Here is a 144,179-nt window from a genome sequence, read left to right as displayed (position 1 = left end):
GGACATAAAGGTCGGGTCAGATTTCACTTCAAAGCAGTGGAATTCAGCAGTTATAGTTACCCGAGTTAGGGCCCCCACAATGCATTGCTGGTAAGTGAGGGAACCAATGGTTTATAACTGTGAGCAGGTTGGGAACCTGTATCCGTAGTGTAAAGATTTGAGGCAACTGTCTGATTAATATGGATAGTATAGTTGCATGTGGAAAAATGGCATTTGGAAGTGTGCTTTATCAGAGCATCTCTTGAGTAGGTTTGAAGTGAAAATTGAGCAGGGGTTCTGGCGCATGGTGCAATCTGGCCGTGGATGGGTGCAGACAGGCTTGCATTTGGTGCTCCTTCAGCAAGCCAGCAGAATGCCCGCTGCGTGTGGCCGATGCGTGCGTCCGCTGCATGGTCGCGTCAACATGCCTATTTATACAGTGCAAAACAACCAACTAGTACGCTGACCAAAATGGTGACCCGCTCTAACTTGTGGGAAGCCAGCCAAGAGTACGGGACGAGAGGATCGACAAGCTAGTAATTAAAACAGGAGCAACAAAGTACACAAATTAAAAAGTATAATTTCCACCCTGAGCTTTAACACAGCTCTTTACCAGAATTTAAGCAGCTGTACTGATTAAATCTAGGTTGTACTATAAATTTGAATAAGTAGATGTATGATTTGGTATGAGGAGTAAACAAGGATTTCCAGATCAGTGACACCATATCTTAGTAAATGAACACAAACTTTTCAGAATTGGGAAAGTTGTTTTACACTATTTGCATATGCAAACAGCCTGGAAATAAGGCATTCTGCCTACATGGGACACATGCTCTAGTTCTTATTGTAGCCAAAATGTTGCCTGTCAGACTCCTCCAGCTCTGCAAAGGGCTGAATTGAGTGCAGAGGTAATTCCACCACCAAAACCTTCAGTAACTGAAGTTCTCAATCTAGAGTGATTGAACAGTTAATAAACCACTATGAAAGATTGGCACAAAATTTCATCTATCGATTAGTGTCCCTAATTTTATGGGATACGTCCCCAATTAGGTTAAGCAGAATAGAAATGTGACATTGACAATCACCCTACTTTTGAAGATGACATTTTATGTGCCGACATTTGGTGGTGAAAATTCTACCATCTGACATATGATTGGTGCCATTTCCACCAGCGGTCTCCGTTCAAAAGTGGCTAATTCATAATGTTGGTATAAATATCACTGCTGCCCTTGCTTATAGCTCTAGATTTGTTAGATGGAAATCTGCTACATTGGTGGGCTGGGGAAATCTGCCCCAAAAGCGAATGGAAAATTCACAGTCAAAATCTAAAAAAGTTTCATAGTTGCATGGAAAAGCAAAGGAAGAAAAATAATATGTGTCAAGAAACTATATTTAATTAAACAATCTGAACCTGACAGACAGCACATATATTAAGGTTGTCACTTTAATTATATAGGGAATAAAGTATCCTTGCTGTGCATTAAAAGGATATTGTAAGTCAGAGAGTTCTATGACCATATAGAGTAATGAGGCTGAAGTTAGTTTGTAAGGTCTGAGGTGGCTTGCCATATCCAAGTGTATGACAGATGGTATTTAAGTTTTTTATAACACATGGTCACACCTTCACAATTTCCTCAAACCACCTAAATCTTTGGTGTCTAGATCTTTCATATGAAAGAGATAATATAGTTGTAAACATTAAAAATAAAAGCAGAATCTAGTCCTAAATTAAACTCATCAAAAGCAGTTATTAATAGTTTGCAAAAATATATTAGAATCTCCATAAAATAAGTAAATCCAAGCTTTGGCCATGCTAATTTGTCTGGATTTATAGGAATGTTGTATGGCAATATGAAGCGTTACAGTTAAATAGCATGGGACTAGATATATATTTGTGTGGAGTCAAAGAACTGTACAATAATATTGGTGTAGGTTAAAAGGTCAGGTAAAAGTTGCTCTGTCAAGCCAGACTTAAAAATTCCATGTAGGTTAATGACTACCCTCCTCCCAACTGTGCTGCTGCCAGAGGAAAACATCGTGAAATAATATCTAGTTATTTAAGATTCCTTAATAGCATTCTAATATCATGTATGTGCCCCTGGAAGTTCAAGCTTAGGCAGCTGGGTAAATAAACAAGATGATCACAGCTGTGTGGAGGGCCAGCACTTTTTTTATAAACTCACGCAACTTTTGCCCAATCATGAAATGTACTCCTGGCTTTAGAGATGCTCACAAAAGTGTCTGACAACTGCTGTGCTGTCAAGCTAGACCATAACAAATGATGCTCATAATCTGTAGATAAAAGTGCAAATATTGTATTTTTTCTTGACCTTTAGTGTTAGACTCTTTAGTCGGCAGTTCACTTTGACTGTTGGCTCTGACAGTTGGCAGGATGATGGCACAACTCAAATGTAATAACTTATTAAACTGTTTGCAGCAATCATTTCTCTGTCAGCATCATTATTTTGTGCCAGGACATCCTTTTTTAGCTGCAGCGCAACAAATAAATGGCAAATCAGCCAGTCAATCCATCAGCAGGCCACTCCTGCTAGGATGGCATGTGATATGCATGGCCTCCTCTGCTCCCTATTTGGAGTTTGGCAGTGACCTAGGAGAAGTCCACTAAGTGAAATTCACTGAATGCACTGGCATAGTGTTGCCCTCTGTGCGTCATCTGAAGGCGTTGACTCTGCCTAAAAACTCAAATTAGGAACCAGATGAAAACTGGAGTGGGAAGAAAGAGCAACTTAGTGCCTGTTTCCCAGGTTGATGGAACTTCTGATGTGTGCTGAACATACCAGGAATGGAAGCAGTGCCCACGAGGAAGTGCTTGATTTCTCTAGTTAGCTGCAGTTCCTATTAAGGAGGCCCCACTAAGAATACAAGCCAACATGTGTCAGAACCCAAAAGAAAGTGTGGAGAAAAAAAGAAGAATCTATCAATTTCCTCATTATCTTAAATTGGAGTGGATTTAAATTCCAAAAATAAGAAAGCTAAAATAATAACATCTTTAGCTAAAATAAATTAGGCTGCTCCAACAGATATCAAGAGGGTTGGCATGCACAAAGTGATGTCATGAGGTAGTCATTATTAGGTGCCTGATTTGGAAAACTAAAAGCAGACTCTAGAAACATGGGAATATTGTAGCAAGAGAAGAAAAGTGCTGCAATATGTTTCATACAATCTGCAATGAAAATTTCAATGCAGATAGGCCTGATACACTTGAAACAGAAAATGGAGTGCTCCAGTGGAGTTTGGAATGGGAGCATAAACATTTAATTGAAATATTCCCCATGAATGTCCACTATGAAATCATTGAAACTCATATTAGAACATTTTAGAATCTATGGAGATTCAGCAGATTCTCAGTAACAAACTACAACTGATGTTCATCATTAAAAACTTCTAAAATGTCTAACTACACCCTGTGCAAGAAAGTAAATGATGCTGGGCAACTTGGTTAACTGTTCTCCCCACCTGCTGTCTGCTACATTTGACTGCCTGGCACACCTCTTCTGGGTGATCTACTACCTGCACTACTCCCAGCTATGTTCTGAGCAATTGACACTTTGCACTAGTGTAAACTGTTACTGGAATCTGCTATTTCATCTGTCACTCAAATTTATTGTGAGCATTGAGTAAGGTGATAAAAAGCTTGCAGTAAGGTTTTAACGGTATATGATATGGTGATCAGCCCTGTCAACCGGTGGTCCTCCCTCCACATTTAGAAGTGGAAGAATTTCAGTGTTCCAAAGGCAGCATATCAGATGACTATGCTGCTGGAAACAAATGACCTACCAACCCATTTGTCATTGGCCTGCCATGTCATAGGGATTGTTGCCCCCACCATATTTAGGGTGGGCAATGGTTAATTTGTAAAAAAAAAATGTGCCAGGGCTCTCTTCAGGAGGCAGCTTGCACCAGCCCATTTCTCCTGTTAGCATCGCCTAAAACAGAACCAACTACAAACCATGGAAGTTGGGAGAGGATGTGGCATGATGGCCAGAGCTGCTGAATTTGGAGCTGGGGAACCAAGTTTGAGTCTCGGGGTCGGTTCAACATCCTGTGATTCTGGGCGAATCATTTCATCTCCCCATAAATTAATGTGTCCTTAACTGGTGCTCATGAAAAGTGCCAGTGTTGATGATTGAGTGCCTGTGCTTAGCACCAAACACCACCGGCTCAAATTAAGCACTGAGAGTGGGGCACGTATCACTAGATTTTCCTGCCCGAATCAGTGCGGCAAAATTAATAAAGGCCCAAAAAAAGAAGAAAACAGAAAATCTTACCTGGAGGATGGAGACAGTTATGAGAATGTGGCATGTTCTTTTTGTCATGCTAACCATTTTCCTAACCCAAAAGGGAAACTGTAAGTGCTGCAGCTCCACAGTTGGCTTAGAGATCCCCACCAGACAGGCAGAGGTATCTAACTATAGTATGCAGTCTTCTACTAGGAGAGTGAAGACCATAGCCTCAGCTGACCTGGACGGCCAGTGAAGTGTCTGCCTATTGCTAAATGAGCCCCAAACTAGATTCATTTTGTACTTCATAAAAGTAAATACTGAGGAGAAGGGCCTTAGTGTAACCCAAAACTCGGTGTGCCTGTGTACCAGTAATGCAGGCTAGTGTTAATGTTCAGCATAAATAATTGTTTCAGTTTACCCCGGTGCTGAGGAAATGTCTCTTGCGAGTGCAGAAATCTCATAAAATTTGTATAAGCAGCTCCACCTTCACATTTAGTAAGAGAATCTCAAATTTTCCAAACCAATTTCTTCTTCAGGTCGATGAATCTTTGACATGTGTTAGAATGGAGCACAACCCAAATACATTTCTAAATTATTCATCAACCTATAATACTTAATTTTCAGTCAACGATGAAAGGTTTAGTGAAGGTTTAAAGGTTTTATTTTCTCATTAAGAGATTAGTCTTCAGTTTTGTTCTTTTATTTCGGTTAGTCAACTAAGTCAGTTTACAGAAATATCAAGAAAAGTTGGTCAGAATTAGCATACAGATTAACAGCAAGTTCCATAAACGAATTAATCCCTATCTTAACCTTAAAGGACATAACTTATCCTAGTCAGCACCCATAAAGAGTTCCTTTGGAAAAGAGCAAGAGATAATTTGGAACCACAGATTAATAGCTATAAGAAGTCAAACTCCCCATAAAGAGTAGTACTGAAAACTCAGTTGAGTACCCTAACAGCTACAGTAACAACCATTAAATAATTACAGCAGTAGCTATGATCAGCATGGAGAAAGTCTCCAAAAAGGCATCAAAATATCAGAAAAATACAGTTAGCATGAGTTCACTGTAATTTCAAGCAAGAGTAGCACATTCACGTGCTAGAGGGCATGGCAGGGGGGAGATTGCATCTCTAACTAGGAACACACACTATATAGAAAAGCACAAAACATGTTGCAAACTTTAAATGGTGGATCATCTCTAGCCAATAGGAAATTTTTTTTTGATGGTCTGTCGTCTTCTCTCTCGATTAGCATGGGGAATGTCCAAGTCAACATGTTATTTGAATGTTGCTACAGCGTATTACAAAAGATACATCTAGGAAGGTTCTCATGAGAATCTTTGCAAGCCTTCTTCGTTAGCTGTTCAGTGTTCTATTGTTTAACAATGGGCTACTCTATGAAATGAGACATTAATATCTAACATGTCCTGTTTAGATCGTGAGACTCAAATCTATAGCAATATACTTGTTCATTATAAACATGCGGCAAAGGTAACTATCTAAAATACAATGAAGTCATATGGTGTCAGGTAGGGCAGAAAGACATTTTGAAGTAAACAGTACATTTCAAAAAGATGTTAGGTTCTACTGTTCAATTATACCGTTAAATCAGCATTTACAAAAATGCATTTTTTTCATTAAAGTGAAAGGCCTAGCAGAGCAAGAACAACAGAAATGGGAGCTTTCTGCAGTAATAAGCAAAATTGTTCGCTTTTTGCATGTAATTAAAGCACATTTTCTCGAAACTTTATATTGACATGCACTTCCTATGTTAATGTTAAGACACATTTCTACATTAGAAATTTACATCAAAACTGTTAACTTCTTCACTCTCAACATAGGAAATAGAAGGATGGGCCTCCGTGTTGGCAAAGTCTGGTAGAGCTCATAAGGGTCAGAGATAGTGGTACGCAAAATTAAAACAATCAGTTTCAGAGAATGAAGTGACGATTCTTCTATTTTAGATGTGCCAGTTATTTCTAGAATTGTTTTAGTGTCATGTCCAAGGTGGAAGATAGGGGCATACATGTTATGTAATTAGGCATATGTTCAACGGATAAAAACTAAAGCGCCAGTTAGGAAATGGAACATTACGGAAGTAATCAAAGTTATTCTATGGGGTCAGAAGTTATCGGCATACCTTACTCGGTAACATGGTTGAATAAGAATCAGGTATATACCCGACACTTAAGGGCCGATTCACAAAGAGTCTCTGTACTTGTGGTGCAGACTCTGAAGTTGTGGCTGGACTTCTGCGCTTGAGGAGGGATCTCTGCAATGACGAACCACAGTGCAGAACTACTGCCATGACCGCGGAACCTCTGCCATGAGTCTGGAGGCTCTTTGTGAATTTGGCTCCCAGTGCATCAAGTGACAGATGCGGCACAGTTCTGCCTTATGATTTCATTTAGTTGGCACAGATGCTAGTGCTCCATTTCCATATAGACAGAGGTGAGTGTGCGCTGCTGTGCGCTACATGTGACTTATGTTCATTGTTCACTTGCACTAGACTGTATTGTGGTGCTTTAGGTGGCATAATGGTGGACATATTCAAACTTGACCAACTCAGGAAAATAGTTGTGATTTGGATGTGCTAGTGAGCATAATGTTAGAAAGTCTGTTTGCTATTACCAAATCATTTGAAGAAAAATATATCCCATACCGGGGGTTTGTTTAGATAAATTCTGTCAGCTTAAACACCTGATTTCAACACACCTGATAGCTATGGCACAAACCAGACAAGCATAATTTATAAAAATTCCTTGAAGTATTATTTAGCAGTACCAAAACAGTTACAAAGATTGAAACCAACACAATAGCAATCATGCAAACAATGTATTAAAATTAAGGAAAATTGAAAAAGAAAATTGACACAAAATAATAGAGATCAAATCGGTGGAACTCAAGAATTGATTTTTAAAAGCTTTAGCATTAAAAAGCTCCAAGGAAAGTAAAGCATAATCAGAAGTCACTACTTGCAGCTTCTTACAGCACAAACTTGACTCAGAGTTACTGGAGCACTTTACATGAGCACCAGATACATTACACCTGTTCACATTCATTTTTAGGCACAGGGACATGAAGTTATTTGCTCTGGATCACAGGCTGTTGAGCCGACACCAGAGTAAAACCTTGTTCCCTAGTTACAAAGTCAGCAGCTCTGGTCATAATCCTCTTCACTGTTAGTGGTTGACCAGGACCTAGATACACCAAGTGAGTTTCATGGAGCTAGCTGTTCAGCCGTTGCTCACCTCCATGGCAGTATGTCCATCTTATTTTAAGTTTGGTGTTTTGATAGATAAAAGTCTGTCACCACCTCCACTGTATTTTCCTTACTCTGTTGATGGTGGACCCTAAACATGGCAGAGGGACTGATAGAAAGTCAATACTCCATCCACCACATTTAGAGTATCATTTTGGTCAACTAGCATATGGTGGTTTATTATCCACACTTGTGTTTGAGGAAAAGAACATACTTGCCCAGACCCTGCCTATGACACTGATGGAGCAGGTAAAGCAAAATGTTGTATACCTTCTCTATTTTGCATGAAAATACTAATTATGTAATCGATTTATATTTTAATTTGAATTAACTGTGTGAATGCAGTGTTATACTAACCAACAACATGCATTTTTGGTAAACACAAATTACACGCGGGACTCATTGCTATTTGCATGGCAGAATAATTTAATGATTAAATATGGTACGCATATTAACAACAGGAGATGTGGTAATAGAAAATTGCATGATTTATGTTGCTTTTGTGATGTTTTGCGTTCCTGTAAGGACCGAATGGTGAGTAGTATTGCTTTAAATGTCGCTATAAGCTAGGAAAATACTAATATATAAAGGGATTAGTGTGGGTTTAACATTAGAATCTTCATTTCGGCATATTAATTATTCTTTTGTGTTTGTTTTGCTTAAGTTGGCATTCGGGCCTACCAAGCCATGACATACAAAATGGAGTTCAGAAGTAGACACCGTCTTGGGAGCGCGATGTCTACTGCGCAGACTCCGATGGCTCCGAAGATCTCCAGGCATCCTTAAATTCAGAGCACAGTGTTCCTTGTCAAGGATAGGAACATGGAGGACTGCCAGATTTCAGTCAGTAAAACCACCCGGACAAACAATAGTCACCTATGATGAAGATTTAACTTTGTTGCATGAGCATGACATAGACTAAGGAAGTGACCCAGCAACTTCTCTGAGAACCCAAGTCAGTGGGAAAACTGGACCATATTACAAATTTCGTCAAATGGACCAATCAGATGCTCTCGTAGTCTAAGAAATGCTTCATGTTACCCAGAATTTTATTATAAAAAGGCTAGTAGAATAGAGAGGGGGGTCGCAGATCATATCCGGAGGAGAGTGCATTCCGTGATCGATTCGCATGCGCGATTACTTGGTCCTTTGGAGATCATTGGGACTGTGTTGTGCCGAGCAAACAATTTATACCCGGACTTTTGAGTCTTGGCCTGCTCCCGATTGAGACGATTGAGCAAAGAATTTGGGCTATGCAGAGCCAATTGAATTAGAAAATAACCCTGATAGCAAGAAGAGGTAAGTATAAATTGTCATGAAAATTTGTGTTGATTAATTAAAATTGTAACTTTGATTGACTGAAATGCCAAATTATGCAGCTAAAAGAAATTAATTAGATAAACTAAACATTGATTAACTGAGAATGAGTTTGTGGTTTCTTTAAATAGAGCATAGAATAAGAATTCCGAAGCTTTAAATGTGTTTCAGCTGGTTCTAAATCACCATCAACCAGTCCAACTAATTGGTCCATTCGACCAAGTGGCGGAGTGCCTTGATGTTAAGGTTAGGATTCTATAGGTGTTGATGTATATATGTAACATTTTGTAACATATTTCTTTCCCTATAGGTAATAAGGTACCCCCCCACATGTCCAGCGCGATCATCATCCTCCTGCGTGCAGATACGAGTGTGTTAGTGTGAATGTTGGTGTTATGGGCCCCACCAATGAATGCGTGTGTGAATGAATAAGTGTGGTAACGGATCTGTGACGCAGGGAGGATCTGTAAAATTTGCCTCCCTTTCCGAGCTGGATAAACACCCACACAACCTACTCAGCCCTTCTCAATCAACATGTCCCTGCTACTATGAGCCCTAGGACTCTATCTGACAGTGGTGGATGAATAGCAACATAATGTACAACAAGATAGGCAAGATAGGGGGTAAGTAGAACCTTTTAAACTTTCAGAAGTACATTATGCTAACACCCAATGTCACCGCAGCAACTTTGCATACCAACCTAACCCCAGAGAACTCGTTGCTAACCTACCCACCACCAAACAAGGCCACCCAACTGACTAGACAACCCTAAAGCAGAAACCACCATGTGGAAATATCACCAATCAGCACCACCCTGATCCACAATATCAACACCTCCATCTTTTCTGAATGAATGGAAACTTGCAGTCAATAACCTCCTCAAGAAGCTCACAGTCAACCTGAATCAACTTAGCAACTTCTGATCCATCTCCCTGCTTCCCAATCCAGCCAAAGTGATTGAGAGGGCCATCAACAAGCAACTCACAACCCACCTCTAATGTCAACATCTTCTAGATAACCCTCAATCAGGATACAGAAAGAACAATAGCACGGAAACAGCACTCATCGCGGCCGCCAATGACATTTGAATCATCCTGGACCGAGTAGAAACAGCGGTCCTCATCCTGCTCAACCTCTCCGCATTCTTCAACAATGTCTCCCATCATACTCTCATTAGAAGATTCCATGAGATTGGCATACAGGGATCTGCTCTCAAATGGATCTGTTCCTTCCTCACGGGAAGAACCCAAAGGGTCAGGCTGCTACCCTTCACATCAAAGACCAAGAAATTGGAATGCAGAATCCCACATGGATCATCACTTACCCCCATTCTTTTCAGCATATACATGACACCTCTGGCCATTATCATCCAATCATGAGAAATCACCCTACGCTGATGACACCCAACTCATCCTCTCCCTGATGGATAAAACTACCACCACGGGAACCAACAGCATCACCATGGTAGCAGACTACATGTGAAACAACTGCCTGCAGCTCAACTCTGAAAAGACAAAAGTTATGGTCTTTGGCAGCAAGAACGTCCCATGGGACTTCATCCAGTGACCATTGGAGCATGGACCAGCACCCACAGACCATGCAAGAAATCTAGTGATCATCCTAGACAACAAGCTCAACACGACTGCTCAAGTCAACGCAATGTACACCTCCTGCTTCCACGTCCTACGCATGCTGTGAAAAATCTTCAAATGGTTACCTCAGAACACCAGATGGACTGTCACGCAAGCACTCATCACTAGCAGGCTGGACTACAGCAACACTCTGTATGTGGGAATCTCCAAACAACTCCTACACAGAATACTGACCATCCAGAACACTGCTCCAAGACTCACACTTGACCTCCCATAGCTCACCCATATCACACCACACCTCAGGAAGCTTCAGTGGCTCACCATTCACAAGCGCAGTGTTGGACCCGGCCTCGTGGCGTGGTCCTGACTTCCCTGGGGTTGGGCCCGTTCCCCGCCCTGGCCTCCACGGGCCACCCGTTCGAGCCGCACGAGGTCGCATACACCTCGGGGCTCCACCATTTTGTTGCCTGCCACGTGACCCTGCACACCAGTCCACCTGACTCCGCTCAACCCGGCCTCGGCCCCAGCGAGGCCCAGACATTGAGGCACCAAGAACTGGCCAGGGGGTATCACGTGAACACCTCATCGCCCTGGCGAAGGGCGGTATCGATGGGACCCCCAACCGTCCCCACACACCGAGGTGCGATCGGCCTCCATCTCTCCTGGGCCCGGCGCCTCTCCTGCTGGGCGTCTGGCCGCTCCCAACCCGGCCTCTCCGCCCTCCGGGCGCAAGGGTCCGGACTTCAAAGGGCTCCAGGCCTATATCTGGGGCGACCCCGCAACAGACCGGCAGTTGTATCCCGGAGTCGAGAGCCCTGCTGATTGAATCGCGGCCGACCCTACGGAGAAGAACTCTTGCTTGAAACCACCATGAGCCCTGCAGACTGCGTCGCGGCTCCTTCTTGCTGAAACCTTGAAGCCCCCCGGAACATCGGGGCCCTGCTGACGCTGTCGCGGCCCAACCTCGCTGAAACCTCCCTCGGAGCCCTGCTGATGACGTCGCGGCTCGAGCTGAGCAGAAACCATCTTGAGAGCCCCGCTGACCTGGTCGCGGCTCTCCACGAACTGAACGCTAGAGCCCTGCTGACGCCGTCGCGGCTCGACCCCTCCGAGTTCCGGAGGCCCTCCAGCTTGAGGATAAGAACTGGGCCCCAGGTACCCTCGTACCAAGCTCCTGCCAAAGACTGTCCCGCTACCCCTTCCCTTTTAAAGAGACACTGAGACTTTTGTGGATCCCTTGATCCCTTTTCGTGTAAATATTGATCCCGTAACCTTTAAGTGCTGATAAAGAATTGCTCGTCTTGAGACAACCTCCTTGAGTCCTGTGTGGTGGTGTTACTGTGCTAGTACATAATAGGAGAAGGATCTCCCAGGAGGCTTCTCTGCAGCGCTCGGCTACTTTGTACAGTGTGGGGGCCCCCCCTGAGTGGTCTCGCCGACTTCTCGGGGTCCGCCTTCCAACATTTGGTGGCCAGCGACGGGATCCGAGCCGAACGCAGTACGTACCAGCCAGTAACCCACTAGCTACCCATCCAGACAAACAGAAGTCATGAGCAACCGAGGAAACAACGCGACCACGGAGTTCCAGCCCGAACGGTTGGAGGAATACACGCACAAAGAATTGAAACAGTTCTGCAAGGACAAAGGCCTTGCAACCACTGGCCTAGGTACCAAAGAGGAGATGCAGAAAGCCCTGAGGACCTGGCTGGAGGCCGAGGCAGGCCACTCCCAGGAAGAAGGTCCCCTGCCCCTGACGGTGGCCACATCAACCGCACCGACTCCGGCAACCGGAGGAGGAAAGAGCCTAGAAACCGGCCTCTCCGAAGAGGAGATACGAGAGCGGGAGAAGGTCCGGAACCACGAACTAGAGCTCGCACGACTGCGGCTGGACGGCGAACTCCAGCTGGCGGAAAAGAAACTGTCCCTAGAGCAGCTACGGCTACAAGAGGAGATAGAAGAGAAGAGACGGCACCGAGAGTTGGAGGAAAAAAGACTGACCCTTGAGCACGAGCGAAGTCTCAAAGAGCTCGAAATCAAGGCAAAGAACGGGGGGACCGACACCCCCAGTAATAGAGACACCCTACCGCCTGCCGAGGCCAAGGTACATATCCCGAAAGATGTCGTCAGGGAGTACTATAAGAATGACGACATCCAACAATGGTTCAAGGCATACGAGGTTGCCATGACCTCCCATCGGGTGCCCCGAAAGGACTGGGGCGCCGGCCTGTGGGGTCGGTTCCTGAGTGAAAGTCGAGACACACTGCTCCAACTGCCAGAGGAGGTGATGACCTCCTACGACCACATGAAGGAGGCCCTGCTAACCCGCTACGGGCTAACCGCGGAAATGTACCGCCAGCGGTTCCGAGACTGCAAGAAGATCCCGGGTACTACCTGGGTGGAATATGTGGACTTTTTCAGCCGGGCCCTAGAAGGATGGATCAAGGGTAGCAAAGTCACCACCTACGGGCAGCTGGTCGACCTCATTGTTTGGGAACATCTCTCCAACAATTGCTTCGTGGAGCTAAGGCAACACCTCCTCGACAGCAAGATGACCGACCCACGAAAACTCGCCGTCGAGGCCGATCGATGGGTCAACACCCGAGTCCCCCGGAACTCGATGGGGGAGTACCAGAGGAACCCCACCGGACCTCCCCGCCAACGCGGTGGAGGGGGAGGGCCAAACAGGAACCGGGACCCCCCCGCCGGGGCCCCCAGGAGCCCACCTCGAGGGCCGCTGCAGCAACCCCTCTCCCCGAGCATAGCCCGAAGAGGGGCGACCCCAGCCAGAACCGGACCACGGCCCCCAGTAACATGCTACGGCTGCCAACAAACCGGACACTATGCCAGCGATCCGGTCTGCCCCCTGAACCGAAGAAGCGGGGCCGGCGGGCCCCCGCCCCGACAGCTGGCGGCCGCCGCCCTGGGGGAAGGAGAAGAAGAAGAAGAAGAAACCCTCGACCGAGGAACCACTGAATGGGAACCGGCGGCCATGTCCCTGGTCTGCCTGGGCAGCCGAGAAATGGTGCCCCGCACCCCCATCCCAAGCAACACCCAGAAGTACCGGCAGCAGGTCACCGTCAATGGACAACGGGCCGAAGCCCTTCGTGACACCGGCGCCAGTGTCACCGCTGTCCGCTGCCACCTGGTGACCCCCGAACAGATCCTACCCAATGTGCTGTGCCCCGTCCGGACGGCCGACAACAGCGAAAGCCTGTGCCAGATGGCCCTGGTCCCCTTCGAGTGGGGAGGGGTGACAGGCCTACTAAAAGTGACTGTCCGCGACGATGCACCAGTAGACTGCCTCCTGGGGAACGACCTGGAGAGTTCCCCCTGGGCTCAAGTGGAGCGACGAGAGCACCTCCGAATGCTGGGACTATCCGAATGGGCCTGCGCCATCACCCGGTCCATGACCGCCCAGGGCCCCCCGCTCGTCCTTGGCCCCCGGTGCCACCCATCCCGAGGGGCTCGCACCACCCCCCGCCTGCAGCGAGGGGGAGGCGGACACCGACACTGGACCTACTGAACCCTCCCCCGAAGAGATTGCTTCCCTCGGCGCCCTACCAGAACTTGCACTATGGCGCCACGAAGGGGGCCCCACCCGTGAACAGTTCCAGCAAGAACAGCAGTCCTGTCCCTCTCTCGAAGGGGTCCGACAACAAGCGTCCGCACAAGCCAACGGGGACCAGACCGGCACCCACTGGGTCTACTGGGCCGAGGGCCTGTTGTACAGTGAACAGAAAGTGGCAGAATTCGGGGCCAGTCGCGTGTTGGTGGTCCCCCTCCGCTTCCGGGAGTTCCTTCTCAACCTGGCACATGACGTGCCCCTCGCCGGACACCTAGGGCAAGACAAAACTTACAGCCGTCTGGTGACCCACTTCTACTGGCCCCGGATGCGGAGAGACGTGGACAACCACTGCCGGTCCTGCCGGACCTGCCAAGCCAGCGGGAAGACGAGGGGTCGGGTCAAGGCCCCCCTCCAGCCCTTTCCAGCTGTCAGCACCCCGTTCGAACGGGTCGGGATCGACATCGTGGGGCCCCTGGACCCGCGGACCGCCCTGGGCCACCGCTTCATCCTGGTCCTCGTGGACCACGCCACCAGGTACCCGGAGGCGGTCCCGCTAAGAACTGTAACGGCCCCCGTGGTAGGCCGGGCCTTGATGGGGATCTTCTCCCGAGTGGGATTCCCCCGCGAAGTGGTGAGCGACAGGGGCACAAACTTCATCTCCAAGTACATGCGGTCCCTGTGGCAGCAGTGCGGGGTCACGTACAAATTCACAACCCCCTATCACCCTCAGGGGAACGGGCCGGTCGAGCGCTTTAACAGAACCCTGAAGGGGATGATTCAGGGCTTGGAAGAGCCCCTCCGGTGGAGATGGGATGTCCTACTACCATGCCTCCTGTTCGCCTATCGGGAGGTCCCGCAGAAGTCCCTGGGGTTCAGCCCGTTTGAACTATTGTACGGACATCCGGTCCGCGGACCGCTCAGCCTGGTCAAAGAGGGCTGGGAGACGAAGCTCCAAGGCGCCCCTCCTGACGTCTACCGATACCTCCTGACCCTACGAAACCAGACCCGCAAGTTCCGAGCCATGGCCGAAGCCAACCTCGAGGCCAGCCAGGAGGACATGAAGCGGTGGTACGATCGGAACACCTCTACCATCGAGTTCGAGCCAGGCCAGCGAGTCTGGGTCATGGCCCCTGTTGAGCCCTGCGCCCTCCAGGACAAGTGGACAGGGCCCTTCAAGGTGGTGGAAAAGAAGAGCCCCGTCACCTACCTAGTTGACCTAGAGTCCCCCCGGAACCCCCTCCGGGTTCTACATGCTAACAGGCTCAAACCCTACTTCGCCCGGACCGAACTGAGCCTGCTGCTGGCGACCGACGAGGGGGGCGAGGACAACTCCGAGCCCCTACCCGACCTCTTGCAGAACAACGTCCACGACGGATCCATCAAAGGTGTCCAGCTCGCCTCCTCCCTGACCCCGGAACAGCGCATCGACTGTCAACAACTGCTGCAGGACTACGCAGCCCTCTTCTCCCTCACCCCGGGGGTGACCCACTGGTGCGTCCACGACGTCGACACCGGGGACAGCCCCCCCGTGCGACACCGAGCCTACAGGGTACCCGACCGAGTACGGGCATGCATCCAGGCCGAAGTAGCGAAGATGTTGGCCCTCGGGGTCATCGAGCCCTCTGACAGCCCGTGGGCCAGCCCTGTCGTCCTGGTACCAAAGGCCACAGCCCCCGGCCATCCCCCGGAGCTGCGATTTTGTGTAGACTACCGGGCCCTGAATGCTGTGACCAAGACGGACGCCCATCCTATACCCCGGGCCGACGAACTCATCGATCGCTTGGGGTCCGCCCGCTACCTGAGCACGCTGGACCTCACCGCCGGGTACTGGCAGATTCAGCTTACCCCCGGCGCCCGAGAAAGATCCGCCTTTTCTACCCCTGATGGGCATTACCACTTTCGGGTGATGCCCTTCGGCATGAAGAATGCCCCGGCCACTTTTCAGAGACTCGTAAACAAGGTCCTGGCCGGGCTCGAGGCCTTCAGCGCGGCCTATTTGGATGACATCGCCGTGTACAGCAACCACTGGGCTGAGCACCTAGTTCACCTCAAGGCCGTCCTGGCCGCCCTCCAAAGGGCTGGGCTCACGATTAAGGCCAGCAAATGCCAGGTCGGCCAAGGATCGGTGACCTACCTGGGCCATCAGGTGGGAAGCGGTCAGGTGGCCCCCCTCCAGCCAAAAGTCGATGCCATCCAGGCATGGGAACCTCCCACTACCCAGACCGCTGTACGGGCCTTCCTTGGCCTCACCGGATACTACCGGCGGTTCATCCGGGACTATGGGAGCATTGTGGGGCCTCTCACGGAGCTCACCTCGAAGAAGCAGCCCAAGAAGGTCACTGGACTCCCCGCTGCCAATCAGCTTTCGAGACTCTCAAGGCCGCGATGTGCACTGCCCCCGTGCTCCAGGCCCCTGACTACAGTAAAGAGTTTATCGTACAGACAGACACCTCCGAATATGGGATCAGGGCCGTCCTGTCTCAGGTTGATGAGAAGGGGCTCGACCGCCCAGTGGCCTTCATCAGCCGACGGCTGCTGCCCCGGGAGCAACGATGGAGCACCATCGAGCGCGAGGCCTTCGCTGTAGTGTGGGCCCTTAAGAAGCTCCGGCCCTATCTCTTCGGTACCCACTTTCGGGTCCAGACCGACCACCGGCCTTTGCGGTGGTTAATGCAAATGAGAGGCGAGAATCCCAAGCTGCTGTGATGGTCCATTGCCCTGCAAGGGATGGACTTTTCGGTTGAGCACCGACCCGGCAATGACCACGCCAACGCTGACGGCCTGTCCCGCTTCTTCCGCCTTGACGAGGAGAATCCCCAAGAAGATGGGTGACTCTCCCTGCCTTCGGCTGGGGGGGACGCCTGTTGGACCCGGCCTCGTGGCGTGGTCCTGACTTCCCTGGGGTTGGGCCCGTTCCCCGCCCTGGCCTCCACGGGCCACCCGTTCGAGCCGCACGAGGTCGCATACACCTCGGGGCTCCACCATTTTGTTGCCTGCCACGTGACCCTGCACACCAGTCCACCTGACTCCGCTCAACCCGGCCTCGGCCCCAGCGAGGCCCAGACATTGAGGAACCAAGAACTGGCCAGGGGGTATCACGTGAACACCTCATCGCCCTGGCGAAGGGCGGTATCGATGGGACCCCCAACCGTCCCCACACACCGAGGTGCGATCGGCCTCCATCTCTCCTGGGCCCGGTGCCTCTCCTTCTGGGCGTCTGGCCGCTCCCAACCCGGCCTCTCTGCCCCTCCGGGCGCAAGGGTCCGGACTTCAAAGGGCTCCAGGCCTATATCTGGGGCGACCCCGCAACAGACCGGCAGTTGTATCCCGGAGTCGAGAGCCCTGCTGATTGAATCGCGGCCGACCCTACGGAGAAGAGCTCTTGCTTGAAACCACCACGAGCCCTGCAGACTGCGTCGCAGCTCCTTCTTGCTGAAACCTTGAAGCCCCCCGGAACATCAGGGCCCTGCTGACGCTGTCGCGGCCCAACCTCGCTGAAACCTCCCTCGGAGCCCTGCTGACGACGTCGCGGCTCGAGCTGAGCAGAAACCATCTTGAGAGCCCCGCTGACCTGGTCGCGGCTCTCCACGAACTGAACGCCAGAGCCCTGCTGACGCCGTCGCGGCTCGACCCCTCCGAGTTCCAGAGGCCCTCCAGCTTGAGGATAAGAACTGGGCCCCAGGTACCCTCGTACCAAGCTCCTGCCAAAGACTGTCCCGCTACCCCTTCCCTTTTAAAGAGACACTGAGACTTTTGTGGATCCCTTGATCCCTTTTCGTGTAAATATTGATCCCGTAACCTTTAAGTGCTGATAAAGAATTGCTCGTCTTGAGACAACCTCCTTGAGTCCTGTGTGGTGGTGTTACTGTGCTAGTACATAATAGGAGAAGGATCTCCCAGGAGGCTTCTCTGCAGCGCTCGGCTACTTCGTACAGTGTGGGGGCCCCCCCTGAGTGGTCTCGCCGACTTCTCGGGGTCCGCCTTCCAACACGCAGCCAATTCAAACTTCTCAAGCATACACTCAAAGCCCTACACAACGATGGACTAGAATAATTGAACAGCCGTATACACTATCACCAACCCACCAGATACCTATGGTCTGCCTCACTCTCACTAGCACACATTCCCCGCATCCGCAAAAGCAAATCTGGAGATCTCTGGTTCTCCTACATTGCACCCAAGAAATGAAACAACCTCCCTCAACACATTAGAGCCTCCTCCTCACTTCTCGAGTCCACAAGAAGCAGAAGACCTGGCTCTTTGCATAAACACCTCAGGAATGCAAAGGCTGATTTGCATATGGCTGAGTCCAAACTGGGGGGGTGTGGTGAGCAAAAGAACGATGGATTAAACCCGGATCTTTGTGACGGGGGGTGAATGTTTGCATTATTCAGCATTCCGTCCATCATTTGTTCCTTTTGCGCCTATTTCTGTACAAATCAAAAAACTTTGGTGGTTTATATTTCTTTTATCAATGTAATGCATTGAATCCTGAATTCCTTTTCAAATATCTCTATTTCTCTTTTTTCCTTTACAACGCTCTCAAACCTTTAGAGGACATGTTTGTCATTTTAGTTATCACTAAAAAAAAATCTTTTTCTGCAGGCAAGGCATTATTTGCTTACGCAGCATTCTGTTTTTATCAAAAGAACATGTCAATTAACGTGCAAGGTATTTTAAAACTATGTTAAATACATTGCAAGAAGAGAAATATTACAAAGAGACAACTTGCAATTGGAATCAATCATATTCATAAGCCTTACTGTACTTCAGCTGAATACTTCACAAAGTATATATCAAGTTAAACAGGTCTAAGATATACACAGAAACAATCACGAAACACAAATGAAAAGCAAGAGGGCCAATAAGTAGCACTCAAATCTCTACACTTATTTATCCTTTTAAAGTTTAAAGCATCTCAATGTTTCCTTCAACGATCTGGTACATGTGAAAAAGAAATATTTGATGAGTTTAGCTTTACCCTTTCACTATTTTTCTTATTTATTTGTTTTAGGCCAATATCTTTTTAGGCAAAGATTCGAGAAACCCTGTTTTCCTTATTGGTAGACATCCAATGGATGTTGTTCTTTTGTAAATTCCATATGGTCCCAAAAATTTGTTTTCAATACTGCAAGGCCAACCTCTCCCATGGAACACCATTGGGTTACCTTATTAAATGTAATAAGTAATAACATTTGTTTGGAAACAGGTAGAAATATCATGTTTGCTCTCAAAAGGATTATAATTTAAAATCCTCTTCAATGATATAATTGGATTTTAAGTCACAATTCTGAAAATGACACTTTTAGAAAGTTGTCATTTTCTTGACCTAACCATTTGGTGCCTGCAGCCTATGTCCTGGGTCACAAGACTGTGAACAGTTGGCCTTTGTGTATTACTCCCAGACAGTGGGACATTGAGACAATAGAGGACAAGATCTTGTCAGGATGGGTCGTCCTGTCTGGATGAGAGTGGCAAAGCTGTTCCCTGCTCGACTTACATTTCAAAAGAGCTGCCTCAGCACACTCACAAAGAAGGTCCCACCAGTCTTTTGTCACCCTAGACTTGTTGGAGCCTGGGCAGGGAGTATGGAAATTCCAGAACTGTCTGTGGAGGGAAGCTCTAAAGGTTACTTGCACTTCAAAGCTGGGACTAGGTATAAAAATCGGATCTTCAGACTCACTTTCCAAGTCACTCCTGGACCTGCAGAGGACCCCCTGAAGGTAGCAAGGTATTTCAGAGGAAATAATGGCTGCTTAAGGCATGTTTTTGTATTTCAGGGGACTGCTCTGCTACTCCCAGAGGACTGCTATGCTGTTTGAAGTTTGCCTTGAACCCTCAGAGGATTGCCTTGCTGCTTGAACCCAGGACTGCCAGAGTGACTCCAAGGGTTAGTTGGCTAACCTCCTGTTCTTAGCTGCAGGAACACAAACAGTGACTTGAACCCTTGACTTGAACCCTGCCTGAAGCTTCTCCCATGCTTCAAGTGGTGCTCACCCAGATCTGTACCCTTGTAAGTGGTACTAAAATGTCCCAAACAGCAGAAACTCAAAACTTGGGGCTTAAAACATTTTCAGCCAAATAGTGATCTGAAAAGCGACATGAGAGTGGGACCTACCTGCTTGCTGATGTGCCCAAGCTTCATCCACATGGATCCCTCATCAACTACAGCCTGCAGCTTCGTCTCGCTGGAGATTTTCAACTCCCAGAAAAGTGAAAAAAGTCTGAACCTAGACATCTTCCCTGTGACTTTGTCCAGGAGATGCTCAATGATGCCGCCTCCTTCTTGGAAAGCGCTTGCTTCCTTGCCCCACTGAACTTTACCTTCTCAGAAAGGTTTCGGCAAAATTTCTCAAAGTCCTAAGGTAAGCCAAGTCCAGACCCGATCAGTCTTCTGTATCCAAACTGCGCTCCATCAGGGTTGGCCATAACGTTTGACTTTGCTCCAGTCTCGTGCGACTAGATACCTGCGATTGGCGCTTTAATCTTTTAGGCACTTGTGTTTACTATACTTTGTAAATTGGTGTCAAATAATTTGTTAACATTTTATTTATTTTCCCAAATTGGTGTGGGATTTTTGTGGAGTTGAGTTTTTACTTTATTACTGTTTGAGTCCTGCCTAAATACTAAGTTACCAGTGGGTTAAGGACAAGTTAATTTAGTGACTTTTGAAGTTTACCCTGACAATGATTTTGCTTGCTGCTTGAGAAGGGTTTACACCCACCTCAACCAAAAACCCAATTTCTAACAGGTAGAGTTTTGGAACATCCTTGATTTCACTTGTGTGTAGTAGCATGTGTAAGAAGTGAACGTAAGTAATATCTTTATTTGGCTAAAAAAATAAACCGTAAAAGACATAGCAATCTTAGATGAACGGCAAAATTATATTGGGTCAGACAAGCTACAACGCCAATGTTAAATAGAGAATATAAACCAGGTTAAAAGAAAACATCATACATTGATGTCATAGGAAAAGGTAAAGTGAATAGAAGAGACAGTAACATTGCCCTTCAATGAGATCATTTATCAAAACTGATAAAAATCAATATATTAGGAACAAAACCCAAGGCCCCAATCCAGTTAGTACGACTGATATGCTGAGGCGTGATAATGAGATAAAATGTGGTTTTAAACTACACAGGTCAGGTGAACAGGGAACAGGAGACAACAGGGCTGGCTTGATTCACTCTAAATTCTAAACGACCTAAACCTTTATCTAGGGTCCGCCATGTTACGAGAGTAAAGTGATAATACAAAGAGATTGAGATCAAACCAGCGGTGCTCTTCTATGGTACAAATAGACAAAGCCAAGATACGAGTGCAGTTACAAGGAACATATAAAAAAGAAGATAAAACGTTGCACGTGCAGTTATCATTGTATGGCATAACAATGAAAATCCCTGAACGGTCTCATCTTGGCATAAATCCCTGGTCCTGTTGTGAAAGCAGCAGTTTGATTCTCTTACCTATAACTCTTCAGTCCCCTACCGTTTGGGCCAATCCTGGCATGTCAGAGGGTCAAGGGTCAGATAGCGTTTTTAAGGCTGATACACGAGTCAACATCAGGCTCATCATGTGCAGCACTGGAAGTCAAGTGGTGGCAGTGACAGTAGTACCTACTTGTGCTGTCATCTTCAACTATCTGAATAATACTACTGAACATTAACATCTATAATAGGCGTATCACATAGGGTGCCAGAAATCAAGTGTTGTCAGGAACGGTAGTTTCCACTTGTATTACAATAGTGACTGTTCTATTATTCCTATAATTGTAGAATATGGTCTCACTAGCATGATGAGTTTGACTTCACCCATAGTGTAATACATGCTCAAATGAAAAATTACAGTGTCCACTATATCAAGAGTCAAATACTCTTCAAGAAGGGATATATACTTCGAAAACTATGTTATGTGTTTTCAGAGTCAAATATTCTTCAAGAAGAGATATATACCTAGAAAACTATGTTATATGTTTTCTAATTAAGGAAGACAAGTTGGTTTTAAAATGTATGTAGCAAGAATACTCCCATTAGCATGATGGTGTTCATCAGCACGCATATATCACAAGTGATGGAACAAATGTAGTATGTTTACATCATATATTATATATAGTGTGTTTATTTCATATAGGTAGTTGTCATTGTTAATGACCCCTTTATCTGGTTTATAATCCCAAAAACTTCCAAGGGATTTCATCATTCAGTCCTTTTCATGTATGCAGAGTTTGAAAATAATTACTTGTTCTTTCTAAAACAGGGCAACACAAACGGGAGTCTTGTTAAAAGAAGGTGTTTTGATAACTGTCCAAAAGATGTCTGTGTCCAGTGGTCAGTAGTGAGAAAATTACTCCGTCTTGTAGTAAATATTTACACCTGATACTACTCTTGTTTTCCTGTATCCTTATTTTAATTTTCCTAGTGGTTGTGCCAATCTATTGCATACCCCATGGGCATGTAATCATATATACTACATCAGTGCTATAGCAGTTACTAAAATTCCGTATTTCCCAGGGTGCATGCATTTTGTTGTTTAGTTAGATGGCATGAGTCACAGTTCCCACATTGGTAATGTCCAGTGATTCTAGGTAATGAACCTTTAGTGTTCAAATTTCTCCTCTTCTAAGGTAAAATATGGACTACGTAGTTGCATTCGCTTCTGCTTCAATTGTGTGTACACAATGGTTTCTCCAACTGTGCACCCCCAATGTTCAACATGTCCCAATGTCTGTTGATGGCTTGTCTAATTCTATTGCACGTCATTGAAAGTGGTTACGCATACTAGTTGATCTGAGGATTGTTTATTACACATCTCAGAAGAGCTTTGCGATTATTATTCTTAGGGCATTTGTAAGTGCAATCAATTACTTGTTTCAGGTATTCCATTGCTTCTAGCTACCAAATACGATATCAGCATGCAGATGGTATGTGGCCAAGTCAAAACAATATTGTCTAATCCATACGGAATGTCCCACCGGCAGGGTCTCTAGCAAAGCTAGTGGATGGAAGCCCACATAATGTTCTATATAAATTAGACACTTTACAACGCAAACTTTTACAACGCATGCCTTTACAATGCAGTTTTTACATCGCAACATCCATTACAATGTATGATTTTACAACGCATTCCATTACAACGCATACCATTACAACGCATAATACTTTTAGGGCAACAGTAGTGTAAGTGTTGGATAGTGTAGGGGTAAAAATTACTATTCCCACTCCAGTGAGTGCAACAGTAAGGTAAGTGTTGGATAGTGTAGGGGTGACAATTACTGTTTCCCATTCCTTACCTTATAATGCGTTGTAATGGCATTCGTTGTAGTGACATGCGTTGTAAGGGCTGTGTTGTAATGGAATGCAATGTAAAGGATGTTGCATTGTAATGACTGCGTTGCAAAGGTAGTGCGTTGTAATGACTGCATTGTAATGGTTGTTTCCGGTTCTATAGTTCTCCATCTTTAGATATCCATCCTTAGCTGTTAGCAACGGATCTAGGAATGCAAGATGTTTTCTGGCAATGGTATGGATAAACTTTAGGTGGGGATCCCATCCATTGGGCGCCATTTTGGGTTGGGCAGTGGCGCTCTGGTAGCGCCATCTTGTAGCGTCCTTCTGGGACTGGGAGGACCTTATCTGGAGGACCTATTTAAGGCGGTTCTTGGGTGTGCTTGTCCTCGTTGGATGCTTTTGCCCGGAGGGGTGGCTCTCTAAAGCACGCTCGCGTGGATTGCTAGCGCTTTTTAGCCTTTTCTAGTGTTCATATTTACTGCGCTCTCTTTCCTTGCTGGGTGATAGGACTCCCCCCTTACCTGCACATAATATTGGAGATTCACCGCTCTTTTAGCGGGTCCGGGCTCCCTGGTAGTTTGAATCTGCAGCGCTCCGATTTTGGGCGCCATTTTTGGGTTGGGCAGTGGCGCTCTGGTAGCGCCATCTTGTAGCGTCCTTCTGGGACTGGGAGGACCTTATCTGGAGGACCTATTTAAACCGTTCCTTCTAGCGCAGCTGGATCGCGCAGCGGGGTTGCCCTCGCTTTTGCCTGAGTCTTGCCAGAGTCCTGCCCGTCTGCGTCCGTCAGCGTTCCGGAGGCGGCGGAGCGGCGAGAGTGCCTGGCTGTAAGTCCTTGCTCGGGTAATATGATTTGTTATACTGCTAGGGAACTACGTGCGTTGCAAAGCTTTTCTTGTGCTTGCCGCTCCGTGTTCCCGGGCCGTTACAGAGGTAAACGGTTGTGCCCTGCCTGTGGCTGGTCGCCAGGTTTTGCCCCGGCCGCTCCTTTACGGAGAGATGAGGTCTGCATTAAACATCTCTGCTTAATGCTGAATACAAGATCGGTAGGGAAGCACGCCTTGGAGATCTTTGATCTGCTTGTTAGAGAGAATCCACTCTGTCTCCTGCTGACAGAAACTTGGTTGGGGGAGACGTCCAATCCGGATATTAGGGCGGCTTTTACTCCTCATTATACAATCTTTCGTCAGGACAGAGTGAAAGGCAGGGGAGGAGGGGTGGCGGTAGTAGTGAAAAAGTCAGCTACCTGCTCTATCGCTTCTTTGAACACCATTGCAGGAGCGGAATCCCTTGCCTTCACTATCAGATTAACCCCTCATCAAGCTCTGAAAGGGCTACTGGTATATAGATCTCCTGGACCAGTGGGCTCTTTTTTTGATGATCTTCAGGGGGCCGTATCTGGTATGGCATTAAGTACGGAGCATTGTCTTCTGGCAGGAGATTTTAATTTTCATATGGACGATGACAATGATCCGGATGCTAAAAAACTGCTCGATATTACGGCTCCTCTCGGTCTTGTCCCTTTTTTGGTTGGTTCCACACACGACAAGGGTCATACTTTAGATCAGGTTTTCTCCTCGGTTCCTCTTGTTGATGTGGAGCTTCTTCCGGTGCTCTGGACCGACCATAGATTGGCCAGATTTGGTGTATTGGGTGGCGAAAAATTATTCAGCAGCGCCCCCAGACAGCATGGCACTGTTCAAAGGGCTCTGCATAGAGTCACACCCGAGCTGCTGGCTCAGGCTGCTATAGACCATCCCTGCCCTCTTACAGGGGATTTAGAGCAGGATGTGGAGTCCTTGCAGGGATGGCTGTTGGAGAGGCTGAACGATCTGGCCCCCGCAATGGCCCCTCGGGATAGGGCTAAGAGGGTCTCAGCCCCATGGTTCACGAAGGCATTGTGTGCTACTCGTGCGCAGTGTAAGGTCGCCGAGAGGGCATGGCGCCTTCGCTATGACTCGGAAGCTAGATCGGCTTATAGGATAATGATTAAATCCTATCATCAGGATATTCTCCGGGAGAAAAAGGAATATCTGGCCAGGAGGATTGAGACTGCCTCCAACTCTTGTAAAGAGATCTTTACTGTGGTAAGGGAGTTTACGGCGCCTAGATCCTACGTGGCCCACAGTGTTCCATTGGAGCGCTGGGTCTGCGATCTGGCCAAATTTTTGATAAAATAAAATCTATCCAGGACTCTTTCCCAGTGAGGTCTGTGGAGGTGTGTTCCAGTCCGATGGCCGGGTTGTCCTTCCCGCCCGCGCAGGGTGCGGTTTTTGCTGAGTTTCCTCCTGTCTCGGCCGATGCTTCTCTTGCTCTACTGGCCAACCTTAAATCGGGCTCACCATTGGATTCTTGTCCTGCCAAATTTTTGGCCAAGATGGCGGCCGTGGTTAACCCACTAGTCAACCCTTTGGTGAATCTTTCCCTGAGGGAGGGGAGGGTTCCAGTGCCATGGAAAAGAGCTATGGTGATTCCCCTCCTCAAAAAGCCTGGGTTGGACTCGGAGGTCTTGGCCAATTATAGGCCGATTTCCCTTTTGCCGGCCTTGGCTAAGATCACAGAGAAGCATGTACATGGTGTTCTCTCCAGCTTTCTCGAATCCAATGATTTGTTCCATCCATCGCAGTCCGGTTTCCGTCCTAATTTAAGCATGGAGACGGCACTGCTGGAAGTGTCGGAAATCATCAGGGAGACACTGGATTCTGGAGGAAGGGTCATGCTCGTCATGCTGGATTTGTCGGCGGCCTTTGACACCGTCCCCCATGAGGTGCTCCTCTCCAGACTTTATGACATCGGTCTGAGGGGGACGGTGTTCAATTGGTTTACATCTTTTCTCGAAGGCCGCCGACAAACGGTCTGGGCCTCTCCGAGCTCCGCCGAGATGTCGCCATTGGGAGTCGGTGTTCCACAGGGTTCTGTGTTGAGCCCGACTCTCTTTAACATCTTTATGACACTTTTGGTGGCACTGGTGGAGTCCTCTGGGGCCCGGATCGTATCCTACGCTGATGACACTCAACTGCTTTTCACGTGTGGGAAAGGCCAGGCTTTTGATGGAGAGAACATCCGGGGTTGCTTGGAGTTGGTTTTTGGCTGGTTCCAGCGAAACGGCCTTAAGGCAAACTCCAGTAAATCGGAGGTGCTGTTCTTCGGCTGCTCTCTGGACCCTTATTGGCAGGCCTTGTGGCCATTAGGTATGGATTGCCCTGTCCAGGCATCGCTTGTGGCTAAGAATCTGGGAGTGAAGGTTGACAATAATTTGTCACTGAGCTCACATACTTCTGGCCTGGTGGGTACCTGCTTTGGTATGCTTAAGATGCTCCGGAAGTTCCTGCCTTTACTCTCAGAAGAGCACAGAAAGATCACTGTGCAAGCCTTGATAGGCTCGAGATTGGACTATGCGAACGTCCTTTATGTAGGTCTTCCGGAATATCTGGTTCAGCGGCTGCAGGTTGTGCAGAACTCCGCGGCCCGGGCCATCTTTGGCCTTCATAGGCGAGCGAGAGCTTCGGGTCTGGTGCGATCGCTTCATTGGTTACCTATCCGGAAGCGGATTATGTTTAAAGCACTGACCCTGGCGCATAAAGCGCTATTTGGCACCGGAGCGAGGTATCTACAGCAGAGATTGTCTTTCTATCGCCCAGTTAGATCTCTGCGGTCGGAATCTTTGTTTCTCGCGGTGGTTCCTCGGGTGAGGAAGGCCCGCACTGGGGGTCGCTCTTTTAGTTTGAGGGCCCCTCAGTTGTGGAACTCTCTGCCTTTGGACCTACGGTCCTCTTCTTCTCTCCTTCTGTTTAGGAAGAGCCTCAAGACGTGGCTTTTTAACCTGTAGGGTGTCTTTGTCTTTTTTTGTCTTTTTTTCTTTAGTCTGTTTTTATGTTTTCGGTTTTACTGAGCTGCCTCGATAAAGCGCCGGGACACTCCACGGAGTAGCCGTGCGCTCTAGAAATAAAAGTTTAACATAGCATAACATAACATAACATTGAACTATTCAGTGATATTCGGAGCATCAGTTTCTGTACCTCACCATATTGTGAACACACCATCTAAGTCATGTTTCCAAGTTATGATGGATGAGTGATATGGATTGATCTCTGAATAAATGTATTTTATTTTTAATTGGTACATACACCAATTCACCATACTGGGGGTTAAGGATCTCCCCATTTAAGTCCCTGTTACTAGGAGGTATAGTTGGTCTTCACAGTTGAGGACATTTTTATCCATAGCCATGGTGGCACAGTTCATAATGAACTTAGAGGGGATCAGCCGATCTCGTTCTGTTTTGTCTAGCAGGCGATGTATTACTGATAGAGTTTCTTTTTGATGGATGCTAGTATAGCAGATTTCTCCAAAAAGGAGCGTGTCAGTTACTGGTAGCACTCCTTCTACCTTTAACTATTTCTCTTTTATGTAGCCCAGCCTACTAAATTAGAGGTTTTGCTTGGTCGAAATGATATATATATATATATATTCCAAAATAGAAAGAGTGTAATCATTAACATTTTTTGGGGTATTTTTAGAACTCATGAGTTGATGTTTGAAAAGAGTGGCTGAATTCCTAAAATCTAATTAAAACTGTCATTTGAGTGATAAATATATGTGATTACGTATAACCCATGTACAGGGCGTTCAAAATTCCCCAAGCTGTTTTTATATTACTGCTGGCAACCATGCCTGATACACTGAGGTGATTGCTCCTGGTACTCTTGTATGGAGTGGCAACAAACATAATCATGCCCACATGGTCACTATTACAGCCTTAATAAATAGTGGCTCAGGTTGGTTTTCATTGCAAATACGTAGCTTTTATTACAGAAAAGGTTGGAGACCCCTGCTCTATACCTACAAGCCCAGTGGATGAGCTTCACTCTGATGCATCTGATCAATCAACAAAGCATGAGGCTGTGCTAGACTGAAGATTCATTTAAAGTGTATCCCCTTGCACAGTGGAGGGGTACTAGAACCCCCTTACCAGGTTATGAGGTTACTGGAAGGAGACTGCTCGTCGTTTTCAAGACCTCTTTGTATTTTAGTTCAAATTTAGTTCCTCACTCCAAATTTATGGAGTGCTTCCCACGATAAAGCATTAATTTATAATTCTTCTCCAATGTTGACAAGTGTATAAGTGAAACGTTCAAGCCACACCGTATAGCAACTTTCTATAGCTACTGTGTTTATTGCAAGTAGTCATTGGTTGAAATGCCTATATCAATTACCAATAATACTCATCACTCCAGGTCTGCTCTTCCTCTTGACAATGCTTGGTATGTAGAGCAGTTTACCCAAAGGTCTCTAGCCGATTTTTGATGGATGAGGAATGTCCAAGCAATAAATCAAGATGCCTTTATATTCTGTGTTTGTCTCGTCACATTTCTTGTGCTTCAAAACCAGAGGTCAAATGTCAATCTATGGGTCTTATTATGACTACAATGGTCCATTGGACCGCCATAGTTGTGGTGGCAGTCCATGGACCACCAGACTGGTGGTCAACCTGCTATATTCTGACTTTGGTGGTCGGACTGCCACAGAACCAATGCTAAAACCAGGGATCCGCTATCCCTGGTGAACTTGCAGTGGTGTGAGGCTGGTAAGATTATGATGGTGACTCTGCAGCACCACCAAGCATATTACTAGTTTCCTCACCACCACAGTTTTCATGGCGATGCGACCACCATGAAAAGTGTGGCATGAGTAAACTAAGGGAGACCTTGCCTCTGCACCAGGGGATGCATGCAGGGGGGGCACATGGTGTGTCCCTCTGTATGCATGCACCCCCAGTTCCTGCAGGGCATGGACTAAGCAGTTCATGCCCTGCATGAACTTGCAATGGCATTCCCATTGCTGTGCTTTACTAAGGCTCACATATGAGCCTTAGCAATGCACCGCCGTTGGCCAGCCGCTGCAGGACCGCCCTATCTAGATTCCAGTCTCATTATGAGTTTGGCGGTCTTGCATCAGAGCGCAAGCAAGGCGGCCTGCTCAAAGACAACCAAACTCATAATAAGGCCCTAAGTCTTCTGACAAATTGCTGGTTATTCTTTTAACATGAGAATTGGTATTCACTTTTCTTTCTCTTACTGCAAACTGAGAGGGGTTTTTAAAGTGAATTATGTGAGAAACCTGCACGAGCACAGGGAGCATGAAGGGAAAAGCTGTAGGATGTTTGCAACACACAATGAAGGGTATACATTTCAAAAGTTAGGAAAGCAAAAACAAATTCATTTGTGTACTATGTAGTTTTATCAGTAAAAATATATGTCTGTGCAAAGTTAGTTGCCATTTCAATGGAAAATGTGTCGACTGCAAATGCAATACGCCACCTCATTTAGTTACATAAAAAAATCACCCCACCTCATGTCCATTAAAGTTAGGTGGGTTGTGGTTCTACAAAGTTTGGGAGGCACTGCTGTAAAGGTATGTGTTGCCCAAGCTACAAATGTCCAGGATGTTTACCACTTCTCTCCCGACAGTCTTACACTTGTGAGTAAAACGCATAGCAAGGAGCTGTATTTTATTGAATCAATTAAAATGTTATGCAGACTAATCGCCAAATATACTCCGGTAAACTCGCTGTCATTTAACGTTCCAGTTTATGTACTAATGTATATATGTATGCTGTTTGTCATAAGGCAGGCTTGGATCCTGGTATGCTTCACAGAGCACATACTAAATATTCAACCACATTGCACGACGGCAGTGACAGTCTTTTTGGCATGGACTAGTTTATCACAGCCTTTGCACTGAGTCATTAATGCCTTTCATGGCGTTTTCAAGGATTTCCGAAGCAATTAAAACATTTCGAGCAGATTTTGTGCATGCACGGATGGGTAGAGTAACCGCGGCCGATTCCGTGTGCCAGCCAATGTTTACATTTCTGTCTTGTCGGTTCTGAAATATAAAAGTCAGCCACATGTGGACAGTTCATTTTTTATTAAACTCCAAAACAGGCCCAGCTGTTCACTCGTTGGTTTGTGAAGTTTACGACTTGCAAAGGAATAGAGGGATGTTTTATTTTGATCTACTCATAAATGTTAACATTCGCTAGTTCAAAGACAGCTCACAGATGAATGTATTGCTTTGTGTATGGAAAGAGAAGAATAAGCAAAGTCCATTTACTGCAGCCCAGTTCAAAAGCTGACGTAGATAATGAAACAAACAAGCGCGATCCTTGAGGGGCATATTTATGAGAGCTTTGCGACATGCTTGCACCACGCGATGTGGTACCTGCGTGACGCAAAGATCTAAGTTAGATTTATGAAGCCACGGAAAGCCACTTTGCCTGGCTTTGGATGGCATAAAAAATCTGGAGTAAGGCAATGCAGCACAAATTGCTGCGTTTAAGTACTTTGCGCGAGGGAGGCTTTCCATGGGCGTTGCAGTCAGTGGTCTCACGCAACTCCCATGGTTTTTGACTCATCCACAGATTTTCAAGGACTTGTTAACGTGGGAATGCGCCAAATATCTCGATTTCTCCTCATTGCTTCCTTTTTCTATGTGTGCTGCATTCTGCAGCACTCATAGATAGAGAAAAGGGCCTCTCTGGATTGTTTTGTGCTGAAAGGTGCCCCTGCATTGTACAAGGTGTGACTGCATTGGCGCTCGGCTGCCAAGAGAGTGCCAGCACAGGGGGAAAAGGCAGGAATGAGCCGTATTGGATACATATGGTGCATTACTGCCCTTTCCCTCTGATGCAGGGCAGTGTAGGAAGGTGGCCTGCTGCACTGCCCTGCACCTTCAAATTTCATAAATATTCACCTTGGTATGTTGTCGTTAGTGTTGTGAACTCATTAAAAATGAGACAAATATCTGCAACACATGGCAAACCGTTGACCATTGCTGCCAACACATATAACATACAAGTTATTTCCATAGCGTGCACATTTAACCAAGGGGCTCTTTTAGAGTGGAGTGCATCTAGAGCTCAGCTGTAAATTCCTCCTTCAAATCTTTGTTTTATGTAGTAACGAGAGGCCTGATTTCGAGTTTAACAGAGGCAGATTGACGGTCAAAAACTCTGGGACATATTATCAAGGAACGGTGATAATTTTATCGCCGCTTTAGCGGCAGAAAACTGCAGCAAAAGTGGCGATAATGGGCTTGATAATATGCCCTTGAGAATTCCCATAGAAGCCCAGGTTCTGGTATGAACCTAGGCTTCTATGGGAATTCACAACGCCATATTATCAAGCCCATTATCGCCGCTTTAGCGGCAGTTTCCTGCCGCTAAAGCGGCGATAATGTTATAGCCGTTCCTTGATAATATGGCCCTCTGTTCCCTAAACCTCCGCCATGAAGTTCTGTTTACCCTATTTAGAGCTTGGTGAATTGACAGACGAAATTCTGTCGGTTCTCCATCACCTTTGGTATATTTTACTAACATCATTGATGGCACGATATCGAAAAATTGTAGTAGACAAGTCAACAGAAAGGCAAAACTCCATCCGTCGTATTTAGAGCATGCACTCCTTGAACAGAAACTTTACGGTCTATCCTCCATACCTGTGCTGGAGGAAAAAAAATAGATAAATAGATAAAACATGTTACAGCTCCCACACTACTATTCAAATGCCATGTCCCTGTGACTACAGGCTCTGAGACTCTATGTAATAGGGACGGCTGTATGACAACACCAAGGCCTTCAGAATATAATTAAAGTGCAACTTACAATAGTTCTTTTGAGCATAATGATAACTACCAGTGGCACTAAATATAAGTTTATATACACCAAAGCACACCCTATGTTTTTCCCATCACCCTTCTGCATAAAAAGTGACATCACTGGATTTCTAATCATTCATCTGCACAGGAAATGACATTGCACGTTTCTGGCCAACCACATCCTACCCTCCTTGCCCCTCCCAGGCCTGACCTAATGGCAACTGCAGTGTGGATGCACAGCAGACATGTGTGGCGGGCTCTCCACTGGAATGTCAAAAGCAATCCTACCTGTGCATGTCCATGTGGACTGCACCCAGTGCCAAGAGCCCAGGATCTCCCCTTACCCACTGCTACCCTGCTGTGCTCCTACATGCTCTCAACCCTGTCCGCTCACTGCTCTGCTGCCAAACCACACCATAGAACAGGGAAGCAACATTCACATGCATGTGCTACAGTTCCTCGTGCACTCTCCCACAACTTACACCACCACTCATTCACCAGCATCTAGCACACCACTTGCTCACACTCACAGAAACCGGCCACCCGCTCACACAGACCAAATCCCACCCAAACGACACGGGTGCATGCTCCTCAACACCCGCTAGCTCACCAAACATGCCACAGAGATGTGGGACCTACTGCACAACCATGCTCCTGACCTCTTCTTCCTCAATGAAACATGGCCGAAATGTATCTCTGCACCAGACATCACTACAACAAGCACCGACAGTTACAAGATCTCCAGGCAAGACCATGAGCACAAGCCCAGAGGTAGAGTTGCCATCATATTCAAAGATACCATCAGCTGCACCACCTACACAGACCAGTTACATTTAACATCTCACATTGAAAATACGCATCATAGCTAGCTTCTCCCTCTGTAGAACCCTCATATACAGACCACCAGATCCCCACATAAATGTTGCCAGTGACATCACAGACTTTGTTGGACCACTCATTATCAATGCCAGACCTTAACTTCCACCTAGATGATCACATCGACTCAGACACAACAAACCCTTCTAGAAAACCTGACAAACCTTGGCCTCACCCAGCATGTTTCCTAGACCTAAGACAATACCACCACCTGATACAGACCACCAAGTGCAGAGCTCTTGCAGATCACATGAATACAGGCACTACCAGCAGCAATAAAATCTTCGTCTTCATCAAAGATTTCACCGCACCTCCTGCTACCTCCAGCAACATCAACTTCCTCTCAAGACCTTTGCAACAAGCTCTCGGAATTGTTCTGTAACAAAATCACCTTACTGTACTGCAACTTTGACCCTCAAGTGGACTGCATCACCGTTGCAACTCAGCTCCCCCCATCATGGCCATAGATGATCTGTATTCTCATGACCTGCCATCACCACCATCGGAATTGCCGCTATCATGAAGATCATTGTTACAATGAGCCTAACTCCTAACCCCGTCCAGCCCCATCCAGTCCTATTCATACTTAACTCCATGTGCTCTTCATTAGTTATCTCAGCCTCAGAGCACTGTTGCGTTCCATAGGCTCCTTATTATCACATTGACATCTAAGCCTCTGAGCACTGCAACATCACTAGAACCATTCTCAGCCCCCAAGCACCGGGATTATTGTTTTATTCAGTTGTGTATTGTGTTAAGAGCATATTGTGTTTGCCAATGTATTCACTGAATGTTATTACTCATGACACATCAATATTTGGATGCAGCATTGTGTTGGCAAAGTCCTGGAAGAGTTTCACTTTTCACGAGGCTAGGGCAAATCACAGTGTCCATTTTGGATGTGGTTCTATTTAAACCACGCCCATCGCCGACCATGCACTTGCCTCGGGGTTTCAGTCAGACCCTTGCCCGGACCTTGCTTACCTTGGTAGGCTGTTCTTATCTCCACCACATCACAAAGTCAGCAACATCTTCATTTCCTCCCTTGGACATCACAACTCCGCCGATCTGCCTGGAAAGGAAAAGGAAAGTCAAACAAAGAAAAACACATGGAAGAGCATGCTACTTTAGAGGTACAATTAATATTACAATATACTGTAGTGGCACAAAGGCATAACAAGAAATTCCTTGTTTATCCAAGACTAAAGACGTTAAGAGCAATGGGAGTAAAGACATTTTGATATTCGTTTTTCGTTGGTTGAAGCAATTCAACTCGAGAACAGAGAACTGTAACTTTCTAGTTAGATTGATTAGCTAACTAAATATCTAGTTGAGTTTCCTGTGCACTGATGTTGTGTGATGAAACTTGTTGTTACGAAATAACTGTGTATTCCAGATCTGACTATATTGGGAAAAGCCAATAGCAGAATACAATTAACATGAGAACTGGCTGAAGTACTCCAAGGACACACAAACAAATACCCGTTCCTTCACTCCAGCTGCTTTGCAGGTAGAATACTCTTGTACTCACACCTATAGGGAATTATTGGGCAGAGGAGGTTGCAGGCCCCCAAGTGATTATTAATCAAAGTTTTTCTTCAAAGGTCTAGGTCCCAGGTTAAAATCCCTCTGCTTGACGTTCAACTAAAGTCTCTGGTTGGGACCGTTGGAGCACAGGAGGTGGGTCCTTATCATCTTTGCGAAGCCACATCAATGACCTTACATGGTAGGAGCCAACACTGCTAATTCTAACAATCATCCACTTGGGGACTCCATCTGACCCTTCCTACAAGCATCCTACCAATCAACGAAACACTGACATCCATTGTAAAGCCTCTATCAACTCAGCCACATTCTCAGACACTGGGAAACATGCAGCTGTCATGCCCCTGCTCTAAAAGACTTTTGCTTACCCAGCCTAGCGTTCCAACTACAGACCCACCTCCCTCCTACTATATCCAGCAAAGGTCTTAGAGAAACTAATGAACTGATGCCTCATCAACCACTTCAGCAACCACTAGCTCCTGGATGCCAGGCTGGATTCAGGCCCAACCACAGTACAGAAACATCCACATGATGCTTGACAGAGGAGACAGGCCAGCCCTTCGAGAAGAACAGCTCACCATGGGACACAAACTGGTGGCCAGATGAACTCAGACCCACACCTACCACCCACGGCAGGAACCTCAGAATAATCATCAACAGCAAACTGGCCATGACCAAACAAGTCAATGCCATCACTGCATCCTGCTTCTAGAGCCTGAAGATGCTGAGGAAGATCATAAATGTCTCCCAGGCAACACAAGAACCATCCACTGACCCAGCCATGCTTTCCAACTACAGACCCATCTCCCTCCTACCATACCCAGAAAAGGTCTCAGAGAAACTAATCAACTGATGCCTCACCAATGACTTCTGCAACCACTAGCTCCTGAAGGCTGCACAGGCCCAACTCAGGCCCAACCACTCTACAGAAACAGCACTTGTGGCTGCCACAGATGACATCCGCATGATCCTTGACAGAGGAGACAAGGGAGCCCTCATTCTCCATGACCTCCCCACAGCATTTGATGCAGTCTCAGAACCCATCCTTATCAGTCGCATGCGTGAGATTGGCATCCAAGAACCTGTTGTCCTCTGGATCTTTCCCTTCTTAATGGATAGAACGCAACTTGTTAGCCTGGGGCCTTACTCCTCGGAAGCCCGCAAATTTGCCCCTGAGCAACTTTATCCATGCACAGCATCAACATCCTCTCCTACACTGACAACATGCAACTCATGCTCTTCCTCTTGGTATGATCCCCAACATAAGAAACAAGTTCATCACCTTCAGAACCGAAGTCGCTAACTGGGTGAAAGCCAGCTTTCTCAAGCTCAACATGGACAAGACAGAAGTAGTGATATTCTGCAATAACACCTCACCATGGGATTCCAAATGGTGTCTGGCTGAACCCAGACCCACACTCAGCATCCACGCCAGGAACCTCAAACTAATCATCAACAGCAAACTGGCCATAACTGTACAAGCCAACACCATCACTGCATCCTGCTTCCAGACCCTGAAGATCTGAGGAAGATCTTCAAATGTTACCAGTAACTTGGCCTAGAGGAACACCGTCTGCACTGGCATCATCAAGCAACTCACTAGAAGAATACCGGCCATCCAGAAACGTGCAGCCGGACTCATCCTCAACCTTCCACACAAAACTCACATCTCACCACACCTCAGGGAGATCCACTGGCTCCTGATATACAAGCCAACTTATTTTAAACTCCTCACACACACATTCAAGGAACTGCATAACTTAGGCCCTAACTACCTGAACAATCACATCTCCTTGTGCCAACCACTCAGATATATCTACTATGCAAGACTCCTACTCGCGCACATCCCATGCATAAATTCGCAAAAGCGATAACCCGGCAAAGAGCATTTTTACGATTCTCTCCAGTTTTAAACCACAGCAAACCAACGCAGGGCAGAAAATACAGTCTAGTGAGCAATGCGAGGACCTTGCATTCTCTTTTATTAGGAAGGTAGAGAATATCTATAGGTCCTTTCCTGCTATAGCCATCACTCCTTTAGGGGTAGGGTGTGACCATCCTTTCAATACCTTGGAGTCCCTCGCCCCCATTTCCACTGACCAATTACAAATACTCTGTAGGAAAATTAAATCTGGCTCTCTGGTTGATCCCCTTAAACCGGAACAATTCAGGAGAGTGTTGCCTGCGATCCTGCCCTCTTTGAAACAGGTAATAAACATGTCACTCTCTACTGCGATTGCGCCCAAAGCATGGAAGCATGCCAACGTGCTACCTCTACTAAAAAAAACCTTGCTCGATCCGGCTAAGCCTGAGAATTATCGCCCCATCTCACTACTCCTGTGGGTGGTTAAGATTATGGAGGCACATGTTAACTCACTCCTCTCAGACTTTTTGACCGAGAACGACGTACTGGACCCCTCCCAGAATGGCTTTCGACTTGGTCATAGCACAGAGTCTGCTCTCTTGGCTGTGACAGAGCATCTTTGGTCTGTGCTAGACGCTGTCCAGACGTCGGCGCTGATCCTATTGGACCTTAGCGCCGCATTTGACACGGTGTCTCATTCCATCTTGTTACAACGTTTAGAGGAGGCAGGGATTGTCGGCTCGGCCCTGACGTGGTTCTCTTCGTTTCTTAGTGAGAGGTCTTTTAGGGTCACTGTCCCCCCTTTCTCCTCAGGCATCCACTCCATCAAACAAGGTGTCCAACAGGGTTCCTCCCTCAGTCCCCTGTTATTCAATCTCTATGTCCAACTGCTGGCCGAGGTGGCGAGAAACAGAGGACTGACCATGGTCTCCTACGCTGACGACACTCAGCTGGTGGTAGCTCTTTCTAGCGAGACCAAAAGGGACGCCCTGAAATTTCGAGGCGACCTGGCGGTGGTCACTGAATGGTTGACAACCAACTGCCTCCAGCTGAACGTCAGTAAATCTGAGGTGTTGTTGGTGGGAAAGGACCATGGACTTTGGAGTGAGCTTTGGTGGCCAGAAAATTTGGGGAGTGCTCCCCCCTCTTAACAAGCAGTCAAAAATCTGGGGGTCTGGTTAGATTCTTCGCTCAGCTATCAAGTTCAAATGAAAAAGGTAGCAGGAACGTGCTTCGGGCTCTTGCAGGGGCTTAGACCCCTATTGGGGTTCTTTGACCCTCCAACGCGCCAAGTTATTATCCAGGCTGCCATAATGTCCAGACTGGATTATGCTTGCTCCCTGTATTTGGGGGCAAGTAAGACCGAGATTGCGCGGCAACAACGGGTCCAGAATGCAGCGGCCAGACTGCTGATTGGCTTGCGCAGGTCCTGTTCAGTGGCATCTACAATTCGCCGGCTTCATTGGTTGCCGGTGGCTAGGAGGATAGAATTTAAGGCCCTTTGTATTACCTTTAAAGCCCTGAAGCTCAACACTCCGGGTATTCTGGCTAACCTGGTCACCCCCTATGTTCCCACACGACAGATTCGGTCACTTGGACAGCACTTAGTGAAGATCCCCAGGTTCCAGAGAGTGCGGGTAGGAGGCCGTTCCTTTCGTACTAGGGCAGCCTCCCTTTGGAACTCATTGCCCACTCACATTCGAAAATATACACATTTTTTGATATTTAGGAAGGCCTTAAAAACACACCTCTTTCCCAGCATGTAGTTTCTGTCTTCCTTTTTTTATGCGTTAGTTGCTTTGCTGACAGCGCCGGGACGCCCCTTTGCTGGGACAGCTGTTGCGCTATACAAATGGCAGTAACATAACATAACATAAACATAACCAAATCAGGAAGACTGGTGTTCTCATATATCGCTCCTAAAACATGGAATGCTCACCCACTCCACATGAGATCCTCTTTCTCTCTTGAATTCCACCAGAAAAGAAGACTTGGCTTTTCAATTAAGCCAACCCATCAAAGGCAGGGCTAGAATAACACACCTGCTCAGAACTAGGATACCCCAGTGTTTGATAATGCGCAAAGACATATAATATAAAGCACATAATATCTAGCAACAATATTTTCTGTTTCCCTGTTTGACCACATCTCTCACTACTCACCAAAGTCAAACACTGATGTAACACAATTTTACTACCACCAACCCAAATTCTGAAATGCAATGCAAATTTCTTTAAATGTACATGGACAGCCAAACGTCCATTGAAAAAACAATATAATGAGTATATTCCTTAGTCTTTTTGTATGTACACATGTAAAGACCTTAAACAAAAAATCCCTGGCTTGGCGCTTTCCTCACACTACCCAACCCTATGAAATAACCATGTGCCCTCAAATAGATATTACACAACCCACTCATTGCTTTATTCCATGTTCAAGTATTGCACATAAAGCAGGTTACAAACCCACATACCTGATAATGCACAAGGTGTATGCATACTGAATATATGATGTACTTTACGTGAAAGTTTGCTACAGAAGGTATACTCACAATTCACCAACCATGTAATAATATTACATAATGGCATACACACCCTACTCTGCATGCCACACACATTATTCCCTCACAACACCACTCCCACTGGTATTAACAAACATGGGAAAGGTAATGTACTGCATTTCCCACAATACAACGCCTAAGAAATACGAGAAGCTGGAAATCATATCAAATGGTTAACATAAAAAATATATTAGGATACTCAATCACATATGGAAAAATTGTAAAAATTGTCAGCAAGAGCTAATGTCACCAAAAGAACAGACACGGGGTTTGTAAAGTAATACATGTAATTTACAACACCAACAACAAATCTTCACAATCGGCGTATTCATAAATAAACTACCAAAACAATGTTCAATTTCCCGAAAAAATTAAAATTCCAGGGGAGAAATAAATTGTCTTATCATAGTTCATACTGTTGTGTGTCTCTAAAAACAACAAAGCTGCAGCCTTATTTCTTGCCTTCCAAAGTTTTGCAAGGTTGCTCCTTAGGGGATATCTATTTGGGGACTTGGTGGGAACTGCAAATGATGGGGTATGAGATAGAGCCAAAACAGGCTTGGAATTCTGAGGATGGAGTTATTGAGACAGGTGGAGGTGTTAGGGCAGGTGAACAGGAACCACTGGTGTATAAAGAGCCACTACTGCTTTCAAAACTTATCTGTAAGGTAGACATGACAGATAGGATGTGCTCCAGGTTACCAATCTGTGTGTCCATTTGCTGATTGACATCCTCGATGACTTCAAACAATGCCTTGTACTCCACAGACAGGTTCTGCAGAATGTGCAGTGCCTCCTTAGATAACTATACTAGTGGGATCAGAAGAGGTCCCCAGGGTGAAAGAGATTCCAGTACATCTTTGGAAAGGGTGCTAGTTTAGTATCAGTGGAAATTAGGTAGGGGTGGTGCTGGTGATGGTTGTGGGGACTGCCAGCCACATTTAAAGATGTTTTGCTTGAGGTTTCTGCCACCACCACTGGGCATCCGAGTCAGAAACCTCAGACTCAGATGATGAAGTGGACTTACGGTCAGCCCCTTCACACCGAAGTGCCACTGGGCCCCTCAGTTTTTGTGTGGGCACTTTCTGATTTCCAGTGACCCTTTCCTAGATCCCCCAAATGCTGGCTAGCATCTTCTTCACTAGTTCCTGATGAAGCTTGAAGCAGACATATGCACACATCAGTTGAACAGTAGAAGACACTGGGTTAGTAGATGTGCAGAATGTGAAGTGTGTGCAAGTAATGGGTCCGCAATTGTCTCCCAACCTGGAACCAAGTACCCCATTGTAGAACTTGGATCTCTCAGGGTAGCGATTGATTATTGCCATTTGCTGTACACAATATTAACACTCAATAAACAATTGTCCAGACAGTTCTTTTCTTTAAAAAAAGAATAGTACATGTATTGAACATACACTAGTAAATACTATGCATTAATTTACAACTATATACAGCAGGCAGATGGAATTATATTAGTGGCATTTTGAAATCATATTTGACCCCTACTGAATCATGTTCCCCAAAATCACAGTATCCCTCTCCCCACTATACCAGGTAGAACATCAATAAATAGGGGGGTGTGGGGTATTGAAAAAATAGCATGCCTATTGGTCTTGTCAGCAGGTCACCGTATGAATATATAAGACAAGCCTTTTGGTTTTGTCAGGGGTCACCACATCAATATATAAGTCAAGCCTATTGACTTTGTCAACTGGTTACCACATCTAAATATTAGGCGAAGCTATGGGCTTTGTCAAGGGATTATCATATTAATATATAAGAAAAGCCTTTGTCAAGGGAGTCACCACGTTATGACATGAGGCAATGCTATTGGCTACATCAAGGGGTCACCACAGTCTCAGAACAATAATCACATGCTAAAAATCACCATATTTATAAATGGAATCAATAACCATGTTTAAAGCAATCCTTATTAGCAATAAAAACACTGCAATGTTTACCAAATGTCATTTGCCAGCAATATACTTAAAAAAACATTTGAAATTGATTTAGCATGAGTCTGGGTCTTTCTTTTACAATTAAGGTGACATAAAATGCAGCTATCAAAACCAGGCACTACATGTTCTTGCACTCCTGAGTTGTAGAGCAAAGGTTAAAGCTTGGAATGCTTTTGAAAACTATGACACACTGTCCAGGGGTCATGTATTCAGTGACCCAGGAGACTTATGGTTAATTATTTTCTTATATATACCCCAGGGGACTACTGCAATTACTGCAGCACCCGCCTCCCCCACAACACTCATTTGGGCTATTGGTGGTGTCCCTGCCCTAATTGCGGCACCACAAGCAGACGAGAAACATGTCATAAAGCCCTTGCAGGGCATTATAGGGTGCTCCCTTGTTGGATCACTGAATATTAGAGCAACAGGCTTCTTCTGGTGCTCCTTGTCCATGTGGCTTCAGACTGTGAGCCGTCTCTCTTTTTCTTTTCTCTTTGGGCAAGCTGATCACACCCAGGACACCCTGATGCCTTTTTTAATGAGAGAAGCCACAGACGAAGCCCCAACACACCTCCCCAGGCACCCTCCACATTGAGTGCATGAGCTAATAACATCTTTGCCTGCCCCTGCCGGGCAGGAGCAACCTTGTTTCTTGGCTTCCACTTATCACTGTAGCACTCTCCAGTCCACTGCTTCCTTTATCATTCTGGGCCGTAGGGATGCACCAGTAATGCACCGGCCCAGGATGGGCAAATCCTTTGCATCGGACCAGAGGTGATGGAGTTCCTGGGCCAAATGAGCATTTTGGAAGAGGGCACCTGCATGCCTGCTTCCCTCCAAACAATGACAGTAGCACCAACCTTGGGGATATTGTTAAAATTGAGCTCTGTTTCTCTGCAAAAGTTCAAAATCTCTGAATGAACATAACTCAGGCCTGGTTGGCCGATTTCAACTATCTTGGGCCTATTTCACTCCTGGTGGTGAGCCCTGGCCACCAGGGGCATTTCAGCAGTCCACCTTGCCTCAAAAGGGATGCCCATTGCAGGGAGCTGGTGTAACCATCCTTTTTTATGCTTTTACCTCTATAGATAACATTGGGCTTCTGGCATTCTTGTAGGACATCTAGGAGAGCAGTGGAGCCCAGGTCTTTCTCCATCTGATCCCTGGGGGGCTTACTCAGGTCAACACCACTGGTCCTGGAGAGACCCACCTAGTCCATGGTTTTGCTTCCTTTGCTGTCCATGTCCATGGTCTTCTTGTCCGTTCAAGTTCTGACCATGCCAATTGTATGCCCTGTGTCAGCCTGTCGGCGGAGGGAACACCTTCGTCTAACCCTGAAACTGGTTCTGGTCAGGTACTCCCTTTGCCCTCGGTTTTCCTCCATCCTGGCTAGTTAAACAAAAGCTGGCCTAGTCTCAGGTTGCCTTGTGTGTGCTGAAGGCAGGTTTCTTTGAAGTGCAATCAGTGCAGAGTACTGGCCCTCCCCTTGCAGGTGACCATTCACAGAAATACCGCAAAAACTTTAAACAGGGAAATGCTCACTTTCTAAAAGTGGTGCTTTAAAAATAGTAACTTAAAATAGAATTTGGACAGTAAATTGGATTTTAAGTTAAGATTCAAAGGGGCAATTTAAATATGTCTCTAGCTGCTACCAATCCAAAATGTAAAAACAATAATTGATGGACAGAATGCAGAACAATGTCATACATTCACCCCTGTACAGAGATCTGGGCCTAAATCCATCATTGTTTTGCTCACCATGCCATTCCAGTTTGAACCCAGCCATATGCAAATCAGTCTTGACCCTGTGCCCCATGGGAACAGTCCAGCCCGAACTGCCAAGCCAGGTCCTCCCTGGACTGGAAACAAGCATCCTAGGACCGGTTTCGGGCTTTCAGCCCTCGTCAGCCAGGATAGCTTGATTCCAGTGGCATGGAGAGCAAGGGACTCACGTCTGAGCATACCCTTCCCACTCGGGGTGACAAATGCAAAAACAACAATTGATGGACAGAATTTAGAACAATGTCATACATTCACCCCAGTACAGAGATCTGGGCCTAAATCCATCATTTTTTTGCTCACCATGCCATTCCAGTTTGAACCCAGCCATATGCAAATCAGTCTTGACCCTGTGCCCCATTGGAACAGTCCAGCCCGAACTGCCAAGCCAGGTCCTCCCTGGACTGGAAACAAGCATCCTAGGACCGGTTTCGGGCTTTCAGCCCTCGTCAGCCCGGATAGCTTGATTCCAGTGGCATGGAGAGCAAGGGACTCACGTCTGAGCATACCCCTCCCACTCGGGGTGACAAAAGCAAAAACAACAATTGATGGACAGAAGTGGGATGGGTATTCCCAGACGTGGGACCCGTGCTCACTACGCCACTGGAGTCAAGCTATCCTGGCTGATGACGGCTGATAGCCAGAAACCGGTCCTAGGATGCTTGATTCCGGTCCAGGGAAGACATGGCTTGGCAGTTCGGGCTGGACTGTTCCCATGAGGCACAGGGTCAAGACTGATTTGCATATGGCCATGTCTGAACTGGGGTGGCGTATTGGGCAAAAGAACGATGGATTTAACCCAGATCTCTTGACTGGGGGAGAATGTCTGCATTGTCAGCATTCCGTCCATCATTTGTTTGTTGTAACCAATCCAAAATGTTGCATTTAATAAATGTAACTAAGCAGCACAGTTATTCACCATCGCAGAAGCCAGCCTTGCTACAGTGAAAATAGTTTGGAGGATATTTCACTGTAAGGACATGTTCTACAACACTTTCTACATGTCCTACTTTTAAATATAATGCACCCTACCTTGAGGGGCAATAAGGCCTATATATGGGTGACATTCAAATTTAAAAGGAAGGTCTAGGGCTGTCAAAAGGGTATTTTTTTTTTTTAATGTTTTTTATTTTCAATGCAGAAGATACATAAATTTGACTTTATAACAGCTCCCACCCCCCCACCCCCTCTTACTGTAGATATGACAAATTTCAAGGACACGAAGAAATGTGCAGTTTAAGAATAATAAGTACAAAATCGTCAAGGAAGCTTTGAGCAAAGTGAGAAGAAAAAGCAACAAAAGAAATGCAAAAAAGGAAGAAAGGAAGTCCAATTAGCCATATGGTCCCGACTGATCTGGTTGTTCCAGCCAGGTGGAGAAAGGTCCCCAGATGTCTAGCCCTTTTTTTTGCCCTTTGCGCCCTTTTTTAGCGTATACAGCCTTTTCAAGGTGGTAAGTTGCAACTAGCCTAGCCAGCCATTGGGGGAAGGAAGGTGGATCGATCTCAATCCATGCTGATGCCACACAGATCCTCCATATTGTCATAGCAACATAGATAAGCGCCCCACCTTTTTCCCTGTTGACCTCTTCCTGGGTTCCCAGTAGTATGGTTATGGGAGTCAGAACTACAGTCTGTGTAATGACCCTTCCCAGAAAATCCTAAATTCTGAGAAGAACTGGAGTAAGTTTGGGGCAGACGGCAAACATATGCACTGCATCGGTACCAAACTCCGAGCACCGGGAGCACATTGTCCCTTTGCCTACTCCCCATTTTGCAATTTTACTGGGTGTAATATACAGAAAAAAGATGGTTTTGAAGTGTTGCGCATGTAGTTTTGCTGACAATAGATCCCTTTGGAAGAGTGCCAGTGAATTGTAGAAAATACTATGCGGGGCCTCTAGTTTAATAAGCCACTTGTCTGCTATCTTAAGCAAGTCATCCGGGGTTTGGCTGTTTAAAGCAGAGTAGATGAGACCTATCCGGGGGGTCATTGGGGCCCGCAGTGTGTTAATAAGCTCATTCTCCAAAAATCCTGCAGATCCCCCGACTTTTCGAGCGAGAAAGTCGTGAATAGCAAGGTATTTGAAGGTGTCATGATTTTTTAGTCCATGTTTGCTTTGTAGCTCTGGAAAGGGTTTAGCTCCTTTGTTGGAAAGTAGGTCTCCTAACTTAGTGATGCCAGCCGTATACCAATCTAGTAAGTAAGACCTGCCAAAGATGGCAGGAAGATTGGGGTTCTCGGTAATAGGAGTGTAATAGTTAAATATTCCTAGCCCGTAGGTTTTACGGATATTGCGAAAGACCTTAAAGGTAGTTCATCAGTGTCTTGAACCTAACACGCTTATAGTATCCGAAGGATACTTGTCTAAATAAGCAGCCGCGAGTCTCTTCTCCCAATAAAAGCTGAAATGGTGAAGGAAGACCAGTTGAGAAAGGGAAGGAGTGTTCCTTCAACAATTCAGTGCTGTATTGTAGAACTGAGGCCCAATAATAAAGTGCTATATTAGGAAATGCCCAGCCACCTCGTTCCCTGGGAAGAGACAATTGTTTTAGTGCCCGTCTAGGTTGTGAGTAAGCCCAAATAAATTGCGTAAAAATTTGTTGAAGTTTCTGGAGCTTGGCCTTGCTAAATTCCAATGGGATGGAGCGAAAATAATATAACAATTTCGGGAAGTAGGTCATTTTGATTACGTTACATCTGCCTACAAGAGTCAAGTGTAAATTGTCGATCTGTTTAAGGGCTGTTCTTGTTTCGGTAATCAGGGGGATAGATTTTCGGTTACAATTTCATCTATGTTGGCCGTAATAATGACCCCCAAATATTTGGCCTGTGTCACAATCCGGGCATCAATCCAATTGATTTTTCTGTTTATAATTATCTGGGTTTTATTTTTGTTCAGCGCATATCCTGAGATTTTCCCGAATTCTTGTGCCTCCAATTCCAATGACAAAATAGCGCTCTTAGGTTCAGAAGTGGTTATGGCCAAGTCATCAGCATAAGCCATGATTTTAGTGTCGATTCCCTGCATACTTATTGCCAGAATTGTTGGATTCTTTTCAATCCTCTTGATTAGGGGGTCTATGTAAAGGGCAAAGAGTAGAGGGGAGCAGGGGCAAACTTGCCTGGTTCCCCGAGAGATGTTAAATTGCTCGGTCAATCTCCCATTAACCAACACACAGGCCGTCGGGCTCTGGTACAGAGCTTGTACAGCCTGCGTGAGTTTTGGCCCGAATCCCATCCTCTTCATGACACACCACAGGAACCGCCAGGAGACCCGATCAAATGCTTTTTCAGCATCTAGTAAGATCAAAGACATCGGGTCTCCTGTCACCTGTGCTGCGTTAAACAGAGTAATGGCCTGTCTAATGTGCTCAGTGGTGCCTTTCTTGGGAATGAATCCGTGTTGCCATTCTGACACCAGGGATTCAACTACAGTAGATATTCTTGTTGCAAGTATTTTGGAGTATACTTTAGAATCGCAATTTATAAGTGTGATTGGTCTATAGGAGCCCATCTCTAGAGGTGATTTGTCTTTTTAAAGAAATATAGAGATTTTGGCATTGGACCAGGAGGCCGGAGGAGAAGCCCCGTTAAATATGGTGGTTATTACAGCGAGAAAGATGGGCTTGATTTGGGGTGCGAATATTTTATAGAACCCCACGGGAATGCCATCCATTCCCATGGCTTTCCCGTCTGGAAGGCTGGTTAGGGCTTCCAGGATATCATCCCAATTCGGGATAATTTCCAGTTGTTCACGATACTCCTGGTTGAGCTGTCTTAACTCTATCTCCTTTAAATATTTGGTAGTTTCAGGATCTTCTAAATCGACTGGCCTGATATTCTCCTCTGAATATAGCTTGGAGTAAAAATCTTGAAAGCCTTTTAGTATTTCACTAGGATCGCTAGTTTCAACTCCTGTTAGTAATTGAATCGAGAGTATTTCGCTTTCTGTGGCCTGTTGTCTAGTTTTGACAGCAAGGTGATGACCAATGCGATCGCTGCATTCATAATTTGTTTCTCGCGTCACTGCCCATTAAGCTGTGGTTTTTTCAGCAAATACCGCCCCTATTTCGGCCTTGATTAATATTACTTCATTTTGTAGGTTCTCGACATCCTGACCGGTGTGAACCATTTGGACTAGTTTAATTTCTGATTCTTTGAGCTTTTCCTGGAGATTGATCATTTGCAATTTATCTTTCTTGTTTTTCCTGATCGAGAACCTTAAGGTTTCTCCCCGAATACCCGCTTTTAGTGAATCCCAGACTACCATGGTTGAGGCCGTTCCGGTGTTTATCTCCAGAAACTCCTGAATCCAGGTTTGCATATGAGTTCTGTAGCCTATGTCTTACAAAAGTGCTTTCTCGAAACTCCATCTTGGGGGTTCTTTCCAGTTCTCTAGCCCCTTGATGTTCAAAATAGGTGGGTTGTGGTCTGACATAAAACGTGGCGCTGTGTCTATGGTACATTTGCCTAATAGGGATGAAGAAATAAGAAAATAGTCTAGTCTAGCAAATGACCGGTGGGGTGCAGAAAAATAGGTATATCCAGGTTGGTTGGAGTTAAGTTTAGACCAAACATCACTCAGCCCATGGGCTTGGGCTAAATTGATGATTGCTTGAAACACTAACGGTTTCCTGCCTTTATACTTCCACTTATTGTCAGTTTTCCAGTCGCAGGGCAAATTAATGTTGAGGTCACCACAGATAATTATTGGAGTGGGCCAGTGAACTAATTCTCCAGAGATCAGATTGATGACCCCTGGGTCATCAGAGTTACAACCATAGATAGAGCATAGAGTAAAAGGGGGATTAGAGAAGAGATGGCATTCGGTGATTACCCATCTACCCAGTGAATCGGATTTGACACGTGGGTTTTTTAAAGGAAGTCTCCTATCAACCATAATTCCTACCCCCTTTATTTTGGCTCCTTGTGTAGTAGCCCCTATAACTTTAAGCCCTAGTGAGTTTAATAGGTGTTTTTGTGATCCCTCTCTATGTGTCTCCTGGAGACAGATGATATCGCCCCCTAAAGACCGTATGCCTTGCGAGACTTTATGCTTTTTTCCGGCATCGTTTAGCCCACAGATATTAGCTGAAATAAGCCTGAGAGTATTTATTTTAGCCATTTGGGTGTTTTGAATAAACTAGACCAGAAGTTTCTTGATTCATTAGATATTCTTCCTTGGTGAATTCTTTAGTTGTGTTTATTAAATGAGTGAGTAAAAAATTGTGTGAAAAACGGTGTCCTTGAATCCATTGTGCTAATCTAAAAGTGACCCTCTCCCTACCCCCCCCACCCCCCCCTTCTTTGGAGCGATCTGGAAAAACCTGAACGATGGTGGTCAGTAGTGAGATTCCGCCGCTAATCGCGCCTTACAAGTTTAAGTGTGTGCTCGACTAGTCTGCTCTTTGAAGATTTAGTGGAGGACATTACTACATCGATAGAATTTGTACTTCGCCTGCAGCTAGGCTAGTATTAAGAACATCAAAAAATTAAAAATGAGAAGGTAAAGAAGGGGTGGAGGAGCCAAAAGACAAAGGACCGGGAGATCCCTTTCTATTTAACCCCCCCCGTCCTCCCATTGCATTATCCATTTCCGTGCATGTGCATGTGTCTATGCTTGTACCTGTGGTGATCTTTCTATCTCTCTATCTTGGACCCTTCTTGGACTTAATTTCCTCTAAGTATTCCCCAGCCTTAATTTCAGACAGAAATATTTTAAATCCCCCATTAAAAATCACTTTAAGTCTAGCAGGGTTCATGAGGTAGACTTCTGCTCCTAGCTGCTGAAATGGGGAGATTAATTGTCTTAAGCGCCATCTGCGCTCCACTGTCTGATGACAGAAGTCGGGTTTTGCAAAAAAAGGTTATTCCGTTGGCCCCCTTCTTGGAGTTTGGGCGAGCCTGGTCATAAATCAGTTCCCTCAGTAGGAAGTTCCCGAAGTATACCAGGAATACTCTTGGTTGTTCATCTGCTGCCCTGTTGCCACCGCGTTGTCTCCTTATGTTGAAGGGGTAGCGATGTGCCCTCTACACCTCATGGTCCCAGTCCCAGCCGGGGTGTTCGGGGAAGGATTCTTGAAGGAGTTTTACAATGAACCGCCTGGGGTCTTCACCTTCTTTCCCTTCCGGAATGCCCAGTAAGCGTAGGTTGTTTCTGCGCTGGCGGTTTTCCTGCTCCTCCATTTTTGACATGATATCTACTAGGCAGGCGGCATTGCTCTCACTTTGTTTTTTAGTAGCAGTGGATTTTGATTCTAAGTATTCAGTGCGCCCCTCAACCATGGAGACGCGATCACTTATGTCGGTGCATGTTTTATTCAATCGTCTCAGACCTCCTTGTAGCTTTTTAGCAGCCCCTTTGGCTGCTCGGTTGTCTGCCCGAACCTCTTCCTGGAATTCATTAATTGAGGCTAGGATTGTCGCTAATGAGGGCTCTGTAGCGACCGTTGGTAAATTCTTTGTCTTTTCCCAGATTGCTGGCTGGGAGTCGTCTTCATTAGGGGTGGGCGGAATTTGCGGAATTAACCTTCGCAAATTATCGCGAGAATGTTTAAAATTATCGCAAACAAGCAGAAATATCGCAAAGATGCGGAAGTTTTTTTCCGGCATGTTCGCGAGATTTTCTGCATGGTTGCGGGTCGCCAACTTACCCATGTGGTTGCTTGCGGGCGCGGCCATCTTGTTTTGAGTTGTTCTCGCGGTGCATGATCGCGAGAAGAAAGACGTGATCGCGCGACGCATGACGTCACTGCGGGCGCGAACTATCGCGAGACAGCGCAAATGGCTAAAAACAATACAACATCTCATGGAGAACGCGACCGGATCAAGAAAACTTGTCGGCGAACGCAGGGATTCAGGTAAGGCGATCGCGCGTGCGCGAGAATGTATCATTTTACAGCGCGAGCAAGAAACAAATTATCGCCAAGCTGCGGAAACCGGAATTTTTGACATTTTCGCGCTCTCCGCGGAACGCAAAAATGTCAAATTATCGCAATTTCCGCGAACGGAACGAAATTTTTGCACAGGCCTAGTCTTCATCCAAAGGATAAGACATCTGTGAGTCAGAGTAATCCCATTTGAGTTGACTACGTCTCTTCCCTTTGTTTCTAGTTCTCTTGGGCCGCTGGACCGTACCGGTGTCTTTGATTGACTCCTCGCTGCCATCTTCACTAGAGTCATTCTCTTTCTCATCAGAGGTGGTTTCTGTACCATTGGAAACCGAGTAAAAGTTCTCAGGCCTAGTTTCCGGAGTCCAAGGTGCATGTGCACCGATCGCGGCTTCCAGGCCCTGAATATAATTAGCGACATCGATTTCTGGGGCTATAGAGGGATTATCAAGACAACTCAGATGAGGACAGTCTTCATTATTTGACACTATGCCAGCTGGGGTTGGTTGGGTTTCAAGTTCGATCGCCTTCTTATCCTTTTTGTCATTATTACCTTTAGGCAGACAAAGGGAGTTACTCGATACTTTGACTGAATCTGGTGAATCCACAGTAGTTCCTGCACCAGGTTGTAGGGCGCCCACTGTCTTTAAATTTGCCAGGCCGGTCTCTTGATATTGTTTTAACACAGGCGATTGGGAGGTTAGTGGATCCAGGGAGGGGGCCTCCAGGGTCTCTGATAATAGGGTCTTGGCGCTTGCGGTAGATGGTTGTCCCTTGGCGCACAAAAACATTTTTGCAAGTGGTGGCTGAGCACCAGTTGTATCTCTAGATACCCCTGCTACCCCCCCCCCCCCCCCCGGCCGCACCAGCGTTTTTTTGTTGCCACTAACCTCAAGTCTGAGCCTGGAAGTGTTCTCAGAAGCCGTATCTTTAGATTCAGTGTTGATGGCAGCCTTCGATTTGGTTCCCTTCTTGGGTCCCCTGCTGCTCATTGTCAAGAAGCTTCGATGGTGCTGCCGCTGGCACCGGCAGTTTCCCTCGTGTCCTGGGATGTCGATCGTTGTGCAGATCGAGGCGGTGGGTATAGGTGGATCAAATGCCAAGAATAGCATAAACAGCAGGAGCCGAGCTAGCAGGCTCCAGGCAGGCAGTACCCGGTGACTCACGAGGTTGAAGAAGCAAGTTGCAGTATTTTTACGAGACCGCGAGCCCAGTGCTGGTGATCCTCTCGCTGTCAGTCTGTGCGTTGAACTGAGCATAGTAGCATCGCAGGGTGCCTAGTCGATCAGTTACGCGACCTCATCGCCTTGCTACAGTGAAAATAGTTTGGAGGATATTTCACTGTAAGGACATGTTCAACAACACTTTCTACATGTCCTACTTTTAAATATAATGCACCCTACCTTGAGGGGCAATAAGGCCTATATATGGGTGACATTCAAATTTAAAAGGAAGGTCTAGGCCTGTCAAAAGGGTATTTTACAGGTGTAATTTGTAGTTTAAAACTGTCACAGGCATGTAACCGGTGTGCAGTTCTCAGGCTGTGCATGACGGTAGTCTCGTACATGCCACCTGCAGACATGTGTACACATGTGTTCACATCTGAGCAGCCCAGTGTCCCTTATCCTAGCTGCATTACAGAAGCCTTATCTAAAAAGGCAGACATTGGTGGTTAACATGTGCAGTCTAATTACCATGCAGTTTCCTTTGTTTTTTTTTATTATTATTATTTTTTTTCTTGAGTACCTAATTGAGCAGAAATTACACAATTATTACATTGGAAAGAAGAGGATAAGGTAATAATAACAATAAAGCAGTATGGGAAAAATAAATAGCAAGCTTCCACAATTAGGAAAGATACAAATACAAATTTAGAAAGGTTCTGAGACATCCACAAATATTCCCTCCCTACCCTGGCCCTGTTAGAATAATACTAATATTTGATAGGACAGAACACAGCTTAACATTAGCTTTTTAACTAGGGATATATATAAGTCCAAGTACAAAAAAATCCCAAGGGGCCTGGCTTTGCAAGATAGATAATATACTTTAGAGCGTCACATCTAGAGGAAGTATATATTCAATCTTTCATTCCCATACCAGTCTGAGATATAGGCCCAAATTTCATTACCTCTCTGTTTGGCTTGCAAGCCTCTACATAGATAAAGTGCATGTTCTTGTTTGTATAGTCCGAGCAATCTGGCTAACCACATCGAAAAGGTGGGGGGATCTACGTCTTCCCATCTTTTAGCTAGTATTATCCTGTAAATGGCAGTACCAACAAATAAATAGTATTCTTGTTTCTTGTTTAATCCTAGCTCACTGTCGAAGCCCAACAAAAATAGCGTGGGGGCTAGCTCTAATCTTATAGAAAATATGTTTTGCCAAAAATTTTGTAAATCCGATTTAAAATGTGCAAGTTTTGTACAATCGTAAAACATGTGTTTGAGATCGGCGGGACCTAAACCGCATCTAAGACAGTTATCATCTTCGCGCTTCCCCCATGCATAAAATTTCAAAGGGATATAGTATAAGTTAAATACTGTTTTATATAGTTGGGCTTTAAGGTTCGTGCTAAGGAAAGCTTGTTGGGACATCATTAAACTCTTATATATATCAGTGTCGCTGTTAACTAATTTCCTTGACCAATCTAGTTCGATTTTTTCCAGATCATCTGGGATTTTTTCCAGCAGAAGGCCATATAAATTCCTAGTTCTATTTACTGGGGAGCTCACAGTCCTTAGAATAGGAATCGTGTTACATTTATTGCCTGGGTTCAGAGCGGTAAGGGAGCTTGTAATTTGAAGATATTTATAATAATAACTGTTTGGGAGGGTATGGGTTTGCTGCAATGCATTAAATGTCAAGAGGTTACCGTCTGAGCCCCCGTCTTGACTACAGAGATCTCCAATTGTGTACAAACCCTGTTCCTCCCATCTATTTCCAAAATTGTCCTGTGATAGAGCTGGCAAAATTCCTGAGTGCCACAATGGGGTATACCAATTTACCCCAGGAACAGCCATAATTTTTGAAATTCTCTTCCATATCTTCCAGGCGTCTGTTATTATCTTGAAGCGAACTTTATTGTAGTACCCTTGCTATAGATGTCTCAGAATTAAACCAGATGCTGCTGTGCCCACTGCAAGTTCATAGCATGTTGGAATTGTGTCTATATTGGGGTGTCTTGTTGCCCTATTGATGAAAATTAGGGACATCATCTGCTTGAGTAGTGCAGTATAATGGTATAACCTAATATTAGGTATTTTAAGGCCTCCCCTTTCATAGGGCAGTGACAGGAATTTTAAAGAACGCCTTACCTTGCCATATTGCCAGATGAAATTAGACATCATGGACTCAAGACGCCCCAGGATTGTACTATCAATAGCGAAGGGGATTGATCTGAATAGATACTGAAGTTTTGGCAGAGTGTTCATTTTAAGATAGTTACCTCTTCCAATTATTGTAAGGTGGAGATTGTTGACTCTTTTTAGGTCGGCTGCTATTTGACTAATTAATGGGTCGTAGTTTAACTTAGTTAGGTCTTTAATATTGGCGCTGATATAGACCCCCAGATACAGTGTGGAGGTTACCCGTCTGGGATCATTACAAATTACATTGTCAGTGCAAACCAACACTGTTTTAGCCGCATTCAGAGTGTAGCCAGAGACCTGCCCATACTCTCCTGTTAGATGACTGATCTCAGCTAAAGATTTGGCTGGGCTAGTTGTTAAAATAGCTACGTCATCTGCATAGGCCAGGACTTTAGTTTCCCACCCTCCTAACACCATAGGATTGATTTCCCTACTCTGTAGTAATTTAGATAGGAGGGGGTCTATGTACAGAGCAAACAAAATAGGAGAGCATGGACAGCCTTGTCTGGTTCCTCTTGAGATAGAGATTTTTCCTGATTGTATTTCCATCATCTGTATGCAGGACGTTGGGGTCTTATACATTGCTTTAATAGCTTTAATTATACCAGGACCAACCCCTTGTATTTGAGAATCTCCCACAGAAAGAGCCATAATACCTTATCAAAGGCTTTCTCCGCGTCGAGTAGGATCATAGCCATCTGTCCCCCTGTAGCTGTCATAATATCAAAAAGGGGGATACCAGGTGTGCTATGACCCTACCCAGCCGGTTGGCGATGATTTTCGAATACATTTTGCTGTCGGAATAAATTAAGGTGATAGGTCTGTATGAGGACAGGGCATCTTTAGGTTTGCCTTTCTTGGGGAAGACTACTATATCAGTTTCTTTCCAGGACTCGGTGGGAGCTCTGTGATACTGGATTCCCAGGAAGAGATCTAGTAGCAGTTGAGTAGTAGCCTGACTAAGTAGTTTATAGAGCTCTGACGGGAGCCGACATGGTCCTGGAGCTTTTCCGGAAGGCAAATCGAGAAGAGCCTGCTCCACTTCTTCTAACGTGATCTCTTCTTCGAGTAGATTGCTACTCTCAAAATCCAATTTGCGGACGGGGTCTATTTTTAGGAGACACTGCCTAATTTCCTGAATCTTCTCTTTTTCACTAAGATTACTCGGGCCCTCATCATATAGATTCTGATAAAATTTCTGGAATTCGCTAACTATACTGTTGGTATCGGTATGTGTCTGACCGCTCTGTCTAATCTCCTTGATAGAGTTTAGTGAGGCTTTCTGACGGGTCAGTAGAGCCAGTTTTTTTCCCACTGCTTCCCCATTCTCATATAGACTTCCACCCTGGGTATGGTACATTTCGGTGGCACGCTGAGCGAACCAGCCATTAATTTCAGTCTTGAGTATAAGAATGTACTGCTGTATCTCAACTACCTCTAGTCCCAGCTTTATTAGTCGCATATATTCATGCTCAGCTTCAACAAGTTTACCTAACAATTCCTCCCGCTTAATGTGCTGAGTCTTCCTGACCCTGGCTACAAAACTGATTGTTTCACCCCTTAAGGCGGCATTGAAGGTATCCCAGACTATGTTTCTGTTAGAGCTATATCGGTTTACATCAAAGAAGGCAACGGTCCAGCTATTTATATAATCTATATATTCTCGATTTGCCAAGAGCTTCTTGTCGAATGACCATCTGCTCTTATTTTTATGAAAACCATCGAGTTCAATTGTTACTACGAGAGGGTTGTGGTCCGACAGTATTTTAGGGAGTTTCATTATTTCAGATCTTGGACTTAGCTCGTTAGAGCAAAAAAAATAGTCGAGCCTAATGAACTTCTGGTGGGGGCATGAGAAATGGGTATAGCCGGAGTCTTGTGGAGACTTGATCCTCCATAGATCAATCAGAGCAAGAGTATTTATCAGCGAGGACAAAGCTCTGTACACTTTGGGCTTCCTACCAGTATAGCTAACATTATTTCTTACATCTACCCTTGAATCGAGCGAAATATTAAGATCCCCACAGAAGAGTATAGGGGTAGGCCAAGACGAGAGTTCCATCTCGAGTTCGTCGAAAATGTAGGGGTCATCCAAGTTAGGACCATAAATCGAGCATATGGTAAGCCCTATGTTTAGCTCCAATATGACCCATCTGCCCTTGGGGTCAGATAATTTCCTTTGAACTTGGTCTATAATATTTTTTTTGACTAAGATGGCCACCCCCATAGTGTTTGAGGTCTGTGATGAACATACCACTGTTTGATACCCTATAATATCCAAGAGAGATCTATTTGCCCACGGTATATGTGTTTCTTGTATACAGACCATGTCATATGAGTTTGATCTAACAAAGTTAGCTAATCGATTCCTCTTCCCTTTGTCGTTTAAGCCCGTCACGTTCAGAGAGCAAATTTTTATCTTCCCCATTTTAGAGCAGTGCTATGCCATTTCCCCATGTCCTTGCTGCTTCGTTTAATTTACGTTTTTAGCATGGGCTCCTCTTCCTCCTTGTTTTGTCTCTGGGTATAACTTTTTCCCCCTTTATTGTCCCCCACCCCCCACACCAACATCCCCCCCTGAAAACCCCTGCGCCCACCCTCCCACAACCGCTCCCCCACCACCCTTCTCGAGAGGAACTCAGACTAAGTCTGTGTTCGATGGTTAGAGCGCACAGTTGGAGAGCTCTTTAATTTCCATGTATCAGAAAAATAAAAAGGAATATAGGCGAATTCATATTGGCTCTCTGTTTTTTTTTTTATCCCAGAAGCCAATTATTACCCATGTTATTGTGCTCCCGGTAGCCTTATGGCTTTTTAGTTTATTTGATTTTTTTCCCTCTTTTTTTCCTTTTCCCCTCCCCCCTCTCCTTCTCTCACTTACCCTTCCGCTTTTCACCCCCCTTTTCTCCCACGGAACTAAATGATGTCTTATGGTTAACCAGTCAGACGCTAGGGTCAGCCCAGGATATCAAGGTATTCCCGTGCCTTAATCTCTGAAGTAAAAATGCATGTTTGGCCCCCCCGTATCACTTTGAGGCAAGCGGGATTATTCAAATACACCTGAGCGTCCTTAGACTGGAATGGTGTTATTAGCTGGCGTAAACGCCAGCGCCTTTCCACCGTGGTGTGGCAGAGATCAGGCCGGACAAAGTATGTAATATCCGCCCTTGATCTTTTGGATTCAGGCCGAGCCTTTTCGAAAATGGCCTGATGGAGCAGAAAGTTGCCAAAAAAGACCAAGATGGCTCTAGGTAGGGTACCATCCTAAATGGGTTTTTTCTGAACAAAGGGAACACGGTGGGCACGCTGTATCTCTAGTGCCCAATTCCAGTCCTTGAGTTCCGGGAGTGAGTCCTTAAATAATTTTATGATGAAATGACGCACATCGGCCCCTTCTGATCCTTCTTGTATTCCTAGGACACGAAGATTGTTCCTCTGCTGGAAATTTTCGTGCTCCTCCAATTTCCACTGGACATCTGTTGCTTTATGGGATTCCGCTAGGGCCTGCGTAGCAATGACATCGGCCTCCACTGTATTAACCCTCGACTCCAACTCCGTTGTGCATGAGCCGATTATACTACAGGTTTTGGTAAGTTTTCTCACTACTCCTTGGACCTTTCGCATTGCTGTTTGCACCCTGCGTCCATCCTGACGAGTCTCGTCTCAGTGCAAGGTAATGGCCTGAAGTATGGCCTCGAGCGTGGGTGGTGTTTTAGCGGCAGGATCATGACTGCTGTCCCCCCCTGGGGCATTACCAGTGAGCTGTCTGAACGGACTGTAGTCCCAGACAAGGTCTTTTTCCCGATTCCTACTTCTTCTTCTTACTGTGGATTCCGCCCTAGCAAGTAGATCTTCGTTATACTCATCATCTCCCTCGCTTAGGCTAGAATCCGAAGAGGGATCGGTGCCGTACTCAGACCCTTCCAAGCTATCTGATAGCGTGAAAAACTCACTAGGGGCTTTCTCTGGCTCCTTTTCTGCTTCATTACCCCCATTACATGTTTCTGTTTCCTTGCGGGTAATTGCTTCTGGGTGGATGCTGCCATTCTCCCCATGGTTGTTGGGGTTAGCTAAACTGTCACCCCCTGCAGCCTGGGTGAAAGCCCCATGACCCGCATCTATGTTTGTTTCACCTCCCTGTAACCACGAGGTAGGGTGCGGAACGGTCATCAAAGAGACCCGATTGCCCTCAGGGGCTGAGTCAGACTCGGGGGAGTAAACAGTGTGCCTCGCCTCTGTCACATTGATCTCACCGGTCTCGCTGGTACCCCTGGGCTTTACCTGACTGGCATTTATGGGTGCACATTCTTCTACTGCTTGCTCACCTGCAAGACTTGTTGTTACTTCCAGGCGACGCTGCTTTCTGCCGATCCCGTTCATCAGGTCGACAACAGAGATGTCTGCCTGCCGGGTCTTAGCAGCCGCTCTGCCTCTTACCTTTTTCTCTGATGGATCGGGCGGTGCACGGCGCCCCGGTGTCAGCGTGGATGGAGAGGAGGGAGACTTGCCACGCTGAGCCGTATCGTCACCATCAAGTCCTTGCGCCCCTCCGGTTTGCCTTTGATTTTGGGGTGGCCTTGGGAGCCATGAGAGCTTTCACCCGCGGGTCGGGATCGCGCACCAGGTAAGTCTGTGTGGACCGCGAGGTTTGAAATGCGGGATCCACCTGCTGTGAGCGGGAGAGGGCCGGCGTACTGCAAGCCCGATTAGTCTAAAACAGAGCAGCATGAGTCTCCAGGAATCTTGACAAAACAGCGGAGCTGACAAACTCCGAGGCACAGAGCAGAAGGTCATAACGACAGCGTGGCCAGGGCAGTTTTAAAAAAAAAAAAAAAAGGGGGGGAGAATATTTCGCCTTTCCAACCAGAGCTCTCCCAACAACTGCGAGCTCCTACGGTCAGCCGACCGCCATCTTGCCTCACCGCACACTGCAATTACCCTGAGTGAAATGCAGGTAGTGAGACTCACACACAGTAAACATCCTAAAACCAGGTGATCAAAAAGCAAAAAAAGAATCCTGGCATACTAAATGGGAGGAAACCATTTGCATCAAACAGTACGCAGTGAAAAGTCCAAATGTAGATACAACAAAGAATATCTGAATCATACTAACCAATGATAATATTCTGATTAAAGGTCACATAATGCGATAACTCAAAGCATGTCAATTAAACAATTACAAATGAAGATATTAATGAGAATTTAAAGGAAAATGTGGCCTGACACAACAATACTCTTGTTAATCAATGGGCTACCTGTGGCGGTTTAACATACACTATCAGCTTGAAATGAAAAGCAGGCTTCAAATGCATGACCACACAAAAGATGTATCTACATCCCTTGTCAAGTGCTCCATCATCAACTATTAATTAAAGCTCTAAGACAAAAGGCATGATTGACAGTTTGTGGATAGGATACTCTATCACAAAAGTGGTGGATATCCCAACTGTTGTATTACAAATGATGCATGGAATTATGCACTTGTAAGCAAACATCTGAATAAGGCCCTAAGTCCAGTTCTCCAATGGCATACTATCAGTTTTACTTTGGGAAATATCAGATGTGAAACACTGTACTTAGTACTCAGGACATCTTTGTTAAGATGTTGGCAATAGTCCTAACATGTATGCACACACAGTGGACAAAACAGTGTCCGGAATTAATGTCACAATTAGTTATACTCATGCGAGACACACTTCATGTGATGTGGATTTTTGAACCTACACCAGATAAAATGACTCACAAATGGAATCAAACTACTACATAATGTTATATTTAAGTTAACTTGTGTTGGGATGGAAATGTCCCCAGCATGGTCCACAACCCTTTCCTATGCCCCTCTTTTGGAAATGTAGGTATCGGCTATGACAATAAATGTACTTTTTGGATCTACCCTCATGCTAAACTTATGTGTGTCAGAAGGCATTTGCCTGATTTGTGACAAGAGTCTGGGCATGCAGTTGCCGAAGACCTGGATGTCCACAACAAGCATGCCCTCAAGAAGCAGCCGAGAAAATCATGTACTTATCAGGGACACGTGTCTGTTGTATGGTGGTGCCAGCACATCATGGTTTGTACAGATTGGAACATGACCTGAAGTTTTTAAGATGCACCATGAAACTGGTAGACTACTGGCCCACTTGGTTAAATTTGTGCTGAAACCAATGACCTAACAATCCTATTTGTTAATGAGTAGCACATGTATGTATGTGTGTTTTATTAAGAATGGAATTACACAGGATGTTGGTATGAGACAATCAGAATGTGACTGGCCTGACTTTTAGATTTTGTAAGCGACGCCTAGCACCTAAGCACAGTTTGTAGGCCAGGTTGATGACACACACAGTGAAAGGGTATTACTTACAATCATGTACAATCATGTAGATGGAGCAAGGGAGCCTGGACAGTACTAAAGGAGGAGACAAGCTCCCACTTGGAAATTAGGAGCATCAATTAGAGTTTGGTATGTGGAATTATCGGGCACAGATGTGGTGGATTTCCTGTCTGCTGTATTAGGTACATTATAGTTTATAGCACTTGTAATATGGTAAACAGGATTTCCATCACGTTTTGGCAGAGTACCATGTCCATAAATTTATAATGAATAGAAAATATTTCATCAGGTCCAATGTCACACAACAAACTACAACAAAGTTATTGTTTTTGAACATCCATGTTACATAGCATAGGAATATACATGTTAGTAGACATATCATGTTGATAAGATGTTAGTAGGCAATCCTACATGCAGATATTGAGTGAAGCATTGGTTAGACACATAAGCAACATCAAGTACTACTAAAGAGATTAAACTCCCCCATTTGTCACTGCTCTGGAGCTTCAGCTTCAACTCAGAGTACACTGCCCTAAGAATGTGGCGCATTATGGAAGTCAGTGATCACTACACCCACTTTTCTGCTAGGAGGACCTTCCCATTTGGTTCAAAGCAATAAGGCGTGTCCACTAAGGAACGTCCTCCCAACGTTTGCGGCAGTGAATGCTGCAGCACTTTTAGACCCTTTAGCAACGTACACTCTGGGCAGTGGCCATCCAAATTTGCTTCTTATTATAGGATCTTATTTACAGACAGAGCTAAGAATAAATACTAAAATACAATTAACAACTATGTAACAACAGACACCACAATTTAAAATAAAACACACATTGCTCATTATTTGAAATAATGGCTGATTCATCCAGAATTTATTAGGAGGGCATCATTGTGATGGCAGCTTGGGATACTCCACCACAAGTATAGTGGATGTCCTGTTCACCATATTACAAGTGCATTATAGCTTATAGGGCTCATACTACAGTGAATGGGATATTCGTCATGCTTAAAGGTCTAAACGAGGCACAATCGATTAATTATGGGTGGGCGTAGCTCGTGTAATTGCAATAGTGTAATCACTCGAAATTACAGCAATATTACACTCAATTATACAGAATTACCTCAGGAGCGTAACTCCGTATTTAGCACTACTTTCTTAGTGCAAAATGCACCTTTATGCCTAGAATGGACCGAAAGGAAGCATTTTGTGCTAAGAAGATAACGCTAAATGCAGAACATTAACAACAGCAGTCAGCAGCTGCTTGTCCTAAGTTCGTTCTTCCTGTGCTCCTGCAGTAGGAATGATGTGCCAAATTACTTATCATTATGCAGATGTGTGCAATAGCATACTTTTCCATAATTTCACATCAAAAGAGTGACGTCAAATCACTCTGATTACTCTGGCAGAATTAAAGTTTTGCCCGGGCCTTTTATTTTTATCATAGAGCCATCTGCAAGGGTGGCCAAGGTCAGTACCTCTGGTTATTAATAAACATAATAGTGACATTTTTCCTCAAAGGATTATATATTAGTTTTCTGAGATAGTAAAGTGTCAGCAACTCTTCTGAAGGAACAGAAAGCGCCCTGAATTTGCAGTGTGGTTTTTGCACCTATTTATAATTTGTTTTTATTAACCTACTCCAACGTTAGGGCCTGATTTATAGTATTGCAGGTAGGGTACTCTCACAAATGCCCCACCACAGCGCTTCCTGTGAAGACACTAAACATTTGGTAGATTGGCGTGGTCTTCTAGCAGCAGTTTATCAAATATTTTGTGTTCACAAATGAAAGTGTTTTTTTTCTGAAAAATAAAAAAATATGACCTCCCTCAATCTGCAAGTTTTATCCCTCTGTGACCAGCAGTTTTTCCTAGCAGTGACGGACAAGATATAAAAAAGCACACCATCCACTCTAAATAGGGCAGTGGTCTGATGTCCTTACTCCGACAGTCCCAATTATGTCAGAAAGATTAGGGTCCCCCCCACTCCAAAGACAGGGGTGGATCTCTCTTATTGGCATACAGAGTACTCCACTACATTAGTGGTGGAGTACTCGGTGTGCCAAAGTAAAAATCAGGCCCACTGTGTAAAATACACTTTAAATAGAGCATGCATGACATCACTACATCTCTGTCAAAGTATCCCATCTGACAAATTATAAATTAGCATCACAATAATGATATTTTATTTTGCACATACGTGACTATCTGCTGAGGGCATTGAGCTTGGCGGCAATGCCACCTGTGCCTGCAGCCTTGGTGGATCAGAGCAGAATTTTGGGTAGAGCAAATGGTGAGTAGATCCTTTGCAGATGGTGCCTAGGAAGCAAGTGACCTTACAAAATGTGCAAGTGAACGTGACTGAATTTATGTCAATAGATGCTTATATAGTGGATGGCAGATTCCATCAATCAGGTATGCTTTCAGCCAATGGGAAGCACAGCACCTAGCATTGACTTGCTAGTTCATTGTCCATGATGAATAATCCAGTCACCGCTACCCCCCACCCCCGTTAAGTTTGCTTTAAAAATCAGCAGTGTCAGCCTAGAGGATGCCTGACAAAATGGTGACTGGTATCATGTCATTGAAGAAAAAATCAATGACAGCTATATACTCTCAATATGAGTGGGTATAGATACTTCGTCCCCTATTTAATTTCTCTGAGGTTTGATGGAAATAATGTTGTAAAAGTGTTTTATATTTAATAAAAAAAAGTATTATAAATGGGGAACGTAACAAATATTTAAACACAGTTAAGTATGTCTAAACATAAAGAATATGTGAGAGGGACTAAACCTAAAACTAAAAAGAAAATTGCAGACTGCAGTAAATAATATTTTGTGTATCCCTTCTCAACCACTACTCAGAATCTAGGCATGCCATATGTCACTGGTATATAAACGAGTCATGTCTGAAATGTTGTAACTATGTATATTTCTAATATGTGTGCGTAGTTCTATCATGTGTATTAATTTCATCAAAACCTTGGACTCAATTTTTATAGACACTCCAGTCAAGACAAAGAAGGACATATCAATGTCATTAGCATGTGTACAGGTTAGGTCTAGATCTACAGATCATGCAGGAAAGACACATTATCAGGGCATTGGATCAGCAATTGCACTCCAACCTAGGTTTCAGAATTCAGACTGGCTGTCCACCTACTGTGAAGATCCTCATAGTGTTACATTTTTGGTCAACTGGCTCAGTTCAAAATACTATAGAAGACTCAAATGGGATACAAACGTGCCACAGTTGTGTGGATGGGGCATCAATGAAGGCTGGGGAATCACCTGACAGGCTGTTGCTACTGTTGGAAGTACATGTTACACTCAGAATGTCAGACTTTATTCTCACATGACTGAAGATGGTACTCTTTTCCAGAAAATTTGCTCTTATTCTAGATTCTGGAGCACCTTCCATCCTCTTCGCCAGTTTGTTACGATGAATACACCACACAGGATGGGTTGAATGCAAGTTTATTTGTATAAGGAACAAAAAGATACAACTAGGTAGAGCCTCCAGCAAGTTCCGTCTCCGTCTCTTAACCGTCACCTCTAGACAAGGGGATTAGAGCAAGGCACATCAGGTCATTCATAGGAAAACATTTTTGGCAAAATGAATTGGAAAAAGATAAGATCTGTGAGACAAAATCTGTGTATAGATTACACAATGAAGATCTGTGAGACCCAATCTATGTAAATATTACAGAATTACAACCATGCACTTCCTAGAATGATTCAGAAGGCCAAAGCACCTGTTCTCCTTTTTGATAGTCAGAAGCTGCTTCAGTTTAAGTTTAATTAAACACAACAAAACCCAAAGATTATCATTAACAAGTGCCTATTTCCAGTAGAGATAACTAAAGGTTCACTTTCAGTGGAACCAGATGTCAATGAGCTTCCATCAATGCTTCATATTACTGCAGTACTGCTCTTCTTCTGAGGGGGAATACCTTTTTTTAAAAAAAATTGGTCTATAATACACACTGAGGCTCTGTAGTCTAATAAGGCATGTTCTTCAGTTGAGCTATTTCATGTCAATATTTCCATCAAAATGAGTCTTTGGCATGGCAAACCCCTTTTAAAGGGTCATGCTTGATCTGTTTTTTGCCATCTGAGATGTGCACTAGCATATCCTGACTGGGATGACTAATCTTTTACAAAATGCTACAATTTGCTCAGTAGGTACAGAGCCCTTCTTTCTGTTATTTCTTTTGTTCCACGTGGCCTGATGTTCAATAATCTGAAATAGGTGTCCAAGCAATTCTGTTGCCCTACTGTCATCTTTCAACACAGCAATGTTTCTGTTGCGCGTTTTTTTCTATGGTGAGATTAATTAGAGCATTCAAAGAAATGGGCTAATTCACAACAGAAGGTAAGGCATCTTTCAAGTCCTCACCTCATCTTTGATTTAAAAAAAAAACAACACAACTGAGCCTTCATATGTCTAGATGGTATCCATGACTAACTTATGATAATGAGTGATATATGAGGCTAATCTCCTTGTTCCTTCTTTAAGAGTAAGCAATCACTTATGGGCAGAGGGCTTTCATTTTCTGTCACCAAAAATAGCTTTCTATTGGCTCAAAAATGCCGTATAAACCTCTTGCCAAAAACTTGACTAAAACTAGTTTTTGACGAGTGCTAATAAAGGAAAGTCCGCTATAAAGTATCCTCATAAATCTTCAAAGAAAAACAGTAACCCATATGTTTGGGTAGGCTTATCGTACAGTATAGAAGAGGGCCAGGAAAACCATTACATAGTAAACTCAATTAATTGATCCAAGAACTGTGGAACATTGTTCCCTACAGAAGCCTGAAAGGATATATGTCTTTTGTGGACAACCTATATTGCTTGCTGAGAAATTTGTGTCCCTGGAACCTGTGTGCTTTGAAGGTGAGAGGTCCTGTGCCAAATAGAGATGATGACCATTTGGAGATTTCAAAATAACGAGTGAACTATATGGAATTGTGTGGATGTGTGCCAGTTGTTGGGTGCCCCTTATAATTTCCCAATTTTTTTTGGCTCACTGAGATGTCCTGAAGCTTTCAAATTATTTTGATAAAACATTCTTTACCCGATCTAATCATCAAACCTCTGAAATGTTCAGCATCAAAATAAGAAAACACTTTGCGTATTATTTACAGTTTGACTCAGGAGAAGCAACTCCATAAATAGGTGGTGCTCCCAGTGCACCAATTCCGCAGTTCTTCCATCCCATTTAGAGCTGTGGGGGACCATGGGTTACCATTGTCATAGCCTCCAATGCTTCTCTGATGCTAGACCCTGATCCAATGGCTCATAGCCACAGGACCCATGGGTCATAATGGTGGTCACTGGACCTATTGAGGACAGGGTGACCATCCCTGATTTTTCCTGCCAGTGTCCACCATGCAAGGCTTGGTGGACATGGGAAAGAGAAACAGAATGGCCCTGATGAGCATGGGGAAAATTCCTGGCATGCTGGGACCATTTGTTTTTTTGTCTAGCAAAAGCAAACTCCTGCTATGTGAGTTTGACTTCTCTAACAACAAAGCTATCTAAGTGAGTGGTTTAATTATGGCACCTGCTCAGCAAACTTTCAGGGCTGAGAAGGGAACCACAGGTGTCCCTCTTCATAGCACAGATTCTCAACAGGCAGGCATGCACCTCTAAATTGGGTGGAAGGCCCTTCGCTGGAATGTCAAAGTCTATGGCCCCTACATCTCCATCAGAACCATGGACCATCAACTGCATTTCAACTGCATACTTTAACAAACGTCAAACCACAGCCAAAAAGTAGTACCTTCATCCACTTAGAGCTTTTTTGCCTCAGCAATACCCGTTTTTTTTAACTTTCCTCAATGTGCTAATTCTCTCTGTACCACCTGCAGAACCAACAGAAGCTCTATAAACCTTGAGGAAGAATAAGTGATTGAGATTCTGTGTTCTGCATCTCACAACACAGCATCAAGCTTCTGCCATGAGAATTTGCCGCCACTCAGCTGGAGTTGTTACCTGCTGATACATTAGTTCACTGTGGCTTCAAATCATGCATGGCCATCTCCTATACTGGTTAAATGAACATGGTGTCCGTATTTGACACTCTGAGTATCATGCAACTTCTACAACAGAAACAAAATTCTTCATTACCCCTAACCCTCCAGCCAAGCTTTCTCCAGTACTCATGGGTCGGTCTGGCTTGAGTCCCACGTTCCTCTATCAATTCCACAAAAGCATGTTGCACTTTTTTGAATTATTCTTGGTGTTGCAAATACCTTTATTCAATTCCTTTCCATTAATTCCATTCAAATGAATTATTCTTCCTTTCTCTATAACTTTGCGACCCTTTATCTGTGTATTTGATTTTGTGATTTTTGTAGTAGGATTTTATATTTGTATATAAGTTCTCAGTTCTTTATTTCATTTACTGTTTTGTTGTTTGGATAGTTTTATGTGCACATCAACTCATGCATTTTTCTTGGGACATCCTTGATGGTCAAGCCAAACTACCTAAGCTGAGATAAAAATGAACCTTTGTGAATTCTGTTGTTCTTTGTGGGCTCCTGCTTTTGCACTGTAGAAACTCAATTACAGCTCATGTCAAGATAAAGCTTCTCTCTCAATGTACCTGTCCATTGGATTCCCTACACATACAATATGGACAATGGATACAGTGCAGTTGGGACCACACATTTGTAGAAATGTATGGTCTTTGGAAGCTACAAATTCTAAAGTGCCCATGTTTGTATAATGCTTCTATTGAGAAGGTAGATAAATATACTATATGGGCCTCAATTTTGATAAACGTTTGTATTGAAACCATAAAGTCCACTGACATAGGAAAAAGACAGCATTGTATTCTTAATTACTTTTGATAAGAAATTTGTGGACTTTATTTTTCAACCCTTCATGCACTCATGTTTTGAAAAGCTAAGCCATATAATGCCTTGAGGGACTTCCATATTGTTGTCAGAGGATGCATACAATTACTACGAAGTCCATGGAGCCATATGAAAGAAAGCATTGGCTTAAGGAGTTTCATACCTATACTGGTCGTTCAAATTGAGCTTGAATTATAACTGGAAATGTGATGGCAATGAATCTATTTTGCTAGAATGCCATGTCTAGGATTCCACTGCCCATTCTCCATCAATAAGTTACATCCCACCTAATAAAAAGGATAAACAAGACGATTGGGTTTAAGAGATTTGCGATCAGGTTTTTAAGCCTTGTTTTCCTGGTGCTCTACTTAGCATTCTGAAGAGCCTGTTGAATGGAGAAGCTGGCCCTTGGTATGATAATTAGAGACTTTAAGTGCAAGCAAGACTATCTGTTTTCTAAGTATGATAAGTAGAGCAAAAGATCGGTTGCATACAAATGCATTATCTGCCTATAAGAGTAAGCGCTCAAATATATTTTGAGCAAGACCTAAGACTAACGTGTCTTAAAGACAAGTCACAGATTCACCAATATGGCAAGAATATACAACTCTGTTGGAAAGTCTCCTCTGTTTCAGATGTTCAATGCCTCAAACACTGCATACAAATCATCCAGACTTGGATGCCCTGCACCTACCTGAAGCTCAGAACAACATAGACAGAATTCCTGTTATTTGCCAAGAACCACAAACAAAAAACAGTACAAAGCTGGCTCAAAGACATGAACCTTGCTGGCTTCGAACCAAGTCAACCACTGAATGTCAAGTCACTTGGATTCACCCTGGACACTAACCTCAAACTCATGCATCACAGTGCCAAAAAACAAAAGGTGCCTGGTACTATCTTTCTGTCTCAAGAGCATGAAACTGTTTCTTCCAGAAAGAGACTTCAGAAATGCGTGTATGTGAGTGGTAGTAACGCCATGTTCTGTTGCCCCCAGACTCCAAACTGGCATCCCTTAAGGGCATCCTAACTGCAGTAGTCCCTCTAATATAAGGCCTGATTGAACTGGATCACACCTCCCCCATCCTGATATACCTCCTCTGGCAGCCTGCTAAATCTTCAAAACCAGCTGCATCATTTACAAAGCCACTGCTAGCAGCCTTGCTTATCTTGCTTATCGTGAGGATAACCTCACTTTTTCTGCAAGCTCACCTTTTAAGACCAGAAATTAACAGACTGCAGGCGAAGAAGTGTAAAACCGAAAAATAAGGCAGCAGGCCCTTTCCGTCTATGTACACAGGATCTGGAACAGCATCCCCATATCCATCAGGACTTCCTCAGCGCAGCTTCATTGAGGAAAGAGTTGAAGTCGAACCTCTTTTGCAAAAAAAGGCCCATGAGTTAATGATATACAAACCAGCTACCGCTGCTATCACTCATTGACTTATGCTTGCCTTTGGCCCTATACAGCTCCACTGCCTTTAGCTAGGTTTGCTCTATAGAATTGCAACAAAAATACAACCATCACATTTGTACTGATTGAGGCTTATGGGAAATATTATTTGTGAGACTGAGAAAACTTCCCCTGTGAGGTCTTACGCACAGATGTATGGGATCCACGCACAGGGTGACCCTTTGCCGCCTTTGTACAGAGTAAAAGGAAACATTAACTCATTTCTTGTAGTATATTGTTCCTGAAAAGGTAGACAGCGATTCAGTCTCGTCAGTAACAATATATACAGGATTGTTTGGAAAAGAACTCTATATTGAAATGAACCAAGAACAACCCAAAAGAAGGAGCTAAACTATTTGTTTTATTTGAGGTCATTTTTTAGAAACAATTAGTGCTGAAGATGAATGTTTTTCTCACGTGAGTGAAATGATCATCGATTAAATGTATAGTAGTGTATTAAAAATGTGGATTATCGTGATTAAATAAAGTGATATTTTATTGTTGTGTAGTTTATTTGAGTTCAACTAGCCTGTGTAGTTATGTTGTATCCAAACTAAATTCCTCAAATAATAATTTAAACAAAAAATAAGAAGCCTAGAAAATGCGTTTCTAGGGACAATGGTTTAGAGGCAACTTTGCCGTGGGACTAAAGATGTGTGATATGTTAAAGCCCCACCCCCTACCCTCCAAGGGGCCTTTGTACTCCTAGACCTTTACCCTCCTCCACTGTTCTATGTGTGGGTATCAACTGCAACGGGGATGCTCAATCTCCCTGCTCTCTCCTTTGTGTGTTCTCCATGGCACATAATAAGTCCTTTGGCTTGATCCAGAGACATTTAATGGCATGGGCATAGTGGGCATTTGCCCAGGGCCTCCACCTTCCCACCGGCTCCCTGGGAAACTAAACTTTCTCTCTATCTCGCTCACGCGTCTATTTCCGTATCTCAAACTCTCTCATTTCTGCCTACATCTACCACTGGGTCTGTTTCTCTTTGCCCAGTGGCACTTAAGGATGTTGTGGGGCCCTGTAAAGACATATTGCACGTGTTTTGTGTGAACCCTGTTTCTGAAAGATTTTTTAGCATCATCCCGGCTTCAATCACCAGAAATTGGGTAGTAAAATGTAAAGTTGCTATGGACTGGGAGGCCGCAAAATATGCCTGGCTTAGGGCCCCATAAATCCTTAAGACACTGACGCGGTCCTCACCGCGAGACATCGGAACAGCAGCTTTTTGCACTGATGATAATTCTGCACCAGCCTCACAGAAAAAGTGCAGCTCTTTGGGACTAATGTACAGAAGTACGTGAACATCAATCTTTCCTCGACAGGAGCTGCGTTAGTTTGTTTTCCAAATATAACCTTAACCTTGAATCACTTTTGTATTTCTTGTTTACTTCAAGTTTGCCTACTTAAACATACATTAAGTGAATTTTGTCCCAGAAAACTTCTTATGTGAACCATTTTTCATCTAAAGATACTCTTAGATTTAAATCAGTCATATTTAATACAATGCAGTGATAGATTATCTTCAGACTCTCTCTTAGTTGCACTTCACACTGCAAATATGCTATTTTCAGAACCTACTTCTATGCAGTGATGTTGAGTGAAACGTCCTTCGTGTTTGGCTGCGGGATTCCAAAGGACTGGTAATTAAAAATGAGTGGGTGTACCTAAATTAAAATTGTGTATACAGTTGCCTGCATTTTCCGAGATAAGAATGGAGAGATCATTTGACTTGTCATATTGCCACAGTGTTTGCCAGAAAAAATGTTGTATTAACTGGACAAATAATGATGGCATTCTCGAACAATATGTGCACTGTTAGAAGGAATTGCATTTTATTCCACCGTGCATGATATTAAAATGCATAAATACCAGAATCATGTAAATAAGAAATAGATTTGTTATGATTTGAAAAGTGTTACGCTCATAAGTACAGGTGCCATGAGATGTATGGTTCTGTAGCAAGGCCTGCTTGGTAATTGTTACCTATTATAGTAGTATTTTTTAAATAGGTTTGATTAATATGTATTTTTCCTATAAGATAAACACCTTATAGTTTTAGGAGGAATGAAGGGCATGAACATTAGCAATGTTCTCTCAAATATTTGTTTTCTGTGGGGATAAGTGAATATATGCGTGCACACTTTCCTAGGCTGTGTGGCAAACTATCAGTGAGTGAGACTTAGCTCTGATGGTTGACGCAGGAAGGGGACTTATTCCCGTAGTTTTCAAGGAATATGGGGGCATATCATCAGGGGCTTTATCTCTGCTTTTCTGGCTTTAAAAGCCAGAAAAGCGGAGATAAAACCAACGCCCTAGCAGCAAGAGAGTGCTAACATGCGTATCGGCATGTTAGCACCCTTTTACACTACGCCTACCTTTGAATCTCTAATGAGATGCAAAGTGGGCGTTCCTGACATACACTACATGTCAGGAGAGCAATAACGCGTCTTTGCACTATCAGCAAGGATGCCCTTGCATTTTAGCAGACGTTAGTTTTTGGAGAAAACTGCTGTTTTCTCCAAAAACTAACATCTGCTAAAATCCTGACTAAGCCACCCCTAACATTGGGGGTGGATTATGCTGATACGACCACAGGGTTGTATCAGCAAGGTTATCGCCCTTTTGCAGGGAACATCGCTGGGAAACCACTCGCAATTTACCACCTACTTCAAGAAGGTGGTAAACCATTCACAAACGGGAAGGGGTCCTCAGGGGACCCCGTCCCCTTTGTGAATGGGTTAGAAAATACTTTTTAAGTGCAGGCAGTGGTCCCAGGGACCAATGCCTGTCCTTAAAAAGTGAAACTGAAAAGTTTAATTTATCTCTTTTTTAAAAGCAGCCCGTTTTCCTTTAAGAAAAACGGGCTGCATTAATAAAAAAAAAACTGTTTTATTTGAAAGCAGTCACAGACATGGTGGTCTGCTGACCCCAGCAAGCCACCATCCCTATAAGTGCTAGCCATTCCAAACGGGGTCGCAAATTGTGCCTGTCTCATTAATATTAATGAGGCATGCAATTTGCGACCCCATTAGAAATCGCAAACAGTGTCTGCGACACTGTTGTGCATCCCAATTTGCGAGTTGCAAATTGCGAGTCGCAAATGAAACGCAATTTGCAAGTCGCAAATTGGTGGGTCATACATCTGGCCCTTTGAGTGTTGTTAGTCTAATGCCAAGGCCAAATTGGATGAAAGGATTTGGGTCGGTCCCATGCTAGATTTAAACCACCATCACTGCAGATGTTCGCATTAGTCCTTATTAGCATCACTAAAGATTAACCAGTCGAAGGGTGCTTAGTGTTTACACCTTCTCTGCAGCAGCTCCACCCTCCTATTTACTATATAACTACTGTCTCCATCAGGAAGCCCACTTGACATTTCCTCATTAGCCTGGAGTACTTGGAAGCAGGTTTTGAAGGCCCAGGACAGCTCCTGATGTCTGTGTCACATTCCCCAGTTCAGAGGGGAGTGTGGAGGGAGGGAGGGAGAGAGAGAGAGAGAGAAAGAGAGAGAGAGAGAGAGAAAGAGAGAGAGAGAGAGAGAGAGGGAGAGAGAGAGAGAGAATATTAATGGATGAAAGAGCGAATCAGAATATGCTTTATTCGATTTCAGAAATATAAAATCACAAAAGCAAACATGGCAGATAAAAACAATTCAAATATTCATTACGTTAAAATACAATTATACCATTCTTCTACATCTTGTCCAATTACTGGTGTACTTAATCAAAGCGAGTAAACAAGTCTTAGTAAGAGATATGCAATACATACAGAGCGATCCTTTACATTCAATTCTGGCCTAAAAAGGATTCAAAATTAATACTTGTCCTCGCTCTTAGTATACTTTTTAGAAAACTGACTGTAACTCCAATGCAATAATAATTTTCCAATAGTTGCAAGGCTAGCAAAGCGGGTCGACATTGTCTCTATCCCCCATCCTTCACAAAGGCAGGATCCATCTTAATCTTTCCTTAGCCTAAAATTTACAAAATAAGATCACATGGATATTTGTTTGTGGAGACAGATCATCACAGGGACAACAACATAGATCTCTGGACCAGTTATTAATCTCTGGGTAGCTAATTAATCGGTGAAAAGTCCCAAATCTAAAATGAGTTAAAACGTACCTATCGTACCCCCCTAAACAACTTAAAAGGTATGGTTGGATATCATATGTCATTAAAATCAGTTGGTGCTGGGCTACTGTGGGTTTATTCATCTCCACTGCAAGTCTGATTGTCTCTAAGTGGGTTATGCATATAGCTTTAAATTCTTGCCTCATAAATCTTGAGGAGAATCCCCGGAGGCCTTTTACCCATTTTTTTTTAAAAATTGACCACAGCTGCGATCGACTTCATAAACAGAAGGCTACGACTCTTGACCGCCTGACTCCAAGAGCCAGTACGATCAAATAAAACGCCCAGATACGTAAATGAAAGAGAGCGATTGCACTAAGAGAGTAAGGAAATTGGACCGGTTTGATCATGTTTGCCACTGCTGCTTTTGGTTCCCCAGTCCGGCCCTGGTCTCCATCACAGGGAATTCACGGATCTAATGATCACAGTGCAGGGCTGCGAAAAGAACAGGTGTGGCTCCTTCGTTATAGTGGAGGAGCGTCGCCCCACTGATATACCCCCTAGAGAAGGAAAAATAAAATGAGAATGATGTTAATTTATTACCATTTTATTTTTCATCACCCATTCCAAATATGGTGTCAGGACAGGGGTAGGGCTGCTGTTGAATGGCAGCAGCAGCAGGGAAGACGGTGGGCTGCCTTTCGCACTTGTTTAAAGTGTGCATGTCTCTTTCGCCGGCTGTCTTCCGCCAGCCAGCCACACATACGCACTTTAAACCTCTCTAACCTAGCTGTCTGAAGACAGCTGGATTAGAGACAGCAAAAGCCTCCAGTGCTCTTGTGAGCACTGATGAAGGCCGCTCCCACCAATCCTGGCAGTTCTCTGATGCTGTGAGAGCAGCGCCAGGATTGGTTAAGAGAGTTAGCTGGGACCCTGGAGTTACGAAGGAAGAAGACAGAGTGAGGACGACACAGCAGCAACCATGATAAATAACGTTCTTTTTTATATACTTAATTGTTTTCATTTTATAAAACCATCCATCACCCATTTGCCCACCCCTCCACTTACCAAAGTTGGCAGCCACCACTGATAAAGAGGGACATTCTCCTTAAATCTCCTCAGAGCATGTCAGTACACTATTGCAGTGATGACATTTATTAGCAGGGTTAACTGGTCATTAACATTTAAGCACGAGGCAATTTTTTCAGCTTGTGTCTGCCAAGTGACTTTTAAGGTAAAAATAATATTCTATTGGCTGGGGATAAATCAATGACTGGGTGATGTCTGTAGAATATATATGCTATTTTCACATGTATATAATTTAAGGGTTGTATGGACATATATTATTTGTTTTTAACATATATAGAGAAAAATACATTTTGTTCCCTAAAAAAATATAATTCAGAATCACATCACCTACAGGAGTTCTGAAGAAGGCCATTTTAATCACTACCTCAAGCCAAATACTTTGACAATTGTGTAAATAATGTATTTACAGATATTTAGATTAGCATGTGATATACACTGTCTTACTGTTTAAGTAATCAAAAGATTGAGGGATCAAATTATACAATTTCTTCTTTTTACATTGTTTATACAACATTAATATACCACATCACAGTCACTGTAATATTGTACTCCTGTTTGGAAAGGTATTTTTTAAATCCTGACTAACTTACAGAATAACTGAAAGGCCCATTTTCTGATTTAAGTTCAAATTTCATTTGGTGTGTGTGGGACTTGCCTCTTTTTGCAGGGTCATCCCAGAACATTTTGCCTTCCTCCTGTATTTTTTCTGACCTGTTGTTGGTGGTTTTAGAACTCTAGGCATTTTATCACTGCTGATCAGTGCTAAAGTGCAAGTGCTCTCTATGGTAAACTTGGTAAGATTGGTCTACACCTGTTTGGCATATTTAATTTACCTATCAGTCCCTTGTACAGTGGTATCCCATATACCCAGAGCCAGTAAATTAAATTCTACTGGTGTGCTTGCAGCGCTGCTTGCGCCACCCACCAAAGTAGCCTTTAAAACCTGTCTCAGTCCTCTGCCACTGCAGGCCCTGCACGTCCATAAAACTGCCACTGTGACGTAGCACATAAAGTGTTTGCCACGTCTGCGACTCCTCTTTTACTGCATATCATTCACCCCTAAGGTAGGCCCTAGCTAGCCCTATGTGCAGGGCGCAGTGTAGGTAAAAGATAGGGCATGTGCCTTAACTGTGTGGCATGTCCTGGTAGTGAGAAACATCCTATTTCGTGTCTCACTGCTGTGAGGCTGCCCTCTCATAGGGATGAATTGGGGCTATCCATGATCTGTGCTTCAGTGGTAATTCCTGATCTGAGAGGGGTAGTGTGATCAGTTTTGGTATGTTTGGAATAGTACAGATAAATGCTGCTTATTGGTGAACGCAGATTTATAATTACCATTTTAGAAATGCCAGTTTTAAGGAGGTGGGCATTTCTGTGTGCTATGTGTCTTTGTGCCTGCCTGATGTGTATTGACCGTCTGGTTCTGACTGACAGGAGAGAGGGGTTGGGCATTCACTCGAGCCAGTCCCTGGGGGGGTTGTGGTGTGTCCTGCCTTGCCTGGGTGACTCAGTGCTAGGCTCCAATATGCCAGGTCTGCATTTGGAGTGGTGGTAGGAGTAGCACCTGCACCTGAATAAAGCTGTGCCTGCCTTCCACAATGATGGCTCCGCCCCCTATGGCGTGTCTGGGGCAAAGGCTTACACTAACAATGGAGGTTGTTGTGCACTTCTAAAGATATTTTAAAGTGCCCCCAGAACAGGTTTGGACTGGGCTGAGAGCTCTGTGCCAGGGGAGAACAAAGACATATTAACTATAAGTACTGTGGCTGTGACCCCATGTCTGTTGAACTTGTGGAACTGGAACTGGGAGAACTGAAGAGAAGGCACTGTATGGACTGCAGTGCACCACTGGGGACTGACCTGCTGCCTGCTGGGTGGCTGAAAGGACTTCCACTCTGTTGGGTGACCCTGTGTGCTGGCCTGCCTGTGTCCAGCTCTGCCCTGGGTGATTTTAGACTCAGCACGTGTTGAGCGCTGGATTTTCACTCTGATTTCTTAAAACAGGGTAACATACTCTAAAAGGGGGCCGACGCGAGAAGAGCGTGACCGGTTCCCTGTTTTGTGTCTCCAGGGTGGAGACAGGCTGAGCCCTGAGAAAGCTGTTGCCCAAGGAGTGGGCTCCTGCTACCGGGAAGAGCGTGAGGAGCACTGAGACAGGAAGTCTTGGAGCTAGTACGTGCAGCGCTGCCCGTGCCTTGTGTGTGCCAGTGAACTTTCTCCTTTCTGCTGTAAATCTTCTTGCTCCTGTTGCCGGATGTCAGCTCTGTGGCCCCAGCTGCCTACCTGCCCGACCGGAGAGGGGAACCGGAGATTTGCGGGATCCCACCTGCCCAGTCCACAGAAGAGTGCAAGGCGGGGCAGGGTCAATGGAGACATCGCTCCGTGTCCCACCCGCCGGGGCGTGGTCCAGCCGAAGGAGCTCTTTGGGAAGCGGAGAGGGTCGCGTCCTTTCTGCTGCAGCGGCCAGGTGAGGCCCAACCGAGGTCCCCTCATGGCCTGCCAGCCATTCTGCTGCACAAAGGTGAGCCGGGAGCAAATGCAGCACCATGAGTTGGCAGGCCACTCCCAGAGTGAAACTGCAGGTAGGAGACACAAGCGAGTCCTCCCCCCGACATGAGAGTGCCATGCCCAAACTTTGGCAGTGAGGAGGCTCTCGCCATTTGTGGCCTGTGTGGGTGCCTCCCCTCTGGGCATGGACCTACCGGGGACATTCTGAAGGATCATTGGGGGACAGAGTGGAACCTCGATGGAGGTCTCCGATTCCCCACATTAATCCGACGCATTTCTGGTCCTATCGCAGCTGCACCGCATGGTCACGGGCAGCTGCAGGCTTACTTACTGTCCAGGGGCATTGTGGTGTTTTGGGCATCTTGGGGTTAACCTCGACAGAGGCCCCCGCTCCTCATCTCAACAGAGGAGTAGTGTGAGACATACCTGAGGGGGAAGAAAACATCCTTTGTTACTGCATTTCATGGTGTAGGTGAGCAGGTAGCCCAAGGAGCCTAAGGGATGGATGCCGCTCCTACGGTCGTGCTGAAATAAAATAGCAAGCTCACTGGTAATTCACATGTCTTATGCCCTGATGTAATGCTGACTATGGAAGGGATATTCCCAGTGGGGTTGCATTTCTAATGTGTGCAACTAACCAGTGTTTACCGTGGTGCAGTGTGGATAATGTGTATGCATAACGTGCTGTGCTAAGTACAGCTCCTACCAGTAGCTACTGGGTGGGGACAACTGGAATGTTTATGACAGTGGCCCGATTTGCCTAGTGATTTATGTAATCCCTGTGAAGTCATGACGAGTGCCTGGTGGCACAGTGTAACATATGTGATTGTGTTCTAATGTGTTTTTATGGATAATACAAAGGATATTTTTATATAACCTTGTGTGGAGTTTCTTTTGTGGTGTGCCTAGTGTGTTGCTGCTGTGTGAGTGTGGTGCACAAACGCTTTACACATTGCCTCTGGGATAAGCCTGACTGCTCTGTCAAGCCACCAAGGGGGTAAGCAGGGGTTTTCTTATGTGTGTAACTCCCTTGCCCTGACTAGAGTGGTGGGTCCTGCCTGGCTTAGGTGCATACCCTAGCCAATCAGAAACCCCATTTCTAACAGTGTGGATCTGTTCAGCAATTCAAGCTACAGGCGTAAGCAAATTTCTAATGGGAGGTAAATTGGAAAATCACACCTTTTTTTTACCCCACCATAACTTTTTTGCCTTGCATGTTTCTAAACCACTTGGCACTCCAGGTATTAACTAACTAAGCTAGTGATTGATTTGCCAGCTTTTGTGGGAATATGTTCACAGGGTCAAATTCCTAGGCAAAACAAAGCAAATTTTTTAATAGAAAGTGCAGCTGAACCAAAACTACCCACTTTCTCACTAACTTTGGTGCTGTTGAAGAAGTTTCATGAAACTATCCAAAAAAGTCTCATCCACCTGAACTCCATCCGAGAAGGTTTCTGGGTGATCTGTCAAGCAGGGGCTGAGAAAATGAGGGGTCCAAAAACGCATTTTCCCTATTGCATTTTGCATAGGAAAATTGAAGAGCTATTCAGAAAAAAAGCCTGACTTGAAGTACATCAAATTTAGAGGAAAGCTAGATCTACACATCTATAAAGTGTGTTTTTTGCAATTTGATGTAAATCCATTCAGTAGCTTTTGAGAATGTAAAGTTCAAAATGTGTAGATGTTTGGTTGTGGCCAAGCAATTTAATTAACAGGTAGCAATTTGTTTTGCTGATAACTTTGGTGCTGATTGACAAATGTTCACAAAACTTTAAGAAGAAACGTTTATCCACCTCAGCTCCTTCCCACAAAGTTTTGGGCTGATCAATCAAGCGGAGGCCAAGTAAAAGGGAGGGATCCAAATATGCAATTTGCTTATACAATTTCTATAGGGAATTTTATACAGCGCTACATTCAAAAGGCTGAATGGAAATATTATTTTCATTATTGTTATATAATTTTGTAAATAACATAGATACCCAGAAGGGTTTTCTAGTGCTAGACATGAGAGGTAGGTGACTTGGGCAGAGTGCAGCAAGAGTTAGAAAAGCCATGTTTTAAGAGTTTGCAGCATGTGCTCAAGGATTGACATCTTCTCAGTGGGGCGGAAAGCATGTTCAACAACTTGGAGCCCAGATAGGAAAAGGAGCGACAGCCTGACAGATTCTTTCAAATCTTGGGACCTTGCAGATGTTCAAGTTGCTGGATTGAAGAGAGCGACTGGGGCAGTAATATATGACCAGATTTTGCAAATAGAGATGATCTATATTGGACATGGTTTTGTGCATATCGGATATGGCTTTAAACTGTATGCATTTGCTCACAGGGAGCTAGTGAAGGTCATGAAGGAGGCTGGACGTGGAGGCAAGTTTGGGGAGATGAAAAAATAGTCTGGTGGCCGAGTTCTAGATAACCTGTAGGAGTTTGAGTTAGGTCTTGCCAGCCCCCAGGTAAAGAATGTTGCCATTGTCCAGCATTAATAAAAGTAAGGCATGAATGATAGTCTGCTGAGGAGAAGGGAAGCATCCAGATAATTTTCTTTAACTACTTTAGGACTGCAACGCAGGTGGAGGTTACCTTGGAGATTTGAGCTTTCATAGACAGTTCGTTGTCAAGCCAGAAACCTTAGTTCTTCAACTTAGAAACAAGCACTGGAGAGGATCCAAGGATTTCCGACCAAAGGTGTGGCCCCCACAGTTGGGGGTTGTTGCCCACCAACATGACCTCGGTCTTTTCACGTTTTAGCTCAAGGAGATGCTGCTCATCCAGGTGGCAACCTTCAGGGGACAGGAGTTCAGGGTGTCTGGACTGTGGGCCTCTCTAGATTACAAAGAGAACATGATCTAAGTGTCATCAGTGTAAGAGAACAGAGATAGCCACAGCCTTCCACGATGTCAGCTACGTACACAAAAGTTGGCAGAAAGCTAGATCTTTACATAGAAACCATATATTTTTTAGATTTGGTGTAAATTTGTTTAATATCTTGTGTGAAATTAAGGTTCAAAATGTGTAGATATCTGGTTTGTTGGGTATGCAAGAGTCTTGGGAGAGTTCCACAGGCATGTAAATTCAGATAATGGAGTAATATGCTTGGCCACAAGTACCTTTTTTCCCCGATGGCCATCTTGCTCTTGTGGGAGTGAGAGGCTCCAGCGAGTCCCACATGCTCACTTTGATTGGCTTGCTGTAAGACAAACAGAAATGTTACTGCTGCCATTACTGGACTCAGGGTCTTGGTCACAATGCCTAAAAATTAAAAATAATTACAGTATAAAAGTGTAGGGTAGAGATACGCTGAACCTCTAATCTTTGTAGGGAAGGTCCATAAGGGATTCCCCAGGGTCACATTTGAATAAATGTTTTTTAGGGTACTGAGATCCCTCTCGAGTCTCTCTGGAGCCAGCAAAGCCCCCTGTGCTAATGTGAGAGTCTAATAGTAGCAGGGATGGACATGCTGGCGCCTGAGACTCTCTTGTGAGGATCGAGAAAATAAATAAAGAAAAAATGGCTGTGCACATTAGTGGTTCGGGTGCCTGCTGGAGATTGGATGCCGGCATGGCAGAAGGCCATGTGCAGCAGTGGTTTGGCAACCCACAGAGAGCTGAGCACAGGGCCTAGCCATAGCATGGCTCACATATATTCTCTTTCTCTTGGTGTCCATTGCCACACTTTTCTGGTAACAATTGAATATGCTGTATGTACATCTGTGATAGTCACTAATGACTTGGAGTGGTGGTAGGAGTAGCTCCTGCACCTGAATAAAGCTGTGCCTGCCTTCCACAATGATGGCTCCGCCCCCTATGGTGTGTCTGGGGCAAAGGCTTACACTAACAATGGAGGTTGTTGTGCACTTCTAAAGATATTTTAAAGTGCCCCCAGAACAGGTTTGGACTGGGCTGAGAGCTCTGTGCCAGGGGAGTACAAAGACATATTAACTATAAGTACTGGGGCTGTGACCCTATGTCTGTTGAACTTGTGGAACTGGAACTGGAAGAACTGAAGAGAAGGCACTGTATGGACTGCAGTGCACCACTGGGGACTGACCTGCTGCCTGCTGGGTGGCTGAAAGGACTTCCACTCTGTTGGGTGACCCTGTGTGCTGGCCTGCCTGTGTCCAGCTCTGCCCTGGGTGATTTTAGACTCAGCACGTGTTGAGCGCTGGATTTTCACTCTGATTTTTTAAAACAGGGTAACATACTCTAAAAGGGGGCCGACGCGAGAAGAGCGTGACTGGTTCCCTGTTTTGTGTCTCCAGGGTGGAGACAGGCTGAGCCCTGAGAAAGCTGTTGCCCAAGGAGTGGGCTCCTGCTACCGGGAAGAGCGTGAGGAGCACTGAGACAGGAAGTCTTGGAGCTAGTACGTGCAGCGCTGCCCGTGCCTTGTGTGTGCCAGTGAACTTTCTCCTTTCTGCTGTAAATCTTCTTGCTCCTGTTGCCGGATGTCAGCTCTGTGGCCCCAGCTGCCTACCGGCCCGACCGGAGAGGGGAACCAGAGATTTGTGGGATCCCACCTGCCCAGTCTACAGAAGAGTGCAAGGCGGGGCAGGGTCAATGGAGACATCGCTCCGTGTCCCACCCGCCCGAGGCGTGGTCCAGCCGAAGGAGCTCTTTGGAAAGCAGAGAGGGTTGCATCCTTTCTGCTGCAGCGGCCAGGTGAGGCCCAACCGAGGTCCTCTCATGGCCTGCCAGCCAGCCATTCTGCTGCACAAAGGTGAGCCGGGAGCAACGACAGCACCGTGAGTTGGCAGGCCACTCCCAGAGTGAAACTGCAGGTAGGAGACACAAGGGAGTCCTCCCGCCGACATGAAAGTGCCATGCCCAAACTTTGGCAGTGAGGAGGCTCCCGCCATTTGTGGCCTGTGTGGGTGCCTCCCCTCTGGGCATGGACCTACCGGGGACATTCTGAAGGATCATTGGGGGACAGAGTGGAACCTCAATGAAGGTCTCCGATTCCCCACATTAATCCGACGCATTTCTGGCCCTATCGCAGCTGCACCGCATGGTCATGGGCAGCTGCGGGCTTACTTACTGTCCAGGGGCATTGTGGTGTTTTGGGCATCTTGGGGTTAACCTCGACAGAGGCCCCCGCTCCTCATCTCAACAGAGGAGTAGTGTGAGACATACCTGAGGGCGAAGAAAACATCCTTTGTTACCGCATTTCATGGTGTAGGTGAGCATGTAGCCCAAGGAGCCTAAGGGTGCCGCTCCTACGGTCGTGCTGAAATACAATAGCGAGCACACTGGTAATTCACATGTCTTATGCCCTGATGTAATTCTGCCTATGGAAGGGATATTCCCAGTGGGGATGCATTTCTAATGTGTGCAACTAACCAGTGTTTACCGTAGTGCAGTGTGGATAATGTGTATGCATAACGTGCTGTGCTAAGTACAGCTCCTACCAGTAGCTACTGGGTGGGGACAACTGGAATGTTTATGACAGTGGCCCGATTTGCCTAGTGATTTATGTAATCCCTGTGAAGTCATGACGAGTGCCTGGTGGCACAGTGTAACATATGTGATTGTGTTCTAATGTGTTTTTATGGATAAGACAAAGGATATTGTTATATAACCTTGTGTGGAGTTTCTTTTGTGGGGTGCCTAGTGTGTTGCTGCTGTGTGAGTGTGGTGCACAAACGCTTTACACATTGCCTCTGGGATAAGCCTGACTGCTCTGTCAAGCCACCAAGGGGGTAAGCAAGGGTTATCTTATGTGTGTAACTCCCTTGCCCTGACTAGAGTGGTGGGTTCTGCCTGGCTAAGGTGCATACCCTAGCCAACCAGAAACCCCATTTCTAACAGTGTGGATCTGTTCAGCAATTCAAGCTACAGGCGTAAGCAAATTTCTAATGGGAGGTAAATTGGAAAATCACACCTTTTTTTACCCCACCTTAACTTTTTTGCCTTGCATGTTTCTAAACCACTTGGCACTCCAGGCATTAACTAACTAAGCTAGTGATTGATTTGCCAGCTGTTGTGGGAATATGTTCACAGGGTCAAAGTCCTAGGCAAAACAAAGCAAATCTTTTAATAGAAAGTGCAGCTTAACCAAAACTACCCACTTTCTCACTAACTTTGGTGCTGTTGAAGAAGTTTCATGAAACTATCCAAAAAGTCTCATCCACCTGAACTCCTTCCTAGAAGGTTTCTGGGTGATCTGTCAAGCAGGGGCTGAGAAAATGAAAGGTCCAAAAACGCAATTTCCCTATTGCATTTTGCATAGGAAAATTGAAGAGCTATTCAGAAAAAAAGCCTGACTTGAAGTACATCAAATTTAGAGGAAAGCTAGATCTACACATCTATAAAGTGTGTTTTTTGCAATTTGATGTAAATCCATTCAGTAGTTTTTGAGAATTTAAAGTTCAAAATCTATAGATGTTTGGTTGTGGCCAAGCAATTTAATTAACAGGAAGCAATTTGTTTTTCTGATAACTTTGGTGCTGATTGACAAATGTTCCCAAAACTTTAAGAAGAAACGTTTATCCACCTCAGCTCCTTCCCACAAAGTTTTGGGCTGATCAATCAAGCGGAGGCCAAGAAAAAGGGAGGGATCCAAATATGCAATTTGCTTATACAATTTCTATAGGGAATTTTATACAGCGCTACAGTCAAAAGGCTGAATGGAAATATTATTTTCATTATTATTATATAATTTTGTAAATAACATAGATACCCAGAAGGGTTTTCTTGTGCTAGACATGAGAGGTAGGTGACTTGGGCAGAGTGCAGCAAGAGTTAGAAAAGCCATGTTTTAAGAGTTTGCAGCATGTGCTCAAGGATTGACATCTTCTCAGTGGGGCGGAAAGCATGTTCAACAACTTGGAGCCCAGATAGGAAAAGGAGCAACAGCCTGACAGATTCTTTCAAATCTTGGGACCTTGCAGATGTTCAAGTTGCTGGATTGAAGAGAGCGACTGGGGCAGTAATATTTGACCAGATTTTGCAAATAGAGAGGATCTAAATTGGACATGGTTTTGTGCATATCGGATATGGCTTTAAACTGTATGCATTTGCTCACTGGGAGCCAGTGAAGGTCATGAAGGAGGCTGGACGTGGAGGCAAGTTTGGGGAGATGAAATAATAGTCTGGTGGCCGAGTTCTAGATAACCTGTAGGAGTTTGAGTTAGGTCCTGGCAGCCCCCAGGTAAATAATGTTGCCCTTGTCCAGCATTAATAAAAGTAAGGCATGAATGATAGTCTGCTGAGGAGAAGGGAAGCATCCAGATTATGTTCTTTAACTACTTTAGGCCTGCAACGCAGGTGGAGGTTACCTTGGAGATTTGAGCTTTCATAGACAGTTCGTTGTCAAGCCAGAAACCTTAGTTCTTCAACTTAGAAACAAGCACTGGAGGGGATCCAAGGATTTCCGACCAAAGGTGTGGCCCCCACAGTTGGGAGTTGTTGCCCACCAACATGACCTCGGTCTTATCACGTTTTAGCTCAAGGAGATGCTGCTCATCCAGGTGGCAACCTTCAGGGGACAGGAGTTCAGGGTGTCTGGGCTGTGGGCCTCTCTAGATTACAAAGAGAACATGATCTAAGTGTCATCAGTGTAAGAGAACAGAGATAGCCACAGCCTTCCATGATGTCAGCTACGTACACAAAAGTTGGCAGAAAGCTAGATCTTTACATAGAAACCATATATTTTTTAGATTTGGTGTAAATTTGTTTAATATCTTGTGAGAAATTAAGGTTCAAAATGTATAGATATCTGGTTTGTTGGGTATGCAAGAGTCTTGCGAGAGTTCCACAGGCATGTAACTTCAGATAATGGAGTGATATGCTTGGCCACAGTACCTTTTTTCCCGATGGCCATCTTGCTCTTGTGGGAGTGAGAGGCTCCAGCGAGTCCCGCATGCTCACTTTGATTGGCTGGCTGTAACACAAACAGAAATGTTGCTGCTGCTATTACTGGACTCAGGGTCTTGGTCACAATGCCTAAAAATTAAACATAATTACAGTATAAAAGTGTAGGGTAGAGATACGCTGAACCTTTAATCTTTGTCGGGAAGGTCCATAAGGGACTCCCCAGGGTCACATTTCAATAAATGTTTTTTGGGGCACCAAGATCCCTCTCGAGTCTCTCTGGAGCCAGCGAAGCCCCCTGTGCTAATGTGAGAGTCTAATAGTAGCAAGGATGGACATGCTGGCTCCTGAGACTCTCTTGCGAGGATCGAGAAAATAAAGAAAGAAAAAATGGCTGTGCACATTAGTGGTTCGGGTGCCTGCTGGAGATTGGATGCCGGCATGGCAGAAGGCCATGTGCAGCAGTGGTTTGGCAACCCACAGAGAGCTGAGCACAGGGCCTGGCCATAGCATGGCTCACATATATTCTCTTTCTCTTGGTGTCCATTGCCACACTTTTCTGGTAACAATTGAATATGCTGTATGTGCATCTGTGATAGTCACTAATGACTTGTAGCTGTACAGTTAGTTCCAGGGTCGTACATGAAGATCACAATGCCACTGTTTTCCTTTCTTTCTGTGCTCTTTAGGGGACACTTCATCTTAACTAGACAAAGCCAAATGGGCTTCTCTGTGCTTCTGCCACAGTTTGATAAGGACAGGACTTTATTATATAAACAATGTCTGTGCTAAAGCTCATTGAGAGGAGTATTTCCATTCTTGGAAATTATAACAGAACTGCTGCAGACTATGACTGAGATGCAGCCCTGCTGACTCCAACCTCCATCCTGCTATGGAAGATAACCTGTGCACTCTGACTTGCTCCTGGCACCTAAGACCAAGGTAGGGGGGTTAGGCTATCCCAATTTATCTGGCAAAATAATGTTACTGGTCTGATCTCTTTAGTATAGTGACAGATACAGCTAGAAGTAGAAACCATTAGCAAGAAATAGCATGGTTGAATTGTTCATATTGTTTACCATTCTAACAATGCTGATTCAAGTAACATGTCTCATCTTTCTAATAGTCGCAGTGCATGCTTTTGTTTTAGACAAGCATCCAATAATTTCAATACATTTTCCAAAATGCATCGTTGTATCTTTCTTGTGTTTACCTTGGGTGTGCAATAGTGACCAAACGAAAAAGTAGATCTATTTTCCCTCATTCCTTGGGAATCAGAGTGTCATGTTCAAGGTTGCCAACAACATCTGCTACCATGGTTGGTTTAGGGGTTAGATGTGGGTACGGTGAGCTAGCCGAAACCCACCAACACTCACTGATGGTATATGTGGACTGAGTTCCTATACTGTGAGGTAGTTCTAATTCACAGTCCTGCTATATTTGTAGGAACCATATGACAGGCCAACCCAATGCCATGAACGCCCCCAAAAAATAGAAACTCAATAAAAAAATGAAAAACTAAAGAGACGTTATAGTTAGGTATGGTAATTATATCTTACTTTACATTAAGGGAAGAAATTAAGAAACTATAATGCATACCCTCACCATGCACTGCTTATACATTCACATATTACATCAGACATGAAATGTTCTATGATATCATTAATAACATCACTCATGACATTTGAAAGGACATAATTGATAACAACACTGTACATGGTGGGAGCACAAGTTATAGTTTCTTCAGTTAACCATAACTGGTACATTTCAGCGCTTTTTTTGATTAAAATGTTACATTTTTACCTAGATAAAACATCACTATGTTTTAATTTAAAGTAAGATATTATTGTCATACCTGATTATCAAAGATCTTTATTCAGTCCAATGTAAGGCCATAAAAGCATATTTTAAAACACATGAAAACAATTAATTCATAAAACACATATTAATACAATCATAAAATCATATAGCATTCATATCTAAAATCCAGCAACCAGCATGTTATTTCATGATGCATATTTTTTCCTAAAAGAAGTGCCCATAAATAAAGTTTGAAACTGCAAAACAGATCGAGAGGGACTCAAGTCATTGTAGAAAGATCAAGCCCTCTTGGTGTGATTTAAATGATTTTCCACTAAGGACAGGACATAGGAACTGTAGTCTAAGAAATGAATAGAGTGTGCAAAATAGCATAAAGTGCTTTGAAGATTGGCAGAAGACCCCATCAGAGGGACAGTTTGGTAAAAAGGCTATCAAGGATCCTGTTTCAGGAAAGGCACCTAAATAATAAATCATGTTAACACTAAATCAAGAGAAATAAAACCTGTGTTTTGGTGACTTTATCCATAATAAATAGGGCTCCATACTATTTATAGTTGAAAGTGGTATACAGGATTGAACCGTTGCCATATAAAGAGCTTTCCTAAGTTGAAAGTTTTCTATATGTTCTAAATCTTTTTCCTTAATATGTGTCTTAGATTGGGAACTCATTTGTGTTGTATTCCCCCAAGAATTTCTCAATCCTAGGTTTTAAAGGGTATTTTTAACATATTTAAGCCAGGGAATGGCTTGCACATTAGTTTGTTCAAACAGTCGTCAGCTATCTTACGTTTGAAGTTCAATTCAGGTGTTATCCATAGCTGGACCCATAACTGAATGGGAGCCAAACCTGCCAGGTCTTCTAGGGAACCCAACCCACTTCTTTATCATGCCTAAATATAGCGTCTATTTAACCTTTGCTTTTCCTAGTGAATACATATGTATGCATTATACACATACACACATATGTGTGTGTGTGTTCGTGTGTGTATATTGCATACATTTTGGGTTTGAGTTCCACAATGCACATCTGTGTTCGCTCGTGCTCACTAGTAAACTGACACATGCAAAGATTGCGAAAGCAGTGGGAAGCGGAACTCAGGATAGCATTTGGATCCAAGAAATACATCTTTCTTTTATTCAGAACAACATGAAGTAATAAAACAAAGCTTGACAGATTTCAAAATGGATTGGTCTTAAACACAGCAGGTGTAGTCTTAATATACTTTCCGTTTTCCTTTTTTAAGTGTAATTTTCCTACTTGGCCCTACCTGGAACACTGAATTATAGATATGTAGTTTTGTTATCCAGTTATATTACAATCAAAGGAAAAACAACTATTATATTGCATAAAGCCTGAAGTCCTGAACCTCATATTTTATTCATTTTTTTCATTCTTTCATTCAAGAGAAAGCGAAGAACAGAGAATAGATAAAGGGTAATGGTGCAGTCCAGTATTGCCATGGATGGTTACTAGTCACAACGTAAACCACGAAGTTGAAGGTTGAGTGGTTTGTGAATCCCACCAGAACGCTAAGATGGCACTCAAGGATTACATTACACGTTCCTCTTTATGTATTTTTTTATCCAACATATTTATTTTGGGGAAATTATCTCTCAAAAGCTTGGAATTAGAATGTTTAGGTTTTGTTTACCCTACGTCAAAAAATTGTTAATAAAATAATGGACTATAGTGATGGTTAGGGTCAGTGTTTAGCTTGTAAAAACAATGAGTACTAGGGCGCTCATAAGGAGACCACTGGAGCTTGTGCCGCCCATTTCCCCTGCCAGAGCTATCAATGACAGTATCAACACAACTACTAACCATCACACTCTTATAAAATGTGACAATTTAGACTATTCCAGGCCCCGAAAGTAATAAAAGTAGCTTGGGCGGAAGGTTTTAGTCATTTTTCATGTATATTTAATTAATAAATAACTGTTTTCCTTCTCGACGTTGTATTAGATAACAGAGCCACCTTGTGGCTGAATGTCATAAGTGACAGTGTTGACAATTAAGTGCTGGTATGGAGCATCGGAATCCACTGACTCAAATTAAGCACTGGTCAGAGTATGTATTTAATTTCGTGGCTGCGGCGTTAACTGCATAAAAATGGATGCACCACATTTGCCACATAATTTTTGGGCTAACTTGAAGATTTCAAATAACATGTTGTGTCCAATGCAGATTTATGAAAATAATACTGCCAAAAAATGTACAAATTGGTTGCCTATTAATTTAAATAACCTTGCTCAGGCAAGAGTCATCCAGACCATGCTGAAAAATGACTAAAGACTTTTATCGTTCCAGGATCAGTGTTACAGCTATGGATTGGTAAAATAACAGCTCAACCAACTTGTAATAAATAAAAGCAGCACCTGATACATGTATTTCACTCTTTCCGGCTTTAAAGGAGGTGCTCTCCACCTAAAACTTTGGAACCACCCAGGGTTCCCTACTTCCTCTTTTTGCGTAGTTGATGGCGCACTCTAAGCCTGAAAGTGCATTGTTTTGACTTATACTGCGTACCCTATTGCGTCTGGACTAATCTATGCCCCTTTGTTGCGCTCTAATAAAAACAACACAGGTATATATCGTTTATCTAAATGCTTTCTTTCCCTTAAACCGTTTTACCCTTTTTATTTCTTCTTAGACCTTAAACTTTTTAAAAATTATTTAAAAAAAATATTTATTCATTGTAATTGTTATTTCTTTTATTTCAAATGTTATGTATATTATTTATTTTGATTCAATCACTTCTTTTTTCTTTATCTTTTCTTATGCTTATATTATGTATTTATAGTAAAAATATTCCTGAGATGCGATCGCTCTCAAAGCAGTGCCTGAGATGTAGTGACGCCCAATGTACAGCCTGTGATGTACCAGAAAACACACACTTTTTGCTGATACAAAGGTTGTGTATTTAGTGTTTTCATGATAGCTGAGTGCCCAGACACTACCCTACACAGCAGTTTAAATGGGTACGACAGGTGTGGGAGCCATGCCAAAGGCTTTAAGTAGATGATTCAGGTAACACTGGGCTGGGTGTAGGGTCTAGCTTAAGCCATGCCCTATGCTCAGGGACCACTGAACACGACTAAAGACTGTGTCTAGCTGTTTGCGATAGGACAGTGCTGGGTGCATGGTCAGACGTTGAGCACATCTGCTTTAGGTAGGACAGGAGATGGGTGGAAGGCCTGGTTGTGTGACCAGATGCTACTGAACATGGCCAAAGACTGTGTGCAGTTGCTTTGGTTTGGATGGCGTAAACTGCTGCACATGGCAAAGGCTGTGTGTAGATGCTGGGAGGGACCAAGCCTGTTGCAAGGCCTGGATTTGTTTAACGAAGAGTATACTTTCAAACATCTGGTTCACTGGGGTCTGCATTGACTGCATGAGCATATCCTGGCATAACCTGATGCAAATCAGCAAATATACCAGGCTGCCAAAAAGTATAAAGAAACTGTTTTTTATTTACATTTGATTGAGCTTTAGCAGTAACATCCAACAGATTCTTAAATCCCTACATGTGTGTTCAGACTTTTTCAGACACTCTCTTTTTAAGTATCAGCTGCTACGAGTAGCAAAACCGAATGAAACGTAAGGTTTTGGCAGAGTGGCAAATTAATCGCTGTATCGCTGTATGCTTGGCACAACCTCAGATTCCGCCAGTCATTCTGACTTCACTGCCTGCTGTGCAGAAAGTATTTTTTTTAAACTGAATGTTCCAAACAGAAACGTTTTAGACTCAGAGAAAAAGTAAGTTCATAAGCCGCGCAGAAAAATCACTCACAAAGCTCCCACTTTCATTTAATTATAGAATTCCTAGAATCAAATCTGCAGGCAACCATGTAGATATTCCTAGCTAGCAAGGAATTGAGTCATTTCTAGATTGAAGAGAGGGCAAAAATCATGATTTTATTAAAGTCACTAGTGCAGAATATTGTCTTCCTGTGAAAATGTATCATGACGGCTAAAATAAACCACAGAAATAATATTAACCAACATTGATTTGCCATCCGACTGGATGTGAGTTAAGATTCTTTGGGAGATTAGTGTAACCAGGACTTGTCTCGCCTGGCACTAACATAGGCACTAATATGGACTGAACAAGAAAGGCTCCATTTTTTAAATCTGGTGTACGAACAGCTGTATGTGTTGCATCATTCTTATGTACTGAAAAAAGTTAGTAAACAATACTGTTCTATTGATACATATAGAAAGTACATTTGGGCAATCCTTGTTCAGCTATTGGCCAATTCCACCTATTAGACAGTTCATATAATAGCTAATATTGCAATTGTTCAGCCCAGTTCAGTTTTTGGCTTGTGCCATTGCCAGTCACACATCGTTTGGTCAATAATATTTCATTCATTGTCAGGGAGGGCATTATGCTTGCTTAATACCAGAGTATGTACCAGAAGTGGTGAGCTCCGACAGAAAGTAACACACAAAAAAGTCCCTCCCCCATCCACCTCAAGACCTTGTGGCAATAGAAGGGCATGACATGTAGCTTGGAACTTCAGGGTCCACAAATATGTACGCAAATGATGGGCACCAAATGTTAAATAATTTGATTGCAAATCTTAACTCCCAATCCAAAATGCCAACCAATTTAGCCTCACAAAGTAGCCATGTTGGAATGGGAGCACAGTGCATGACAACAATGCAAAGATATTTATAATAGTTGGATCCTTATAATTTGAACTTTCACTTTTTTGCTCCCATCAGTAATAATGTACTCTTTTTATCTACTGCTTATTAACTAACCATTTATTTTCTCATCTAAAAAGCAGCTCAAACATGTATCCAATCATGCGCACAGTCCCTGCTGGGAATTTCCTTCACTGTGCAACGCATCATTGGTGTCAACCCTACGTGCCCACTCCCTTTCTTCCGGGTTGCATCGAAAGCGTTGTTGCAGCTTCACCTGTGTGCACGATCTCTTACTGGACTTCTGTTCCTACTGTTTTTAATTTTGGGTGAGCTAATTTCCCAATACTTATGCTGCTGGAGTGCTACAGCTGCTCATCCTTCACCGCCACTCTAGGGAAAAAGTTAACAGTCCATAAGTAATTCTGTCCCTAAATGCGGCTGCCGGATCCATGCTCTGTGCTTGTTTTCCAGTTAGCCTAACACTTTTCCAGACTGTCAACAAATGATCACTTCCCCTCGTTGTGGAGATAGTCTTTGTGCTGATGCCATGACATCACAGCTGTCTCCAAAAGGCCCCCTTGTATGGTGTTGTTCTTTAGTTTCTTAGCAGCATCCCTGCCTTCCCTCTGCACAGCAAATCCAGACCCTGCATTTCATCCCTCTTCACTTTAACTGTGCACGCTCTCTTGGTTACATGGTGAACCCATGCACAGTGGTGGCCTGTACGCTTTCTAGTCACTTGTCACACATCCTCATTTTTGAAGGGTCCTCGATAAGGGGCTGGGTCTTGCACAACATTTTACTTTAAAAGTATGAGCTGTATACTGGAGCAAACCAAAAAAGATGCCTAGACAGCAGCTCATCCATGAGGACATCACCCTCAAAGGCATCTCCCAGATTGTAGAGGAATTCTTCAGAGTAGAGCCATCGATTTCCCAGACATTTGCATCCAAATGTGAACTGTGATTTCTATGCTCTTTCTAGTATTGCCTATATCACAGAGGCATTATAGCATTAATGGCCAGTATACTTGCTCCTAATCTTAATGACTTCAGGTCTTCATCCCAGCACTAATGTAGTGAGGCATTTCGCCTCAGTGCGGGAACCATTTTAATCCATTTTGAAATTTATTCCTAGAAAGATGGCTGTCAGATTCCAGTCATATCAAGAAATGTTTTTCTTTCACTGCACTCCCTTGCTATAGGATGTCACCCAAAGCGAAGCACACCCTATAATACCCATGCTAGGAGCCTGAGAAGGATGATCCCAAACAGATTCGCACAAGAAGGACTAGGACTTGTAGTAATTAAGATTTCCGGTAAGTAATCTGTGAGAAATTGGGCTTTTGTTTGAAGGGGGTGTGAGCACTTCTCAAGCATCAGATACAATTTTTGTCAGGGTGAACCACAAACAGTCACTAAATTAACCTGTGTTTAATCCACTCATAGCTTGGCACAAGAATAGTCAGGCTTAAATTAGAGGCAGTATGTGTAAAGTATTTTTGCAGCACGCAACCAGCAATAAAGTGAAAACACAAAACAAGAAAAGTCAATTTGGAAAGATAGAATAAAATGTAATAAATAAAATGAAACCAAAATGACACAAATCTATTCAGTAGAACTGGAGATATGCAATTTCCATGTTTTAAGGTTAGTATAGTGCTACAAAACGCCATCTGTGGTTATCTGGTCACACTGGACCAGGAACAAGTGACATGTTCAGGCCCACCATGATGAAGTGTGGGCCGAATAGGAGGAACCAGGTTAGTCCCATTCAGAATTGCACTTTATGTCTTCGATGCGGAACGTTCTATTGCGCTGCGTAAGTTCCAATGAGGAGCTGCAAGGGCTGTGATGCGAGGTCTGGGATGTGAAGTCCTGCGTCGAATTTCATTGCGCTGCATCGGTTTCATTGAGGCTGCAAATCAGTGGTTAAAGGTGCTGCTATACAAGGCCATGCGTCACACTGTGTCGGGTTGCATTGCATTGTGTCAGTTCTGAGGAAAACCACATTTGGGCCAAGAAGAGTACACTCTAGTGCCAGCCAAGGGTCTAGAACCTGGGCGCCACCTCTTGGAGATCAGAACTCGCTCCAGCAGAGGCCAGCAGCATGAAACGGGCAGGTCTAGTGGAGTCTGGGCAGCTAGGCAAATGCAGGGCAGGTCTCTGGAGCTTGTTATGTCCCTGTAGATCAGAATAGGAAGCCAGTCAGCTAACCCTTGGAGTCACTCAGGTGGTTCTGGGTTCAAGAAGCAGGCCCAGTCTTCCTTCTACAGTCGGTAGGGCAGTCCTTGCACAGGTGCAGCAGGGAAGTCCTTCCAGCAGCAGGGCAGCAGAGTAGTCCTTCTTCTGATTCTTCAATACGTCCAGAAGCGATTGGAATAGTGGGTCTCAGGGTCCTGTTTTTATACCTGGTGCAAGCTTTGAAATGGGAGGAGCTTCTGGAGATTACCCCTGAGGCATTGTTTTTGAAGTGCAAGTAGGGTTGTCCCCAGCTCTAGCCCTCCATTCTGCCTTGGATTGCTCATCTTGCCAATACTCAGACACTATATTGTGTGGCTGTCTGTGAGGAATATGCAAAGGCCAACTGCCAATGAAACCTAGTTATGTGAACCAGGAAACAGGCTGCAGTCACCAAATGGTTAGGACAAGAAAATGAAAAAATTCAAAAAGTGGCATTTTCAGAATTTTTACTTAGAATTCGACTTCCCCTGAAAGTGAGTTTTAAATTGCAATTCTTTAGAGACCAAACTCGACATTCCTACCAACTCCCAATAAAAATGTATCACTTATTAAATGTAATAAGGTAACCCTATGTTATCCTAAGGCAGAAGTAGGCCTTAAAATAGTGAAAAACAAATGTGAGAGTTTTTCACTACCATGACATGTAAAACTTAAAGAATAATGCCCAACATTTTCAAATACAACACACCCTGCCCTATGGAGTGTTTAGGATCTACCCTAGGTGTGACTTATATGCATTAAAAAAGGAAGGTTTAGGCCTTGTTAAAAGTTTATTTTGCAAGGCTAAAATGGCAGTTTGAAACTTCTTACACAGGCTGCAATGGGAGGCCTGCGACAGGCTTTAAAGGGCTACTTAAATGGGTGGCACAATAAGGCTGGAAGGCCCACTAGTAGCATTCAATTTACAGGCACTGGGTACATGTAGTACAACTTTTCTAGGGACCTATACGTAAATTAAATAAGCCAATTGGATGTAAGCCAATTTTGCCATGTTTAGTAGAGAGAGCTTAAGCACTTTAGCTCTGGTTAGCAGTGGCAAAGTATACAGAGTTCTAAAGGCGACAAAACGAATTAATCAAAACAGGTCCAACACAATCAAGCTCTCATCTCCACATCCCAGTCTTAACATGGACACCTAACCAATGTTGACAGAGTCTGTTGTGTCAAGGAATAGGAATCTGGTTAGTAAAGCCTCCTCCATATCTCCTGTGGCAATTACAGTGATGCAAAACCATATCCGGTATTACTGATACTATAGGTGTTGGTAATTTTAGAATATGCTATTACCAGAGGATTATAAAGTATGAGAAATACCATGAAAAAATTGAAGATATGCACCAACTTCAACATGAAATTTACAAATGAGAGCTTTTTTGTGACAACAAATCCGCAGCATTTGATGTGGTGTATTTGTCCACTCAGTTACCCGGGTTATTACTGCATGCTTTAATATCATAGATCACTTAATATTAAATAGGGCAAAAACTAGTCGTTCTCCCTATCTCTAGTCAAATCATTATCAAGTTCCAAATTATAATGTGGGGCTAAGTAAGTAGCCAAACAAGGCATTACAGACGTGCAGTACTGCAGTATTATTCCCTAAATGTTTTTTAAAATATGTATGGTTATATGTAGATTACTCCCAATGCTCACAATTCGATTAAATTCCTCTGTTTTTCAACTCTACCAAAGGAAGGTTTTGTTCATGGATACATACGTTCATTTCAGCTGGGTATTATGGCAGCAATATTTTTAGAGGTGGAACTCGGTCAGCACAATGAAAATGACTTCGTCATAGCACAATACAATTTACTTTGTCATTTAGCTCTTGTGCTAGTGCTAAATCAGGCGCAACCTGATTCTATGTAAAGTTGCTCTCTCCTAGTTAAGTGCTCAGTTACTACCAGGTTATAGGCCTAGTGATAATTGTTCATGTTAGGCTGTGCCAAGCACAACTAGGGGGAACAATTATCGTTTAGGCACGTTATTTCACTTTACCTTTGACTTTTTGGTAACACATGCTGGTATATGGACAAGCGGATGTTTGAGTCCGAGATTTGCACTCGTTTAAAAATGTCCTGTCCTTGTGAACTGTTTCAAAGGGACACCGAGTTCGTAACTCACATCACAGGTGGGATTTTCGCACTTCATTTTGTATCTACTTTAGAAACTATTTATGTATTTATGTGAGTTTGTGGAATTGAAAAAAATGTTTAAAGTAACACTTCATCGTTCTTTATAACTGGCAATTTGCTTAGTTTGTAAGAACATGAATAAAGTGCGTGCAACGTCCAATGTAGCCAGATATTTAAAACACTCCACATTTGTAAACAGAAGATATAAAACATTAACGTGAACTTTTCACACATCATTAGTTGAGTGAGCGAGCAGGTGACTGTGATCTTACACATTGTATTATAGGCCAAATTATACAGCACAAAGAAAACGTTTTCAAAATCCATTTGTGTCTTTTTTGAAATCTTTATCATGTGAAGTGTGAACTATAGCAGTGCGCTCTTTGATGTTCCTCTGATGGTCTTTACTATGAAACAAAAATACATCAAAGAGAGTGGTTTACTGGGATTCTTCACTATGTTGATGACTTTTTGTTAGCGGGAGGAAAGGAGGGAGTTAGTGCATTTTGTTGTTGAGGTCCTTATGGGAGATGCTCCAGAGGTTGAAGATGCCTTTGGCGCCGAACAAGTATAAGGGCAGTTCGGATCCATTAGGACTGAACTTGAAAGGACAAGCATGAGCCCACCCTACCTGTGGATAAAGAAAATAGGGTTAGAATGGCAGAGGGATGCTGTATGTTGTCCAAGGAAGTGGTTCTTAAGCAGTTTTAGTCTATTTTTAGGGAACCTTTAGTTACTGCAAGTACTAGTCAAGATTTTCATATTTAGGGTTCATTAATGGAGTGGATTTATAACAGGGTGGGATGAGGAGCAAGGAGAATCAGGAACTATGTCCAGGTGTCGCAGGATGCACAGGTTTTGGTAATGTGCAGTTCTGGTTTACAAAATAGGAAAAGTAGTCACCGCCCTATGGGCCCCACTCCTTTTAGGAGCCTTGACAACGGATCAAATAATATTGATTTGATCTTAAAAGGAAATTACATTCGAGCTTTCTTAGATTGTTTCCAATAAAGATTTGTTTAATAACATTAATAATTGTTAATGTTTAGGTTCGTGTAATAAAATTGGTTTCTTAAAATTGTTGGTTGGTAAAATGAAAAACAAAATAGGAAATAATTTACGAGGGTGGCCCCGAAATTTTGACTCCTAGTGGGCCTCCACAGGATTTAATCAGGCACTGGTAAAGAGTGTCTAAAATTATGGAATGCCTTTATCGTTGATTTGAGTGTGCATTGGGACCTGTGAGTTTCTGGATCAAGATCTTCGAGACAGCAAAATATAAATAAACTCTCGCAAATTAAAAAAATAAGGGGCAGATTTACAAGAACTGGCGCATCCCTGCATTTTAGCAGGGATGCGCCAGTTAAATGCGACACGTAAAATAACCCTTGCGCCACCATGGATGCACCATGGCGCAAGAATGGACAGATGTGTGGCGCATCTGTCGGCGTAAAGGTGACGCAGTGCTGGAGTCGTGTCGCAAGCTCGACACAACTCCAGCATTGCTCAGGGGCAGCCTATACTTGCTGTGCTGCCTCACTCCTTGCGCCTGCTAGAAGCAGGCGTAAGGTTTTGACGCAGAGGCATCGTAAAAGTGACTCAGTGAAATCTTGTAGATCACTTTTACGAGACTTCCTTGTGATGTAACTCCCACCCTGCTTAGATTATACCTGATGCAGAAGTGAAGCAACGGCGGCATAAATGTGTCGCAAGGGGCTTGTAAATCTGCCCCTTTTAACCCCTTCAGCGCGGCGCGGATTTCCGCGCCGTGCTGAAGGTTCCGTGCGCGGGCGGGGCCGTGACGGAGCGGTTCCGTCATGCGCACAGCGCAACCGTGGTGCATGACGGAACCGCTCCGTCACAAGCATCGAAGGGGTTAATAGAAACGTCGGCTTAGCCCTAGTAGCTATGGTACACAGCACTAGCATTTTTTCAAAGCAATACATGTAAATTATGTATCCAGTACCAAAACTATTATAAAATAAAGAGGAAAAGCAACATTCCCAAACGCTTTTGGTACATTTTAAAAAAAATACAGTGTAGAGTTACTAAAATGTAGCTCAATGCTGCATTGAGCTAGGGAGAGAGCGCGGCGCAGAGTCATATTTACTTCTCCTACGCTTGAGCACAAACAGGCTGCCTGGCATTATGCACACACCATTGGAACATGGTGCAAAGAGGCTGGTGTGATGTCTAGTCCCGTACAAAATCCTATACTGAGACAAATTGTAAACTTGGTGCTTGTCTAGGGGGTGAGCACCAGGCTCTTGTGCCCATAAAGGACTGTTGCCATTGTTCACACTGCATGCTGCGCCTTGTGACTTGAGTTACAGGTGCAAGCTTTTTATAGATTTAACTTGCTTGCGTCACTGCTCTCCAAACCTAAGCATTCTTTTCAAATGCTCCTCGTCGTAATGCTCCTTATTTGTTTTTTGCTTGCCTATGTAACCTTTGCTGCCATCTCACACATAGCACTTTACACAGAGTCGTAGTTAGTCTTGGGAGCAACTACCTGCGTTAGCGCTGTATTTAATGCTGAGCTTGTTCATTAATTCCGATACTTGTGACATTGCATTTCGCACTTTGCTTTAACTAGCCGCCGGGGCAGTTGTCTGCTCTGACACAACCGTTAAAGGTGCAATTCAGACTACACGCTTGCCTTAGGGGCGAACATATGCTGGTGCTTAACTCCTGCTGACAAATGCTGTGGTTCATCTTTTATTGCACAGTCCAAAAGACATTCTGGCCTGTCCTTTTAAGATAGCTCACGTTACCACAGTTTGGAATGCTATTTTGGTAAATGTAAAAACGTTTTGAACGCCTTCTGTCTCGGAATTGTTTAACATTGCACATGTTAGGGGCGTGGCCAGCAGCATGCAGGGCTAGACGTGTCTCCCGGGAGCTCCCGGCCGACGTCTATAGATCCGACAAATTACATATCTCCACCGGCCTAAAAGCACACACTGGCTGTCGGTGGATGCATGGAGAGGGGCGAGAGAGACAAAACCCGAAAACGAAGCCTACAGAGGTAGTTTTGGCGGACCCAGGCACGGCGCCCGTGGTGAAGGGCTAACGGCCGGACAAGATGGCGGCGCGGTGAACGGCCCGGGGAAGAGTCCCGCAGCCCGACAGGAGCCTACCTGCTGGCGACGAGACACCTTCGGACACTGGCGCCAGCAGCGACCGGAGTGGTGTACAAGCCCGGGGGCCTACAGGTCCGCCCGCAGGGCGAAGAGCCAGTACGTAGCGAAGGCGCTCCGGTGACGGACGGCGGCACGAGAGCAGACGGCGGAGGGACCGGAGCCCAGGGTGATGTGCTGTTCGGCGGCCTCGACGGGGCCAGAGGGGGACGCCGGGCTACGCGCTGAGTGGACCGGGTGCGGCGGGTGTCGCTGAGAAGGAAGGCGCACCTACCCAACATGGCGGCCACTACACCAGACTGACGGCCGGAGAAAAGCCCTGCGGTCTCTACGGCGGGAGACGGGACCTCCCTGCCCATACCGGTTACAGCGAAGGCACGGAGGTGGTACGCTGGATACGGCCAGAGCGGGGGAGCAGCGGACGCCGTGAGTCCACCTTCACCAAGATGGCGGCCGCGACCACGGAGGCACTCGGTGAGTGAGCGGAGCGGGAGAAGGCGGCCATGCCCACCCAAACGCACAGCGGCCGATAGTTGGGGCATTTGACTGGAAACGAGGGGTTCCTGTGGTGGGAGACCCTTCCCCCCCCCCCCCACACTCCACACGCCTTCACCGCCGCCCCACGGAGGTGGGGAGGAAGGAGACTCCAACCAGCGGCGGGGGAGACGGGGGACAGACGGAATCTTGCTGGACGTGCCGCTGCATACGATGGGCCCACTACAGCTGACTCGGAGGGGCCCCGCCGCGCACCGCACTGTGCAGCATTGAGGAGTTGTGGGACAGGCAGAGCGGAGGGGCACCTGGAGGCACGCGACAGGCATACCCGCTAACAGATAGGCGGGGAGGAAGTGAAGCACAAACCCAGTACCCCACCTTGGCCGATCAGAGTGAGGTGATACCGGGGGGTGGCCCCGTGCAGGGTTGGTACTAGAGATTGGACGCGCGACGGGCAGCGCCGAGACACTTTGGATCCCGGTGGGACACACAACGGGGAGACCGCTACAACCACTCGGCCCAGGGCGCTTGCAGCTGGGTTCACCGCGGAATCAGGCAAGATGGGGAAGAGGGATCCCCCACCCAAGCCCCCCAAACAAGGCACTCTGGATCTCTTCGCAGCGCCAAGGTCATCCAAAGACTACACAGGCACGGCGGCAGAGGGGGCCTCTGACACGGACAGGTTACTGGCGGCAATCCAGGCGTCGAGATCGGACATACAGGAATCCCGATCCGCGTTGGAGGGAAAAATTGGGGAAGTGGGCACCGAGGTCACACTCCTGCGCCAAGATTTCAAGAACCTCTCCGCCAGGGTGTCCGAGACTGAAACACGCATTGGAGAGACTGAGGACTCAATAACCACCCTTCGAAGAGAAATGGCGGAGCTCCAGGCGTCGCACAGACAGCTGCTCTGGAAGGTGGATGACGCCGAAAATAGGGCGAGACGGAACAACCTCCGATTCGTAGGATTTAGAGAGGGAATCGAGGGGAACAATATGGCAGCCTTCCTACACAAGTGGCTCACGGACACCTTCCCTGGAGCCCGTTTTTCTTCCTGCTTCGTGGTCGAAAGAGCGCACAGGGCGCTCCTGGCGAAACCGCCGGAGGGCGCGAGACCCCGGCCAGTGATCGCACGATTCCTCAACTTCACGGACAGAGACTTAATATTGCGGGAAGCGAGGAAAATGGGCGAAATCCGAGTGGAGAACACCAACGTAATGATTTTTCCGGACTATAGTCAGGAGGTCCAGAAGCAGCGGCGCTCCTTTGACTCGGTGAAGGTCAAACTGCGATCACTGAACATTACGTATATGCTGCTCTTCCCGGCGAAACTCAAAGTCATCTACATGGATAAGGCACACTTCTTCAGCCAGCCGGAGGATGCATGGCACTGGCTGGAGGAGAGACCGATCCTAAATAGTCGGGAAACGGCAGGGAGAGAGGAACTGGTGAGGGCGGCACAGGATAAGGCGCGGTGGGACACGCCAAAACAGCAGAGGAGGAGATCCAGGAGACTCTACTCGAGACACACAGGCACCCCATATCATTCGCGCGCATCGGCAGGAGCCAGGAGGGGGAGATCGGAATCACCCGGGACGTCGAGAACGGCACACAGACCTCAGGAAGGGTCTCGGGACCCGACAGGCTCGGAAGGAGAAGGAGTACACCTCAGGGACTCGGAGGGGGAGGGCGAGGTGTCGGACACTGAACAGCGCTCCTTGCACCCACTGGAAGCAGAGATCCGGCAGTTGGAACAGGACGTATCAGACAAACACTGCAGCACAGTACCGACAACGCAAGACTCACATTCGTGACCCTGGAAGAAGTGGAGGGTTAGATTGTCGGCCGGGACACGGACATGACACGCAAGTGGCCAGCACCCTTTCAGTTGTTGTTTCTTTCTTTTTCCTTTTTTGTTCCCTTCCGTTAACTTTTTTTGTGTTCTCAGGTACGGTTCACTTGTTAGCAATAACAGTTGTGTAGAGGGAGGGAGTGGGGGGGGGGTGACAGACCGACTTCTACTAACAGCTTGGACCGTGATGGGGACGAGTCTGGAAGGGGAGAGAGGTGGGGTGGGGGGCGGGAGGGGGCACGGGGGAGTTTCAACAAGTTGGGGTAGCAGGGGAGGGAGTTGGACAAGGGATAGCACAAAGAGGCACGATCTGAGGAATGGGTGTCCACACTGTCACACGCAGCCGCTAGGGTCACCTAGTGACCTCCGGAAGACCTACACAATATGGCAGGTACACTAACGAACACAGACGATCTACGCAAGGGGATATCCATTATGACCTGGAATGTTAATGGTCTGGGCTCCAAAATAAAAAGGGGATTAGTGATATCCTACATAAAGAAGACCGCCCCGGACTTCATCCTCCTGCAAGAAACCCACCTTAGGGCGGGAAAATGTACATTCATTGCGAGGGGGAGATACAAAGTCTTGAATCATGCGGGTTACACGTCAGGCGCCAGGGGAGCCGCAATACTTATTAACAAAACACACCCCTTCGCCGTAGCGCGCACGTGGAGCGATACACAGGGTACATATGTGGGAGTACAGGGGGAGTGGAACAGACAACGCATGACAATCATCTCAGTATATGCCCCTCCGAAACTCCAAACACGCACACTCAGGGAAGTAGCGTCCATCTTACTGGAAACGGCGGATACGATGCAAATAGTGGGGGGGGACTTCAATGATGTCATGTCGGAAGAATTAGACCGCTCGGGGGCACAACACCGAGGGGGGACGCAAACAACTCTTGCGAAATACGTGGCGGACATGGGACTCACTGACGCATGGCGGTGGCGACACCCGACGCAAGAGGCATTCTCCTTTTACTCAGGGGCCCACAAAACCTTCTCCAGGCTGGACTATATCTTTGTGGCAAGACAGTATTTGTCGGTAGGGGCTGAGATCTCGTACAAGGCAAGGGGAATTTCAGACCACTCCCCCCTCTATGCGCTCTTAGGGAAGCACACCGAAAGGCGTGAGACGGAATGGCGATTGGCGGCCTGGGATATTCAATCCCCTGAAATAGTGCGGGGTCTGAGGGCGGACATAAAAGTGTACGTAGCGGAGAACAAGGGCTCAGTGGAATCTAACATTGTCTTCTGGGAAGCCATGAAACCTGTGGTGCGAGATAGACTCAGAGGGAGACTACGGGATGAGCGTAACAAACAGCACAGGGAGGCGGCAGCGTTAGAACGCGAAATCCTGACCCTAGAAAGGCACTACCTTGTAAATCGAGGGGAGGGAATACTGCGGCAACTGCAAGACAAACAGAAGGAGTATAGGGAGCTGGTCTCCAATGAGGCAAAGACGCAAGCCCTAGCCACGTTACACCGCCTGTATGATGTGGGCGACAAGTCAGGCAAGCTCCTGGCCTGGCTTAGCAGGAAAGAACAAGCCGCGAGGTGGGTGGAGCGAATCAGGGAAGAAGGGGGAGGCCTGGAAACTACCGACGGGGGCATAGCAGCAGCCTTCGCGTGGCATTATGAGAACTTCTATAGGGGCCGGGACCTCGGGTCGGTGGAAGAGGCCTTACTTTATATGGAAAATCTAGATATCCCAGTTTTGGATGAGGAACTCAGCGCCCCTTTGGAGGCGAGAATCACACTGGAGGAGATCTCCGTAGCCATCAATAAATTAAAAACGGGGAAGACACCGGGGCCAAACGGGTTCCCGGCGGAATTCTTTAAAAAGACGACGGACTTACTGACGCCCCACCTGTTGGCGCTCTATGTAGAAGCATACGGACTAGGGAGCCTCCCACGAGATCTAGCATTGGCAACCATAGTGCCGATATACAAACAGGGAAAGCCGAGGGAGGAATGTGCCTCGTACCGCCCCATCTCCCTCCTAAATATGGAAGTAAAAATACTGGCAACAATTCTAGCGGCGCGCCTACGAACGGTGATCCCAGACCTTATACACACAGACCAATCCGGATTCTTGCCGGATAGGGCGACAAAACTCAACCTCCGACGGACCCACAACTGGCTCCAAGAAATACACGGTAGAACGGAGCCGCACTGGTTCCTGTCCTTGGACGCGGAAAAAGCGTTCGATGCGGTACATTGGCCCTTTCTCATGGCAGTGTTGCGTCGGTTTGGCTTTGGCCCCCATTTTCTAAAATGGATAGGGCTGCTATACGGGGCGCCGAAGGTGAGGTTACGAGTGAATGGGTGCCTATCACGCGAATTCCGGGTGGAGCGGGGCACCAGACAAGGATGCCCGCTGTCACCTCTCCTTTTCACTCTCACCATAGAAATACTGGCGGCCAAAATTTGGCAGAACCCGGAGATCCATGGCTTCAGGTGCACCGAGTCGGGGGATACTCAGGAAAAGATCTCGTTATATGCAGACGATGTACTGTTGTATATCACGAACCCCGAGATATCCGTAGGGCAGTTATTCAGAGAGTTGGAAGATTTTGGGGGAATGGCAGGACACACCATCAACTGGCATAAATCAGTCTTGTATACGCCACGGGGAGCAGTACAGGGAGTAACGCTACCGGAACGTCTACTCACCACCGCCGAGGGGTTCCAGTACCTTGGGGTATATGTCACCTTGGACAAAAGGCTCTCGTTCCAGAGAAATGTGGAACGAATACTGAAGGAGGCAGTGGAGGATATGACGAGATGGAGACAGTTGCCACTCACCCTATTGGGGAGGGCGGCGATGTATAAGATGATTACCCTACCCAAATTTCTCTACGCACTTCAAAATGAGTACTATCTGCTCCCGACTAATACTATCACTAGAATACACGCTGACCTGCGGTCATTCATATGGCTGGGCAAACAACCACGCATTGCGCTCCAGACTCTCCAGCGACATCAATACAGTGGAGGGATTTCACTACCGAACCTGGAGGCATACTATTGGGCGGAACACCTGACCCCCATTAATGACTGGCTACACGCACCGGCAGATCACCCAACCTATGCTTTAGAGAGGTGTAAATTATCCACACACAATATACTTCACTATCTGTATGGGGGAAAGGCGGAGAGAACGCTCTTGCCAGCGACTTTGATTACGCTCAGAGCATGGGCCCGAGTGACTAGATCCACGGGATGGGAAGGGAAGCCAACGCGTCAGACGCCACTGTGGCATTGTAAATGGTTGAAGGAGCTACATAAACTGAGAGGCTTCCAAAGGTGGGATGACATAGGGATCTCCACCATTGGGGACGTGATTAGTAAAGGTGAGCTGAAGACGTTCGCGGTGCTGCAGGCAGAGTTCGGATTACACCACACACAACGATACAAGCACCTGCAGCTAGTTCACGCCTGGAAGACACAGCAGATATCACTACAGGGCATACCGGAATACTCACCTTTGGAAGGGAGACTCCTACAGGAGCAGATGGTACACCAGGCAGTCTCGCTTACATATAAGACCCTCACAAACAACATGTTGGGAAATCTGGCGAAACTCAGAGATACATGGGAGACGGACGTAGGGCAGCTTGAGGACTTAGATTGGGAGCTGATATTGATGCACCCCCGAGAAGTCGCCATTAAATCAAGGCTGCGGCTGATCAAACTAAATGTCCTACACAGGACATACTTTGACCGGAGGCGTCTCCACAAGATGGGTAGAATAACAGACGCCACGTGTCTTCGATGCAATACGGAACAGGGAGATTTCTACCACACTATATGGTCATGTGAGAAAATTCAAACGTATTGGTCTCACATCTTCACAGAATTGGGGGAGGTGCTGGGTGTGGAGCTAACACTAGACCCGAAACTGGCATTACTGGGTATGGTGACCGAAGTAGACCTGCCGCGCCCACATATCATTTTCCTGGTGTTGGCGCTGGTGGTAGCGAAAAGGGACATTGCGAAATATTGGGGGGTGGCTGAGAGACCGGAGATAGAGGAATGGAGGAGAGGTCTGGACCTCTATATGGCAGCAGAACGAGTGACATACAAAGCGAGAGGCTGTCCCAAAAAATTTCGAAAGATATGGAGCAAATGGAGGCAGTACCATGGCCTAGAGGTGGGACACATAGGAGGACACACATAGAGGGGTAGATGGCGGGGACGGGCGGGAGGGACCACTTGCTAACGAGGTGGGCCAGTACAAGACAGTGACAGTGATTCATTTGGAGATGCCGTACATGCGAGGTGCTATATTAGGTGGTGGGGGGGGGACAAGCACTAATGCATTATACAAGTATGACACCGGTGGACTGGTGACACATAGTTGGATGGACGTGGGAGCGGTCGGTCCACCCTGGAGGGGGACGTGCTATTGGTTCTGTGGGGAGGGGTGGGTTAACGGGGAGGGGGTGTTGTGGGAGAAAAAACAATACAAAAGCAGGATCGCGGGGTTCCATGTGAAACGCGTAACATTAGACACATGGGCACTCTATTGGACATACCTCGGTGTTGCGGCCCGGCCGCAGGGTTGGGCGCGTACCGGCTATGATCTCATAACAAGATGTAAGTTTGTCAGGAGGGTTGGGACGTGTCACATCTGTTATTTTTTTCATGCCTGCACAAAAAATAAAGTTTAAAAAAAAAAACATTGCACATGTTATTGTTCATTATAATAGTTTTAGGTAACCACACAATACACCTGTATAGTACAGCGGACATGCCATGTGTGAAGTGTTTGGAAATATTAATATATTTCTCCAAATTTGCACCTACCTCAAGAATATGTTATTTTGTTGACACAAAGCTGGGTCTGACAATTTTAGTAATTAAGGATATGCGTAAAAAACATGGGCACTTCACTACAACAAAAACGAAAAATGTAATCAGGAGGGAACCACCAATCGAGAGAAAGATATTTTTGAAATAGACAATCAAAACAATGAGTCTGTATGAATGAATGTATGTCTATGGCCTAGAAGCCAAGTTGGGGGTGAAATTCTGATTCTCACTGTTTGCCCCTGACAGATATTGGCTGGCCAAACCTGCCAACATTTATGGGTTGAAAAGGCCCAGATGAATGGTAAATTATGCGTAATGTAGTGCATTAAACCAATTCTGTACGTCATGTCTCATTTTAAAGTGAACAAGCATTGTCAAAGCCAATAAATCTCATTTTAATATGCCAGCACAGCTGAGGACAGGCATCTGCATATGTAGTTCATGTGCATTCCATGCACAAATGTTCTTTGTAACATTAAATCTGCACTACTGGCTGACTGCTTTCTGTACAGTGTATTAAGGAGATTAAGAATTGAATATACCGGACATTCAATCTATGTTCGGTGATGTGTGCATTATTTTGTGTTTTACAACAGCTCCTCCTCATCAATATCACACTTATTAATCCCTGTCACACATATATTGTGCACTTTATCACTTATCTCCCATGTTACTACTGATCTTCATTCATCATGCACCATGAGGCACTCTCACTCCAACTCTAACCAAGATGCTAGACTCCTTTTTCCCCTTTTCACTTGTCTGCTGTGTTACAACTGATCTACACTAGTCATGCAGGTTGCCATTTCCTAAGTGTTGCAAAAGTGACATTGAAGTGACTACAACTAACATGATGCCTTGTGATTCTAAGTCTAACCAAGATGCTAGACTCCTTTTGCCCCTTCTCACTTGTCTGCTGTGTTACAACTGATGTTCACTCATCATCCAGATTACAATTTCTCAAGTGTTGGTAAAGTGAGATTGAAGTGACTACAACTACCATAAGGCTCTCTCACTCCAACTCTAACCAATATGTTAGACTCCTTTTGCCCCTTGTCTGGCATGTTACAACTGATCTTCATTCATTATGCAACTTATAATTTCTCAAGTGTTGGTAAAGTGAGATTGAAGAGACTGCAACTACCTTGAGGCCCTCTCACTCCAACTCTAACCAAGATGCTATAGTGAATGTGACACACTCACGTTGTACACATCCCAAGTCCTCTAATGATGTCAAAGAAACATCTCTATGGCTGTGTCATTAAAGTGAAACATATCTTCCCTCCTACAACTCTGTATTGGACTCTCACACATCACCCACATGAAAAGGCAATGTCAGTCAATGGGATTACATAGAATCAGTGTGAGAACCATTCTAAGGGCACAATGGAAACACTCTCTGTATGGATTTGGCCCTGGGAATGCAGTCTCTTTGGCCTTTGAAGGCTCAGGGAGGGGGGCCTAGTGGCCCCCTCTCTCTTTTTTAGTTGAATTTTGCCCAGGGGATTAGGGGACGAATGAGGCTCAGGGAAGGGGGGCAGGGAGACGCCCTCCAACATTTTAATTGAATTTCAGCATAGTAGGATAGGGGCCCCAGTACCTATTAAGACTTGGGGAGGGGGCTGCATCCCTCCTCCATTTAATATAATATGTTTGCGCCCCAGGGATGGAGTCCCTGGAGCCTGCAGGCAAACCTCTTGCCATACACAGCCAAAGGCCATGAGCAGTACAGGGTTGCCGTGGTGGGTGGCCACCGGTCCTGGCCATAAGCCAGGCACTTTGGCCAAACCCCTGCTGCACACGGCCATGCACAGCATGGGTTTGGCTGCCTGCGGCGGGTTTGGCCACAGTGCCTGGGCACAGGCCAGACCTTGCGCCCAACCCTCTCTCGTGCACAGCCACAAGGGTTGGCTTAACATATGGTAATAGAATATTACTATACACACTTACCTTAGTATACTTACCTTTTATTGTCAAGGTATATTGTTGATAAAGGCATGTGTGCTAAAGGCATTGCATGGTAAAGGCATTCTATTGTAAACACAGTGTTGTAAAGGTTGACTTCCTCTTGCATTCCCTCCTGTTGTAAAAGTGCTATATAAGAAGTTAGTGTCTTTCTGCACATCCTAGGAGATACATTTAGACCAAATGGGAGGATTTGAAACTGCCAAAACAGTTGTCCCAGTTGCAAACCTGAGAACTTTCTTGTGGGATTCTCTAACAGGAACACATCCAGAGAGACATCCTAAAGATCCTTTTGAATGATAGAAAATCCTCTTCCTTCACTAAAGGGAAACCTTTTGCAGCGTATTCATCTTGAAATGAGTTTTCAAGAAAGCTCTGAGGTCCTATAGATTTATTACCAATCATGAGTGTGGTAAGTGGCTGTAATGTTTGGGAAGGCAGTGAAATGGTCAGCTTCATTGGCCGCGTTGATCACTGTACCCATTGTAAGGTTTTCATTCTTTACACCGCAATCCATCTACAATGCTTTCCCCATTACAACACCCCGGTGGAGTTAGAATAGTAAATTGCGTTGTAATGGACAATGCATTGTAATGGATTGTGGTGTAAAGCTCTGTGTTGTAAAAGATTTTGCAGAGTAAAAAATGCAGGGTAATGGCACGCCTTGTAAATGAGTGCGGAGTAAAGGGTCGTATACCATGGTAACAAAATTAATTAGGCCACACCATTTAACACCAAGACTTACCCTTAGTGATGAATTGTGGGGCCTAATTAATTATTGTTCCTCTTCAAAGTATTGCCTGAAAGTTCAGTTTTTAATAGATTGCATCAACCCTGAGTGGTAGTCAGGCTGCTGAAGAGTTGCATGCCTTTAAACCTTAGAGACGTCCAAAGCTGTTTCATCTGTCAAATGTTTTCCTGGAACATTAAGAGTGTTTTTTTATTGTTTTCCTTTCTTGTGCTGATATGCAGATTTCTGAAGTTTCTGAATGCTGCTTAGCCTTCCCTGTATTCCCCAAAATACTCTTGTAGACAGTGAATGTAAGGTTACATCGAAATTTGTTCCACTGGAAGTAATTAAATAGCCTTCCGGTTAGGTGTCACATAATAACACTTCCTAACACTGAAGCATAATTTTGTCATGCATTATAAAATAATGTAGTAGATACAAAAAAGAGAAGACGTAATTACTATTGCACACAAATAATTTGAAAGTATGTGAGAGATATCCATGTGTGATGATGCTCATAAATATTCTGCAAATAGCAATTGTTAGACTTGGGGGTCTCTAGTTGGTACAGGTATGCACTTGTGACAAATAGGGACCCTCTGCTCTAGTCAGGGTAAGGGGTACCGTCCTAAAATAACCCGTGCTCACCCCCTTGGTAGCTTGGCATGAGCAGACAGGCTTATCTCAGAGGCAGTGTGTAAAGCATTTGTGAACACATACAGTAACCAAGTGACAACACTACAAATGGACACCACACAGATTTTATATAAAAAATAAGTATTCTTTATATAGATTTACCACAAGACCATTAAACGACAAAAATACACAATACTGTTACTTTAGATGGTAGAATTTTGCTTAGTTCTCTTAAGTTCTTAGATGCGACACTTTAAGTCAATGTGCCTTTTAGATGCGACACACAGGGTAACGAAAGTGTTGCAACGATGTTGATGCGATGAAGTTTTTGGTGCAAAGAAATAAAGACGTGAAGATCTTCCAGATGCAGCACGCTTCTCCGATGTTACGAGAAGACTCGACTCGATGTTTCAGCTGCAGCGGCGAAACCCTTTACGTGATGCGACGACAGCGGCCTTGGCAGTGACATTCTTCTCCGACGTTTGCGAGACGCTTCCGCTCGATGCAATGTTGCAGCAGCGACACCCCTTTACGCGATGCGACGACAGCAGCTCAGACGGCGGCACGCTTCTCCGTGGATGCGAGGCGCTTTTCTTGATGCGGTGCAATGCGACAACTACGATGGCTGCGATGGCGACACAATTCTTCCTCAATGCGAGACTCTTCTCTTGATGCAGTGCGATGCGTCAGCTACGATGGCTGCAATGGCGACACGCTTCTTCGGCGATGCGAGACACTTCCTGGATGATGCGAGACGCTTCTGCTCGATGCCATGCTGCAGCAGTGACACACTTTACGAGATGCGACGACAACAGCACCGACGGCGGCCCACTTCTCCTTCTTGAGTCGCGCTTCCAGCTCCTTGCGACACGCAGTCCCTCAGAAGGCCCAACAACAGCAGCAGGCACTTCCAAAGAACTCTGGGAAGCTGGGGGATGAAGTCTGTTGTTCTTGAGACTTCAGCAGGAGGCAAGCTCTATTCCGAGCCCTTGGAGATCCTTCACAAGTTGAGCAAAAGTACACACAAAGTTCCTTTCTCCTCTCCTTGGCAGTAAGGCAACCACTGCAGGCCAATCCCCCAGGTTCAGGGATAGTTTCCTCCTCAGCTTCTTCTGGTTCCTCCCTCAGCAGAAGTTCTTCTTGTTTTCCCAAAGTGATCTAAATTCTTGAGATCAGGGTCCCAATATTTATACCCAGAAATCCTTTGTCCTCTGAAGGCAGAGGGGCCTTTGCCCAGTCCAAACCAGTTCCTGAGCACTCTGTTTACCAGACTTCGCCTTCACTTTCCCAGTGTAGGGCAGAAACATTAGACGCCCCACATGAGGTGGAGCCAGCATTGTGGAAGGCAAGAACCGCCCTGGAGCACTTTGTTCACGGGATTCCTTCTCTTCATTCACTGTGCAGGGCAGAGACATCAGCCACTCCCCAGGAGGTGGAGCCAGCATTGTGGAAGGCAGGCACAGCCCTATTCAGGCCCCAGGTGCAACTCCTCCCACCCATCTGGATGCACATCTCTCTATTCACCACTGGGACACCTCACCCTGTCTCCTGGAATTCCCCAGCCCTGTCACTCAAAGAAACCAGACAAAGGAATACACAGCCTAGCAGAGGCAGGTTTGAATGGTTAGACAAGAAAAGGCCTACTTTCTAAAAGTGACATTTTCAAACACAGAATGTTAAAACCAACTCTACTGAAAGATGTATTTTATCATCCTGACTTCAGGCATACTAAATTCAAATTTCTACCATGTTCTCTGAGTCAGTTAGGATTATAAGATATATTAACCAAACTGCCCATTCTGGCCTATGGAGAACAGATAGCCTTGCAATAGTGAAAAACGAAAATGGCTGTAATTCACTATTAGAACATGCCACACACACCAGGGCATGTCCTACCTTATCCTTACAATGCACCCTGCCCTTGGGCCTACCATAAGTGTGTCTGATATGAAGAAAAGGGAAGGTTAAGCGACTGGCAAGTGGGCGCACTTGCCTAGTCAGCATGACAGTACCAGACTGTACGCAGGCTCTGCAATGGCAGACCTTAGACACATGTTTACAGGCTGCTTCTGTGGGTGACACAACCAGTGCTGCAAGCCCACCAGCAGTATTTGGATTACAAGCCCTGGGCACTCCTGGTGCACTGTACTAGGGTCTGACAGGTAAACCAAACCAACCAATCATTGAATCACAAATGATACATTAATTTACAATAGGGAGCACTTGCACTGTGGCTCTGGACAGCAGTGGCACAGTGCCTTGAGCAACTAACACCAGCAAAAACATATGAGGCAGCAGCGAAAAAATGGAAGGGAGACCCACGCCAATATGCTAGGTCTAACATGTGTCCCCTCCAGCTGAAATGTGGGGAGAACTACCCTACCTCCTGGGAGTTCTCATCACTAAGGCGGAAAAATCGGGACAGACCATCAGCATTGGCGTGTCCTGTACCGGGTCGATGTTCCACCGTGAAATCCATCCCCAGTAGGAAAAGGGACCACCTTAACAGCTTTGGATTCTCACCCCTCATCTGCATCAACCATCTGAGGGGCCTGTGGTCTGTCTGAACCCAGAAGTTATTCCCAAACAGGTAGAGTCTCAGCTTCTTCAGTGCCCAGACCACAGCAAAAGCTTCACGCTCAATAGCACTCCACCTCTGTTCCCGTGGAAGTAACCTCCTACTGATGAAGGCTACAGGTTGATCTATGCCCTCCTCATTCATCTGTGATAGAACAGCTCCCACACCATGCTATGAAGCGTCGGTTTGCACTATGAACTCCTTGGAGAAGTTGGGTGCCAAGAGCACGGGCACTGTGCACATAGCAGTTTTTAAGGCCTCAAAAGCTTCCTGACAGGTGTCAGTCCAAATCACTTTCTTTGGCTGCTTCCTGTAAGTCAGCGCTTTCAAGGGTGCAACAATGTTGTCATACCCCTTGACAAACCTCCTGTAGTAACCCGTGAGTCCTAAAAAGGCTCTCACCTCTGTCTGGGTTTTGGGTGGCTCCCAAGCCAGGATGGTTTCAATCTTGGGCTGTAGGGGTGTACACCACGGAACCCTGCCCGATCTGGCACTTACTCGCCTTGATCGTGAGGACTGCCCTCCGCAGCGCCATCAACACTTCCCAGAGGTGGCGCAGATGTTCTTCCCAACTGGCGCTGAACACTGCGATGTCATCCAGGTAGGCTGCACTGAACGAGTCCAGTCCAGCCAACACCTGGTTGACCAACCTCTGAAAAGTGGCAGGGGCATTCTTCATCCCAAAGGGCATCACCCGGAACTGGTAGTGCCCATCTGGTGTAGAGAATGCTGACCTCTCCTGTTGCCCCATCGGTCAAGGCAATCTGCCAGTAACCAGACGTTAAGTCAAACGTGCTGAGGTGCCGTGCAGCCACTAGCTGATCTATGAGCACATCAGCTCTGGGAATGGGGTGTGCATCAGTCCTGGTGACTGCATTGAGCCCTCGGTAGTCCACACAGAACCGGAGTTCAGGTGTGGCACTCGGTGCGGCAGCCTTTGGGGCCAAGACCACTGGGCTGGCCAAAGGACTGTTAGAGGACTCAATTACCCCTAGCGCCAGCATCTTGGAGACCACCTCCTTGATGCAAGCTCTCACCCTGTCAGTCACTCTGTAGGCCTTGTGCCTCACAGGTGTACTGTACCCAGTGTCCACCTCATGGACGCACCAATCAGTGACACCAGGAACCAGGGAGAACAGATCAGAAAACTGTCCCAGCAACTGGTGGCAGTCATTCTGTTGCTCAGGGGTCAGGGTGGAAGAGAGGTTGACATCATCCACTGACCCATCTTGCTCTCTGGCTGACAGGAGGTCAGGAAGAGGCTCTGTCTCCTCCTCCATCCCAGCATCTGTTGCCAAGAGCATGCCCACTTGGGACCTCTCCAAGTGGGGCTTCAAGCGGTTGACATTCAGGACCCTTAAGGGGTTCCTGGGAGACTGCAAGTCCACCAAGTAGGTAACCGGACTCTTGCACTCCACAACCTCAAAGGGGCCGGTCCACTTATCCTGGAGCGCACAGGGCTCCACTGGGGCCATGACCCACACCTTTTGTCCAGGCTGAAGCTCAACCATAGTGGCATTCTGGTCATATCATCGCTTCATCTCCTCCTGGCTGGCTTCCAGATTCGCCTCAGCGAGTTGTCTGAAACTCCTAATCTGGTTCCTAAAGGCCAGCATGTAGCTATATACATCCTGGGGAGGTTTCCTGGGAGATTGTTCCCAGCCTTCTTTGACCAGACTTAGAGGTCCTTTTAAAGGGGGGGGCATAGAGAAGCTCAAAGGGACTGTACCCTAGAGATTTCTGTGGCACCTCACGGTAAGCAAAGAGCAGGCATGGTAAGAGGACGTCCCACTTAGGCCTCATAGGTTCCTCAAGACCCATTATCATGCCTTCAAGGGTTAGGTTGAATCTCTCAACCAACCCGTTTCCTTGGGGGTGGTAAGGAGTGGTGAACTTGTAGGTTACACCACACTCCTGCCACAGGCTCCAGGTCCTCTTGAGCACCTTTACTCACTGCCATTGACCGGGTGGTCACACACGCCCAGTCATGCATACCCAACATTTCTAAATGTGCATTCCGCTCCACCTTTGCCCAAGGTGAGCTCTCCAAGTTGTTCCCTAACAAACAGTCAACAGGCATGGCGGGCCTCACAGCTACCTGAAGAGTACCAGAGACCCCCCCCCACACTCAAATGGAACCTGAGCCACCTTGCAGTGACTCTCTGTGTTTTCAGCGGCAACAACTGAGTAGAATGCTCCCAAGACAACCTGCTCTTGAGACACCAGGTGACACTTGACAGCTGTCACACTGGCTCCTGTATCTCTCAGAGCCTCCACTCTATGGCTATTGATGGTCACCCACTGCCTGTATTTTTTAGTGTTATCAGGCAGCTGGGTCCTGGGGACCACCTCACAGTCTCCTAATGAGACAAGGGACATCTCTGCGGGACCCCACCCACCTTGTGCACCCATCTCCTCACCCAGGGCTACACTAGCCATCTGCCGGGGGGCTGCACCAGTGGGTGCTGGTTTTCCAAACAGGCGACACTTGGGATAATTGGCAAAATGACCCAGTTCTCCACATTTGTAGCAACTCGGGGGCCCTCTTTGAACAGGTGGACCTGTCGGGCCCCTGACGGTTTCTGGGGGGGGAGGCTGAGGACCTTTCCCTTGGTTACCTTCGGGATTACTTTGGGGCCTCTTATGGAACTCCCTCTGTTTACCCTTGTCCCCCCCACTCCTCTGCTGGGGACCCTGCCCACTCTTGGCTGAGTCTCCCACGTGACCCTGGTGGACCCTGGTACTGACCCAGCGGTCCGCCTCCTCAGCAAGCTTCCTAGGATTAGTCAGCCTACTATCAATCAGGTGCTGGCGTAGCTCAGGAAAACAGTTACTTGACAAGTGCTCCCATGCAATCAAATCAAGAAGTCCCTGAAAATCATCAACTTTGCTACCCTTCACCCAACCATCCAATGCTCTGCAGAAAAAAGTTACATATTCAACATAGGTACTGTTTTCTATCTTTGTGCTACCCCTGAACCTCTGTATGTACATCTCAGGGGTCAAACCATATCTAGAAATTAATGCATCTTTCATGTGGGGATAGGAATTATAGACATCAGAAGGCAAGTCTAGCAGTGTGTCACACCCCTCACTAAGGAACCGCCCCCACAACCCTGCTCCCCAATCCTTCTCAGGGACCCTTGTGGGACGACATGGCTACCTCATAGGCCTTGAACCACTGCCCAATATCATCATGTTTCAAAAATTATTTCACCACATCTTTAGGGATATAAACTCTAGATTCTACAGGCATTGACGGTGTGCTGCCACCAGAGGCAGTACTCCCTAAGTTCTGGGCTTTCAACTCCAACTCCCTCAAAATCTGTTCATGTTCAAACTGTAGCTTCTTTTCTTCTAGGGCTAACTTCCTACTTTGCATTTCAAATTCTAACTGCCCACTTAACTTGAGCTTGGTCAGCTCAATTTCATGCATCCTACACTCTTTTCTATCTGCCAACTCCTCTGGAAATAGACTTTTACCAGAAACACTGCTACCGGCAGGGGAAGGGTTTCTCCTTCCTTTTGGACCAACTAGCCCATCCAGCTGCTCCTCTGCATTATCATCATCAGTGGCATTCCTTGCTTCTACCCAGGCCCTCAGCGCCTTGTAGAACTCTGCCTTATTTTTGCATCCAGTAGTAGAAACATTGAAATTCTTGCAGAAGAACTTTAGCTGTTTTACTGGGTAGCTGTCCAGTTTCTCTTCATCTCATTCACATTCATTATCAACAGAGACTATGGATGCTGCTTTCTCCATCCTGATTAAACTTGGCAGTTCTCAAAAATAGAAAGTCCCAAAAAGAAATCTACCAACAAGTATTGGTTGCGTTATGGTCTGCACTCACTAAGTAGTGTTCACCAATCACTGTACATGAGTCACAAATGCAAGTCCAGAATCCTCACCGCTTACCACCAATGTTAGACTTGGGGGTCTCTAGTTGGCACAGGTATGCACTTGTGACAGATAGGGACCCCCTCCTCTAGTCAGGGTAAGGTGGTACACCCCTAACATAACCCCTGCTCACCCCTTTGGTAGCTTGGCACGAGCAGACAGGCTTATCTCAGAGGCAGTGTGTAAAGCATTTGTGAACACATACAGTAACCAAGTGACAACACTGCAAATGGACACCACACAAGTTTTATATCAAAAATAAGTATTCTTTATATAGATTTACCACAAGACCATTAAACGACAAAAATACACAATACTGTTACTTTAGATGGTAGAATTTTGCTTAGTTCTCTTAAGTTCTTAGATGCGACACTTTAATTCAATGTACCTTTTAGATGCGACATGCCGGACAACGAAAGTGTTGCAATGATGTTGATGCGATGAAGTTTTTGGTGCAAAGAAATAAAGACGTGAAGATCTTCCAGATGCAGCACGCTTCTCCGATGTTGCGAGAAGACTCGACTCGATGCTTCAGCTGCAGCGGCGACACCCTTTACGCGATGCGACGACAGCGGCCTTGGCAGCGACACTCTTCTCCGACGTTTGCGAAAAACGCTTCTGCTCGATGCAATGTTGCAGCGGCGACACCCCTTTACACGATGCAACAACAGCAGCTTCGACGGCGGCACACTTCTCCGTGGATGCGAGGCGCTTTTCTTGATGCGGTGCAATGCGACAACTACGATGGCTGCGATGGCGACACGCTTCTTCCTCAATGCGAGACTCTTCTCTTGATGCAGTGCGATGCGTCAGCTACGATGGCTGCGATGGCGACGCGCTTCTTCGGCATTGTGAGACACTTCCTGGATGATGCGAGACGCTTCCACTCGAAGCGATGCTGCAGCAGCGACAGACTTTACGAAATATGACGACAACAGCTTCGACGGATGCACGCTTCCCCTCCTTGAGTCGCGCTTCCAGCTCCTTGCGACACGCAGTCCCTCAGAAGGCCCAACAACAGCAGCAGGTACTTCCAAAGAACTCTGGGGAGCTGGGGGGTGAAGTCTGTTGTTCCTGACACTTAAGCAGGAGGCAAGCTCTATTCCAAGCCCTTGGAGATCCTTCACATGTTGATCAAAAGTACACACAAAGTTCCTTTCTCCTCTCTTTGGCAGTAAGGCAACCACTGCAGGCCAATCCCTCAGGTAAAGGGATAGTTTCCTCCTCAGCTTCTTCTGGTTCCTCCCTCAGCAGAGGTTCTTCTTGTTTTCCCAAAGTGATCTTAATTCTTGGGATCAGGGTCCCAATATTTATACCCAGAAATCCTTTGTCCTGTGAAGGCAGAGGGCGCCTTTGCCCAGTCCAAACCAGTTCCTGAGCACTCTGTTTACCAGACTTCTCCTTTCCTTTCCCAGTGTAGGGCAGAAACATTAGACGCCCCACAGGAGGTGGAGCCAGCATTGTGGAAGGCAAGTACAGCCCTAGAGCACTTTGTTGACAGGATTCCTTCTCTTCATTCACTGTGCAGGACAGAGACATCAGCCGCTCCCCAGGAGGTGGAGCCAGCATTGTGGAAGGCAGGCACAGCCCTATTCAGGCCCCAGGTGCATCTCCTCCCACCCATCTGGATGCAGATCTCTCTATTCACTACTGGGACTCCTCACCCTGTCTCCTGGAATTCCCCAGCCCTGTCACTCAAAGAAACCAGACAAAGGAATACACAGCCTATCAGAGGCAGGTTTGAATGTTTAGACAAGAAAATGCCTACTTTCTAAAAGTGGCATTTTCAAACACAGAATGTTAAAACCAACTTTACTGAAAGATGTATTTTATCATTCTGACTTCAGGCATACTAAATTCGAATTTCTACCATGATCTCTGAGTCAGTTAGGATTATAAGATGTAATAACCAAACTGCCCATTCTGGCCTATGGAGAACAGGTAGCCTTGCAATAGTAAAAAACGAAAATGGCTGTAATTCACTATTAGAACATGCCACACACACACACCAGGGCATGTCCTACCTTATCCTTACAATGCACCCTGCCCTTGGGCCTACCATAGGGGTGTCTGATATGAAGAAAAAGGAAGGTTTAGGGACTGGCAAGTGGGTGCACTTGCCCAGGCAGCATGACAGTACCAGACTGTTAGCAGGCTCTGCAATGGCAGACCTTAGACACATGTTTACAGGCTGCTTCTGTGGGTGGCACAACCAGTGCTGCAAGCCCACCAGCAGTATTTGGATTTCAAGCCCTGGGCACTCCTGGTGCACTGTACTAGGGTCTGACAGATAAACCAAACCAACCAATCATGGAATCACAAATTATGCATTAATTTACAATAGGGAGCACTTGCACTGTGGCACTGGACAGCACTGGCACAGTGCCCTGAGCAACTAACACCAGCAAAAACATATGAGGCAACAGCGAAAAAATGGAAGGGAGACCCATGCCAATGTGCCAGGTCTAACAGCAATCCATACTGTTTGGCCTTTATAAAGCGATATTTTCACCTTAAATGTATCCTAGACTGAGAGATCCTACTCAGAAACCTTACAACTCTGTCAATGGAGGCATTTCTTGGACATATCTGTTATTTCTATATTCCTAGTAGACAGCAAACTATTTGGGGAAATGTCAGGTTTTGAAATCCTTATTAAATTGCAGGAGACTCTTACTGGCTCTTCATGGGCTGGCAGCATATTCCACTACTGGGCTGTCCTTGCTGAAAAAGTCCCGCCACCATGTCTCACTTTGTAAACTTTTGTAATACATAGTAGATTAGCTGAGGAGGAGCGTAGATTCCTTCCTGGAAAGTAATGTTTGAATTCTCTTCATAGTGGTCTGTTAACCTCTTCCATGCTCATGACGTCTCCCGGCCGTCACGAGTCACGATGGGCGTGTGCGGATGACGGCCGGGAGACGTCATGACCACGCCCGCGATGGAATATTCATCATTACAAAGTATCAACGATTGCTGGAACACCACGAAGCCACGCGAACAACAAAGAAATCGCCTTCCATATTACATAAAGGATCCTGCTACCGAATATTTATGCCGAGGAAGATTTACTGGAAACTGAACTTGCTTCACCAGGGATTTTACTTGGTGCTCTTGGATGAAGTATTTCTTAATGAGGGATTTACTAAGCAACTCATCAGTGACAATGGTGTACAGTTTTTGTCAGGCAAGGCATAGGAGTACTTTGCTAAAGTGGGGATCAAACATAAAACCACATCATTATATAATCCAAGTGGTAATGGTATGATTGAGCGTTTTAATAGAATGATTTAAAATGTTGTACAATTATCTGTAAAAAGTAAGGAAAATTGGGAAGTACAAGTAAGTAAGAATGTGTGGGCTTATAGGATAACTACATATGATGCTTTGGGAGTTTCACCTTTCAAAGTCATGCGAGGCAGGGGAGCCAGAACTAAAGCAAACCCTAAGTGGATTTCCTGTGCTGTTAAAACTGATTTTGATTTGGATGACATTAGGAAGAAGGTAGAGGATACTCATTGGTAGTAAAAGGAACAATATGATTCAAGGACCAATAGTTAAGATATTAAGGTGGAAGTTAGGATGATGGTTAAAGTGAGGAAGCCTTGGAAGGTGAGGAAGGGTGAAAGTCAGTTTACTGAACCCTTGAAGGTGGTAAAAGCTTTGCGTAATGCCCTCATGTTAAGTGATGGTAAAGTTTGGAATTTAAAGAGGATTGCAGTGTGAATAGTGAAATGATGAGATGTAGGGATTCTGACAAACATGCCTCGAGTGATGACTGGGAAGTATTTCGAAGTGGAGAGGAAGCAGTTGTGGAAGAAAGGAATAGTGAGGTATGCATTGTGTGCAAGGTGCTGAAGGAGGAGAAGTAGGGTGTTATGAAGTGCAAGAATTGGATGCAAGGGAAGGCAGTAGTGTTGATATGGGTGTGCAGAGTGACGGGACCACTGACACGGTAGAAGGTAAACGGTTGAGAAGTAAGCATAAATGGTTGTCAGATTATGATTGTGAAATGGTAAATGATTAGATATTTTTTGTGGGTTTTTTGCGTTTTTGGTTTTCCTTTTCTCTCCTTCTTATACCTTTCTTTGGTCATTGTTAACGAAGGCAGATGTGCTATGTATGTTCTCCAATAGTAGCAATGTTTGGTTCGCTCTTTGCTTTTGCCTTGTTTGTATTCTGCTCACGCTTGTATTCTTGTTGTCTTCTTAAGGTTTTGCTTGTGCTTGATTCCAAGTCACAGGGGGGGTTCTCTTCTGTTACGACTTGGAATCTGGCTGAGCAAGGAAGCAGTGGAAGGTTTACTACCTCCTGTATCGGTGTAGCAGCCTTTGAATAAATTATCTTGAAATACCACTTTTGGAGTATTCCTCTTTACATAGTCTTGGTCGTGTTTCCCTTATTTTCTTGTACACAAAACACATGGATTACAATCAAAATGTTCACTGAAAGTACAATATGGTTGCAGTTCTCAGTGAGTGCAACTCCTTGACCCAACAAAGAATTCATGGTGTGCAAAGTTTTGAAGTAATCCGACTGTCAATTTCCAGGTTTTTTTCACACATCCTTAGCTTCACTAAGTGCAAAATCTGTGAGCATAGAAACCAAAACATCAAATCTGATGGACTGGTAGCAGCTGGTATATAATCCCCCTATCTACCCTATTTGCGCCACTCCTTTCTGTATTAGCCATATCCCTCCCCAGCAAAGACTCTATCAGGAATACCCGGTCAGCATTCCGGGTTAGTCCCCAAACCTCACCCTCTATCATACCAAGAGTGCTGCTTTCATTCATTGGAAGACCGTCATGAGTGAAAGAATTCATTATATCGGCAAGTTTGCCTTTCTGAAGTTTGGAATCATTTTATGCTTTTACCAAAGCAAAGTTCCTGGCTTTGCCAAATTTCGGAAGCAAAGGTTATCCCACACCTGTAAAGGGCCCAATTGTGGATTTATTAGTAGGAAAAAAGAACTACCCCATGCGTGATTAAAATGTTATTACAACAACTACTGAGCCACAATTAACATTTATCAACAGTATTCAAAGATAAAGGGAAACGTAGAAAAAAACTGAAAAAAATAGGTAAGACCTAATGGCCAATAACTATAGGCAAAATGGTGCATGTTTAATATGAAATGTAGACAGAATGCAAACGAAACGTAATAACTTATAGTGCCGGTTGGAAGAGTAGTGGAACTGTTAATACACTTCAAGCTGCTGTTGGGCCCAACTTAAAGCATAAGCATGGCATTTAAAGTGTTGGTCAGATATTCAGGATGTCACTCACAGATACAATACAATAAATTCAATCAATACTTATGGAAATCAATTTCATAGTCATGAGATATCCTCAGAACCTGACCTGGCTCTGGTCATGTTGGCAAAGGGTTGATGCCCCTGACCTAAGCAAACATCTGGATCTTATATTGGTGAATCTCTTTAAGAGCCTGCGTAAACATATGAAATAGACAAAGTTCTAGTAAAAGATGCAGGTTAAAATATAGGAATGATAAACTTTGCTCTGTAGCACAGGCGAGCTCTTGAGCACCATGACAGCCTCCTCACCCCTCTGGGCAAATCCAGGCCATCAAGATTCCATGAGACTCTCTAAATTCTGAAAGGGTTGTGATTTAAAGACAATTGGGATAATAAAAAAACAGTGTTACCAGAGTCCTCTTTTGCATACTCTTAAAGCGAAACGTCCAACACCATACAAGAAAAAGTGAAAAGAGGACATGGTCCTCCTTCTATTTGTACTAATTGCAGAGGAGTATTCTCTGATTATTCACGTTCAGAAAGGCACGTAAGAATCAAAAGAGCAATACCAGAGTAGTATTTTACATACTCCAAAAGGCCTTTGTGTATGGGCATACATGTGTGCACCCTGGTTCCCCATATCATTTTTCACTATGAGGAACTAAACTCAGACCTGAGTGTTAGATTTTGCAGACAGCTATGATGTAATGTTCTCTTTCCCAACTGAACTATCCCATAAAGCCCCATCCATTAATTGTTGGGTAAAACTAAATTATTTTGCATCCAGCACTTTGTTCATGGTAATTTTCTGCATCGTTGGTGCGTATTATTTGTAAATGCTGCTGAAAAGATGACAATCGATTGTGGATGTTTTCTCTCGCTCCAATAATTTATTTATTTATTATTTATTTATTTAAGGATTTGTAAAGCGCCTGGTGACCCGAAGGCATCCCCGCGCTGTAAGAGCTTGGATTAGTCAAGAGGGGAGGGAAAACTTATTTAGGGAAAAGCAGAATTTTAAGCTGCTTGCGAAAACGCAGGTAGCAGGGTTCCAACCGCAAGCTGCGGGGAAGCGAGTTCCAGCGAGTGGCTGCCTTTACGGAGAAGCGACGGCCTCCAGCACGCACCCTCCTAAACCTAGGGACAATTGCCAGTCGCTCATTGTCCGAGCGCAGAGATCTAGAAGCTTTGTACGGGGTGACCATATCTCCTAAGATCAGGGGACCTTGTCCATTGAGGAGCTTGTAAGAGATGCACATTGCCTTGAACTCGATCCTCTCTCGCACTGGTAACCAGTGCAGAGCCTTAAGCGCAGATCTGGCAGAGGTTCAGCCCCTTTAAGCAGGTGTAACGAAGTTAAAGCCAGTTGTCATTCAGATATACCTGTGAATGTGACTGTGAAAGGGTATGTGACTGGCACCTGGAGGTGAACTGAGTAGGCAATTATTTAATTAATTGTAAATTATTTAGGAATTGATGGAGCTGCAATATGTGGGTGTAGAAGAACTTACAATCGGAAACAGATAGGAAGTGCATGGTCTATTCAGTCTGTTATGATCCATGGTGCCCTTGAAAAGCTTTGCTGAGTAAGGTTTCCATCTTTGCCTATGATGACACAGGAGTTTGTGCGTGTAGAATCTTTCCATCTCCAGGAACAAATGTACTGCTGAAAGCCTCAGTATAGGAACGCAGGGAGCGGGGTCTCATTCTCTTTCGCAAAAAGAGTTTCAACAATTGCTGGATAGGAATCAATGAAAGATCCTAGATAATACAAATTGTGTTTAGGAATACTCACCTCAGAACTGAGCACCAATGTGTAATTTCTGTTTCTTTTTTTAGGATCAAATCTTTTTATTATCATCCACTTCAATCTTTTATACACAGCATGTTGCCTACAACCCAGGATGAGCCGTCCGCAAAGATTGCAGGTATAGTCACAGACAGTGACAATAAAGCAAGTCACCTACTACCCTATCGGGCCAACCGAGGATCTTCTGTATTCCTACATGCCGGTAGCAAATGATGGTGCTATATCATAAGGACTGTTTTCCAGCATAGAAAAGTCAACAAAGCAATACAAATATATGAGATAAAAATTAACCAAACTCCAGCCCTTCCCACTCGCCACCCAATTTCTTTAAAGTAGCACACTATTTTGTGGACTGTGTGTACGTATTACTCAATCTCTTGTTGGGCTGCCCAGGTTTGAATACCAAGGGCCCCTCTAATGTCCCTGTGTTCGGGGGATCTGGGTTCAGTCTTCAGATACATAGGTATGTTGGGCAAGTGAGCTCCCTGAATTCTGTAGAGAGAATGGAGATGAGAGAGGCCCAGAGTTCGGCATAAGAGGCGATGTCTGATTAAGTAGCCATGGATAAGTGTTCCATGCCTAGTAGGAGCCACAGTTGATGCAACCACTGCCTGTGGTCGGGGAGCCTGTCTGTTCCCCAAACTCACAGTCAAATTCAATCAGGCCTTCGTGATCCCCCCTCCGTCCAGCGGTGAAAGGAGCTTTGCGTCAAACCACTGTGAAAGTCGGAATTAGCGAATAGGGGAGTCATGGGCAATGGGAACGTGGTTAGATCCACAGTAATTGTCACTGAGTCACCACACTTTAATAGACGGGCATGCGACGGGTGAGGAGTAAAGGACCCATGCTCTATGGCGGCAAGGGAGCCAAGCGGCCCTCCATATATGGGATTCCGCTACTGTCTGATCCATAAATACCCAGTGTTTCTCGGTAAGAGGGCGGTTCAACTCTATGAGATACCTGAGTTGGGCCGCTTGGTAGTACTTCAGGAGTATGTGGGTTGCCAAGCCCCTGTGCTGTTTAGTGCTGTGCAAAGAAGATGTCTCTGTGGTCTGGGCTTCTTTTTTTTTTTAAACTTGTTTTTATTGGCATTTGTTAGTACTTTCGTTACATATCAGCGTTGGATGGCAATATCGTTAAGTACACGTTTCCAATCAGGTGAAATCAATCGTAACCTTCACTGCAGTTATGTGCAATGTAACAGGTGTTTGCCATACTATAACAAACAAACCAGGGGGGGGGGAGGAGACTAGGGGGGCAGTCATGGACTATCAGAGAAGGGTCAGCCAGACTACAGCACATGTGGTCCGTAAGGTAACTGGTGACGCAGCGCATTGGGAACCCTTGGCCGAGGTACGACTCTGCAGGTGGACATACGGCAGAGGTGCAGGCCCCGGAGCAGCGGGGATAGGAACCTAGTCACTCCAGGGTGCGTGTGAAGTATTAGGGGGGAGCGTCATCCGGGTGGGTTTGTGTCGCGCGCGGCTGCGTGGCAGTAGGGGTGATCACGGTCGGGTCCTGATCAGCTAGGGGCTGGGATTGTTTAAACTGATGCATCAATAGCGCCCACTCCAGGGAGATCGGGGTTTTGCGTATGCCCTTTGCTTCCTCCTCTCGCAGGGTGTCCTCCTCAGCCGCGGACCACTTGAGCACCGCCCCCTTCCATGCCGCCAATGGGGGGTCCGTAGGGGAACGCCAATTCATAGCTATGCATCGCTTAGCCAGGAGGTGTGCTAATGAGACAAATCGTATAGGCACTTTGTGCCGCTGCTTCCGGCCCATTATTCCCAGTGCGCAGTACTCCCAGGTATCTAGACGGGGCAACCCCGTGAGATCTCGGAGGGTCTCGTGGATAGTCGCCCAGTAGGCTTGGATCCCCGGGCACGACCAAAACATGTGAAGGAAATCTGCGTCTTGCGCCTGACAGCGGGGACAGAGGAAAATTGTATCGGGAAAAAAACGCTGGAGGCGCGCTGGGGTCAAGTAGGCCCTGTGAAGAATGTAATATTGTATGTTTTTGAAACGGGCGTTCCGAGACACTTTTTTGGGGAATTCGAGTGCCCTGTCCCACTCATTGTCATGAAACGCCCGTCCCACCTCCTCTTCCCAAAGGGTCCGCAGGGGCGCCAATGATGGGGGCGTCAACTCCCGGATGGACTTGTACAGCCATGTGATGAGGTGACGACCCCGTCCCATTCGCAGTATCGTGTGAAGGACTGGATGCGTGGGGGGCTCTCCTAGTGTGAGATCGTAGTGCGGTCGAAAATGGCTGAGGAGCTGGCGGTGCCGCAAGAATTGTCCCGGGGGGAGATCGTATTCATCAATGAGTTGCTGGAATGGCCGGAGGTGTCCCTCCGCGAATAGCATTTCTGCCTCGGTGACCTCCCTAGATGTCCACTCCCGAAGCATGGCGGGGGTGAAGAACTGGGTGTTTTTGGGCCAGCCCACCAGCGGGAGCAACGGTGAATACGATGGCCTGTCTGGTGCGAGTCGGTGTATGCGCCGGATGCACCCCCGGGCCACCTCCACCTGGAGGGGGTAGGTCCCCGCCGGGCGGGATCCCGGCACAAGCAAACGGCATAATTCCGGTGTCATTATCCGACCCGCGGCCGTGTATGTTTCGGACGTGTGCCTGCCGGCTGTCCAATAGGAGAGCCATTGGAGCTGCGCCGCTAGGAAATAGGCTTCTCTGTGGTCTGGGCTTCTTGCCGCCCAAATAAAGTTTTCGATGTCTCTTGTAGAGTGTGAATCGCCCCGAGAGGTGGGGACAAGTGTCTGGAAGACATAGAGTGAGCGCAGCAGTATGGTAATTTTTACTGCCACAATGCGGCCAAGCCACAAGAGTGGGAGCCTTAGCCAGTGTGCCAAGTCTTTATGGGTCTGGGTGATCAGCGAGGCATCATTCACCGCTGCAGTTTTGGGAAGGCTTCGTAACAAGACAAGACCGAGGTATGGGAGGCCCTCTTTGACCCACTGAAAGTCATACTGTGATTGCAGTGCACGCTCAGTTTTTGGGGCTACTGTGAGATTTAAAATGTGAGGGTTTTGTACGTTCACTCGAAAACTCGAGATAGCACTGAAGTCCTGCAGCTATGAGATGATAGCTGGAAGGGAGATCATAGGCCATGTCACCAAGAAGATGATGTCATCTGCATATAAGCTGATCAAATGCTGGTCTGCACCAAGTGGGATGCCATCGCCGTGGAGTTGTCCCTTAGCTTTTGCGCCAAGGGCACCATGTAAAGTCGAATAGGAGCAGGAAAAGTGGGCAGCCCAGACGCGTACCACGATGTATGGAAAACTCCCTGGAGCGGAAGCCATTTACTCTAACCACCACGTGGGGAGCACTGTAAATGTTCTGTATGCAAAGCCGAAGCTAAACCGTCGCAGGGTTTAGAACTGATAGGGCCAATGTACTTGATCGAATGCCTTTTATGTATCAATAGATAACAGCAAGGCTTCCGTCCGTGACCTGTGCACTTTGTCTTTGAGGTGGCAGATGCCCTTTGTGTTGTCACTGTACTGCCGTGCGGGAATACACCCGGCTGGGTCTGAGTCCATAAGCCCCGGCATGAGGGGTTAAGGCAATGGGCTAAGACACTCACAAACAGTTTTGTGTCAATGTTTAAGAGTGAGATGGGCCGATAAGAGCTGCATTGATGGGGGTCTTTCCCATGTTTGGGTATGACTGAAATGGAGGACTCCAGCATGGATTCCGATAGAATGCCCAACTCAGCGACAGAGTTGAAGCGTTGTGTGAGTAGGGAAGCTAATTTAGGGCAGAAAGTCTTATAAAACGCCGCACTGCAACTGTCCGTCCCGGGGGATTTTAGGGTTTTCAGTTGCGCTATCGCAAATATCACTTCCTCGATACTGATGGGTGTATCTCGGCCTCTGGAGGCAGGAGTGGAATGACCCCTGCTCCATTGAGATAAGCCCGGTAGTCCGCTGGCGTATCGATTTCTGCAGAGTATAGCTTTTCGTAAAATGCCTGGAAGACACCAGCAATGTTGTCGGCATCCTTTACTTCAGTCCCGTCGTCAGTCACAATGGACTTTATTGAGTTTGCGTGTTGCTTGCTGCGCAGCCGGGAACTAAGAGGCAGTCTGCCCTATCGCTCCCCACATAAAACTTGCATTTAAGGCGGAATAAGGTGCATTTGGCTCTATCTAGGTCAAGGCGTTTCAGTTGGAGGTGTTCTCTTTCCAGGTCTCACCAGACCCGGCCTGCACTGGTGCGCCTATGTATGGTTTCTAGCTCTAGGACCCTCTCCTCCAGAATCTTTCACTTATCTTGGCGTGTTCAGTTCTCATTCACCTCTCATGCTATGAACTCCCCTCACATCACCAATTTCAAGGCTTCCCAGACTAAGGTGAGTGCGCTCGAGCCCTTGTCATTTAGTGCTAGTTATTCCTGAAGGGATTCTCGGAGTGCCTGTACTGTAGCTCGAGAATGTAGTATAGTTTCACGAAGGCGCCAACTCGGTGTTGGGGAGGCAGCAGGAGGCATCTGAAGGCTAAGGGTGATATGTGTATGGTCAGAGAGCGTGCAGGGTTTTGATAGTAGTTGTCTTCACCCGGCCCCATGCCAAGGGGATGACTGGGAAGTGATCGAGTCGGGCGTAGGTCTTATGTGTCGCAGAGTAGAAGGTATAGTCTCTGTCTTGAGGGTGATAAGCGCGCCACATATCGCGTAGGCCGCACTCATTGAGCCACCTGAGGCCCCCAGGCGAAAGTGCCCCAATTTGTCCAGATCTGTGTTCTGACCGATCGAGTTCCGCGTCCATCACTATATTAAAGTCTCCTCCCAGTATCACCGCAGCATCTATGGATTGAAGCACTCTGGCTAGGGAGTCAGTTAAAAAGGGTTCTTGGTGTTTGTTTGGGGTATAAATGGATGCAAGTGTAAAGTGAAATTCGCCTATTTGTAGACCGAGGGCTTGGAAACACCCCTTGATTTCTACTATTGTGCCCCTCACGATGCCTGGGAAGTGTTTAGAGAAACGAATTGCCACCCATCCCTTTTTCTTAGCATCTGATAACCAAAATTACTGTGGAAAATGTTTGGTTTGCATCCTATGCACGTCTTTAGGGAGTAGATGTGTTTCTTGCAGAAGGCATATGTCTCCCTGTGAGTTTTCCAGCAAGTAAAGGGCAGCTGATCTCTTATTTGGGTTATTAAGGCCTCAGACATTGAGGCTCACCACCTTGATCTCCAGATTGACTGAGAGGGAAGAGTCCGGTAAGGTCATCTTCTAAAGGTCTCCTTGGATGTGAGAGGACCCTAAGTTATTGGTTAGCGAGGTGCTTCTATGAGTGAGAAGGTGTGTTGGAAGGAAGTCCCCTGAGATCAAACCCAAACCCCAACAACAAAAAATAAACAAGATACCACAGAAAAATGGACAATAGGAGAAGCTCCAATGAGATATGGAAAATTAAAGTAGGGGAGCCAGCCATGACCCAGTTCACCATTATTTGTGTGCGAGCTTCCCATGCACGCCCTCTATATACCATTCAACTAAATAGGAAGTCTCAGGCTGCTTCAGGTGGAGGGGCCCTCCTTATCCACTCTGTTGTCAGATAGAGAGCGAATGACAGCCAATCTTTGTTTTGCGATGCTGTCCGGGTCTGGGCGATGGCTCTCAGAAACCGATTTGTGTCGTATCCTGCATCTGTTTCCTCCTAGGGGTCAGCCTCGTGTAGGGGCCGGGTGAGCATCTTGTTCCAGGAGGTCCAGGTTTAATATTTTACAGGCTTCTGTTAGGGAACAGATCTGGTGGGTTCTGCCCTCCAAACAGAAGATAAGGTGGAAGGGATGACCCCACGAGTATAATGCGCCAATCTTCCTGAAATGGTTTGTTACTGGGTGGAAATCATTTCGTTTCTGTAGAGTGATAGCAACTAGATCTTGGAAGAGCTGCAGGGAATGACCCTGGACCTGAAGCCACTGGGCATCTCATGCCTTTTGAAGGATTGCCTCCTTAGTCTTAAAGTCATGCACGCAGACCAAGATGTCTTCTGGCAGCTGTGTTGCGTCTTGAGGTGGGCCCACGCGGTGGCATCTGTCCAGTTTGATGTTGCTCTTCATTTTGAACTCCAGAACCGAGTAGAACAGGGCCTGAACATATTCTTTTAGGTCTGAACCTTCTGCCCCAGTTGGTGCCCATCTGATACGGATGTTATTTCTTCTAGACCTGTTTTCGGGATCTTCAGTGTGTGCCTGAAGGTCAATCTTTTGCGCTTAAAGCCTGAATATTTCCGTCTGTAGACTCCTGAGTTCTCCATCTCACACAATGTTGCCTTCCTCCAGGGCTGCTACTTATTTTCTGACTTCGTTGATGTCTCAGTGGGTTTCCCTTAACTCGAGGGCAAGGTCCTTCTTCACCATCTGCAAGTCTTTGCGGAGGGAGGCAAAGAACGATTCCAGGAACTCCAGTGTCACCTGTTCCTCAGCGTTCTCTACAGTGACTCCTGGCTTTGGCTCGCCCAGACCCGCCTTCTCTGCATGTGCCTCTCCAAAGGTATTAAGGAGCACGTTGCTGACGTTTTGCTCTTTTTTAGCTTCAACTGAGGCCATGTGGGTGCAGCTAATCCCTGGCAAGCCAGGCCCTCCCAACAGGCGATCCAAGGCAGAGGTGTTGGGCCCGGTGTGCAAGCAGGACCTGGCCGTACCCCCAACTGTGGGGTTGTGATGAGGGAGACGGCAAGACAGGACCTCTGTCAGGGCATTCCCTGGTTGCCAGTTCTGTCCCAGATCCGGGACTAGCCTTCTGCCTGTAGTGCGTCACCTTGTTGCCTCAGGGGGGGTCACATCAGCCCTGGTTCAGTTAGCTGGGGCCTTTTCTCCCACTGTCAGTCTCAGCAAGGGTGGGCTGCCCCCCAAAACCCCGGGGGCAAGCCACAGATGATGTTGGCCAAAACAGATGACAGCTGCCCATCCACCAGAGGGGACGGGCCAGTCCAAGTGGGGTCTCGGACCGAGCCCGGTCTCAGCTTCTTTCCTCCTCAAGGGTCTCTACCCGGGAGAATCTAAATGGTGCAGTTTCTCCCTCAATAATAAAATAGGGGAGACGGAAGAAAGGGGCTCCTGCCTCCCGCATACCTGTGTCTCTGTAGGTCACCTGGTTGACCTTCTTCTCGGCCTTCCTCTCCACTTCCCATTCAGGTGCTGGTGCTCAGGCAGGGGCTCCTGGGCCCGTGAAAATGTCCGCTGCTAGGCCCGACCTATGCTGTAGCAGCCTCTCAGGCCTCAGTCAGGCTCCGATTCCTCCAAGTCTTCCGCTTCCTTCCCTGGGGCTCCGCGCCACAACCACAAGGCTCTCGTCTAATGTAGAGTCAGGCCGAGTCCAGGGTTCTCAATCTCACAGGGGCTGACCCGTTCCAGGCTGACCTCAATAGGGGGGGTGGAGAGCCTTTATCACAGCGTGTGGGCCTCCGTCAGGCCTAATGCTGCCGCCGATGATCTGGCCAGAGAGGGGGGAGACCTGACCCACCTGGGCTCTGGTCAGGAGATCCACTGCCACACTCTCCACCAGGCCCGGCCTCTGCTTCAGGGGTCGCCTCTTTGACTGTGCTTAGACCCGATGTGGTGGCGAGGTCCGTGGCCCTTGAGAGGCGGACAGTCCACCTCGATCATTCTTGCCACGGGGCTACTCCGCGCTCACTCCAGCGGACTGTTCCCAGACATGCCTGCTGCCCTCCGGGAGTCGCAACCAGAGCCAGTACTGCCCTGGGAGAGCGGAGGATGCGTAAGGCAGTGGATGGGGCATGAATTCGGTGCTATTTGCCGGGAGGGGACGGAGAGCCCGAAGTTAATTTTTTTAATGTATCATCACAAGTATAAAAAATAACCTTTTTGTCATCTTCACTTAGCTCATATATTTGTTTCTCAGGGTGAAACGTTGGAAACGGAGTAGTTTTCTTCTGCATACTAAACTTGAGTGGTTTGTCCCCTTAGATAACCAAGACCATAAATGCGTACTACGCTATAAATATAGATGAAGACATTATTAACCCAATCACTCATGTTTTAGACCACAATTAATAGTCATTTCCTGTAGCTCTCCCAACCCTGCCTGTCATTTTACAGCATATATTTCCAGTTGAATTGAAACGTGATAAATCGCTCACAGTCCGGGAACTTTCTTTATTCCCCTCATTTATGTCTCGACTAAAAATAAAAAAGTGAAATGTTTATAAAAATGACAGAATACAAGTGGATATTGGAGTTCTGTTCTGACATCTGTGAATATAAAAGATTAAGGCAACTTCTAAATTAAATAAGAATGCTTACTTCAATTTCAAACATTTAGTCAAATCTTTATTTAAGTTTGGGAAAGAAAATAAAGTCAGTGCATTTTCTAATTGCTCAGTAAAGCAGCGATTAAATGAACGCGGGTAGTGACCTTGCAAGCAAAGCCCTCTGCTTAAAACTGAAACTCAATTCACTTTTCGAAATACACAAAGACCAGCCTGTAGCAATTCACTTCTGTCTGCGACCGAAATACCTCAGCTGTATGGTTTGTAGTTAGAGATAAGTAATCAACACAAGAAACTTGTCTGGAGTCCAAAGAAAAAGGTCAACCAAGATAGCACACTCAGTCCAGCTGGCATGTGAAGGAAGAGAACACAGAAGTTTACCCAGATATGATACGGGGATACCAAGAAAATAACCAGACATATGTCAAAATTTGTCGTTACTACAGGCTAAGGACCCCGTTTTCATTAGAGATGAGATTCACCTCAGATTAAAGTATTGCCTTGCAGTTAATACTTAAGATTTATTTTGTTTGAAGGCAGCAAAGCGTTTTATTGACCCAGCACTGATGTGCAGATAACGGCAATATATTAAACATATTAACTACGACTGCCTTTGATGTATAAAGATGCCTTTCTCAAAATGTGGTTTATATATATATATATATATTACCTACTGGCGGTCGCCAGTAGGTAGTTATAGTTAAGACCACGTTTCCATAGGAAATCCGCAACATTCTATTTTGAATAACTTTTGCGCCGGTCGATGAATCCTCGCGAATTTTTCAAAATAGGTGGGGCGCTACGCTACGCTCCTACCCTGAAAGTCTCGGGGGGTTTCTTCAAGCGGGGGCTGAGGTAAAAGGGGGGTCCCAAAACGCGTTTTTCCCATGCATTTTTCCGTAGGACCTTTAGACACAGCTACAGCCCGAACGGCTGAACAGAATTACTTGAAATTTGGCAGAGAGGTAGTCCTTAGGTCAAGGAAGTGCCTTTTGTTGGTTTGGTGTAAATCTGTTCAGTAGATTCTGAGAAAATAGCCTTTAAATCAATATATATATCTGAGCCAGCTTACGGTGCGCTTACGGTGCGCTTACCGTACGCGTACGGTGGCGTGCGCGAGCGCGATTCTGATTGGCTCTTAGATCTTAGTAAACATTCGAATCGGCTGAAACCAGGAAGCGGCAGCCGCCATTTTCTCTCTCGCACTCTGAGTAGGGCAGCATAAATGAAGCCCAAAAATGGGTAAAGGGGCAGTATATTGAAATAATAATCACCCAGCAATGATATACGGGCCCCCAAACAACCCACAAGGCCAAAAAAAAATGTTTTTTTTTTTCGAAATATCGCCGATTACGCTTACCGTACGCGTACGGTAAAAAAATTAAAAAAAAAAAAAAAGTATCCACACTCTCCCCACCCCATGTGCAAATGGTGCCCTTCGGGCACCATTTGTGCATGGCTTATGAAATAATTGAAATTAATAAACAAAACATTTCACAACGATGCGCATAATATGTCCCCCATGTGCGCACGGTGCGCGAAGCGCATCGTGCGTACATGGCCCATCTCGCATAATGTGGGCACGCGGTGCGCACAGCGCACCGCGTGACCACCGTGCGTGCATGGCACTAACTGCGTAAAGTGGGCGCGCGGTGCGCGAAGCGCACCGCGTGCTCACTGTGCGCGCACGGTGCGAACTGCGTTAAGTGGGCGCGCACGCCACGAATGGAGCAAAGTAAGTTAGCATTTAAAAAACCGTACAAATTTACTGAAAAAACCATAGGTTTCACACACGTTATAGTTAGGAATTAGCATTTAAAAAACCTTGCAAATTCACTGAAAAAACCATAGGTTTCACACATGTTATAGTTAGCTGTACATTTTACTGATAAAAAACCAATGAAATTCCTCCGTTATAGTTACTGTAGGCAACTATAACTCACGCGACCGTAATCCTCTGCTGATGACATATGTGTCTTTATGAAAAAAAAATATTTGTAATATATGTATAGCTAAAATTTAATGGAAGAAGACATGGGCAAATAAGTGTCTAAATACAGTATTAGCATCAGCAGAGGATTGCAGTCGTGTGAGTTATAGTTGCCTACAGTAACTATAACGGAGGAATTTCATTGGTTTTTTATCAGTAAAATGTACAGCTAACTATAACATGTGTGAAACCTATGGTTTTTTCAGTGAATATATATATATATATATATATATATATGTGTGTGTGTGTGTATATACATATATTGCACATTAAAAGTTGGTACACTCCTCCCAAGGCGCCATGTGAGCAAGGCCTCTGGTAGGCTGAAACGCGTCATGGCGGACATGCAAAGCAACTAAATAAACTCACCGTGCACTTCTAACTGGGTTTGTGCTCGTCTGATTCCTGATTCCTGCAAGCTGGGACTGTTGGGTTTCATATGGCGAAGTTCTTCGGGGTACATATATATGTATATATATTCAACGAATCCTGTAGGTATGGCCCAACCTTCATAAATTGGCGCCAAGAACAAACCACAGTGCCGCAGCTCAAATGTGAAAGCGTGTATTATTCACTCACAAAACAAATCCCAACGTGTTTCAGAGCTTCGCGCTCCTTGCTCATGTGAGCAAAGAGCGCGAAGCTCTGAAACACGTTGGGATTTGTGTTGCGAGCGAATAAAATACGCTTTCACATTTGAGCTGTGGAACTGTGGTTCATTTTTGGTGCTGATTTATGAAGGATGGGCCATACCTACAGGATTCGTTGGATATTTGGGGTTTCGTTACCCCGCTGAGAGCTCCCTGTGAAAAGGGCTAAAGGCAGAACTTTGTATATATTATCTACTGGCGGTCGCCAGTAAATAGTTATAGTTAGGGCCTATTTTCCATAGGAAAAGCGTTTATTCTTTTCCCAATAACTTTGGCACTGGTTGATGAATCTTTGCGAAATTTTCAAAACTAGTGGCCCGCTCATGTCAGCTCCTGTCTTGAAAGTTTCGGGGTGATTCGCCCAGCGGGGGCCGAGAAAAAAGGCGGGTCCCAAAACGTGTTTTCGCCATGTTATTTTCCATAGCAAACTTTAGACACGGCTACTGCTCGAATTGCTGAACGGAATTACACCAAATTTGGCAAAAAGGTAGCACTTGGTTCAGAAAGAGCCCTTTTTGTTAAATGGTGTAAATCCATTCAGTAGTTCCTGAGAAATTTTTTCAAAAAGAGGACGGAAATCAATTTCCCATAGGAAATTTTAGACATGGCTACAGCTCGAACTGCTGATCGGAATTACACCAAATTTGGCAAAAAGGTAGTGCTTGGTTCAGAAAGCACCCTTTTATTTAAATGGTGTAAATCCATTCAGAAGTTGCTGAGAAAATAAAAATATAAAAGTTTCGATATCTAGAGACGCGGTGGATCCGCAGACCCTCCCAACCACGAGCTTTATTCTAATTCAAACCAGGAAGTGTTGGCAGCCATCTTGTTACTCGGTAGAACCGAGTCACAAGAAAAGAGAAAACGAAACCCAAAAAACAAGAAAAGGGGGCAGGGTAGAAACACCAGCCCACCAGGTACCTCCAGTAAGCACCACAGAGTTGCGTTGCAGAGAGGTGTAGAAAGGGGCGTGGCCTCAGACCACCTCTCTGCAACGCAGCTCTGTGGCGCTTACTGGAGGATCCTGTTGGGCTAGTTGGCCCCCAGGGACCCTCAGGATTCAAGGGGACTTAAACCCTCAACTCAAAAGCCGCCACAGGGCGCGTTTGCACACTTGTCACATCAGGTCCCGCCCCCTCCCTGCACCACTGTGCAAACGCACCCCGTGGTGCATTTTAAGTGGGGGGATTAATTCCCCTTCAGTCCTGTGGGTCCCTGGGGGCCAACTAGCCCACCAGGTACCTCCAGTAAGCACCACAGGGCTTCCTGGAGAAACCTGGTTGGCTAGTTTGACCCCAGGGACCCTCAGGATTCAAGGGGACTTAATGACCAACTTAAAACGAGCCACATGGCGCGTTTGTACAGTGGTGAAGGCAGGGGGCGGGCCTGATGTGACAAGTGTGCAGGCGCACTCCGTGGGCGTTTTAGGGACTTAATCACCCAACTTTCAACGTGCTAGGGGGCACGTTTGCACAGTGGTGAAGGGAGGGAGCGAGGCCTGATATCAGAAGTTAGCAATCCTGCTGTACGGGACTTACTGGTGGTAATAAAAGGGATAATTGGCCCCCAAGGTTAACTTTGGGGGCTAACTGCTCCTGCTGTTAACGCCAGTAAATCCCACACAGTGGGATTGCTAAGAGGTGTTTCTGAGGCCACGCTCACCTTTCTCCACCACTCTGGAAACGTGACTGGTATGTTATAGTTAGAAATTTGCATTTAAAAAACCTTTGAAATTCACTGAAAAAACCATAGGTTTCAAGGACGTTATAGTTAGAAATGATCATTTAAAAAACCTTAGTAATTCACTGAAAAAACCATAGGTTTCATTGACGTTATAGTTAGTTGGACATTTCACTCGTAGAAATTCCACGGCAAGATGGCTGCACAGTAGTGTAGACCTGCCAGCCGCCGAATTCATCTGTCCATTATCCTGCTACTGACGAGCCATCCACCGGTGTTATCTGCATGGAAGTGAATGCTGACATCGGGGGCGTGTGAACGGTGTGCTGAATTACGGCGACTTTGTCCTTGGGACAGGCGGCCGTCTCACCGCATGCTCTGCTGGCAGCCATGTTGGCGGCTTTGGGGCTGACTTTGAGCGGACTTTGCTGAGCGCCTGGCCTGTACTGCGGCACCACCGGCGGAGCCTGGAGACGTCCTACGACCGCAACGTCTATTGCTGTAACATGGGCCGGTGCAATCTCTGGCTGGACGAGTGATCCCGCTGCTGTCGGCGGGTGCGGCTGTTCCCGGACGGAGCTGTGTGCCGGACCTGCAGTGAGCGCAGAGCGCTCTGCCAAGCGAGGGGCCGGCTTCAGTCTGTGAGGTAGGCCATTTGGAGGTGGCGGCCTGCGGCCTGCTTTACCGCGCCACATCTCGCATTTAATCGGAGCCCCCGCAGTTGCAACCCTTGCACCCTGCCCTACCCAGTGCCCAGGACCTTGCTCACGAGCATGCCCAATACAGGTAGTGGGTCTTCAGTAAATAGGGATTGGGCTGCAATTGGGCTGTATCTTTCTGCTACTAGGTGCTGGCTGCCGAAAATTACCTCAGCCTAAACGCACGGCCCGCACCATTGATATCTGTGGACTGTTGCTATCGCGGCCCTTGGGAAGTACACACAAGGTCCAGAGCTGCCGCGCAATTGGTGAGAAAGGTGGCGCCACGCTGCCCCTGATCGCCACATTGTAGATCACTGCACACTAAGCCCCCTACTGCAGTGTGCTGGGGATAGCAGGCACATCACTGCAAATATATACCTCCAGCCCAAAGGTCTGTGCTCACCTTCATGCTAGCGTCCTTGAGTTTGCTGCTGGTCTCGTGGTGTGGAACTTCTGCCTGGGTCAGCCTACGCTGCACTGGTTGGAGCCTCCGCTCGCCATAGCTTGAGATCACTACGTCGTCACACAACGCAAGCTGGGGCTTCCCTCACCGCCACTGAGACCGCAATATTGAGTCTACTTCTTCTGCCGCTAACATGGGCAAGTCAGACAAAACCCAGCCCAGACTGTCCTTCGAACCACGCAGGGGCGGTAAATCCTCGCAGACTGCGGCCTTGGACTCGGAGCTGGACTCTGCTGCTCCGGACCCCATAGCACTGGAAAAGTCGCTATCTGCAATACATGCCAGCTGCAGGCTATAGATGGCAAAATTGAGGCACTCAACGGCAGGATGGACCATTTCTCTTCCAAATTGGACAAGCACGCAGCAAGAATCAGAGAGGCTGAACAGAGAATCTCGGATGCTGAAGATGGCCTCCACCAAAACTACAGACATGGTGAAGCTCTTGGCTATCATACAGGCGAAGAATGAGGACATCGAAGCGCGCTCCAGGCGCATTAATGTGCTCATTTTGGGCCTGCAGGAATCAACAAATGTTGGGCGCCTGGAGAACTATGTTGAGACCCTTATCCGGGATATCTGTGGGGTTGAACACCTTTCCAACATGTTTGCCATAGAACGGGCTCACAGGTCGCTGGCAGGGACACTATATTGCGCATCACTCACCAAAAGGGTACGATCAACTATCAGGGCAATGTCTTATAATTTTTTCCTGAATTACTGCCACGGTGCAGGCTGCGCGAAAGGAGTTCCAAAGGGTTAAAACTTTTCTCATGAAGGAGCAAGTAAAATATGCTATGCTTACCCAGCGCGTCTGCGTATAGGATCTGATGCCAACGCCAAGATCTTCACAAACCCCAAACAGGCTGTGGAATACGCCAAATCTCTGCATTGCCAACGGACCTCTGCAGCCACTACTTCCAATGTTGATGACTGTGTAGCAGGGAAGCCTCCTGTTATTGACGGTATAACCTACTGCTGCGGACACCATATCGGTGCCTGTTATTGGGTCAAAATGTTATATTATGTAGTCGACTTGCTGAACTTACGAGGGCATTGGTAGGTTACTGATTATGGTAGTACATATGTATGGTATGGTCTCCGGATGTCGACTTTTCATAGTGGATTCATGTCCTCATGTTTGCTCCTTGTATACAAATGGGACGATATTCTCTTCGCCCCTTGGGCTGACTGCCTTACTCTTATTGGAGTATTACGTCTCCTAAAATTACACTTTCATTAAATGTTCCTTGCTCCTTATGTCACCCTCTATGACCCCGCTGCTGAGTCCAGCTGGGGGGCTTGTGGGTAGGAGAGTCTCACATTACATTGACGGCCCCCTCCCTACTTCATCTGGGAGTGGTCCTTGCCGCTACGTCCCCCATTGGGTGTACCCCCACATAATGAGTCATAGTAATGTGTTTTGGTTGGGTTCGTTCATGTTATCGGGATTTGTCTTTGGCAAATTGGGGTTGCTAATGTGGGCAGGGGGAGGGAATGGGTTCTTTCTTTTTTACAGTTGTAGGTACAGTGATCAGAACACATGCTGCAAGAGGTGCCCCACCAATGTTCGCGTGCACAACACGCGGGTTGCATTTGGAGTGTGTTGAACACATTTGGTACTGACAATGGGTGAAACCTACAAATGCATAAGATGGAATATACGTGGTCTTAACACCCCTAAGAAAGTCCGCCACATGTTAGCATATCTAGATAGACACGCTGTGCAAATCGCTCTATTACAAGAGCCGCACCTGAGTAAGAAAACAGAAATCAGGGTGGCACAAAAATGGGCGAGATTCCGGCTGGCGTCCTCCTACTCTAATTACTCCAGGGGGGTGATCACTCTGGTCCTCTGCTTGCGACGAGTAATCACTCGTGTTTGGGCGTTTTTTGGCTATAATTGCTATTTTTGACACCCACTCCCGCTCCACAGCACGGGATTATCAAATTGTTTGTTCACCCAATCACGTAAAGAATAATAATGCAATCAACAAAGTTATGTCTCTTTATGTCTTTATGTGTGTTTTGTCTGTTTTTCTCTCCTACAGACGTTTTTAGCCCCGGAATAATAGGATGGCTTTTCGGTCGAACTGTGAGTTTTACCATCTGATCTCCACAGGTTAGGGTGCGCCTTAGTGTGCGCATACCGCCGTGGAGGTCCTTGTGGTCCTGATGAAAGCTTAGCCAACTAGGCATGATAAGCAGAAACATGTCGACCTTATTGCAAATTGGTTGAGCTCTGGTTAACCTAACCAACCGGCTCTTGTCCAATTCACGTGTTTTTATTGGTCTTTGGTTTGCCATGATTAAATTTGTTGTTGGTTAAAATCATTTACCTTTTAATTTCATTTCCTTTCACATTCAAAAACCAGCTCCGCTGTAATTCAGGCGTCGCAGCACACCAGAGAGGCACTCGGCCTCTCTGGTGGGAACCCGATGATGAAGCATGTCACCAACTAGGTTGGTGAGTGAGGGTTCTTTTAACAAATCCTTTTGGTTTTTGCCCGTGCTCTTTTGCTCCATTTTCCCTTGTCACTCTTCTGTTGTTTAACTGAATTAACCAGGGGGAACAAGAGTGATTGTCCCTCACCCTCTCTTTGTTTTTGTGATATTTTGCAGCGCACAGCTGCAAGGGTATTTTCCCTTTCTCTTGCCCCTGTATTAGCGACTCTTTCCACTCAGCAGCATGGATAATCTTGGTCTCTCTTATTCTAATGAGGAGGTGGATGCCTTGCTGGCGGACCCCTCACTCTTTTCTGACCCCTCGATTGCTCAAACCATTTCACAAACCACTGAGTGGGATAAATTGAGTGAGCAAAAAAGAGGGCGGATACGTACCATTCTTCACAGTACAATCCTTACTGAATACCTCAGAAATAATATAGCACCCAAGGGTTTGCTAGTTACCAACGCCCCTCGCATTTTTCGAGATGATGCACAATTTAGAAAAGAATGGGCACAGATCGCTTGGCACTGTACCAGGGATTGGTTGGTGCTCATCATAAAAACAGCGTTAAGGCTCTCGGAGGCTATTATGGTAGAGATCCAGCTAACGGAAACTCACTTCAGAACCACTCTAACCGGCTACAAGAAACGGCTCGACGAACTAAACAAGGAAATGAATGAATACAAGGATTTCCTCACTCAATCTAAAGCCCAGAAATTCCAAAAGGATCTGTCAAGATGGTCTTACACAAGAGTATACCCTTATGCCAGCCCTGACTACACCCCGCCTGCGAGGAATGACTACAGCACTGATAGTTCATTTGATGGTTCCACTGCGATCGATTCCAGTGGCGACAGCTATAAGGCACGCCAGCGGGGTAGAGGAAGGAATAGACGACAATACAACAACCAGTCCTGGCTTCCCTTCCAACAATCGCCTTTCCAACCCCCACCGTTCCACCCTATGATGGGTTGGAACCCCGGTTACTTACCTCATCCCCAGTTTCAACAGAACCAATACCGCCCCCCTTTTTTAGAGAGGGGCAGGAGAGGCCGCGGACGAAGAAGAGGACCCACTCAAGTCCACTGGCAACAGGACGAAACAGTGGGGGACAACACGCGGAGCAAGGCACAACGAGCAGGCCCCAGCAATCAACGAGTTTGATCACGAACCTGTCATCAGTGATACTCACGTCTGATGAGACCTCAGTCCTGGAAAAGGGGTTAGGTTTTATACCCACAGCCCGTTTTGATCGCTTCAAACTCAAATGCGAACTTTCGAATTTTTTTAGGAAACTTAAGCTCAAGAGTTTCTTTGAAAAACAGTCTCCCGACAATACTCAGCCTCAATTGAGCGATACAGGGTTTAAGGTAAAATCTACTTTTACCCCCCCTCCTTATGCTATCCCACCTGAGATCACAGCGTTTGAACAGGCAGTTTCCATTGATATTGAAGCTTTCATTGAACCAAACCGTTTTAAGAACATGAAGGCCGGCGAGTTTCAAGCTTTACACTCCTTGCAATCCAACACGAACATCGTGATAAAATCAGAAGACAAAGGTGGCGGAGTAGTAATTCAAGACACTACTGCTTATGACAGGGAATGTAGACGCCTCCTGGATGATCCTATTAGTTACACTCCCTTAGTTGTGGATCCTACCCAAGAACTCCAGAGTATCATTCACGAGTTGGTCGAGGACGCAGAACTCCAGGGTTTTATCACTAAACAGGAAGCAAATTTCCTCACAACCAGTGAAGGCACCATCCCTTACTTCTATACGCTACCTAAAACGCACAAGAACAGAATACCCCCTCCTGGACGTCCCATAGTGTCTGGGATTGGTTCACTGCTGGAACCCCTGTCACGTTACTGTGATTTTTTCTTAAAACCGCTTATCCAGTCAACTAGTACCTACCTCAAGGATACGAAAAGTTTATTGGCACTTCTCCAGGAGATCACCCTCCCTGATGGAGTCGTTTTCCTGGTGCCCATGGACATAGAAAGTCTCTATACCTGCATTCCCCAGGACGACACCATTAATGTAATCAGGAGCACTTTAGAGTCTAGCACTTGGAACTACACAACTCCACGTGATTTTGTGATCGCTTGTGCTGCCCTCGCTTTAAAAAGGAATTTCTTTGAATACAAGGGCGATCTGTTCTTACAGTCAACTGGCACATCAATGGGCAGCACCTTTGCGCCTTCGGTAGCCGGGCTGTATGTGTTTGATTTCAAATGCAAATTCATCCTAGCTCCGCAAAACCCTTTTTCGTCAAATATATTCTTTTGGAAAAGATATATTGACGATGTCTTGATCATTTGGCAGGGATCGGAGGAATCCCTCCTGGAATTTTACAACTGGGTGAACGCATGCGATCCTCACCTCAAGTTCACACATACTCATGACAAAGATGAGATGATTTTCCTGGATGTGGTCATCACCAGGGTAGGCAATACTCTCCAAACCAAAACCCACCATAAACCGACGGCAAAGAACAACCTGTTACATTTCGCAAGTTACCACCCTCGGCCACTGAGGGAAAACCTCCCTTTTGGCCAATACCTCCGTCTCCGTCGGAATTGCAGTGAAGTCTCTACATACAAAAAACAAGCCAATGAACTTACTTGGAAATTGAAAGATCGTGGCTACCCTGATAAAATCCTTTCAAGGAGTAATAAACGAGCCCGCAACCAAAACAGGGAGGCTCTGTTGGAAGTTCATGTGAAAGAAGATCAGGACTCCATACCTCTCACTTGCGTTACAACCTACAATGCAGCATCCAACGCAGTAAGCAAGTCCATTAGGAAACATTGGAAGATCCTGACAAGTAACAAACACGACTGGGAGAAACCCTTGTTTTCTTACAAAAGAGCAAGAAGCCTTAAGGACTCTTTGGTACATACCCGTCCGAAAGTTCAGGATAAGAATCAGGACCAGTCCATTGTAGTGCGTGGGGCCTTCCCCCCATTGTTGGCCACTACCCCTGTGGCTCATGTAGTGTCTGCCATCTGACATCCCCCTCGAAATATCTAATACTCGAACAAGGAAAACAATGGATGCAGAAAATGCACACTAATTGCAATTCCACTGATGTGGTTTACTTAATCACTTGCCCATGCGGACTGAAATATGTCGGCATGACAAGTAGAAAAATCAAACAGCGCATCTGCGAACATCGCAGCACCATTCGGTGTCGCAAGTTGAGCACTAAACTTACGGAACACTTTTTGCTGTTGAACCACACAACAAATGACATGAAGTGGTCAATCATTGAAAAACTGAAGCCTGGACCAAATACCCAACAGTTACTATTCGAGAAAGAACAACGCTGGGTTGATCGTTTATCTACTCACCTTATTGGTCTGAATGACAGTATTCCATGGGGTTCCATATTAAAACACTGATTTGCTGCCCCAGCCGAGCCAGTTTGGTTAAATGCCTAAATAGCCTCCGTGTAGCTTAATTCATAATAGTTTCTGATTTGCCACTTTTTCTTGTCAACCCCCAACATCTGGTTTGCCTGTGACTGAGATTCCCCAAAGATAGGTAAAATATTTGGCATTTGCACTTTGCGTATCATGTTCCCATTAAACGGCGTGTTTTCTTATAAAAGCTCCTCCATTAACCTAACACACTATTTAACTTTCCCGTGTAAATACCAATGTTATCCCGAGCTTATTTTTAAACACGTTGGATAAAGCACGCTGGTTCAAATTCCCCATTACGAAGGATGAACCAATACGAACGCACACATTAGCTTTCTACTCACACGCCCCTTTTGACTGCATCACACGCATACGCGCGTCGAAGCAATCACGTGACGCGAATCACGGAGTATTTACTTCCGCGTTCCCCAGTCACTCACTAATATCCGGGCCGAGCAGGACAGATCCAGGTTGATCGCGGGAGTGTGCGAGCATGGAAGTAAGTTGGCGAACCATTCCTTGATACAGCACTAGGTTGCTTTCAGCTTGTGCTGAGTATTTTAACAGATTAAAACAATTTATTGTTTTTCTTCCATCCTGGCAGATACTATAGCTCACTACCCCCCTCTCGGACCCATGATGTTAGTAGCACCAAGTACATGAGTAAGAGGATCAAAATCATTCATCCATGCAGCTGCTTTTAACAATTTTTAACGTTAGACATGCTCTGGAGCAACGGCGCCTGGCAAACACCTCAGACGCTTGTTTTTAGCATGCCTACCACCTTCACGAGTCCGCTATTTCTTCGGCATACACAGCGGCTAAATAGCCACTACGATTGCACATTGTCTGCTGACTTGACACCACACAATGTAATCGAACGCAGGCACAATCAGTGTATAGGGCCTTATAGAAACACCTTGATGTTTCTATAGGTCTTCTGCTTGCGACGAGTAATCACTCGTGTTTGGGCGTTTTTTGGCTATAATTGCCTTTTTTGACACCCACTCCCGCTCCACAGCACGGGATTATCAAATTGTTTGTTCACCCAATCACGTAAAGAATAATAATGCAATCAACAAAGTTATGTCTCTTTATGTCTTTATGTGTGTTTTGTCTGTTTTTCTCTCCTACAGACGTTTTTAGCCCCGGAATAATAGGATGGCTTTTCGGTAGAACTGTGAGTTTTACCATCTGATCTCCACAGGTTAGGGTGCACCTTAGCGTGCGCATACCGCCGTGGAGGTCCTTGTGGTCCTGATGAAAGCTTAGCCAACTAGGCATGATAAGCAGAAACATGTCGACCTTATTGCAAATTGGTTGAGCTCTGGTTGACCTAACCAACCGGCTCTTGTCCAATTCACGTGTTTTTATTGGTCTTTGGTTTGCCATGATTAAAATTGTTGTTGGTTAAAATCATTTACCTTTTAATTTCACTTCCTTTCACATTCAAAAACCAGCTCCGCTGTAATTCAGGCGTCGCAGCACACCAGAGAGGCACTTGGCCTCTCTGGTGGGAACCCGATGATGAAGCATGTCACCAACTAGGTTGGTGAGTGAGGGTTCTTTTAACAAATCCTTTTGGTTTTTGCCCGTGCTCTTTTGCTCCTTTTTCCCTTGTCACTCTTCTGTTGTTTAACTGAACAGCATATCTAGATAGACACGCTGTGCAAATCACTCTATTACAAGAGCCGCCCCTGAGTGAGAAAACAGAAATCAGGATGGCACAAAAATGGGCGAGATTCTGGCTGGCGTCCTCCTACTCTAATTACTCCAGGGGGGTGATCACTCTCATTAAAAAGGGTGTATCATTTCAGCCCATACAAACTTGTACTGCCACGGAGGGCCGCTGGGCCATGGTACAGGGTAAGTTAGGAATGTCCTTATTAACGATTGTCAACATGTATGGTTCCGTAGTGGTTGACCCAGCACCTTTTCTCCACATGCTTAAGGTTTTGCGGTCATGGCCTGAATCGGCGGTCATCTGGGGAGGCGACTTGAATACCCATCTTAACCCACAAGTGGAAAAGTCTAATCCATCAGGTGCGCGTACTGTTAAAATAGCCCAATGTGTTCGAGATGCCATGGTTGAACTGGGTCTTGTGGACGTCTGGCGCAAATGTAATCCGGAAGTTCTAGAAGGTACACATGTCACCCCTGCATACAACAGCTGTTCCACGTTCTTAATCCTGGGTTGTCTGCAGCAGCGGTCCTGCTGGACGCGGCAAAGACGTTTTACTCCATAGAATGGAAATATATGTTGCGCATACTGCACAGAATGGGATTTCCACCTCTATTGACGCGATGGATACAGGTCTCATATACGGACGCATCGGCGAGGGTGCGGGTGGGCGGTCTCACCTCAGAGCGGTTTAGTATAGAACCCAGCACCAGACAGGGCTGTCCCTTGTCCCCCCTTCTTTTTGCCCTTGTTTTAGAAGCGTTGGCTTGCAAAATCCGTCAATGCAATAGAGCGGCCGCTCTCAATTTTAATCATCGGCCGGTCGGTATCTCCATGTACGCGGACGACATGGTCCTATTTGTCTGCGATCCTCAACATCATCTGTCTCTGATCATCTGGGAATATAGCACATTTGGCCTCTTCTCCGGACTCCTAATCAAGTGGGAGAAAGTGGTTATTATTCCTTTGACATTGGTCACGTCTCCTCCCCAGCTAGAATACCCACTAATGTGGACCGCAGACCCAATCAAGTACCTGGGGATCTGGGTACACCGCGATCCTGACGACGTAATCTGAGAAACTACAGACCAGCCTATAGCGCAAGTGGATAGGTGGTCCCATCTCCCGCTGTCCCTTGCAGACCATATTGCGGTAATTAAAATGGTCATCCTCCCACGGTTTCTATATCTGTTTTGCAATATTCCGATCAAACTTACTAAACAATTTTTTTAAACAGTGCAAACACAGCTTTTGAGACTGGTGTGGGGGGACAAACAGCCCAGAATTAGCTGACGCTCGCGTATGATAAAGGGGGGGTTTGCTGCTCCTGACTTCTATGTGTATTATCTGAGTGCGCAGGCCCAATACGCTTATTATTGGTTCAGGGCGCATGATTATATTCCGCATATTGCAGTAGAGCACGGGCATGCACACCCCGTACCACTTGAGAGCGTCCTCACATACACTCATCGATATACGCCAAGGTCTGAAATTAACACCATTGACATCACTTTTGCAGCTTGGCAGGCGATTGGCAAACACGCATATAAACTCCGTCTGTACGCTCCTGCTTTGCCCCTGGCTGGTCATGCGGCCTTATCCATCACTCGGGAGAATGGGCCTGTAAAAGCTTTACAGGAGGCTGGCATCATGCATATGAGAGACCTTTTTCCTGGGGGTAGATACATAAGAGGGGATGATCTGGAATATATTCAAAATTCTACCCTTCTGTTCCAGTTTTCCTGCTGCCGCCTGAAGCATGCACTTAGGGATCATTACCCCGACTTCCCTGCTGAACCCGCTATCCTTCACTCACTACAATTATTACTAGTGGTCCCATACAGGAAATAACTGATTACCAAATTATACAAGGGGGTTCAGGATGAAACAGTGAGTGTGCCTGATCGTAACTTGGAGCATTGGAACACAATAGTAACCCCTCCGATCACCCTGAAAGAATGGGAA

The sequence above is a fragment of the Triturus cristatus genome, chromosome 4_1 (assembly GCF_964204655.1).
Source record: "Triturus cristatus chromosome 4_1, aTriCri1.1, whole genome shotgun sequence".
NCBI classification, from domain to species: Eukaryota; Metazoa; Chordata; class Amphibia; order Caudata; family Salamandridae; genus Triturus; species Triturus cristatus.
This window is presented reverse-complemented; position numbering follows the sequence as displayed.